This window comes from Nothobranchius furzeri, chromosome 18 (genome assembly GCF_043380555.1).
Source record: "Nothobranchius furzeri strain GRZ-AD chromosome 18, NfurGRZ-RIMD1, whole genome shotgun sequence".
Taxonomy (NCBI): Eukaryota; Metazoa; Chordata; class Actinopteri; order Cyprinodontiformes; family Nothobranchiidae; genus Nothobranchius; species Nothobranchius furzeri.
This window is the reverse complement of record NC_091758.1, coordinates 38,732,222-38,853,630: the sequence shown is the minus strand read 5'-3', so window position 1 is coordinate 38,853,630 and position 121,409 is coordinate 38,732,222. Positions and strand designations below refer to the sequence as shown.

Here is a 121,409-nt window from a genome sequence, read left to right as displayed (position 1 = left end):
AGCACACCTTGGCTAGTAGAAGCTAACCACTAACATTAGCAACTTCACAACATCAATGTTACAATTTTTTTCACCCAAGAATGAACGGAGGCAGCAGAACAGTCTTGTTGCTGTTAGCCAATCAGAGACGAGACGTTTAAATATCATGAATATTAATGAGCTCCTGCTCCTGAAACAGGAGCACCGTGACCTTTTTTCCATGGGAAAAGACTCGCAAGGTATTTTACATCCATCCATACAGACCACAGCGACGGATGAATGAGTTCTCCTTGGAACCATCGGCCAGGCTCCGAACGTTTCCTCCTTCAGCTGCTCAGAACTTGGGAATTACCTGCTGGGAGGAGAACTATTCACATTCTTTATGAAATCAAGTGATCCTCATTAGTCTGACGATGGAAACAAGATGCCTTCAGAGCCTTTTTAATGAACCTCCTACAGAAGCGCCGAGCTCGTTTGAGCCAATAAAGACCAAATGGATGTTCTGCACCTGAACCGTCTGTTCACAAACGAGCAGCGTGAGATTCGAGCTGCACTGTGATTGAGTTTCTAATTGCTCGTTCCACTTCATCAGCCTGGCTTCAAATTAACAATTCACCGGAACAATCCGGCTTACGGCTGGAGCAGGAAGCTGCTGGTTTCTCAGAGCAGAGATCCAGCGGTGGTGACCTCCCCGACCTCCTCCCCATTTTTGTGTGACAACGAATCCCACAGCATCTCGTTTGGTGGAGTTCTGTGCTGTGGAATTTTCTGGAAGCCATGGAGGAGAACTGAAGAATCCCGTTAGGGTTTTGTTTAGTTGGGATTGTTTAACCTTCTGTGGGTTTTCTCACAAAACCAGTTTTCCAATTTTTTAGGTGAAATTTTAATTGTCTGTTTTGTGACGTTTGTGTTTGCTGGCTCTACGGGTTTTAGGTCTTTGTGACGTGTTTTTTTGTTTTCTTTTCACGCTTCAGCAGGTAAAAGTCTGATTCTCATGTCGGAGCTGAGAGCAGACTTCCTGCTTTCCACCTGACAGAACACATTACCTGCATACGGAATCACATTTATGAGGCGACACTGAACTCTGTCTGACAAACCCGTGGCGGCGTTCCTGATCCTCCGCTTTGGTGGAACCAGTTTCAGGTAATTCCGCTCCTTCGGGACCGTCACGCTGATGACTGCTTCCTCCTGTGGCTCCTGTCAGACGTTTTGCTGCCTCTGAGAGATAAAACTCATGCAGGAAACACAAACTTGGTCTCAGGCTGCAGGAAATGTGCTGCTTGGGTCTGGTGAAATGTTCCTCAGAGCAACGCGTGAACTTTGGATTGGTTGTTGAGGCCCGCAGCTCCATCAGTGTCCCACGATTATTTAGATTTATGTTAACAAGGACAGGAAGTGGTCCATCCCCAGCGGCTTTGCCCCGACAACCCGAGCACAGAAACAAGATGGCTGCGGCCTGGGTCCTTTGTGAGATTTGGACATGAACTTCACCGGCCTCCCTGAAGCTCTGAGGCGTTAAAGAGGAACGAAGCTTCTGAAGCGTCCTGCTAAGATCAGATCAGACACACATCTGAAACATCTCCGTGACTCTGGGTTTGCCTCCTCTTCTGTGATCATCATCACACAGTTTTCCTAAATCATTTAACACCCGAGGAACGCTCCACTTCCTCCACCTTCACCGGATCCTTTGGAGTCTTCCTCCTAAAACCTCAAAGGTCTTTTGCCTGACAGTTACCGGTAAACATTCCAGGTGCTTCCGTTGGGAACAGGGGTGGACTGGGACCAAAATTCGGCCCTGGCATTTTTACAAATCGTCGGCCCTCTCCATTGGGAGAGCGGTGGGGTTGGGGGGTGTTGCCGCCCGCGGACTCATCTCTAGGCCGAATGTGAGATCTAGTATGGACTGGGACTGTTGAATTACAAGCAGGGCCAGACCGCTGCGACCGGGAGGCATGGCCTTCCAGATTAGCTCATTCTCCACGGACGGAGATCAGCGGTACATTAGCTTCATGCTAACGCGGTAAAACAACTTCTACGTCATCACTCTGCCATGTTTTTCTTGCTATAAACGCCTGGAAAAACTCTGTTAGCTTCGGGTTACCATGTAGCTAATGTCCTGCAGATCACCAACTGTGGAGTAGTGTCGGCCCAAGCTGGGCAAGCAGCCCACTTGGCTAAGCTGCCCACCGGGACACTGCCAGAATGCCAGATAGGCCAGTCCACCCCTGGTTGGGAACATCACGATTCCTGCTGCAGAGACATTTGGGCTGATTGGAAATATTGAATAATAACTAACTAAACGGATGATTTATCTCATTTGGCTCGTTAATCACCTGGTTTCAGTGGTGAAACTCTAACTGCTGCAGCAGGTTGCCACCTTCATTTTGATGGAAAAACCAGATCTCACTTTCTTGGAAGGTCCAATTTTTCCAATTAAATTCGGTCTAAATTCAATTCAATTCAATTCAAAAATACTTTATTAATCCCAGAGGGAAATTGAATGTACGTGAAGTGAGAATGACATCCTGTGGTAAAAGTTGGGTACTGCAGTCTGTGTTTCAAACGCTGACCCTCCCTCGAGTTCATGAGTTTCATGGCTGTTGCCAGTTACGCTGGAACGTTTAACAGTTTAGCTCCAGCAGACTCGGAGGCTACACTGATCTTACAGATTTTTTGGTTTCACCAAAGGAAACAGCTGCAGAGCCACGCTGGAGCTATCTCCAGGCTCTTAGAGTCTTTAGAAAGTCATTTTGTTCAGAAAAATGAGTCAGAAAACTTCTCTTTCAGTCGTCTGTAGGTCAGTCAAATGAATTAATGCAGTTATCATGTTTAGTTTGTCACTAAAGAGATGAACGTGGATCCAGCTTCCAGAAGAACATGAAGGAAACGATTAGAACAGGTGAGAATTTCTACTAAACAATAAGAGTCTGAAGCCGGGGCCCGAGGCTGAACTCTGCTCCAGTTATTTTCTGCAGAGGATTAATGTCGGAGTTTCCTTTATGAAGAGAAAAGGTTGTGCGGAATAAAAAGACTGATGCTGAACCAGTTTAAAGAAAACTCACTTCATTTATGAAAGGATTAAAATGACAGAAATCTCAGGTTTGGTTCAGAAACTGGGGAACGTCAGCATTCCAATCAAAGCGCTGGTCATCGTTTTCTGCTGGAGACAGAAGGCCTGACGTGTCACGATCTGGAAAAGCGAGAGCATTTTTTACATGAAAGGAAACCAGATTCACTTTGAAGTTTCAAAACTTCACGGATGTCGAGGAAGAAACTCCGGAGAGCTTTAGGAATCGGACCTGATGCTGCACAACAAGCAACAATCCCAAGCTGGAACTCGTAGAGGAAAACGGATCTCAAGTCCAAACTCGGCTGTGAGTGGAAGCGTGTTGCCATCTGAGCAAGTAAACCGATAAAGTTGCAGCATTTTGTATACTGAGTTATAAAAGGTACGTTGGGACGTGCAAATGTAAGGGTTGTCAGAGGCGGAAAGCTACAACTGAACTAGTGTTGGCTGGTGAAATAGATTTTTGGTGGGGTGCATTTTTGCAAGTCAGTCTTCAGATGCACTAACCACACATCACCACTAGGGGACGCCAAAGTGCAGCTCAAAGAGGACGCACAGCCAGCTAACCAGGCATCTTCTGTCTAGGCAAAATTGGACTGGGGAGAACTTCCGGTTGAATGTCCTGATCTGAGACTTCGGTCTTCTGTGCATGCTTCAGGTGCAAAGTTCTGCTCCCAAAGGCTCTATATGTTTTGTATAGGAGGGGCATCCAGCGCGCATGTGTCAGTCATGGCGTAGGTCTATGGTGAAGGTTTTTGCGCCCCCAAAGGAACAGGAAATACATCACAAGACCTTTTGGTTGTGGTAAAAGAGTAAGAGAACATTTTAAACCACACTTAAATGCAGATTAAACACAGTATTTAAGTTTCAAGGTGTTTTAAAATGTTTTGTGATTGAGGTAATATGACTTGAACCATTTTTGATTTTCTGCAGATCGACTTTAAGAAAAGTTTTCCTGAAGTTTTGTGTTTTATTTGTGTCTGAATCCATAACAGAGCTGTGATTTAGTGGGATGAAGCCCCCCCCCCCCCTTTTTTTATTTGCTTCTTTTGATCATTTTCACCTTGAAAAAAATCTGTGTGCTTTGCCTCAGATCATGAAAAACACTTGACTCAGAACCAAAATCTCGGTGGCTCCTGGCAGGTTTGGCTGTTTTATCGATGATTTAAGTGGCCGTTAAAGGTCCTCGGAAACCTGCTTCATAGTTAAAAAGGAATTTATGAAACCAAATAGGAAACAAACTTCAGAATGTTTCCCACAGAGCCGATGGTTTTGGTTAAACTGGAACACAGGAGGATTAAAACCAGAAGCAGGTCACAAACCCACAATTTGAGGTTTGTCAAATGTGACAGCAACAAAATCACGAAGCAAACACAATTTTTTTTCTTTATGAAACAAATAAATGACATCATCATCACAAAGAAACACGTTTTCTACCACCGTAAACATTCAGACTCTAGTTAGCACGATAACTTTTACCCATCATTCCCAACCTCTGCGTTTAGACTGACGCTCAGCTACAAGCACAAATTATAACTCGACATCTGTAGAATCCATGAATTTCTGTGGCGGCCATCTTGAATTTGTTTGGCACCAAAGGTTAATTGTCTTCAGACGAACGTTAAAATCCATCCAGACGTTTAGGAGATGTTTAGCTAACAAAGGCAAAACATTATCACCAGTGGATAAAACTACACGAAAGGAAAAAATGGTTTGGAAAAAATATTTACTGAGAAAAAGCAGATTAGTTGTTTTGGTTTTGACCAAAACTCCCAACAAGGAACTATCTATCTAACTGGAGAAAACCGACGATTAACGAGTGCAGATTTTTGATCTTATTTGGTTTTATTAAATCACACATTTAAATACTAGAGCCAGATTTTTTTTTATTAACTCTCCCACTGTCTTTATGGGTGACCCCGCGAGGAAAGTTGACCATTGAGCAGGACTGATGGTTTATCCCTTGAGGTCCACGTGGCAGAGATGAGGTGATGCTCACTCCTCACCCCTGCCACGTGGACCTCAAGGGATAAACCATCAACCCTGCCCAATGGTCAACTTTCCTTGCGGGGTCACAGCCATTAGGACTGTGGGAGGGTTAAAAAAGGCAAAAAAGTGAAAGGTTTAAATTTCAAAAGAGGATGTAAAACATCAAACACAAAAACATTTAAATGTTAAAACTTTATATTTTCAAGCATTTTAGTGAGTTTTCTTTCAACAGGTTAAAACAAGCTTCTATATATTATTATTACCCAGAATCCTCTCCCACGAAGGGTCTGCAGTAAACGTGAGAGTTGTGTCTGGTGAGCATCACTCCTCCAGCTCCTCTGCCTTCTCCCATTGTTGCCAGGGTAACCTGGATTTGCCTAAAAATTTATCTAAAAGCCTGAAACTGCGGGAGGAAAAGATGCAGACGGGAAAGGCGACAGAAAAAAGGGCACTGTGGGTAGAAAGTAAATGGAGCCGCTCGGAAACAAGATGAATGGGAGAGATCTGCAGCCAGAACGCCGCCTTCTGCTTTGTTTGTTAATTCAACCCATTTATTAAACTCCCAAACATTTATTTTCTTGACTTGCGGCTGCTGAGTTTTATCAGCTGCTTTATTGATGATATAAACTGGAAATAATCTCTAAAGTGGTTTTTCAATTCAGCCATAATCTCAGGGGTTATAGTAAACTATACATCAGTGTGGAACACTCAGAAAACCATCCGATAATGCACCGCACCTGCCAGCTACACACCTGTACATTGGGATCAGAACTGAAGCTGTCTAATCTGGGTTCACAGATATTTTCATGACCTTTCTTTTTAACTGAAATTTATAAAATGACAGAATTTCATTTTCTGATTGTTGAATTTCAATCCAAAATGGAGAGAAAAAAAAGAATAACTTCAAACTTGATTTAACTGGTATTTGTTGATTTAGTGAAGATTTTCTGAGCTTCGTAGACCCCTGTGGTCCAGGTGTAGCCGACAAACATGTCGCCCATCGTTCGTCCATCAGAAGGCGACTTTAAAAATCCTAATTTCATCTTTATTTCATGCAGGAGAAGCTTATCGAGTTAAATAACTGGACATTTTTATTAAACTTTATTTATTGTAAAAATTATGCAGGAATGAGGTGTAAATATGAGGCACCCCACCCCCACCCCCCGTGTTTATGGACCTATCATCGCCTCTGCTGAACTGATGTGGATATGGTCCAGGACCAGGTGAGAGGGTTAATGCTCTCTGACGCGTGAGGATTCAGGTTGGGTCGCAGCAGCTGCGGACAATCAGCGCTGATTCACCGCCGGTTCGGTCCCGCTGCCGCTCGACCCTCTCCGGTCTCTCCGGGCGCGAGCCGCTCAGAACTCTCACGGAACCGTCAGACATGCCGTACCGGACCCGTAACCTGGACACCGGGGATAAACGCTCGCCGGATAAATGACTTGAGAAACTCCCGGTGAAGTGAGCGGCGGCTGGAAATGAATGTGACCGGGAAGCAGCACCAGCCTGAGTCCATTGAGCGACCCGCCAGCCTCCCGGTACCAACCTCGGTGAGTGAACCCGCTCTGCGGGGTTTAATCCTCCGGTAAATTCACAAACTTCAGCCCGGCGGCAACCCTTTGATCTGCGCTGGCACGCGAAGAGCACGCGCGGTACCCTTTGATGTGCATGAGACGTCCAGCTTCTCCTTTAAAAACTCCACCTTTTGGGTGTTTACAGATAAAAACTCACCGGAGCTCAAACTGAGCCTCGGACCCGAACCCGACCCGGAACCAGGGCGAACGTGAGAACACCTCGGCATGAATGCTGCGCTTTAATTTAAACAAAAACACAACTTAACCGAAGGGCCAGAAACACCAGCTTCTTGTTGCTTTTGAAACTAATTCCCTTCATCTTGTTTCTTTCATGGTGACCTGAAGGGTCACAGCTGTGACGTTTAGCCTTATTTTGGGACATATCTCCTAGTTTTTAGGTTGGTGGTGATCTCGGTGCCAGAGTGTTGTTGGAGATTTTCATCATTTATTAGCATCACTGAGCTTATCTTTGTGTTCTGATGAGTTTAAGGAAAACAAACGATCCGACCTTTAGAAATTCCTCCTTGTTCATCATGTTACAGAAAACTCACACGAGCTGTAAAATACCATCAGTTATCTGATCAGAAACGGATCAATCTTCCTTTTTTGTCATACATGAAGTTCACGTTTCCATGGATACGTCTTAGTTTCATTTTGTGTTTTATTCCAAACTAAAGCCTCTGATCCTTCTTGTTACGATCTCCATCTGTGACTTCAACATGGTTTAGTAAAAGGCTGCATCTGCTCAGGTACACCTGACTGGTACCTGGGCGGATCCAACCAGGTGTTGTAAACGTTCCTCAGAGGTCCTGGTCCATCCTCACATGACAGCATCGGCTCATGAGAAGCCCCCGTTCCACCACATCCCAAAGCTTCTGGGACATGGTGACTGACCTGACAGCTGAAATCTAGACTCATCAGACCAGAAAAAGCTTTCCAGTCTCTTCTGGTCCCGTTCAGCTGATCCTGTGGGGATTGTAGCCTCGGTCTCCTGTTCTTAGCTGACAAGACAGATGCCTGGTAACTGGTTTGGTCTTCTGCTACTGGAGTTCATCAGGAGCAGCTTGTGCTTCTGCAGACCTTGGTAGGAACCAGTGCTAAGCTGCTGCTCTAGAAGTGTTTGATGGTTCCATTCCCAGGAGATAAGACCTGCTGGTTCAAAGTATCTTAAATCTCAGTTCAGATGAACGTTCTGAGCTTCAGCGAGTCTTCTGGTTGAGTAAATGCAGGCATCTGATTGGCTGATAAGATATTTGCATTCATAAGCTCTCAGATGGACTTAATAGAGTTTTAATGACCAAAGTTTCCGAAGCAGCTGATTTCAGATCAGTTTCTATAACAAACTCTTTGAATCTGATCACCAATCACAGATGAAACGTGATGACAGGACTGAAAAGGCACTCGTCTTCTGTTGTTGTTCTCCCTATGGCCGCCAGTCAGCTGTTATTAGAAGCATCCTAATGATCAAATGTCTGATTAGTCAGATGTGAAGCGGGTCGGGGCAGAAAGGACTTCCAAACGAGCTCAGGGGGTGTTTGAGTTGATGCAGCCGACTGGTTCGTCCTGTCCAAACACTAATGGCTCTGTGTTAGAGTTGTGTGTCGGGTGCTTTAGGTCTGTGATGGACAGCCTGGTTTTCTCCTCACCGCACGCTGGGAGAGTCTCCACGCCTGATTTAGCTCTAGCAGCACGTTTGTCTGGTGAAGGCTCGGAATAATATCCCCTGTAACGCGTGTTAGTCTCACCCCACCATCACCGTCGTAAACGCAGATTTGTACGTTTAAAATCTGACCGAGTCACCGAGCAAAGGCACAGCTACACTGCATCTGGACCACAAAGTGTCCTCACCACTCTCGTCGGGTATCTCGCTGCTTAAAGTCAGTCTGGTTTTCTTCTTGGACGTTTTCTGTTGTGGTCTCGTGGATTACATCGTCTCTGAGCGGAGTTTAAGTCAAAACTGACAAATTTTAAGTAAACACGCAGCTCTAATGTCAACGAGCGAAGCGTGTTCTTCTTTATGACATTTCTAAGTTCCTGTGGTTTGTGTGTGGCGCCCCCTTCAGGAACCACGTGGTACTGACACTTGGAGCAGAGGGCTTCATGTCTATATTTAACCATTTAATGGCACCAGCTGTGTATTTTGCACATCTTCTGCTTTTAAAGGACTTCATTTATTTCTTTATTCCAGTAAATTATCAGTGAAACAAGATTTACTTTTAACTCATTCACCGCCAGCCGTTTCCTGATCGGTAGAGCCCTTCGCTGCCAGCATTTCTCACAGTTTTTACTGTTTCTTTTAAGAGTCACAGAACGTTGCGCGCTAGGATAATGTCGTTGCCAAAACAACAAAACAAAGAGGAGACTCGCCTCTTACATCAGGAAGAATCCGCGCGTTTCGAGCGTTATCCGTTCTTTCATAATCCGTTGTTGAATTGTGATCGGCAGAAGCTTTTCCGGTTCGCGCTTCACTTTCTGTACAGCAGCGGCCCAAACCGATCTCCTAACACATGGATTTTCTGCTTCCTGATCACGTGACGTGTGCAGATGAAGATCAGCTTTAGAGATGAGATGTTTGTTCTCACGGTGCGGGGGCTCGTCCGACACCCACACAGTAAAAAAAAGCTTATGACGATGGTTAATAGTTAAAGAGATCTGGTCTCTCAAACGGCCAAGTGTGCAGCAAACACATAACGACCGTTTCCAGTGACTTCTGAAGACGAAAACCTTTCTCTGTAATTACCACTTTTGTCTGAGGGCACATTTAAAAGCATCAGCTATTACCCATAATGCATTTGTGACCCGACAGGGGCGTTGATTTTATGAGCTCCTAGTTCACTGAATGCTGATGGTTGCTGATGCTTTACTATGTTAGATCTGTACCAGTTAGAAGTTCATAAGTTTTGTAATTAACGGCGTTATCCTGGAGGTGTTGTTCCTAACCCCCAAATTCCACTACCTCCGCTCCGCTCCGACACGAACGCCGGAGCAAAATCGGTCCCGTTGTAGTCAATCAGAGCAATTCCACTACTGCGGCCATGCTCTGGCAGTGCGGCGCCGTGCGCCGCCCTCTGTTCCGGCATCCGGCAAAAATACAATCGATCCTATTTTCGCCGGACGCCGGAACACCTCCGCAGTAAATGGACAGAAATCACAACCGCCCAACAGGAAAAGGAGCAAGCACAACTTCCGTTTTTCACAATAATTCGATAAACAAAAGGCGTTTTTTGTTTCATATGCACAGGTTTAACAACCTTTAACAACTATCAATGGCGGCTGAAGTTTAAATGCACAAAAGTAAGCCATAAATACAGTTGCCACTATCAAAGTAGTCACACTTTGATGATCCAAACACTGCTGATCTCTAACACAAATGATGGGCAGATTAAACAGTTCATTTCGATGCTTCTCCCACACGACGGGTGTTTGGATCTAACTTCCGCGTTTATTGCTCGGACTGTATCGCAAGATCTCGAAAATCCCGCGCATGCCTGTTTGCCCCCCTCAGGTCTCCGGAGCGGAGCGGAGCCGTTGTAGAGCGGGTACCAGTAAAAATTGAGTTCGGAAGTGAGCGGCTGCGGAAGGCGGGGGCGGACCAGAGCGGAGCGGAGGTAGTGGAATTTGGGGGTACACGAGGAGGGAACGAATAACACCAATGAGTGTTTGGACTGAAATAATTGAAGCAGCACAAAAAGCCTGACTACTTTTATAGTAGAAACTGTATTTATGGCTTACTTTTGTGCATTTAAACTTCAGCCGCCATTAATAGTTGTTAAAAGTTGTTAAACCTGTGCATATGAAACAAAAAACGCCTTTTGTTTATCGATTTATTGTGAAATACGGAAGTTGTGCTTGCTCCTTTTCCTGTTGGGCCGTTGTGATTTCTGTCCATTTACTGTGGAAATGACTACAACGGGACCGATTTTGCTCCGGCGTTCGTGTCGGAGCGGAGGTAGTGGAACTTGGGGGTGAGAGCTTCGCTGCATTATGTTCCATTATTCTTTGAATTGTTCCCGGATTTGTGTTTTCCATTAAATGCATGTCCAACTAAATGGGAGCAGCAAAAAGGAGAGGCTGTAAAAACCAGTCCGATTTCCGGTTGGGGAGGATCTGCAGCTCAGACGCCAAAAGATCCGCTCCTGTGAGCTTCAACACATGGAGCTGACATAACCAACATTCCAGGAGTTTCAGGAATGTTTGCATCAATAAACATGGAAAATCTTTAGCACCACTGATGAGCTCCACCAGGATGTTCAGTCCTGGTTCTGGAGGCCACCGCCTGTTTGTTTGCACCAACACACCTGACTCAAACCAGGTGTGTTGGTGCAGAGAAAGCTAATGACCCTCCAGGACCTGGCCCGCACCTTATGAGACGTTAGCGCCTCATGGATTCCGATGGAACGGACGCAGTCGGGACTCTGAAAAGTTTCCGCATGCAGATTTTTATTACGTTAAATAAATCCCACGAGCCAGACAGGAAATGAGCGAGGCACATCCAGTTTTTCAGAATAAAATCAGTGTTGTATTATTTTACTGACTAGTTTTATTATAAACGACTGTGACATCCGTTCAGCGTATGATGCTTCAGGTGATCTTTACAGGTATACTTTTTATTGTCTTATGTTAAATGTGGTTCTGTGGTGTGAATGGCTGTCCGTCAGAAGCCGTGTGGAAGCAGGACCGCGTCTGTTCCATAGTCGGAGTGAACGTGACGTTAGACCTGAAAGCGCGCTGAAGGCCCAGGTTCATTAACGAGCTGCGTTCCACTCATACAGCTGCGTATGCTAGCAGAACTTCAAAATGGAATGCGGCCCTCCTTCACACATACTCTTATTGGCAAAGGGCGGCCTCAAAACGCATGAACACTTACGAATCCCAGTATGTTGTCTTCTCCTGCAGCGCGTCAGTCCTGAAGACTTGAACTATTTCTCTAAACTCGGGCTGTTCAGCAGCATTTAGATGGAAACTTTATGTTTCCATGGAAACGCAGAGGAAGAATTAACTAAGATGAGCATGCTGGTTGTTCTCGGCTTCGGGTCAGAGGAGGAATTATTTCCAACTTTTACTTCAGGATGTGTTGCTTGGAACGAGAGCAGCTCGGATAAAAATATCTCAATTAAAACCTGATTTTTTTTAGAACTCTTTAAAATAAAATTGCATGCGTGCCATTAAAGAGCCGGCCCCCCCGCAGGCCTCAGCCTGGGTTTGTCTTGGCAGGAGCTGCAGAAGCGTAATTACACCCCAGTGGAGTGTGAACCCAAAGCTTCTGTATGTCAGTCATATTTTAACCAGATGGTTCCCGTCGGAGCGCGAGCGTTTAGCCTCTTTACCTTTCCCTGTCGTCAGAGCTTGGAAAGGACAATCAGTCGCTGTAAAATGTGAATTATTTTATTTAGAAAAGGTCATATGTAGTCCTTTATTACCTGTACAATACCCCCCCCCCCCATCCCCCCCCCCGCCCCCCCCGGCTCTTCAGAGTGAGTGCTGTAATTTGATGAAACCATGGCGATAATGCAACCGCGTTTCCTCCCCGTGATGTAATGCACGTTTATTATTACTGCACAAAAATCATCCTATACGAATATTTCCTGTCAGGCGTGAGTTTGTTCCTTTTGACAGATGAGAACTCTGCAAAAGGGTCAAAGGTCAGGCTTCAGGGTTGCATAAGAAATGACTATTTTTAAGGTTCAGGCCCTGTCCACACGTAGCCGGGGATCTGCCAAAACGTAGATATTTTTCTACGTTTTGGCCTGTCGTCCACACGAAAACAGAGTTTTTTAAAAACTCCGGCCAAAGTGAAGATCTGCGTTTTCTCCGTTTTGGGTGTCTGCGTGTGGACAGACAAAACCAGAGTTTTAAGGTCCGCAACATCACTTTCCACGACAAAAAATGCTGACATCATGTGTGCGACCTGTGTTTACACTAGCCGACATCATGGATGCCCTCAGAGCTGCGCTCGCTGTATCAATTGTCCAAGCGCTTTTTGCTTGTTTGTTTTTTGCAAGCGGAATTACTGCTCCTTGCGGAAGACCACAGACGAAGGACGAGGTTAAGAACGGGGGAAGTACTGCCGCCTACAGGTCTGGCATGTCCTTAACAACGTATTTATCCGGGTACGTGTGGACAGAGTTTGTTTTATTTAAAACGAGGTGGTGTGGATGCAAGTTTTTGGAGGGGGGGATATTCGTTTTAAAAAAAACCCGGCTACGTGTGGACTAGGCCTTAGTGTTGCAGGAAGAGGACAGATGGGTTTATAATACATATCTACAGTCTATTTTATTATTAAAGTCTCCACTGAACCGGGCAGTAATTAAGTCTTAATTAGACGAAGGCTTAATTTTTAAGCTGTCCAGGGAATAGCAAGCGTCAGAAATCCTGCAAACAAGCTGCAAAACTCTGAAAATGTTTCCTTGACAAATAAAATGAATCCCGTCCTCTACAATATAAAACCCCCGGTGATTGATTTGCATTTTTATTTAGATTCAAGGCAGGAAACTTATGCATTTTAATGTCTCCTCTCATTTCCTAGTGAGATATGAGGGACCTTCTCTGAGACGGCTGATTGTTACCGACACCATTTCAGGACAAACGCTGTAAAATAAATTAAAATAATACTTTGATATTTGTTCGGAGAGCTGAATTACTTCAGCTGAACACTTTTGGTGAATGCAGAGACATAAAATGTCACATTTCTCTTCAGTTCAAACAGAAAAAAGTGATTTTCCAAGATTCTGACGACACATTGAGGTAATTTCCCTCGGTGTGGTTCTGTGTGTAGTAAATCCACACATCGGACCGACTGTTTGAGCTGCAACACTCGGCGAGACGAGACTGTTCAGTCGAGATGCAATAGAGAGGAAATGCATGGAGTGGGTCTGATTCCCTGTGGAGACGCTCCAGCTGCAGGATGATTACAGAATCACCATCCTGTCAGCTGTTTGTGTACCAGGAAGGTTTAACCTTCTGCGTTTATGGGATGGATGTTAGCGAAACACATGGCAGTTTTCCCAAATGCATCCAAAACCAGCAGATTGGATCCCTTAACCTCAGATTAGCAGGTCGATGAGCTAAAGGCTTACAAACAAAAGTGGATTGATGTGAATTCTGTTTTTTACAGTAAAATATAAAAAGTGACGTCACTACAAAATAAAAGTAAGAAGCAGGATTTTTGGTTTAAAATATAAAAAGTTTTTGGGCTATTAAGTTTTGGGCTGTTGGTTTTCTCACTGACGTGTTTCAGACTGAATATTTACAATCAGAATCTTAAATCAGTAAATATTCTCTTTTTCTTTTTTTGTTAAAATGTTTCCACTCTTTTTATATTTTAAATAATTTCCTTAAGCCAGTGTGCTAAAATGACCTTTACAGGGTTAACGAGAAGCCACTCAGACCCCAGAGTGCTGGGCCAGTCCCTGTTGGCTTTAGTAAAAGCTGAGCTGACACACCCGGTGCTGCAGTCTGTTTCCAGCATGCTTTAAGTTGTGAACACATCTGATTTGTTTAATTTAGTGATGAACTGCTCCTGTAGACACTAATGAAAGCTGGGTAGACACCTCAGCTGTAAGATCAATGTGTTAAAAGATAAACGCACAGCGAGATGATAAATTTCACTTTTGGTTTCACTAATGGACACTAGGGGGCACTAAAAGCAAGCCAAAACTTTAGCGAGGAAACTGGGGATAACCTGGGATCTGAACAAGTGCTACAACTCCCCCACCTGAGAATACACACACACACACACACACACACACACACACACACACACACACACACACACACACACACACACACACACACACACAGCCTTCATGGCTGCTTCAGCACAAAGTTCCTGCTGCTTTTCAAAATTAAATATATAAATTTCTGCAGAGACTGACGACTTTAATAAAGAATATAATCCATCACCGTAAATTAAGTTCTCTGGAAACCACGCACACACTCACACATGCACACACATACGCGCACACATGCACGCACACACACACACTCGCACATGCACACACAAACGTGCATGCGCACACACGCACGCACGCCCACACACCCGCGCACGCATACACACAAACCCGCGCATGCATACACACACACACACATACGTGCACACATGCATGCACACACACACACGCATGCACACACACACTCGCACATGCACACACAAACGTGCATGCACACACGCGCACACACGCACGCCCGCCCACACACCCGCGCACGCATACACACACACACACCCACGCATGCATGCATGCACACACACTCGCACACACATACACACACACACACACACACACACATGCATGCATGCACGCACGCACGTGCGCACACACACACACATGCACACGTGCACGTTTAAACTCGATTTAGCCTGGTTTTGTGTCTGAGTGAGTCCTGGCTAAAAGATGAGGTCATTCGCTGCGTGATGAGGGAGAAATTACTGCTGCCATCTTTAAAGTTGGAGATGTTGTTGCTGCTTCCTGGCTTTATTTATACGTGTATATTTTAAAAAATCCATGTAGGTAAACCATCACAAGTGCGCTGGTGTCCTTTTGTATGAGTAACCTAATACGTGACAGCGGACACAAGCATGGGGCGGGTTTAACTGACCTCTAGAGAGAAGGACAAGCCTTTTCTTTTTCACTGTGGTCTTTAAAGGATGCAGATCAAAGTTAAACAACGGTATCGTTGTGACACCTGCCACCATCGCTCTGCTCCCGTCTCACATGAAGCCATTTTTAGACTAAAAAGAGAAATGAGGCGGTGTCTGTTTTCATTGTGTTCAGAGTTAATTAACAGCAAATATCTCAGTTTGGGGTGGATGAGTTTATTCACAGCCGTGCGTCCGTGTGTTTCCTTTCATGGCTGACATCAACAGCAGTGATTTATTTCATCTTTAGAGCGAAAGCTTTGTTCAGAAATGCGTCGGCTTCTGCTAATCAGGCAGCAGCTGGCTTGATTCAGACGTGTCAGAATTAGGATCCAGCAGATTAATTAGACCAGACGGACGTTGACTAGTCTAATCTGCAGATTCACACGAAATTTCTTGTTTTTATTTTCAGCTTTCAGAGAAGTTAGGCGATAAAAATGTGGAGCCTTTAATTCCTGAGGATCTGAGATGCATTACTGGAATAAAATATCCCAAAATGTTTAAATGAGAAACACAGAAGGTGAGTCTGTCGTCCTTCTGTGTCTGCTGTAGAAGTTATTTAGTGTTTTTGTTCCTATTTTAAACGTCTGACTCCAGAGCGAACGATCCTGAAGCGACATGTGTGAAGGAAACGGCGTCACGTTGAAGTAAAAGAGCTAATGATTTTTCGTGTTTGAATCTGACTCAAGTTCATGTTGGATGTTTAATCTTTTAAGCAGAAATTAGCTTTATTTTGGCGGGACAAACATCTTTTCTGTCTCGAAGAAACCTGGAAATTTATTAATGTTAGACTGGAGGGATGCAGTGAGCCGTAAGCGTTTCACACAGTGGTGATAAACGTGTGCGTGTGTGTGTGTGTGTGTGTGTGTGTCTTGACAGTTGTGGTGCTTTTCAAGGTTATCTGTGTGGAAAGTTGAGCTAAATCAAACGTCACCTTCATACCAGAGATTAGGAGAGGAGTTGGAGATGTGAAGGAACGCCGTGTTTGGACAGAAAAAGTATAAATCCTGAAACTTCCAATTATTCAAACTTAAACAGGATTGTTCCAGTCTGTCTGAAGGAATCCACTTCTGTTTTTCAATAAACGTATTTCTAAAGGGCTTTGAGCATTTCACCAGATTTAATTGGACTCCCAAAGTTAAAGTTCTCTGCTGGATGAGTTTGAGTCGCCTTTTAGGCTGAAGTTACGTTTCAGTTCTCATCAGAAACGGTTGATCTAACCTTACCTGGGAAAAAGCCTCCATGTTCTCAGGAGTGACAACAGATCATTACCGAGAGGTTGGATGGATTTACTCCTGGATGAGCAGCGTGGCGCTCCAGACGGTGCAGGTCATCCAGGAGATGCTGGTCACTTGGGATGAAGACGAGCAGCATGTGCTGTGAGAAGAGATGCATTGTGGGTGATCGAGAGCTTACCCCGACTGTTTCAGATGAACTCCTCCCAGTGCAGAATCCCAGTTTGTTCATTTTCCCAGTGTGTTTAGCCGTATCTGGGTACTGGAAGTGGATACGCGGGTTTTCCCATTTTAATTCCCTTCATTAGAAATGTTTTAACACAAAAACATAAAAGTAAAATCTTCATAATTCTAGGTTATTGTTGCATTCTGAGTTTTAGATGCTGTTTGTTTTAGTTTTGGTTTCTCCTCACACATTAGGTCATAAGTATTTGTTTGTCCTAAACTGGGTCTGGCATGCAGAAACTGGTGATGGGAATGATGTTTTTTATCCCCAGACATCCAGATCCTGGTCTGAGTTCCTGCACGTCTTTAACCGAGTCCCTCGGGTTCGTTTTGAGCTTCTGTCTCTCACCATCTAAAGGTTTTAAACGTCTAATCCAGTTCATTTTGTAGAACTTTTAAGAATAAACAAGTTAAAGATGAAGGGAATCGTGTGACGGACATCAAAGAAACGAGGGAAGTAAAGATTACAAAATACAACATTAAAATAAAAGTTCATATTAAACGTCACAGATCTGTTTCAGCTGCTCGGCTCATACAAACATTTAGGGAATGTCTTCCTCTTCCCGCTTCTTCGTCCTTCTTTCTCCTTCGTGCTTTTTAACCTGATCCAGGATACGTGCACGTGCCTCTGCCATCTCTAAACCTGTAATTTGGTGCTTCATTGCTCTGAGGGCGGAACACCTTTCAGCCCTTTTTTTTAACCACTTCCATTCTTGTTGTTGCAGCTAAAGCTGACGGATCAGAGCCTGAGATGACGCGCTAAATGCTCTCCTGTGGTGAAAAATGGCTCCACTTATGATGGACTCGGATAACTCGGAGTGCCACTCAACGTGCATGTCTCTCTTATCAGCTCCCTGTGGATGCTGCTGCCTTTAGTTGCATCATGTGGGTTTCATACGGTTCACAGAGAGGAACAGGAGCTGCGAAGCCTTGTGTGTTTTCTATTTCAGACGCAGAAGCAATTCTATGTGCTTCCGATAGAAAAGAGTCTGCTTTTATGTTCAGGCAGTTATGAGCGGTCTGAGGGTCGTCTTACTGCATGAACACTTATTTATGCTTTAGCAAATGTCACAGATGTTCTCATCTCAATTTATTGCATTTTATGCCATTTTTTAGGATCAGGAAGTCCGATTCTTTCTTTTTTCCTTCTTGAGATTGGTCAGCTTTTTTTTTTATTTTTATTTTTTACTTTGATTCCCTATAAAGGGTTCCAGACTCATGACTTCAAAGTTGGTCCAAAATGTCAGAAAAACCGTTAAAAAACTTGAGCAACTTGAGAGCGAGGCCCCGGGAGAACCTTTAGTGATAACCAATAAGAACTTGGGACGTCTACCAGCGCGGTGGAAGGTTTACGGGTTTCTTGGTGCCAGAGATCTTTGATCAATACTGCAAGAAAATGTCCTCTGTTTGGGACAATAGGGGGTTTAAATGGATGTTTAAATAGTTTATTTAACATTTTAGCTGATCCAATAGATGAAGGGTTGCTTCCTAGGAACCCTAGTAGGTCAAAAGTCTGTTCTCACCTGTGTAGCTCCAACCAATCACAGCACAGGATATTGTTGACACATGAAATATCCGATGACATTAAGGAAACAATATGTTGCTCTTTGTCTGGAAACCCAGCCCCTCGTGGTCTGCTTCGCTGCGTGTCGGGTACATTAAATGAGAACGCCGACATGGCAGAAGGAAGTGCGACGCGACTCATGCACACGTACGTTTGGATGTTGACGATCAAACGCTCAAACTAAAACAGATAAAAATATCTTTTTTTACAAATAACACGTCTGGTTTCTGTTTGGGCTTAATCTTAATCTGCAAATATTAATAAACTTGTTTGTCCTGCATATTTAATCAGGTAAATAACTTATCGTTGCTTTAGTAAATTAGACCTGACAGCCATGTTTGTTGTGTTTGATAAGACCGGAAGAGTTCTGGACCCAGATGTTTAAACTTTAACATTAAAGCGTCTGTGACGTCCTTCGTCTGTGAGGATTCTCATCTTCATCATCATCAATTAAACACATGAAATCCTCACAAAGACCTGAGTTCTACACCTGGCCTCTGCTCATCTGGTGACTCGTTTACAAGTCGTCCTCAAGCCGCTGTGACCAGACTAATCAGCTGCTGCGACGTATCCGAGTGTGATCTGATGGAAACGCTCCGCCATCGACCGTCGCTCCTCTGAGTTCAGAGGTCTTCTCAGCAGGACGAGTCTCAGCCATTAATCCTCTTTATGCTCAGAAAACTCTGCAAATATCAATGATTTTATCTGAATGTCTAAATAATTTTCTTTTGTCTCAATAGTTCATAAAAGTCGATGCTCTGAGATGTTTATAGTTTATGATTCATGGAGCGAAGTGAAGTCTCAGAGTGAAACCTCCTGCGACGTTTGACTGCACTGAGTTTGCTCTCCAGCTGTGTGTGTGTGTGTGTGTGTGTGTGTGTGTGTGTGTGTGTGTGTGTGTGTGTGTGTGTGTGTGTGTGTGTGTGTGTGTGTGTGTGTGTGTGTGTGTGTGTGTGTGTGTGTGTGTGTGTGTGTGTGTGTGTGTGTGTGTGTGTGTGTGTGTGCTGTTGTGAATTAAAGACAATAACATCCTATTTACTTATGTTTGTTGAATGCCTTCATAACAAAGATGCAGACTTGTATTACCATAATAACAATAAGGTTGATTAAGTGGAAAAGCTGAGTTTCTGAACGTGTCTGAGTGTGCTAATGCCTCTGCTGTTTGAGATTCCAACATAAGTTCCAACTTTAAACCTTCTGAAGAAGCCAAGAAGTCATTCGGGATTTATTTTTTGGCGACTAAACTGACAAATTGCATGTGGAGATCAACAGAAATGTCAAAGGTGCTGTCAGTGACTCATTAGGGTCACCATGGCAACCACACAAACAGGTTCCACCTTCAACATGTCCAGAAGGTTCAGTGAAATACAGAAACCACAACAAAAGTGCAATCTAAACTAGAATGGGAGTTATTCTAACACCTTAATTCGCCTAAATTGTAGATACGTTTCTGTTCTATCACACCTGGTGACAACGGGTTAGCAAAGAATCAGGTGAGTTGGGACTAGAACAAGCCACATAAGAGCTCTTTAAGGACCAGGGCTGGTCTACAAATGTGGGATGTGAAAAGTTGACTAAACCTGAGTTCCAAAAGGGGGAGGAGCTTTCTCACCTGGTTTCCCTAAATCACACTATTTGTGGAAATAGTTAAATTATTTTGCAGATTGCATCTTCATTGTAAAACGTGTCTTAACCAGAAGTCACAACCTTCATGGTTTTGTTTTTCAGCAGATAATCTGATCTTGTGACTAAAACCGAAGAACACCCCCCCCCCCCCGCCCCCCCCCCCACCCAGTAGTGATGAGGGTCTTTTTACCATTTTCAATGTGTTTATCCATCCATCCATTTTCATCCGCTTATCTGGAGTCGGGTCGCGGGGGCAGTAGCCTAAGGCGAGAGGCCCAGACTTCCCTCTCCCCAGCCACGTGGACCAGCTCCTCCGGGGGAATCCCAAGGCGTTCTCTGGCCAGGTGAGAGACATAGTCCCTCCACCGTGTCCTGGGTCTACCTTTAGGCCTCCTCCTGGTTGGACGTGCCCGGAAAACCTCACCAGGGAGACATCCAGGGGGCATCCTGACCAGATGCCCGAGCCACCTCAACTGGCTCCTGTCGATGTGGAGGAGCAGCGGGTCTACTCCGAGCCCCTCCCGAATGACCGAGCTTCTCATCCTATCTCTAAGGGAGAGCCCAGACACTCTTCGGAGAGAACTAATTTCTTCCGCTTGTATCCGCAATCTCGTTCTTTCGGCCACTACCCAAAGCTCATGACCATAGGTGAGGGTAGGAACGTAGATCGACCGGTAAATCGAGAGCTTTGCCTTCTGACTCAACTCTCTCTTCACCACAACAGACCGGTACAATGCCCGCATCACTGCAGATGCAGCATCAATCCACCTATTGATCTCACACTCCAGTTTTCCCTCACTCGCGAACAAGACCCCGAGATACTTAAACTCCTCCACTTAGGGCAGGACCTCATCCCTGACCCGGAGAAGGCATTCCCCCTTCTCAGAATCAAGACCATGATCTCAGATTTAGAGGAGCTGATTCTCATCCCAGCTGCTTCACACTCGGCTGCAAACCGCTCCAGCGAAAGCTGAAGATCATGTTCTGATGAAGCCAACAGGACCACATCATCTGCAAAAAGCAGAGACCTGATCCTCAGGCCACCAAAACGGATGTCCTCCACACCTTGGCTGTGCCTAGAAATCCTGTCCATAAAGGTTATGAACAGAATCGGTGACAAAGGGTAGCCTTGGCGGAGTCCAACTCTCACTGGGAACAAGCCCGACTTACTGCCGGCGGTGTGGACCAAGCTCTGACACCGGTCATACAGGGACCTAACAGCCCGTATCAGAGGGCCTGGTACCCCATACTCCCGGAGTACCCCCCACAGGGCCCCCCGAGGGACGCGGTCAAACGCCTTCTCCAAATCCACAAAACACATGTAGACTGGTTGGGCAAATTCCCACGCACCCTCCAGGATCCCCCTAAGGGTATAGAGCTGGTCCAGTGTTCCACGGCCAGGACCAAAACCACATTGCTCCTCCTGAATCTGAGGTTCAACAATCCGACAGACCCTCTTCTCCAGAACCCCTGAACAGACCTTACCAGGAAGGCTCAGGAGTGTGATCCCTCTGTAGTTGGAACACACCCTGTGGTCCCCCCTTTTTAAATAAGGGGACCACTACACCGGTCTGCCAGTCCAGTGGGACTGCCCCCGATGTCCAGCGATATTGCAGAGCCGCGTCAGCCAACACAGCCCCACAACATCCAGAGCCTTAAGGAACTCCGGGCAGATCTCCTCCACCCCTGGAGCCTTGCCACAGAGGAGCTTTTTAACCACCTCAGTGACCTCAGCACCAGAGATTTGAGAGGCCAACCCAAATTCCCCAGACTCTGCTCCCTCACTGGAAGACGTGTCGGTGGGATTGAGGAGGTCTTCGAAGTATCCTGCCCACTGATCCACAAAGTCCTGAGTAGAGGTCAGCAGCACACCGTCCCCACTATACAGGTGCTGGCCAGTAAATTAGAATATCATCAAAAGGTTGAAAATATTTCAGTAATTCCATTCAAAACGTGAAATTTTTCCATTATATTCATGCAATGCACACAGACCAATGTATTTCCGATGTTTATTACGTTTAATTTTGATATTTATAGGTGACAACCAATGAAAACATCAAATCTGGTATCTCAGAAAATTAGAATATTCTAAAGGCCAATGAAAAAATGTTTGTTTCTCTAATGTTGGCCAACTGAAAAGAATGAACATGAAAAGAATGTGCATGTATAGCACTCAATACTTAGTCGGGGCTCCTTTTGCCTCAATAACTGCAGTAATGCGGCGTGGCATGGACTCGATCAGTCTGTGGCACTGCTCAGGTGTTATGAGAGCCCAGGTTGCTCTGATAGTCGTCTTCAGCTCCTCTGCATTGTTGGGTCTAGCGTATTGCATCCTCCGCTTCACAATACCCCATAGATTTTCTATGGGGTTAAGGTCAGGCGAGTTTGCTGGCCAATCAAGGACAGGGATACCATGGTCCTTGAACCAGGTGCTGGTGGTTTTGGCACTGTGTGCAGGTGCCAAGTCCTGTTGAAAGGTGAAGTCTGCATCCCCATAAAGTTGGTCAGCAGCAGGAAGCATGAAGTGCTCTAAAACTTCCTGGTAGACGGCTGCATTGACCCTGGACCTCAGGAAACAGAGTGGGCCAACACCGGCAGATGACATGGCACCCCACACCATCACTGACGGTGGAAACTTTACACTGGACCTCATGCAACGTGGATTCTGTGCTTCTCCGCTCTTCCTCCAGACTCTGGGTCCTTGATTTCCAAAGGAAATGCAGAACTTGCTTTCATCAGAAAACATAACTTTGGACCACTCAGCATCAGTCCAGTCCTTTTTGTCCTTGGCCCAGGCGAGACGCTTCTTGCGCTGTTTCATGTTCAAGAGTGGCTTGACACACGGAATGCGACACCTGAATCCCATGTCTTTCATGAGTCTCCTCGTGGTGGTTCTTGAAGCGCTGACTCCAGCTGCAGTCCACTCTTTGTGGATCTCCCCCACATTTTTGAATGGGTTTGTCGTCACAATTCTCTGCAGGGTGCGGTTATCCCTAGAGCTTGTACACTTTTTTCTACCACATTTTTTCCGTCCCTTCGCCTGTCTGTTAATGTGCTTGGACACAGAGCTCTGCGAACAGCCAGCTTCTTTAGCAATCACCTTTTGTGTCTTGCCCTCCTTGTGCAAGGTGTCAATGATTGTCTTTTGGACAGCTGTTAAGTCAGAAGTCTTCCCCATGATTGTGGTGCCTTCAAAACAAGACTGAGGGACCTTTTAAAGGCCTTTGCAGGTGTTTTGAGTAAATCAGCTGATTAGAGTGGCAGCAGGTGTCTTCTATATTCAGCCTTTTCAGAATATTCTAATTTTTTGAGATACCAAATTTGGAGTTTTCATTAGTTGTCACTTATGAATATCAAATTTAAATGTAATGAACATTGGAAATACATTGGTCTGTGTGCATTGCATGAATATAATGTACAAGTTTCACGTTTTGAATGGAATTACTGAAATATTTTCAACCTTTTGATGATATTCTAATTTACTGGCCAGCACCTGTAGATGGTGTTGGTACCCCCCCCCCCCCCCAGGTGCCGGATGGTGGACCAGAATCTCCTCGAAGCCGTTCGGAAGCCTTGCTCCATGGTCTCCCCGAACTCCTCCCATGCCCAGGATTTTGCCTTGGAGACGCCCCGAGCTGCGTTCCACTTGGACTGCCGGTACCCGTCAGCTGCCTCTGGAGTCCCACAGGCCAAAAAGACCTGATAGGACTCTCTCTTCAGCTTGACAGCATCCCTAACCTCCGATGTCCACCAGCGGGTTCGGGGGTTGCCATCACGACAGGCACTGACGATCCTGCGACCACAGCTCCGGTCGGCCGCCTCAACAATGGAGGCACGGAATAGGGTCCAGTCAGACTCAATGTCCCCCGCCTCCCCCGGAACATTTTGGAAGTTCTGTCGGAGGTGGGAATTGAAGCTCCTTCTGACAGGAGACTCTGCCAGATGTTCCCAGCAGACCCTCGCGATACGTTTGGGCCTGCCTGGTCTGACCGACATCCTCCCCCAGCATCTGAGCCAACTCACCACCAGGTAGTGGTCAGTTGACAGCTCCACCCCTCTCTTCGCCCAGCAGAATGAGGGAGTCACCAGAAGGAGCGCTCTCCAGCACCTCCTCCAAGGTCTCCAAAAAGGGTGGGTAGTCTGAACTGTAGTTTGGTGCATAAGCACAGACCACAGTCAGAACCCGTCCCCCCACACGTAGGTGGAGGGAGGCTAGCCTCTCATTCACTGGGGTAAACCCCAACGTACAGGCGCCTCTCACTGGGAGCAACTCCAGAGTGGTAGAAAGTCCAACCTCTCTCAAAGAAACTGGTTCCAGAGCCAGAGCCATGCGTTGAGGTGAGCCCGACTATATCTAGTTGGAACCTCTCAACCTCACACACCAACTCAGGCTCCTTCCCCACCAGAGAGGTGACATTCCATGTGCCAAGAGCCAGCTTCTGTAGCCGAGGATCAGACCACCAAGGTCCCGCCCTCGACTACCACCCGTCACACACTGCACCCGACCCCTTTGGCCCCTCCCCACGAGTGGTGAGCCCATGGGAAGTGGAGGGAGGCTACCCTCTCATTCACTGGGGTAAACCCCAACGTACAGGCACCAAAATGGGGGGGCGCAACTAGTATGCCCACCCCTTATAATAATAATGTGTGTATAATAATGTGTTTGAGAGGGGATTTCATTATTCCTGTGATCTTTTAGCTCTCACAGATGTGTTATGACTGGAACATCTAAGATGTGGGGTTTAACGACCGGGACCCGTTGACACGGGACTAAACCCATGTCTGAAGCTCAGAGGGTTGTTCTGGGACTCCTGAATGTGTATATAATAATGTCTCTCGTCGTCTCGTCTTCCTCCGCTTATCCGGGTCCGGGTCGCGGGGGCAGCATCCCAACTAGGGAGCTCCAGGCCGTCCTCTCCCCGGCCTTGTCCACCAGCTCCTCCGGCAGGACCCCAAGGCGTTCCCGGACCAGATTGGAGATGTAACCTCTCCAACGTGTCCTGGGTCGACCCGGGGGCCTTCTGCCGGCAGGACATGCCCGAAACACCTCCCCGGGGAGGCGTCCAGGAGGCATCCTGACCAGATGCCCAAACCACCTCAACTGGCTCCTTTCGATCCTCCTTGAACCGTCACCTTATCGTGGTGGAGGAGTTTGAGTGCCCTAATGATCCTAGGAGCTATGTTGTCTGGGGCACTTAGTGCCCCTGGTAGGGTCTCCCATGACAAATTGGTCTTAGGTGAAGGGTGAGACAAAGAACGGTTCGAAGGATCTTTCATGGCGGTTAAAACGAAGAGTCGGAGTACCCGGCCCGGAGGGTTACCGGGGTCCCACCCTGGAGCCAGGCCTGGGGTTGGGGCCCGTGAGCGAGCGCCTGGTGGCCGGGCTTTCGCCCATGGGACCCGGCCGGGCCCAGCCCGAACCGGATACATGGGCTCGTCCAACTGTGGACCCACCACCCGCAGGAGGAACATGAAGGGTCCGGTGCAATGTGAATCGGGTGGCAGACCAAGGCGGGAGCCTTGGCGGTCCAATCCCCGGACAAGATATAATAATGTGTTCATTTAAATGTTTAAAAGGCTACTTAGTTTGGGCAGAAGTGACAAGATGTCAGATCCTTGAGAATGAGGCGGTTTGCTTTTGGGTGTCTGGAAACGAGATCTTAATGTTGACACTTTAATTTTCACTCCAAGCTGAAAATGTTGTTTTTCAGTTTAATATCCCAGCTTTTGAGGGCCATTCAAAGGTCACTTCATCACAGCAGTTTGAATTACTTTGGCCTTTTTTTTTCTCTTCAAAAGCTGATTAAATTTTATAAGATGTTATTCATTCTTCTGAGCAATCAGAAATGTTACCATTCCTTCCAGACGCTTTCACCAGAACCGCCAAATCTCCTCAGAATGTATCCCTGAGCTGGTGTCTGATTGTTTCAGGGTTTCTGCCACCGCCTCCTAAATGTGTCTGGATGTTCGTTTTATTCTGCAGACTGAGCTGCTAATATTTGTCAGAGAAAAGAACACTTAAAGGAAACTGGACAAAACGCCACATTACCTTTTTCCATTTCCAGAAGCAATTCTGACTTGTTCTGCTGCGAGCGTCATAAAAATCTTCATCTTGTTTTGCATGGCCTGGATGTCAACGGTGTGTTTCTGCAGCAGTCGAATCTTAATTTAAACTCTTACCTTCTTGGATGAGAGCAGGTCGCGACCTTCATTCTCCAGTGTCTTAAGAGAGAATTGGTTGACCCCTCTCATGTACTGATGGTGACCTTTCTTAGACCTCCAAGTCCCTCGGGAATACTGATGGAAAGGGAGTCTCCTCCAATTCTGGAGAGAAATTCAGTTCAAACAGAGCTGGAAGCTGCATCCATTTGTCTGCTTTACATTAATATGCAGTTAATATTCCTCCGTCCTAATTACACCGAATACACCATGCTGTGATGCAGCTCGTCAAAATAAGAGCCTCAAGTGTTGCCCAGGGTACTAGATCGTTGATCAGTGTTCACCTGTTTCCCATCCTGTATATATTTGCATGGTTATAAATGTCCAGAGTTCAAATTTTAAATTGTCTGCAGATAAGTTTGCATCAGCTGGTGGAGTTGAGCTGGTTGGTGTCGAACCAAACATGGAGAGATGATGTGGAAACTCGATGGAACAGCGAAAAGCTGCTGCAGAAGCTCAGCTGTCCGGGAGAGTCGGTGCATGGGAAATTATATTGTTTGGAGAAACATCTTCAGATGCTGCCCCAGAGAGATTAGGGGGTCATAATTAAAAATGGTAAAGGTGTATTAGAAGAGGCACATCTGTTAATAAACACAAATAATCCCCGAGGTAAATACTGTAAACAACCCAGAAGGGACAAATACAGAAGAGGATGTCAAGATGAACTAAATGTGGAGCATCGCTCCACCAAAACCAGCTAACCAAACAAAAAGGGATATTCTAAACTGAAACACTAAGTTATTTTTTACTTAGCGGCTTTTAAAGAGTGCCCCTTCCAGTCTGCCATCAGGAGAATTAGATTCTGATCCAGGATGGTGGAGGGGAAGAGCCCCTTTCTTGGCACACTGCTGTCCAAGGTCCTGCATCAGAAGGTAGCTGGAGGTGTCTGGAGCTAGCCCTGGTGCTGAATTCCAGCCGTCGGGACGAACAGGCCGCGGCAGTAAGAAAAAATAGAATGAATAAAATAATTTCTTCGAAGCAATATGAAAAAATAACTGGTAGCTTTTTTAAATGGGTTTTGATTGAATTGCACAGCACTGTAGCAAACCTTCAGCTTTTGCTTTAAAGATGGCCGACGAATTTCTCACTCAACATATTTAAACAAAAGTGGAACACAAACTGTCCAAATGAAAGGCGAAGCAAATATTTGGCTGAATATTTAGATTAGATTTTTGTTTTTAATGAACTGTTAAATCTGTGCACTGGTTTTCTTAACTTTAGTTTTTGGGTAATAATCTCTGTTGGGGTGTTATTTCAGATGCATCAGTCGAACCGAGACTCACTGCAGGACTGATGAAGCCAAAGGAAACGATGAAGCTCTCCACAAATAGTCATCATTTGAAATGTGGGATGGTGGTTTGAGGAGGGGATTTCATTATTCCTGTGATCTTTTAGCTCTCACAGATGCGTTACGACTGGAACATCTAAGATGTGGGATTTAATGACCGGGACCCGTAGACATGGGACTAAACTAATGTCTGAAGCTCAGAGGGTTGTTCTGGGACTCCTAAAATGAACATCAGAGAAAAATAGGAATAAATTAGGATTTAAATTGAGGTCTAATCATTCCACTGATTCCCAACTTCCTCACAATAACACCATGGTGCTTGACTCTTTGGTCATTTAGTCAATCAATCTGATCACTTTTACTGTGGAGGGTAGCTCTGAAGTGCCTTTTTTTCCTCCACCAGACTCAATCCTCATGTAACCCTCTTATCTCTATTAAGGTAGCGCGACTCAGGGTTGCGAATGACCACAGTCACCAATTCTTGTCATGCGTCTGTCTATGTATGTCTGATCTCAGAATTGTGTGTACTGAAACTCTAATTTCCCTCTGGGATTAATAAATTATCTTTGAATTTGAATTTGAATCGCACTGCTCGTCCTCCCCTGGGATCATCTAGTCTGGAGTTTTGAAAGGGAATCTCTGGCTGATGCTCGGCTTCAGGAGTGGACCAGAGCTTTACGCTAATGGAGAGGCTGAAGGAGTCATGGGAGTTTGGTTGTCAACTCCAACAGTTTTGTGGATTTTAAAGAGGCTTTTAACCTCTTAATTGTTGGGGTCAACTAGGGCCATCTGGTCTTTGTTTAACCAAAACAAGTTCTGGATCCTCCGGGTCTGCTCCTGATCTCCGATCTGGTTTGTGATCTTCATAGTCCTGATCTCAAGATGTAGTCATGGAGAGGACGGGTCTGGTTTGGGAACCTCAGAGACTCTTCTGTGCTTTTGTGGATGACGTGGTTCTGGAGAAACGCACCACAACACACTTCTACCGGCTCAGAACAGGAGTGATGCCTAGTTTTTATGAGGTTCTTTTTTTTTTCTTCTTTTTTTTACAGATTTTTACACTGATTAGAACATTTTAAACTAAACCTGAAAACTCCTGATATTTATTTTTTTAGTTTCAGTTCGGATTAACAAATTTTAGAAACCGGACGGTTTAAATGACTGAAAATGTTTTTCTTGCATCATTAAATTTGGTGTAAAGATTGAAAAGGTCAGAACGAGAAGTTTTTTCTGAGACTGAAATGAAACAAAGTAAAATAACGTTCCTGCACCCGAGTTACAAGTGAAAGCAGTTGAACCAACATCAGGAAAACCCTTTTTTACTCTTCTTCCATAAAGATTTTACCGACTCGAGCAAAACCAATTAACCCAAAACTCCACCAGAAGAAGCGAGTGCAGATCGACAAACTGGGGAAAGAGGATTAAAATGTTCATTGTGTGGTTAATTGCTCTGCTTGGCTAAATGTCAATGCTCCTCTCATTTCCCAACAGACGAAATCTGGAATAGCTTTGCTGTTCAATGAGGAGAGCAACAACACCTACGACGTCTGCCTGAGACTGACCCGAGACGCGCTAACCATACAGAAGCTGGATGTGGTTTGCACAAGTGGAAGTGAGTCCCAAGTAAATGTAAGTGCGCTCGAGGCTGGCATTGAAATTCACGCCACATAGCTGCAGATTACTGTCTCGATGTTCACAATATCCCTTTGCCAATAAAAAACTCCCCCTTTCTAAAGCACAGAACTGTTGTACTGCGGAGACAAGCGACCGGCGGTCTGGGCTTAAGCATCAAAGTAAGCCGATAAGATTTCATTACGGAGGAGCTGCAGCGGGGATGAGAAGGCTGTTTGTTTAGGAGAGCTGAAACTCTACATTGTTCATCTCTCTTCTTTATTCCTGGCTCCTCAGGGAGGTGCGGAGCACAACGTGCCCGTGGTCATTTCAAAGATCTTTAAAGACCAAGTAGGTAAGGAAACTTTGTCAATCACAGGAGAGAATGGTGAAGTTCAGGTTATATTTGAGTTAGTTGCACTGTTTGGAGTCTGATGTTTACCAGAAAGATCCAGAAACGCCCTGAATCCAGTAAAACTGCATTTGTGGTGAGTCGAGCTCCTCGTTAAATTAGGGAGTAAAAACACCAAACGGCCTTTAACTTTTAAAGTTTAATATTTTCTTTGCATGGGAAGGAGCCTCCCTACTTATCTGACCTGTGTGTTCTCTATAAGGTCCTCTGCTCAAATGGCCGTGTTCGTTGCCAGCACGAGATGTAAGACTAGAGGAGACGGGGCTTTAGCGGTTGCAGCCCCCCGTCTGTGGACCTATTTACAACTCCTCTTCATCAGCTGACCTGTTTAAGGCTAGGCTTTCGACATATTTGTATTCCGTTGTTTTCAGGGATTGTTAATGTTGTGTTCATGTTTTTAGCAGACGCTTTTGTCCAAAGTGACTTACGGGTGATAATGAAGCCAGCAGGTTGCCCTCGAGGCTACAGAGGGAATGGTAAAATGGTAAATGGCCTGTATTTGATATAGCGCCTTCTAGAGTCCTTGAACCCCCCAAGGCGCTTTACAACACAATCAGTCATTCACCCATTCACACACACATTCATACACTGGTGGGGATGAACTACGATGTAGTCACAGCTGCCCTGGGGCGCACTGACAGAGGCGAGGCTGCCGAGCACTGGCGCCACCGGTCCCTCCGACCACCACCAGCAGGCAACGTGGGTTAAGTGTCTTGCCCAAGGACACAACGACAGCGACAGACTGAGCGGGGCTCGAACCCGCAACCTTCCGATTATGGGGCGAGCACTTAACTCCTGTGCCACCGTCGTGGGAAGCGAACAAGGAGTGTGCAGCAGAGTGGGGGACGGGTGCTGGTTTAGAAGATGCTCTCTGAAGAGCTGGGTCTTCAGGAGTGTCTTGAAAATTTACAAGTTCTATTAGTGCTTGGTAGGTCATTCCACATCTGTGGAACGACACATCTGGATTGTCCTGAGCATGGTGTAGCTAGCCGTTTTTGTTATTGGATTTTAATCATGCTATTATTTTATTTGGTTTTAAAGGCGACAGTGGCACAGGAGTTAAATGCTCGCCCCGTAATCGGTAGGTTGCAGGTTCGAGCCCCGCTCAGTCTGTCGCTTGTGTCCTTGGGCAAGACACTTAACCCCCCTTGGCTGCTGGTGGTGGTCGGAGGGACCGGTGGCGCCTGTGCTCGGCAGCCTCGCCTCTGTCAGTGCGCCCCAGGGCAGCTGTGGCTACATCGTAGCTCATCATCACCAGTGTATGAATGTGTGTGTGAATGGGTGAATGACTGATTGTGTTGTAAAGCGCCTTGGGGGGCTCCAGGACTCTAGAAGGTGCTATATCAAATACAGGCCATTTACCATTTGCCATTAGTTTTCAGGGTTTTATTTTCATTTGTTTTCTGCTTATGTTGAGCACTTTGGCTACAGCTATTTGTTGCTGTAAATGTGCTATATGAATAAAATTTACATTAATGTTCCAAAAACGCCTGGATAGTGGGCGGGGCTTTCAGGAACTCTGATGAACAGGATGCCATGGCTTCGTTTCCAGTCAAAGTTGGCCATTTTTTCTTAGTTTTTGGAGGAAAAGATTTGAATTGGCTACATTTCAAGTTGGTCGGCTCATTTAAAGCTGATATTTTTCATTTTGCAAGTACCTGAACACATCATTCCTGAGCACCACCTCAGGCTATAAATTATGATCTGCCGACATCAGAAGGAGCAGGTTAGGCTCCTTCAGCACAGAGAAAACAAGTCAAATGGGCAGCAAAGATAATTAAATCGCTAATTTAATGTGAACTCAAACATTCTGCAGGTTGAAAAGCATTTAATCAGTTTGATAAAAAGCTTCAGAACTTGTAAATGTTCTGAAGTTGGGATGAAGTGAAAACGGCTTCTAATGAGCAGCATTTGGTGCGGTTGGTGGTTTTCCAAACTCTGAGCTCGAGCACAGACGGAGAGTGAAAACTAAATCCTCCCCGTGGTTCACGATTCTTCTCTAGGACGTCTCGCGTCTTTTTGGACACGAGAGATGTCTCTTTGTGTCTCGAGGACATGAAACACTTTCGTCGTTTCTTCCTCTGTTGCTGCAAATGAGGATAAATCCTAATTGGTTCTTATTTCACGCTCCGCTTGTCTAACCTTTTGGACGTTTCTGGACACAGACACTGATTATTTCTATTATCATGTATGAAATGAGCAATTATTTAGTGATGTTTTCATTAACCTCCTGCAGCCGATCAGACGGGGAAGCTGTTCGTCGGAGACGCCGTTCTGCAGGTGGGTTCATGACCTCCTTACCCTGGAACCAGTTTGGGTCAGGGCTCCCTAATCTCGGCTCTTTTATTCTGACGCTGAAATGAATCGTGAGAATACTGTGAAGGTTGAGCAACATGATTTGAATCCGATGATTCCTTCTTCTGCTCCTGCTAACCACTTTAAATTCAATCTACCTCCTCAGAGTTTTCATTGTTGCTCTGATGTTCTGGATTCAGATCATCTGTTTTGTGTTTTTCATGCATGAAGTTAATTTGAGTTTTTATTGAGCGAGCTGCTTATGTGGAATTTTAAACGGACAGAACATTCCTACTGGACATGGTTCTGCATTAGAATATGAATGGGAGCGCTGCTGCCTCCAGCTTCGGAGTGTCTCCACTTCATATTTATTTGCGGGATATTTGAACCGTCACACTCCAGAAAATTACATCTCTTCATGGGATTCAAGTCGGTGGCGGAAAGGGAGACGGCTCTCAGAGAGGAGGATGAAATTAGGAAATAAAAATGAATATTTTATAGAAGTTGGACACATTCCTGCTGCTTTTGGTCCAAATAGTTTTGGAGAGTCTCTGAGGTGTTCGGAAATATGGCCCCATCCCTGAAAAAAAGTAAATTCACCTTCATGTCGTTGATTTTAACAACCGAGGTTAAAAAATGGGAATAAAAATGTTTAAAGTTGCACATTTTCCTGTAAGAGTCCCTGTAGCGCTGTTTAAATGATAGCTATGATGCTAATGTGGTTTATTTATCCAAGATGAGTCAAAACCACCAAGATTAGTGTCGGAGACGATTCCCCATAATGCACTGCCCGGACTTTAGTGTTCTCTGCTTGTTTCTCTTTGAGTTATTTTTGATTTGCTTCAGTTTTGTTTCTAATTGTTTGTAAGTTTAGGATGAATCTGATGTTTGGCTGGGATGAGTCCAGGATTCCGGATCCTGGAATGTAGAATTCCTGCATCTGCTAATCCTTGACTAATGTCTCTTCAGGTTAATGGGATTAATGTGGAACACTGCACCCATCAGGAAGTTGTAAGTAGATATTAGGTGCTTCACTTCTTTATTATTAGGTTGAAATCATAAAGTTTCCTGTTTTATTTTTGTTTGATTTGGTGAAACTGGTAAAAAAAAAAAAGAGCCTCTCCTCTAGATTGAGGTGTTCCTCTGGACTCCAGCTGCTTTTGTTCAGCTCCTGTTTGTGTCTAGTGTCTGTTATCTGCTGCCGTCCTCCCATCGTCTCCCACACAGCTGCAAACAGCTGTTCTTCTCACCACAGTCACCTCCAGAGTGTCAAAAACATAATGAGCAGTTTCTAATGGCAGCTCGTCTCCGAGGAGAGGAGAGGAGAGGAGAGGAGAGGACGTCTGGACAGACTCTGCAACTCCTTCCTGTTTTATTCAGGAAACGTTTTTAGACAAATCTAATTTACACGAAGTTCTCACAGAACAGGAGTGATTTCTGGACTCGATCCTGTCAGATAAACCTCGTTTCTGCTCGTTGTGAAGGGCAGGTTCTGGTGAAATGTCTCTCTTTGATCAGACATCCTGACAAACGTGGGTTGTCTGATTTGTGAGGTCAGAGCTGATCTTCTGTCTGTGTGGATCCGTTTGTGCTGCCAGGTTCACCTCCTCCGTACCGCGGGAGACGAGGTCACCATCACCGTTCGCTACCTGAGAGAAGTCCCGTCGTTCCTGAAACTGCCTCTGGGTGAGCGTTGAGCGGTTCACAGCTCACATGAGTGTTCATTTCAGGGAGATAAAATGTCACGCTCGCTCGCTAGGTGGAAAATAGTCCACTTAACTTCTGCAGCTGCAGGAGACTGGGAGGAGATTAAAAGTGACAAATAAAATCATGCAGGTGAGGAAAACGGCTTTGAGCAAGAAAATGTTGTTTTTTTTTACTGATGGAAGGAGTACGACCAGCAGAGTGAAGGGAATCGATTATTATAGCTGAAATAATGACGGAGTGAAAAATTCACTAATGTTGAACTCTGATGTTTATTAAAACCTTTTTAATCATCTTTGGTGTTATTTTAAAGTTTTCTACACGGCTGTCCGAGATAAAAGTTTATTATAACATCTCAACTTTTGCAACTCTAACACAGAACTGTGTCTTTCTGGAGAGGATCACAGAGCAGGGAGACAGTTTGTCGTCCCGGACCAGATCTATAAACACCAGCTGGTGATGATAAAAGAGCTGAGAATGTTTATTATTAGTGTTTCAAACTGTTTTATAAAAACAGTCACTGAAGGGTTCTGACCCGCCTTGAACCCTTTTTGACACTCCGCTTTAAGGGGGCTGGATTGGGGGGTTAAACCACCAAATAGTTCCCGAGCTGCAGCTCGCCGCTCCCCACAGGGATGGGTCAAACTTTGACTTTAACCACATTACTGGTGATTAAAACATCAAATCGTCTCGTTGCCTTCCTGCCGACGTCTTGATGTAGCAGGATTTTAGCTTTTTTAAGGAACCTGTGACCTCTTTGTAGTTGGATGTTAGGTTTGATGTTTTTGGTTCTGGTCTCGTCTGAGTGAATCCATCAGATCGGGCCACTGTTTTTCCATCATGTGGTTTCTGGCTGTTTTTGTGGAGTTGCTAATGCTAATTTTTAGCTTCTGCTTTCTGAGACGCACGTTGAACTCTCAGTCCTGTGGGCGGTCCCAAGAAAAGTGGGCGGGGCCATGAAGAGACTTTTTCTGCCCCAATTGTTTTCCCATCAGTTTCCTTTGTGTGGCTAATGCTAATGCTAATTCATTCAGTCTGCATGTGCAGCTCTGATGGATCGTATTTCAAAAAGAACGAGCATTACGCAGTTTCCATGGTACCTAGAGCTTTCTCCACCCAGGGAGGAAATGGTTTCCAAACACTCAGCTGATGACATCACCGACAATATGAACTCACATCAAAGCCTTCGGATGTTTGATCGTTAGCCGGGAATTAAACCGCCTTCCGTCGGATCTTTCTCTGACTATCCGATGAATCAGCTCTGAACCACAAGAAGAACTTATCTCTTTTTAGTAAATGTGAAGATTTCTCCAGTCAACGTGAGAATTTTTTTGTGTCATTTGTTTATTTTAAAGGGCACACAGATGTGGAGAAATAAACAAACTACAAGGCTACCGCAAGGCCGGAATAACCATATGGGCAACTGGGCAATTGCCCAGGGCCCATGAATATTGTTGCCCAGGTTACAACAAAGTGTTAATCTGGCCCTGGGCTACCGTGAGAATTTGACTCGTTTGATTAAAATCTTCAAACTCAACCTGTCTGCTCTGAAATTCTGTTTTCATGTGTGCAGATTGAATCAGGATTAGGAAGGGTGGAGAGTTTTCATTTTTCTGTGGGAATAAATGGAAAATATGTGGGAGAGCTCAGATTAAAGACAGGAAGTCTGTAATGAATCACCGCGGAGCTTTGAGTTGTAATGATCTTCATGTTTCTTGTTAAAAATAAAATTTCTAGATTCATTTCTGAATTTCATCTTTTTCTTCTTCAGGTTCTCCGGGTTTGGGCCACAGCCGAGTTTCCTCTCCGCTCTTCGACAGCGGCTTACATTTAAGCTCAAATGGAAGCAACACGGTGAGAGGCCAGTTTGATGCTGAGAACGGTTTATCGTATCCTAAATGTTGACTCTTGTAGTTGTAGCGTAGTAACATTTGAGATCTCTCTCTCTCTCTCTCTCTCTCTCTCGCTCTCTCTCGCTCTCTCTCGCTCTCTCTCTCTCTCTCTCGCTCTCTCTCTCTCTCGCTCTCTCTCTCTCTCTCTCTCGCTCTCTCTCTCTCTCTCTCGCTCTCTCGCTCTCTCTCTCTCTCTCTCTCTCTCGCTCTCTCTCTCGCTCTCTCGCTCTCTCTCTCTCTCTCTCGCTCTCTCTCTCTCTCTCTCTCTCTCTCTCTCTCTCTCTCTCTCTCTCTCTCTCTCTCTCTCTCTCTCTCTCGTCCACATGGAACATAAAGCAACGTGTGACCTGCGACCCTGTTGCTCGAGGTTCAGGGCTTTTTTGAGGAGATTTTTCTAGTTTTCATGCAAATGGTTACGACTGACCGCAACGAGCTACCTTTGGCTACCAGAGGCACCTTAACGAGTCAGCTGTTACTATAGCAACCTTAATGAGTAGCTGCCACTAGCGTTAACAATTTTGACACTTGCACAGATTAATAACCAATTGCTAATAAGCATGTAGCATGAAATCGGTCCCAGATTATAGCTGGACCTCTCTGAAATCAGCTGATGATTATTTCAGTAGATGCCTTGTCACCGTATCAAATTTAATCTATTCACATAAACAGCCTTTCTGAAACTCAACTCTTTAGTCCTGTTAAACCTCACCTGCACCTTTTTATAAAGGTGTTTTTTCAGTGTGTGTTCAGGAGTAGTGATCAATGAGCGCTCTGATGCTTGTAGCTGTCGTCGGACGTCATCTGGGTGCTGGGTCGTCTCACTTCAAACAGAAAACATTTGGAATGGTTTCACCTGCATGTGAACCTGGAGCAACATCACAGAGAAACACAATGAGCCCCGGATGTGCCAGATTCTCCCTCGTCAGACAGGAAACGACCCAGATTAAAAAACACCAGCAGCCTTTAAACCTAGACCCACCTGAGCTTATTCTGGTTAGGGTTGGGTCTGAGGGCAAATCATCCAGTCATCAGATGGGATTTATGTGAAGTTACCAGTTTGTGTAAAGAAACGAGGCGTTTGTTTCTGGCAGCAGCTCAACTGTTTATTCTTACACAGAAGATCATTTGGAACGAGTCAGCTGATCACCAAAACATCTGGTAGGAGTTTGTTCACGAGTCCGGGTCTGATCCATGTCAGTAGTTGTTCAAGTCTCAAAGAAAAGCTCAGGTCTAAATCTGAAGGTCGATGCCAGTTCAGCATTACCACAGATGCAGGATGACCAGTGATACAAAATAAAACACCGGATGGTTTTATTAAAAGACTGAAATGGTTTTTGTGACTTAAATAAATCTGAACGCTCTCTGGTGAATTATTCTCTCCATCACACTATTTGTTCAGTATTAATGTTTAAGATTTTGCCCGTACTGCAGAGTCTTTTCTGACTTTTACATTTGGTCCTTTTGGTTGACGTGCTTACGTTTACCTGTGAAGTTCCCCACTGACGGGCAATAAGGGATAGCTGTTTTTACATTTCAGTTGATTTGATTTATTAACCATATCTGTTAAACCTGCGTCTCGCCACGGCTGACGGTCTCCGTGATGACGTCTCAAGTACTAATTTAAATAAGTGTGAAACTGAAGATGGTTTAATGAAACCAGCAGCTTGTTTCCATGAACAAACTTTAGTTGTGAAGGTCAGCAGAAGGACCGGCGGTTTTTGTACCTCTAGTATTGCAGACCACTTATCAGCCGCTTCACACAAATCCATTTTGACTTTGACTCATTATCACATACAAACTAATCCATCCTGTCCTTCTTGGACACCTGAGGGACGGTGTTTAAGAGCAGGGCTGTGGGTTCAACGCTGATGTTAAGCTGCTGTAGAGTTGGAGGAAAAACCATCTATCTGAGCTGAAAATGTGGTTAATGAGGCTTTTCTACTTGTTGGAGTGGCGATGATGGGTTCAGACACAAGTGTTGGTTTTCTGCTGATATTCAGTCACATCCTCTCAGATCTGTGAATCTGCAGTAAATTAATCCCATCATTGCAGCTGTAGATTTTTCAGTGATATCCCAAACTTCAGGCACCATGTGTACCTTTTCCGTGTCTTTTCTGCTTTAAAGACATGTTTAACAGTGTGGCTGTGTGTCATTTAGATGGTTTTGTCAGGTTCAAATTCAAAAACGTAGCTTTTGTCTGTACAAAGAGAATCAACCTTCTGCTGCTTTTGTCTAAGAAATGTAATTTCAGAGCCTAAACGCAGAAAGCATCAGACCTCTAGAGAGTTTTGGGTCATGAGTTTCCTCAGAACCTCCAAATAGGGACGATTGTTGGAGGATATTGCTGTTTTAGTCTGGGATCAGACCTAATCTCACTTTCAGGTTTCATATGAAGCCTAAAGATGGAGACCAGTAATGCCGTCCCAAAAAGCTACGCTAACAGCATGCCGAGTGTTTTATCCAAAGTCTTATAGGGTGGTCAGTAATGAGAGGGCACATTAAGCTAGTGGTGGGCTGTGGTTGCCGTGGTAACTGACGGATTAAGACCATGTTTGCACATTGTGTTTACTGACTCAGTCACATGAAGTTACATATTCAAAGCTGTAAACACCACTGATAATCAGAGAACCCAGCAACTGGCATTAGTGTTAGCTGCTCTTTTAGTTTTAAACTCTGTAGCAGCCAACCAGCAGCCGCTAACCACCAGCAACTAACAACCAGCAACAACCAACAACCAACAGCAACTAACAACCAGCAGCCGCTAACCACCAGCAACTAACAACCAGCAGCAACCAGCAGCCGCTAACCACCAGCAACTAACAACCAGCAGCAACCAGCAGCCGCTAACCACCAGCAACTAACAACCAGCAGCAACCAACAACCAGCAGCAACCAACAACCAGCAGCAACCAACAACCAGCAGCAACCAACAACCAGCAGCAACCAACAACCAGCAGCAACCAACAACCAACAGCAACCAACAACCAGCAGCAACCAACAACCAGCAGCAACTAACAACCAGCAGCAACCAGCAGCCGCTAACCACCAGCAGCAACCAACAACCAGCAGCAACCAACAACCAGCAGCAACCAACAACCAGCAGCAACTAACAACCAGCAGCAACCAGCAGCCGCTAACCACCAGCAGCAACCAACAACCAGCAGCAACCAACAACCAGCAGCAACCAACAACCAGCAGCAACCAACAACCAACAGCAACTAACATCCAACAGCAACCAACAACTAGCAGCAGCTAACCAGTAATCAGCATTACTGCATTGACACCTGCAGAGTGACCATAGCCTAAGTAACCTCTCCTGTCTGGGATCACCTTTTTCTTTCACAAAATCGTTTGCAGCCCGATCAGTAAAATAAGACCAAACCTAAATTTCTGTTTCCCTGTTAAAGATGCAGCTGTCAGAATCAACCAGTCACCGCCTACCCAGTAGCCTCCTGGGTTAAATGGAGTTTCTGCCTCTCCAGTTGGTTTTCAGAGCCTCCAGAATGTGAAACGGACCCAACGTAGAACCATCTGGGCAACGACTGTTTCTCACCTGTGAAGCTGCTGTATCTCTGAAGCAGAGGCTTACCTTTGGCAGGTGTAATCCCCTCTGACAGCCCGATAGTGCTCGTTTCCTGCCACACCACCCACTTCCTGAAGGCCTCCACTCCAGACTTAACCTCACCAGTTTGTTGTCCGCTGACATAATGGGGGCGAGGGATTTAAATTTCCTTTTGAAATGTGCTTGGTAGGTTTTTGTGGAGCTGACGCGGGTCGTCGTGCAGCCCAGAAATGCCAGCTGGTTTTATTATTCTCTTGTGAACACACACCTGAACATCAGATTATTTAGAACAGCTCAGTGCTGACAGGTCTTATTTTTATTCAGTCACATTCGCTGTAACTCATCCTCTGTTGTGACGGATCTGCTCATTAGGAGCAGGTGTCATTTGCATTCATATGTGGGAAAACATTTAATTAGAAAACTTTTGTCTGCATGTTTTGCTCCAGGCGCTGTGAACAGATGCTTTTAATGTTGATTAATTGAAGCTTAAATCTTCGTCTTCGTCTTCCTCCGCTTATCCGGGTCCGGGTCGCGGGGGCAGCATCCCAACTAGGGAGCTCCAGGCCGTCCTCTCCCCGGCCTTGTCCACCAGCTCCTCCGGCAGGACCCCAAGGCGTTCCCGGACCAGATTGGAGATGTAACCTCTCCAACGTGTCCTGGGTCGACCCGGGGGCCTTCTGCCGGCAGGACATGCCCGAAACACCTCCCCAGGGAGGCGTCCAGGAGGCATCCTGACCAGATGCCCAAACCACCTCAACTGGCTCCTTTCGATCCGGAGGAGCAGCGGTTCTACTCAGAGTCCCTCCCGAATGTCCGAGCTCCTCACCCTATCTCTAAGGCTGAGCCCGGCCACCCTACGGAGGAAACTCATTTCGGCCGCTTGTATCCGCGATCTCGTTCTTTCGGTCATTACCCAAAGCTCATGACCATAGGTGAGGATTGGGACGTAGATCGACCGGTAAATCGAGAGCCTGGCTTTCTGGCTCAGCTCCCTCTTCCCCACGACAGATCGGCTCAGCGTCCGCATCACTGCAGACGCCGAACCAATCCGCCTGTCGATCTCCCGATCCCTCCTACCCTCACTCGTGAACAAGACCCCGAGATACTTAAACTCCTCCACTTGAGGTAGGACCTCTCCCCCGACCCGGAGGTGGCAAGCCACCCTTTTCCGGTCGAGAACCATGGTCTCAGATTTGGAGGTGCTGATCCTTATCCCAGCCGCTTCACATTCGGCCGCGAACCTACCCAGCAAGAGCTGAAGGTCAGAGCTGGATGAAGCTAGGAGGACCACATCATCCGCAAAAAGCAGAGATGAGATTCTCCTGCCACCAAACTCGACACACTCCACACCACGGCTGCGTCTAGAAATTCTGTCCATAAAAGTGATGAACAGAACTGGTGACAAAGGGCAGCCCTGGCGGAGTCCAACCCTCACTGGGAACAGGTCCGACTTACTACCGGCTATGCGGACCAAACTCACGCTCCTCTGGTAAAGGGACTGAATGGCCCTTAACAGAAAGCCACCCACCCCATACTCCTGGAGCGTCCCCCACAGGGTGCCCCTGGGGACACGGTCATAAGCCTTCTCCAAATCCACAAAGCACATGTGGATTGGTTGGGCAAACTCCCATGCCCCCTCCATCACCCTTGCAAGGGTATAGAGCTGGTCCACAGTTCCACGGCCAGGACGAAAACCACATTGCTCCTCCTCTATCTGAGATTCAACTATCGATCGGACCCTCCTCTCCAGTACCTTGGAGTAGACCTTTCCAGGGAGGCTGAGGAGTGTGATCCCCCTATAGTTGGAACACACCCTCAGGTCACCCTTCTTAAAGATGGGGACCACCACCCCGGTCTGCCACTCCCTAGGAACTGCCCCCGATGACCACGCAATGTTGTAGAGACGTGTCAACCATGACAGCCCTACAACATCCATAGCCTTGAGATACCCAGGACGAACCTCATCCGCCCCCGGGGCTCTGCCGCTGTGTAGTTGTTTGACTACCTCAGCAACTTCTGCCCCCGAGATCGGACAGTCCATCCCCAGGCCTCCCAGCTCTGGTTCCTCCTCGGAATGCGCATTGGTGGGATTGAGGAGCTCCTCAAAGTATTCCTTCCACCGTCCGACTATAGCCTCAGTTGACGTCAGCAGCTCCCCATCCCCACTGTAAACAGTGTGAGCGAGTTGCTGCCTTCCTCTCCTGAGGCGCCGGACAGTTTGCCAGAACCTCTTTGGAGCCGATCGATAGTCTTTCTCCATGGCCTCACCAAACTCCTCCCATGCCCGAGATTTTGCCTCGGCAACTGCCACTGCTCCACCCCGCTTGGCTATCCGGTACCTGTCTGCTGCCTCCGGAGACCCACAGACCAGCCACGCCCTGTAGGCCTCCTTCTTCAGCCTGACGGCTCCCCGAACCTCTGGTGTCCACCAGCGTGTACGGGGGTTGCCACCACGACTGGCACCGGCCACCTTACGACCACAGCTAGCAACAGCCGCCTCGACAATCGCAGAGTGGAACAAGGCCCACTCGGACTCAATGTCCCCCACTGCTCTCGGGACGTGGTCAAAGCTCTCCCGGAGGTGGGAGTTGAAGACCGTCTTGACAGGTTCTTCTGCCAGGCGTTCCCAGCAGACCCTCACTATGCGTTTGGGTCTGCCAGGTCTACGCGGCATGTTCCCTTGCCATCTGATCCAACTCACCACCAGGTGGTGATCAGTTGACAGCTCCGCCCCTCTCTTCACTCGGGTGTCCAAAACATACGGCCGCAGGTCAGATGATACGACTACAAAATCTATCATCGACCTGTGACCTAGGCTGCCCTGGTACCAAGTGTACCGGTGGGCATCCTTATGTTCGAACATGGTGTTCGTTATGGCCAAACTGCGGCTTGCACAGAAGTCCAATAACAAAACACCGCTCGAGTTCTGATTAGGTGGGCCGTTCCTCCCAATCACACCCCTCCAGGTCAAGCTGTCATTGCCCACGTGAGCATTGAAGTCCCCCAGCAGGACAATGGAGTCCCCTGATGGAGCACTATCTAGCACTCGTCCCAGGGACTCCAAAAAGGGTGGGTACTCTGAACTGATATTTGGCCCATAAGCACAAACAACAGTCAGGACCCGTTCCCCGACCCGAAGGCGCAAGGAAGCTACCCTCTTGTCCCCCGGGGTAAACCCCAACACACAGGCAGAGAGTCTCGGGGCTAACAAAAAGCCAACCCCAGCCCTCCGCCTCTCACCCGGAGCAACTCCAGCAAAGTAGAGTGTCCAACCCCTCTCCAGGTCTCGGGTTCCAGAGCCAATGCAATGTGTCGAGGTGAGTCCGACTATATCTAGCCGGTACCGCTCAACCTCTGCCACAAGCTCCGGCTCCTTCCCCGCCAGCGGGGTGACGTTCCATGTCCCAAAAACTAGTTTTCTTGTCCGGGGATTGGACTGCCAAGGCTCCCGCCTTGGTCTGCCACCCGATTCGCATTGCACCGGACCCTTCATGTTCCTCCTGCGGGTGGTGGGTCCACAGTTGGACGAGCCCATGTATCCGGTTCGGGCTGGGCCCGGCCGGGCCCCATGGGCGAAAGCCCGGCCACCAGGCGCTCGCTCTCGGGCCCCAACCCCAGGCCTGGCTCCAGGGTGGGACCCCGGTAACCCTCCGGGCCGGGTACTCCGACTCTTCGTTTTAACCGCCATGAAAGATCCTTCGAACCGTTCTTTGTCTCACCCTTCACCTAAGACCAATTTGTCATGGGAGACCCTACCAGGGGCACTAAGTGCCCCAGACAACATAGCTCCTAGGATCATTAGGGCACTCAAACTCCTCCACCACGATAAGGTGACGGTTCAAGGAGGAGCTTGAATCTGACAAATTTTAAATGAATCGATCACGTGACACCTTCTGCTGCCAACGTTTAGACGAGCTGAAGCGCCTAATTGTTTTTGTCTCCAAAAACTTTAGAAAAACTCAAATGTATGAAAACCCATCCTGATCAGGATGAACGTAACACAGAGAAAGCCCCACCCCCTTTTTAATGCTGGTGAACTTTACAATAATTTAAACGTCTCACTCGTTCCTGTAGTAAGCGGAGGGGGGAGAGGGACTTCTCATCAAGCCTCTAAAGGGTCATTTTAGCCCATACTGGCTCATGAAAACTCTTTAAAAAATGTAAAATGGTATCTTGCCTTCAATCTGGTCACAGGAAGTTGGAGTTGACTTGACTGAGCTGGCGTTGGTTTCCAGACTATCGCTGTTTAAGTATGTGATGTCATTTAGAACCATCTGGAAACTGTTGCACACCCCACAAGCTTTACACACCTCGTCTACAGGTTGTAAACTTCATAATGGAGAGAATTTATTTTAAGTCACATGTAATGCTAGTTGGTACCATTCACTTACGCTGTTTTATGCTAAGCTAAAGCTAAAGTTGTACTGCCCGATTAGGAGAATGACTTGTTACAAAATGTTTTGCCCACTTATAGAATTATGGGGAATAAGACAACAGACGAGATTTAATTTAAAGATGGAATATTCCTTTAAAGATTCCTCAGGTGTCTTGTTACCATAGCAACCTTAACGGGCCATTAGGAGAACCCGTGGTGACCCAAACATGCCACTGGCATCAGTGTTAACATTTCTGTTGCTCTTTAGTCTTGCTACCATTCTTATTCACACTGATTTTTTAAATGCTCATTTCTTCTTTTCTGATTAGGATTCTGAGCCAGAGCTGTGTAGTTCTGATCATCTTCTACCATTCTATTTAATCACTGTTAATGGAAACGAGGTAAAATCCCTCCTTTCATCATGTCTGCTGAAGCCGATCTGATCCTGAATCCATTCGTCTGATCCTCGCAGCAATTAGACCGATTAGATCTCCTCTTTGTGTCCAAACTCAAAGTCCATCAACTCCTCAGTAACGATCCTTCTGATGAGCTTCGATTTGAACCCAAACACTCTAGATCTGGTCGGCCCAACGGATAACCAGAGCAGACCCGGTGCCATGACGACACCTCAGATGGACAAGACGAGTGAAGTCTCATGAGATTCTGTAACAAAAATAACATTTAGGGAAGCCAAGCCTGTGGATTTGTTTTTACGCGGTTAGTTTAGCTCGAGATGAGCTCAAGTTTGTTTTCAACTGCTGCTTAAATCCAGAAAAAGCATCCATCGCCGCATTCTGTTTGAGACAACTGGAGGAATGTAATAACCTAAATATGTGAACAGTTTCTCTGCAGGTTGTTTGTTTTAGAAGCCGAGGAAAAGAAGCTTTGTGTAAAATATGGACAAAATGTAAAATAAACCTTAAAAAGGTTTGAGTTAGATGATGGATCTTGGTAAAGGAGGACGAGTCGGAGCCTGATGTGGTCGATGGCTTCTGCTTTTCCCTGAGCTGAAGCTCCGCCATGCTGACAACAAAAACGCCAACAGAATCTATATTTATTTACTCTAGTTTCTAAACAAGTGAAGATAATTTCTGTCCAAACACCAACCGCTTCTTTTGTTCTGCTCCTCAGAACCTCCCTGCTGACTCCTCGGCTTTATGTGGTGCCTTTCATGGTTATTGTCTCTTTAGTGTTTTCTAAAGTCTAGCTTTAGAAGTCAGAAAGCTGAGGTTTTGATTGCATTTTAAAAAGATCCATGAAATATGTTTAAATATAAACATTTGAAATTTTTATAATTTAATTGCAGCAGAAGGTTTATATTTCATCCATGTGTCTAATACAGTGTTTCCCAACCCTACTGTCCTGCATGTTTTCATGTTGCCCTTCAAACGTCGCCGTTTCCCTGCTGCCACACACCTGACTTAGATAAATGAGTGATCAACAGGCATCTGCTGCACTTGATGTCTTCCTGAGGAGCCGATTTAAATCAGGTGTGCTGAAGCAGAGACATGAAATCATGAATGGCAGTGGTCCCCGAGCACCAGGGAAACACTGGTCTAACACATTAAGTGTTTTTGCTGATTTTGGACTGCAGCTGGAACCAGTTTAACCCGCCAGTTCAACAAACTTCCGTTCTGTTTCATGCTTCAGTGGTTGAGATGCTGCGGGGCCGACCGCTCCAGTCTGCTGAGAGGAAAATGAGAAATAAACAGGAAGTAGTGAAGTTTTACTCATTGTAATGGAAAAACTTTATTAGTCTAACACCAAAGCTTACAGAAATGTGTCCACACACACACACACACACACACACACACACACACACACACACACACACACACACACACACACACACACACACACACACACACACACACGATAAATCTAATACCACATGTGACATCATCGTTTTCTACTTCCTGTTTTTATCTTCTAACTTTCATTCCTCCTTGTGGAATCCCGGTTCTCTGTTTGTGATGAAAACAAGGTTGGATTAACCTCAACTTCTATAAAAATGGGTTTTTGGTGTTTGCTAATGATTAGCTGTGGCAGCCATCTTGAAGGAGATTCCTCTAGATTAGAGGTAGGCAGCCCTGCTCCTGGAGAGCCACTGTCCAGCATGTTTTGGGTGTTTCCCCACTCTGGTACAGTGGACTCACCTGTTCGGCTGCTCAAAGCTCTGCAGAAGCCTGTTAATCACCTGTTGATTAAAATCAGGGGAACAACTAAAACATCCTGGACAGCGGCTCTCTAGGACTGGAGTCACCTACCCCAGCTCTAGATGTTCATCCAGTGATGGCTTTTGTAGCAGTTAATACATGTTAATTATGACCAATAAGATGTGATATTCCATACAAATATGAAATATCAATCTGATCTTTGAATGTTTAATCAGAAGATTCTAGGGCTCTTAGTGTATTCAGGGACCATAAACACACTTCGTATTAACCCAGAGTCGGTCTGTAGTTTATAAAATGAATTTATTTTTCCTAAACTATTGACACATGACAAGATATGAATAATTAGATGTGATAGATGTGAGGTGATGTAATGGAAGCTAGATGTTTAGCAAACGTTCTTTGTATCTGAGAGAATTTGTGAAATCTGGGTGTAAAATAATTCGTTGTTATAAACTAGAGAGTTAGTTATTGATATAAACCTCATCAGACACCAGTATGCAGGCTACAATACCCGGGTATGGGTTGCTCCCGGCGGTCCGCAGGTTTGCGGTCAGAGTGGTGAGGTCACCGGATGTCAAAACCACAATACTCAGAGATTAGTAGTTTCCTCTGAGTTCAGCTTCCCCGGCCATGAGATGCAGCCCGGGATCTGCAGATTAGGTGTCCAAGGTGGATGTCTGAGAGTTGAAGCGGCTCTGAAAAGAGCTGTTGTGTCTGTAATCATTTACAGCGTTGCAGAAAGGTTTCTGACTTAAGGTCAAAGGAGGTTGGCCGAATCGGGGCTCAGCTGGAAACTGAGTTACTCGGGAAGCAATTCTTGTTTAATTAAACTACTTGGTTATGATTTCTGGCCAAATTTGGCAAATCAGAATTTGACACGTTTCTGAGTATTTACCAACATCCCTCAGAAAGCCACGCCTTCCTTCAGATACAAGATTCTTAACACCGAGTAAGAATCTTTACTTTTATGTGAGGTGAACCTTAACCTTAATATGCATCTAATTGTGATGTGTGTGAGTGTAGACCATGGTTAACTTGTTAAATCAAACACACACTGATTTGTGAGATGAATGGATCATTGTACGAACAACATTCATTTGAAATTCATTGATTTAAGCACAGCTTATTCAAACATTTGATTTAAAAATCTTCATCACATGATTATTTAACTTATAACTATAAAATCGTGGGTGCAAGAACCTTGGGTGAGGATGTTTGAATGTTTTTTCTTCATGGTATGTAAACGTGCGCTGAACAGAACCATCTGGGTTTAGAAGGCCAAACAGAGAGTGGATTTATGCTGTAGATGAAAGGTCACTATGTTGGTCAATATATAGGTGAAAATGGACCCTTTTGGTACGTTACTGTTGAGTTTGAGGAGATCCTCATCTGAAGCGGATCATCTAGAACGCGACCTACTGGCTAAGCACCTTAATCCGGCAAACATCTGGATTTTCATCTCGGAATACAGAAACCGTTAAAGACCACAGTTTGTTACAGCGGCTCTGATTGATCCTGTGATCCAGGTTATTCTTGATGCCGGGGGCAGGAAGCTGACAGTGTCCCTGTGTTCCTCACAGACTCCGTCACCGCCTTCGCCATCAGCTGAAGAACCAAAGTACGAGAAGCGCTGGCTGGACGCCGTCTGCCTGCCCCTGCTGATGGCCAGAGTTTCCAGATACAAAGCCGGGACGGATAAATCCAGGTAATCCAGCGCGATAGAAGTCAGCACTCAGGTGCACACCTGGCTGAGCGCAGGTGTGGGCTTAGCTTTTCATTATTACATCCGGATGTTAATACCAATATGTATGCATGGACATAAACGGATTAAAAGGTCAGAGCGGCTGTGTGTGTGTGTGTGTGTGGGGGGGGGTCTGGTGTGGGAATGTTTTCTGTTCTCTGAGCTGACAGAAGCTTTTTTAATCAGCTGTTGACAGCGTTAGCAGGCTGAGCAGCAATACGCCCTAGAGGTGTTTAGTCTGAATTTGTTTCTTCCACAAGCTGAAACCTTAACTTTTCATTTAAACCTCGGACTAATTTCCTGATTATATAATTCTCAGCTCAGTTCCTGTTTATCGAGGTTCTGGTGGTTTTGGGTCAGGTCTTTAGTCATTTATAGTGTTTAAAACTAGCTTTCTGGCAATAATAAAACGGGAAAAAACAAATAAAACCTTTTTATTAAAACAAAATGATCAAATTATATATATATTATAATAAATAAACTCAGCAAGTAAATAAAATACAAATAAAATGTATGTAATAAACAGAAAGGCATCAACATGTGGGAGAAGTAGAAAAACACAAGTAAGGAAAGCAAATGGATGCAAAAACAGTGTTGAGCTACAAGATGCAGATTGGTTTGAACCGTGGAGGAGGTGGGTCTGAGGAGCTCTAGTTGGTTTGGTGTCGGTACCGACGGGTCAGCCATCATCAAACCTTCAGGTTTCAGTAATGTAAAACAAATATTGACCAGTCAGAAGGTTGAACGGCTGCTGAGCGGCTCTGAAGTGCTGCAGGGACGTTCTGAGATTTGGGTTTCATCCCTCTGAGCTCTAAAAACCAGCTGAGGTCAGTGGACCTGTAGGCTGAGGCGAAGGTGCTCAGAACCTTTTGGCCCGATTGATTATTATAATACTTTGATGATCCATGGATGGTAAATCCAGCTGATGATGAATCTGAACTAAAATACTTAGATCTTTTGTTTAAAATTTGCTCCCAAAATGTAGAATTTAAAGTTTTCCTTAATAATCAACCCCCCCCCCCCCCCCCCCCACACACACACACACACACACACACACACGCACGCACACCTTCATTTGAAAAATAACTTCTACAAAGTCCAGCAGATTGGTGAGAACTGCAGCTCATGCCGTGTTAATTCACGGCTGCTCTAAGAGCTCCTCTGCTCGCCGTTACGGAGTTTAGATTTACATTCAGATCTGACAGCGGAGAAGCAGAGCAGCTCTTTTCTCGTCTTGGAACGTGTTTTTCAGAGAGAAGTGAAAGAGTCGTTTCTCGGTCTGACAGGAAGGGTTTCAGCCTTTTATTTCAGCTGTCAGGATGGATTCATCTCAGACGGAGATACTATGTCTGCAGCTCTAAAAGGTAAACCAACTCAAAACACCCACATGTATCAGGTTTGCTAGTAAAGCTAACAGGTTAGCTAAAGGACTAGTTTACGATCCAGCACGCTGACGACTGGTCAGGTAGAACGGATTTCCCAGCATGCCACGCTCTTACTGAAATGTTGAAAGTTAAACCAAAGAAATACATTCAGTTATAGTTTTGTTCAAAGTTGAAAAAAAGTTTATGGTTTTAAGTTGGCAGTGAGCCAGAAGCTCCATGACTGAAACGGGTATGTGTGGGTGGGCGGGGGGGGATGAATCTTCCAGGACCTCTACAAATCTTTTCCCCTCAATGTTTTTTGGTGTTTTTGGGGGGTTTTCCTGTGTGTTGACCCGATCTGTTGGTGTTCTGCCTCTGTGGATTTATTACTGCCCAGTTAGCAGGAAAGGCAACAATAATTTGTGCTTCTGGGAGCGGTACCGATCCGGTTTCTGTGCTGCTGTGTGGACGGCTCTCATCGTTAATCTGCTCACAACTCCTTGTTCACCTCACTTCCTGCTGCATCCTGATGCTTTTCTGATGAAACTTTTCACTCTGGGACTGCAGTGGGTCCGATTCTAACGAGCCAGTTTGAGAAATGGTTTGGAGGTCCGGTCCACTCGGGGGTTTGTTAGAACTCTAGTTGCTGGTGAGGAGGAGGAGTAGGTCTGCTCCTCTTCACTGGAGCATCAGAAGCTTGTTTAGTTGCCACACCATCTGTGTTGTTGCAGGATGACACACACACACACACACACACACACACACACACACACACACACACACACACACACACACACACACACACACACACACACACACACACACACACGCGTCGAATCCTGATGGGTTAATGACACACACACACACACACACACACACACACACACACACACACACACACACACACACACACACACACACACACACACACACACACACACACGCACGCACGCACGCGTCGAATCCTGATGGGTTAATGAGCGTGGTCCGTCTGAGATGACCTCATCAACACAGAAACTTCATGTTTGTTTTTGTTTATAAACTGCAGCTTTAACCTCTGCGAACTAAAAGTTCCACTTCTGCCGAATGCTGATGCAGATCCGCGATGTTAATCATCTTATTTCTTCCTGTGATTAGATTTCAAATGGAAAGTTTAATTAAAAAATCTGGGATCACAACCCGGTGCCCTCTTCACCTCCATTATTTAACGCACTTTAAAGTTTAAGTGCTTTACGTTAGGGCCCAGTCAAGGTCGGGTCATGTGATCTTTACTGTGAAGCGCCTTGGGGGGTTGTAGAACCGTACGAAGGCCATTTACTGTGTAATGACTCTGGATCTGTCAGCCGTACCGTTAAACATCTTCCTCATCACAGAAAAGTCCTACATTTTTCCCAAAGTTGGAAACGACCTGCATTTATTTCTCTAGACACAAACGCATCTGGAATGCTTTAGTGTGGTTTATCAAAATAAGAGCATCAGATAATGCTCTGAATGCTAGTTTATTATGATGATGTTGATTTTTATCAGTGCACTGATACTTAAGTATTTGTACTTTCAGAAACCTGCCAGATCCAGTCTAATACAAGTGCTGCCCCCTGGTGGAGGGGGTAGGTAGCAACAAACAGTTTTGTTTTGTTGGTAAATTATATTTTACATCATAAAATAAAACCGATTATTACAAAGTTATATTAATTAGACAAGAAGTAATTTAGTTTTAAGCATTATAATTTTAACTATTTGACATTTTATGCAATAAATGTTTAATAAAACAGAAAAGCTGCTGTAGCTGTCGCTCACCATTCAAAGCTGTGATAGCATTCTGCAAACAAGCTAGGTTTGAAATGCAAGCACCATCACGCCATGTCTGGATTATTGTAATTCGCTATGCTGGAATTAATCAAGCTTCAACATCCAGACTAGAAATGGTCTAAAATTCAGTCGCTAGGTTTCTGAGGGCCAGAAGAAGGCATCGTAGGTCTGCTCGATTATGGCAAAAATAATAATCACGATTATGGTGACTGAAATTGAGATCTTGATTATTTAGGACGATTTTTCAATTTATGTTGATTTTATTTGTTTTAATTCTGTCATAAAATTGCTCAGGGCACAACCAGGACAAAAAGAAATAAACAAGATGATCACTAAAATAACTCCTGATTCCCAGTATAAAAAGACCAATATACTTATAGCTCATAGTCTATGACCCAAGGGCTGTAGACCTTGGTTTAACTCATTTAAGTCTAACCAGTACAGACCCAAATACCAATATCTTGCAAATACTGACAGCGAGAGTTATACAAATAAACAATTATAACAAATAAATGCAAATTGATGTTCACAAAATGTTGCGTAACGTTTATTAAGTCGTGTCAAGGTGCTGTAGGAGAGTGCACTAGCACCGTGTCCTCAGAGAGATTATTTATTATTTATCAGTGTGAGGAACTTATTTCTACCTTATTTATAAACTATTTATTTACAAGTCCATCAGTTAATGTAATAATTGTCCCAACCACAGCTGCACCCCCCACCCCCCAACCCGGTCTCACAGCAATCAGGGGCAAGCTGTACGTGTGTTTAGCGCGCCGCACGCGCACATTTAGCCGTTTTTAATGGCTCAGGAGTCCGCAGTTGTGGTGTGTGTGTCACTCACTCTGGTTAATCCAACAGGGAACCGGCTCCGAGAGCTGTCTTTAGCGACCGACACATCACTACATCATTCCCTTTCCTAATGTCCTGAAGAACGGTCCGGAGTGCAGGCGGAGTGTTTAGCTAACCTGCAGGAAATGTCGACGACAGTTATCCAGAAAGTAGCAAAGGGTTACCAGAGATGTTTCTGAGGTGCTCACTAGGTACTTTTAAGATTTAAAAAGTCAAGAAGGGGGTCTGAGAAGCTGCTAGAAATAGCGTCAAAGTCGCCAAGTTGGCAACACTGTGGGAGGAGCGCTTCATTTGCAACTCGGGGCAGCGCAAGTGGGAGGAGCAAATAATTACCTTGTTTTGTTTTTATAATCGTTCAAAACTCAGATCGTAATTGTGATTAAAATTCGATTAATTGAGCAGCCCTGAGGGATCGTATCTCTCCCTTACTGGCATCCCTGTGATGGCTCCTGGGAACTGCACCACCACATCTGTGTAATGTTCTAACGCGATACGTTCCATCACGGCCACTTAGATCCCTACATTGGACCTTTTGGAAGTTCCGAAGGTTAACCGGGTCACCAGAGGAGAGCAGGCTTTTTCATTTCTTGGACCCAAGTTATGGAATGTTCTCCCTCTGGTGGTTAGGCAGGCTCCATCGCTGGATGTTAAGAGTAGATTAAAACCCCATTTTTATTCTTTGGCTTTCTTATAGGAGTTGAGGTGAGTCTTGTTTTATTGTCTCTACAGCTGTTGTCTGGGTATGAGATAGTTTTATGATTTTATAGATTTTACTGTTTTTTTTTTAATATTTTTATTTGATTTTATTCATCTTTAATGAAATGGTATAAAGATGATGTGTTTCTAATTGTATCATGTGAAGCACTTTGGGCATGATAAGTGTAGGAAGATGCTTTACAATCACACGCGTGTGGTTTTTTCTGCAGATTGTAGCTGCAGGGTTAACATTTCTGACCTGAATCCATTTCCAGTCAGAAGTGAGACTTGCACATTTATCAGGAACCGCTCCGGTTAGCAGCTTTCTCTCCCCTCTCTTTTGTAAACACACACATGCAATCACAAACCTGAAACACCAGCTTGTGATTTCTGCTCATCGTCTGGTAGAACCTTGATTTAGACGTATGCTCAGTTTGCCTCTGCCCACACAACCAGCTAAACTCAGCTTCTCACTCTTTAAAGGTGCATCATGTAGAAATGAAGTAAAAATTACATCCTGTGGTAAAATGGGGTTACTGCGACCACTTTAAACAACTCTGGCCGGCGCTGCAGTATTGGCTCGCAGGAGACACGGCAACATCACGCTCACTGATGGTAAACAGTAGCTATGTCCCTCCTTCCTTTGTTTTGAAAGGAGAAAAACCGACAATCCTCACAGCTGGATATGAAATATGTTTCGGTACAACCTTCCTTCCAAAATGACTGAAACATTAGACTCTTTTGGGATTTTCTCTGTAAAATTCTCACATTATTCTTACATACTGCACCTTTAAGGGATTTCATTTAGTTTCTTTGGTCAAACGTGAAAGTGTTGCCTTAAGGACAGATGTGTTGTTTTTGTAGTTGCTCTTCAGGATGAATGAAAGCTCAGCATGAGGACAAGTCCCGCTGCTCATCCCTCTGACCTCTCCTCCCCTCCAGGACCAACTGTTTTGAAGTGCTTGCCTTGGATGGAACTGACACCAGTATTCTCCAGTTCTGCACATCAGCAGAAAGCACAGACTGGCTCCAAGCAATATCTACAAACATCAACGATCTGACGCAGGAGCACGTGAGTCCTCATCACATTACAGGCTGCTTTAGCTCCAGCTGGTTTTTTTTTTAGTTTTAAACTAAAATATAACATTTAAAACTTGTTACTGAACTTAGCTTTATTTTGAAAATCTGCAAATTCCCAGTGATTAATGGTATAGATTGGTCCAGGACATGAATTGTTTAGAAATGTATCTGGGACTACTTTCATGTTATTCAAACAGTCATGAAATAGGAAAAAAACGGTCAGTATTTGTACAGTACTGAATACCTCAAAGGTGGTATGCAAGTATTCCATAAAGTACCAGAGTACCAGCACAATACCCTGGAAGCAGGGGGAGGAGCCTGAACAGAAATACAAATAACCCCAAATTACCCTGAGAGTTCTTCAGAAGTAAAGGAAAACTATTTCAGACGTAGGTGCAAAAGTACCCCATAGGGTACGTCTAAGTACCCTTTTAACTACAATTCAGCACAAATCCAGTATTTTCCTGTTTTTCCGTGGAAAAATGTATTGCACCTTAATCTTAAATATATTTACGGGATGTTCCAATCTGATCACGTGATTTGAAATTGGGCCCAATCACATAACTCCCGAATGGAGTAGAAAAGATTGTACTTGACTTTAAAACCTTTAACCTTATGAAACAACAAGCATGGCCTTTTAATTTTAAATATTCTAATTAATGACTGAGAAGGAACCAGTTCTTCTGTCTGTCTCCCTCTGTGTCCCCCCCCCCCCCCCCCCAAATCCATACTAACGACTGAGTAGTCGTCAGGATGTGCTCTTCTGTCCCTGTCTCTCTTTCTCCCCGTCTCCCTCTCTCTCCATCCATCCTAATGACGGAGTAGTTGTCAAGATGAGCTCTTCTCTCTCTCTCATTTCCTCCTATTTCACGTTGATTATCACACCGATGATGTGAAGCGTTTTGCATTCACACTGTAAGTCACTTGCACAGCTGCCTGTTTTAAAACATGTGATTAATTCATGCCTGCATCTCCTAATTACTGAGTGTGATTGCTAAATGCCCAATCAGGATCTAATTGTGTGGCTGCTCTGGGAGAGAGTAGAACTTTTGTTTTAATGACCTATGACCCTTAAATAGACTCTGGAGCATCCTGTCAGTTTGACAGCTTATTTTCACCTGGATGTTTGTAATCTGACACGCTTGAATGTTTTTAGGGATTAAGAAGAGGAGGAGGAAAGGGTTTTTTGATGCAGCTATTCCTAGATAAAGTACTTCACAAGTTTAAATGGCTACCAATAAATGATTACATAAATAAAAGACAATTAATAAGAAGAAAAATGAAAAAGAGCTGAAGATGGGAGCCCAAAAAAGACAGTTGATTGAAACATCAGCTTGAAAAGAAGCTTGTGAGGAATAAGACGAGGAGCAAGAGGTCCCACAAAAGCCTGAACAAGTGAGTCTTCAGCTGCTTTTGAAAAAAGTCCACTGAGTCCACTGATCTCAGGCTCAGGGGGAGAGAGGTCCAGAGTCTGGGGGCCACAGCAGCAAATGATCTGTCACCTTTGACCTTTAGCCTGGTGCTGCACAACCAGTAGGCTTTGATCACTGGAACTCAGGGACCTGCTGGGGGTGTAGGGACTGAGAAGATCACCAATGTAAGATGGTGCTTGTCCATGTAAGGCCCTATAGACCAGAACCAGGATCTTGAAATGAACCCTGAAGTTGACTGGCAGCCAGTGAAGCTGGAGGAGAAGCGGGGTGATGTGGGTGTGTTTGGAGGACTTGGTCAGAAGCCGAGCACAGGCGTTCTGAACCACCTGTAGACGGTTCAGGGAGGTTCTGCTCAGACACGTGAAAAGAGAGTTACAGTAGTCTAAGCGTGAGGAGATGAAGGTGTGGAGAACTGTCTCAAGTTCAGAGTGGGACAGAATGGGACTCAGCTTAGCAACGTTCCTGAGATGGAAGAAGGAAGAGCGAACAAGAGAACTGACATGAGAATCCAGGGTGAGAGCTGGGTCAAAGGTCACGCCAAGATTCTTGACGGTGGGTTTGGTGTGAGAAGCAAGCTGACTTAGGCCCAATCCCAACATTCGCACTGAGTCCTACGGTCTTCTGTGAAGTGCATTTGGAGGAAGTCCGAAAGGCTTCAAGTGCAACGAATTGCCAAATTTGGACAGGGAGCTTCAACGCGTGGCAAGATGCTGGTCGCTGTGCTGCTTTTAAAAAATATATTCACAACATTCAAACAACCAATTTACATTAATTGCTGTCCACATTAATTAATTGTCCTAAAATCAACTACCTTCATTTGAAAATACGTTTTCAGAAAAGGCACTTGAGAATCGGGACACCCTACACATTCGCACTTCTGGACGGGATTGTGCAATTGAAGGGCACAAGGGTGGAAGTGCAAGTATTGGGACTGGGCCCGAGAGTCTCTTACTATGGCTCCTTCTCCTCTTCATGCTGGTCACTAGTTTAGCTCCTGCTCCTCATGCTGGTCACTAGTTTAGCTCCTGCTCTTCATGCTGGTCACTAGTTTAGCTCCTGCTCCTCATGCTGGTCACTAGTTTAGCTCCTCCTCCTCATGCTGGTCACTAGTTTAGCTCCTGCTCTTCATGCTGGTCACCTGTTTGGCTCCTTCTCCTCTTCATGCTGGTCACTAGTTTAGCTCCTGCTCCTCATGCTGGTCACTAGTTTAGCTCCTGCTCCTCATGCTGGTCACTAGTTTAGCTCCTGCTCTTCATGCTGGTCACCTGTTTGGCTCCTTCTCCTCTTCATGCTGGTCATTAGTTTAGCTCCTCCTCCTCATGCTGGTCACCTGTTTGGCTCCTTCTCCTCCTCATGCTGGTGTCACTAGTTTGACTCCTCCTCCTCATGCTGGTCACTAGTATGACTCCTCCTCCTCCTCATGCTGTTCACTAGTTTAGCTCCTCCTCTTCATGCTGGTCACTAGTTTAGCTCCTCCTCTTCATGCTGGTCACTAGTTTAGCTCCTCCTCCTCATGCTGGTCACCTGTTTGGCTCCTCCTCCTCCTCATGCTGGTCACTAGTTTAGCTCCTCCTCTTCATGCTGGTCTTTAGTTTGACTCCTCCTCCTCTTCATGCTGGTCACTAGTTTAGCTCCTCCTCTTCATGCTGGTCACTAGTTTAGCTCCTCCTCCTCATGCTGGTCACCTGTTTGGCTCCTCCTCCTCCTCATGCTGGTCACTAGTTTAGCTCCTCCTCTTCATGCTGGTCTTTAGTTTGACTCCTCCTCCTCTTCATGCTGGTCACTAGTTTGACTCTTCCTCCTCATGCTGGTCACTAGTTTGACTCCTCCTCCTCCTCATGCTGGTCACTAGTTTGACTCCTCCTCCTCCTCATGCTGGTCACTAGTTTGACTCCTCCTCCTCCTCATGCTGGTCACTAGTTTGACTCCTCCTCCTCCTCATGCTGGTCACTAGTTTGACTCCTCCTCCTCCTCATGCTGGTCACTAGTTTGACTCCTCCTCCTCCTCATGCTGGTCACTAGTTTGACTCCTCCTCCTCCTCATGCTGGTCACCAGCCCTATCACTGTGCTGTGAGATGGATCCCAGTCCTTTACCAGTTAACCAGTCTGGTTTTGGTCACTCTGTCATTAACCACCAGTCCCACCAGTGTTTAATGTTTGAGGTCTAGATGAACCTTCATGTCCCAGAGGTTACATTTGATCAAAGGGATGAAACATAAAAATGTTGATTTTTTTCTTTGGTTCTGATGTGAAAATTCTAACGAATGTCACAAATTAATTTAGTTTTAAAGTTTTCACACTCGATGGTGTTTTATTTGAACCTTAAGGCTTTTTTGGGAGATTTTACTGGTTGGTTTATTTGTCTTCCAGGTAAAAATAATAAACAAGTTCTGCTCTTCAGATGATCAGGTAGGAATCCCATCACTTCCTGTCTCAGCGTTTGAGTTTATATGACACTATTATCTGTGTTAGACTGGTGATGAAGCACATATATTTATCACATAATAAAGCAAACATAGAGAAAGCAAAACTACAGAGGAAATTTGAACCAAAACAAAGAAAAAGAAAATAAAGTGCTACAGAACTGGGTGTAAATCAGCTTTCTCTAACACCTCTGCGCCTGAAAATGATGTTTAACTGTGTCTGACCCAGTTTCCTGGAGCTCCAGCAAGTCCTCAGCAGGAAACCTTTAAACCAAAATCCTCTTTAATAGGTTTCAAATGATGGCAAACGTCCGCTAATGTGTGATAATGGATACTTTCTAAGCCAGAACCAGCCATTTGGACGGGTCAGCTGCTGTTCTCATACCTGCAGGTTTAGATTGGATTCAGACCACTCAGACGGGGAGTCTAGCAGGGGGTCAAGGTGTGAGGGGAGAACAGGTACCATCTCTGGGCAGACATGCAATTTCCTCAAAATTGAGTCCAAAGCTGTGAGCACAAAGGAAGGAGGTGAAATCCTCCAGAGGCTGCAGCAGTAATAACCGAGATCCGGGAACGGAAGATGGGGAGAGACCAGGAAAATAGAGAGTACTGCTGTTGTACAGAATCATCATGAAATACTCTGATGCCACCTAAAGAACCTCCGTCTGGGCTGCAAGGAGGGAATCCTCTGGTTTGTGTAAAACTTCAAGCTGCTCCAGGCGGATAAATCTCACTTGGAAATTTACCTGACAGGATGTTGATCAGAGGGTTTAAAAGCATTCAACTTCAATATTCTTCCTTTTTTTAACTAATTTTTTTAAAATGAGGTTTGACTTCAGAGCATTGTTAGATTTTAATCTGAGTTTCTTCTCACCTTCAAGAACATCTGAGTCTTTTTCTGTCAGTAATTTACATCTGGCAGAAAAACAGCTGTGAGCAAAGATATTAAATTAAAACGGAAAAACCGTCACAGGGTGAGTTCAGATTCATCTTGAAGGTGCATGAAGTGAGTCTGACACCCTGTGGTCAAATGTCGGTACTGCAGTCCATGTATCAAAAAAAAGGGGTCCGCTCTGAGCCAGTCACGGGCCAGCACTGGAAAATTCTAGATGACGGGTCGTACTCAGTACTTTATGTAGATGAATACATTTCACCTTAATAGCAAGTTGTTGGTCATTGAAACAGTAGCTTGAGATATTTTCAGATCAGACTTTTTTTTTCCATTAGCATTGTTAGCTCAACGTTAGCCTCCAGTTTTTAATTAATTTATTTTTTTACCAGATATTAGAGTAAAGCAAAAAGGATGCTGTGGCTCCTTCTGGGTCGCTTCTGTTACTGGCTTAGGATCCTACAAATGGTGGTGTTGCAGCATTAGATCGGCGCAGACTCTACAGCCTCACAGGCTCAAGCAGTAAAGACTACATCCCTCTTTAGTATAGAGATTGACAGACCATGTGACTTACGCGCGGTGCATTTTTAGGAATAGAGGACAGAGGGAGATTTAAAAACCCGGAAGACACAGTTTTTCTCTGTTGGGCTCGGTGTTTACATCTGCAAACAGTCCTTCTGCGGTGTAAACTAGCAAAGGAATTTAACCTCTCTTAATTCACAAGGATGTATAAAACGAAGGAGACTGCTCCCGGTCCGTACAAAGACAGGCTCGACGCAAAATCTAGAGAAGGGTTCGAGGAGAAAATCAAAGGATTAAACGGGTTAGACCCCTACGAACACAAAGGCTGGAGCAAAGACGTTAGCATGTTGCCCAACTTTACTCATGCATATATATATATATATATATATATATATATATATAACTATATGGTGCTAAGTGTGAGTGCATACACCCATGAAGTGTTTAGTAACATAGATCTCTGCAACAAGCTCAAGTCCAGTTTACCGACGGGTGGGTGCAGGACCTCGAAATGTGCAGAGTCGGACTGAAGACCGTTGTGCGCACGAAGGTAAGTCGACCTTTTTCTCATGTAGATGTAAAAATTACTCTCGACAAATCCGTAGATGAAGGTTCTACTAAAAATCAGTTGTTTCTGTGTGATGTCACTGCTAAAAATAAGGGGTAATTGTTTAATGTGGAAGCTAAATATTTTTTTGTTTGTCTCTAAATGCTTTGTTTTATAAGGTGAATATGTAGTTAGGTTCTTATTTTAGAAATTCATTTAAATGCTTTTTAATTGGCTTGGAATTCAGAATTTTTTATTTACAAGCTGAAAACACAGTAAACAACACAAATACTCAGAAGGCTGTACATTTTCTTACGTATTTAGTTAGAAAGTTACAGATTTAGCTTAGGAATGTTATACTTCTGTTAGGAAGGAGATTGTTGCTTTTTCTAGTAAATGCTTAGTCGAATATGTAATTTGCACATTATTTAGCTTAGGAAGCAATACCTTCACTTGAAAAGGTGAATAAATAATGGAACCTTAAGAAGGTAAAGAATAATTCTGGTATGAATTTTAATTATGAATTGGTGAAGAAGCAAAAACAAGTAAATGAAATACATTTATTCACATATCGAGTTTGCTAGTTAAAGACTAGCATCAAATGTTTTCTTTGTAAATTGCACATTATGTCTTTAATTTTGGAAGGTATACAGCCACTTTCACCCATAACCATTTATGTTAGTTAATAAAACTACGGAGTACAGCGCTGTATTGTGGCAACAGTGAACTTGTAACAGATACACGTGCACAACTTTTTCTTTAAGGTCAGAAAGAAACACAATAAGCTATAGCTAAACTCTTTGACATGCTCATGACTCATTCAAGAACAAAGCTGAGCTGTAACACAGCACTTAAATGTAGTTTCTCAAAGTAACGCTTAGATATCTGGGCGGCTGTACAGTTTAACATCCAGAACCACAACATTAACCAAATAACACCCCGAAATGTGTAAACCCTGCAAATTTTTAAGTCTGTCAGGAACTACTTGTATATAAAAAATGCACACTGAAAGTATATACCCCAATCTGAGAACCTCAGCTCTGATGCACGCTTCTCTGTGCTCACTGTTTCAGGTGAATCACTCTATGCGCCTCAGCCAGAAGCACCTGCAGCCCTGGGTGATCCTAACGTCTCCTGGGGAGGTGGAGAGTGCCCATTGTACATGTATGGCCGGTGTTGCAGAGAAATGTGTCCACGTGGCAGCTCTTCTATACAAGACTGACACTGCTGTGCGTCTACGGGGGAACATCACACCTACAGATGTTCAGGCCTACTGGATAATGCCCTCGAATGTGAAGACAGTGCAAGGAGTCCCGGGACACAAAATAGACTACACCACCAGTGCATCCAGAAAACGGGCCCTTGACTGTTCGCTAAATGAAGGACAGGATGAGTGCTCTGAACCCAAAATCCGGACTCATACTGGTGGCTGTTCGATAACACAAAGGACACTGTCGAACTCTCCCCGCTCTTATGCATGCAGGCAGAGCTGGACTCTGTGTTATTCCGGCACTCACAGGGAGCAGACGCTTCTGCCTTTTCCTCCCTTATCTGTTTTTTTCCCAAGGCTCTTTTTGTCCTGTCTGCCTACAGAGCGCTTCTCTGCATTTCCTCTGCAATCACCTTTTTTCAGCATTTTTCAACATGGACTTAATTAATTGGTCATTCAACGCGATAAGATTTTTTCTACAATGAGGACGGAGGAGGGGGCTCGCGCTTGTCCTCAGGGGACACATGCAGCGGGATATATGTTCGATTCCTGGAAAAAGTGGAATATCATCTGTCTCTCTCAGCTGTCCATTGAGGACGTCGAAGATATGTGGATATTTGGCCTGATGATCGTTGGATTTCTTCTGATTGGAGTGGGAGGATATCTGGCTTTCCGTAAAATTGGGATGACGGGAGCGATTGGAGGGCGACCCGCAACCATGGACGGCACCTGTGATGGAGGGATTCTGTCACTCGTACGCAGACCCTGTCAAGCCTCGCATCCTGCCCAAATCCCTTCTACGTCTCTATGCTGCACACCTAAGGGGTTGTGAACTTTCTATCCTTCTGCAGCAGTGCAAGCAACGGAAACGCTACGTCACTGTGTCAGAAGTAGAGGCAGAGGCGCTGGAAGAGAAAACCAGGGATCAACATAAATGTGTGTTTTGGCGCAATACCAAAGAGAGCTAGAGCAAGAGCGGGGAGAATCACAGTGTCAAACATTCATGCTGCTATGTCCACCTCCACTGCCACGCCTGCATTATCCACTGTGAAGAAGGTGTGCTACCCAAACAAAATGTCACGTCCGCTGTCAGACAATGAGCCGGAGCTAATCAAATGGGGAAAAGGGAATGAGCAAACTGCAAGACTCAACTACACCTCACAGACGACGACGCTGCACAGAGGCCTGAACGTGGAGAAGTGTGGTTTCATCATTAACCCCTCCTTCCCTGAACTAGGTGCCACCCCGGATGCCCTCGTCTACTGTGAGTGCTGTGGAAAAGGCTGCGTGGAAATCAAGTGCCCGTACACACATCACAACCACAACCTTCTGCAGGCCTGTGAGGATGACACGTTCTGTCTCGCCTTAACAGACGGGATAGTGGAGTTAAAACAGACCCACAAGTACTACAAACAAGTTCAAGCACAGATGTTTGTCACAAGGTCTGAGTTCTGTGACTTTGTTGTGTGGACGACCAAAGCCTGTATGATAATACGTGTGAGGCCAGACGCACGCATGTGGGGCCAGCCACTACAAGTGGCTCAGGAATTCTTCTACAAGGTAGTAATGCCTGAGCATGTGGCCCATCACGACACTGACCCTGTACCCAACGTGTCCCAAGGACAGCCTGCCATTAATGACAGAGAAGCAATTGGGGAAAATAAGAGAAAAGCCAAAAAGCACTAAAAAAGCAAATCATTCACTACATATATTATGTAGCTGTAAGCTTTGGATATGTAATGTGCATTATTTTCTGTAGTGCTGAGTACTGTTTTTCTTTTTTACGGTTTTACTGAGTGTCCTTTGCGCAAGCCTTTGTTTACAAATTACACCGAGGCACTACTGCGTACATCCTTGATTATTCGTTTTCTTTATTGCTGTGATTTTATGTTCTTTGTACAAACCTTGGTGTACAAGTTACAAGTGTTACAGGCTATATGTTTGAGGAACACTTTTGTTACTTTAATTTTTTTCAACTAAAACACTGTTTTCATTGTATTACTGTAATGGGCTCGACACACGGGAGGCGACAAACGACCGCGATCAGTGAAATTTGTCGCTGTCGTTTTTATTACCTGACACACGGGAGGCGATCCGCGGCAGCGGCCAGCGGCAAAGCCGTCTACGCGTTCTGTTCCATGGCGAAATCGAAACTTCCGTTGTTTTGATTGGCTGTGTCAGGTTGGAGGGAATTAAGGTTATTTAGCGGTTCAGAGTTAAAAAAGTGGTAGATATGATGTTTCACAAGGTGCTGCTAGAGTTATGTGAAATCTTACTTCTGATTTTACATATAAAAAATAATAATAATCAACTTCTCCTCCATGTTTGCTCGGAGATGTACGGAGCAATCTGTCCACTCATTGGTCAGTGAATGAAACCTCCGTTGATTGGTCCTCGTCCGAGCGACAGCGATGAAAAGTTGAAAATGTTTCAACTTTCTGGGATCGCGTCGCTGGGTCGCCTGTGCACGACATGTGCACGAGCGCAAAATTTCAAACGCACGTTTTTCGTGTTTCGCTTGGTAGGAGAGAGACCCGCGATCATCGCTTTGTCACACATGTCTCATTGAAAATGAATGGAGGAGAGGGGATGTTGCCTCCCGTGTGTCGAGCCCATAAGTTGTGGTAGTGCATATTTTAAAATTAGCTCTGTAAAGTACTTTATTTACTTTTAATTTCTTTGCATTAAGATTGTTTAATAACTTTGACAGGTGTTATTCTTTGTGGCTACTTTTGTTTTCTTTAGTGTTATTTCCTTTGCACAAACTGAAACTTTGGATGACATTGTTTCAGTGAACATTTTGAATACTTTGATTTCATTTTGTTCCCCAAAGTTTTGTTATTGCACAAAGTTATGTTTATTGCACATTGTATTGCAAAAAAAAATTTGTTTACGTAATATGCTCAGGTGTTACTGGCAAAAGTGTTAAAGCATTTGAAAAAATCACAAATAAAACTCCTCCAATTCATACAACTTATGTTTTTCTTTTTCAAGTGAAATAATTCATGGGTGTTGTAGTTAGGCCTTGTAGGAATGAGGCAATTGTTGTATTTCAACTTCCTTTATTAGCTGCATTACAAGGTGTTAAAAATGTACTAGTTCAGTTCTTTAAACAGCATAGCGAACAGTTACTCATCACTTGGTAGCTTCAACACCTCACTTGGGCACATATTTGTAAGCGCACATGCGACAGTGACTATTTTGTCAAGCAATGTAATGTCTTCTCCCTCACACGGCACCACTAACCTAGCAGGGTATCCGCGGGTCCTTAAAAAGTCTTAAATTTGCTTTTCCAAATTTAAGGCCTTAAAAGTCCTTAAAAATGACAAATAATCCTTAAATAGAGTTTCCGAAGGTCTTAAATAACCAAAGACCCTATTAACAAGATTCTTTTATTTCTATAAAAATTTTGTGAATTTCTAGTTAGTGTTCAGCATTTTTTGTGTACGATATTGGCGTAAGCGGAACCGTGCAGATTTAGTTGTTTGTGAAAGGGGGCTATTTTTAGATGAGCACATTAGCTGGTTAAGCTAGCGGGAGCTTGCGCCATGGGGAAGTGCAAGTTTAATGGTAACTGGATGGCTAATCCGACGTTGGCGACGTGGTTGACACCGGTTCCAGGCAATAGCTGGAAATTATAGCTTAAATGTAATTTAAAATATTGCTTAAATTTGGTCAAAGTGGCCTTAAAAATGGTCTTAAAAAGTCTTAAATTTGGCTCCCTTAAACCTGCAGATGCCCTGCCTAGACGTACAGTGTCATTCAGTATGGTGTACTTGGAACGCAGACAGCCGATTACACACTCTACATGGATCCTGACGTGAGCAATTTTGCGAGTCTCCTCCACATCTTGTGCTTGTAGCTGACTACGGCCTCTGGTGAATGCTGGGATTTTCAATGTGGCCCCCATCAGGGCAACACTGTCAAATCCCTGGTCAGCTAGCACTATATCACCAGGAGACAGCATTTGCAGAAAGCCTGATGACTCAGCTACACGTTTGTCTCTGGTACGCCTTCCCCATCCTTTTGAGAAGAATGAGATGGTCCCCTGTGGTGTGATGCCAATGAGATATTTCATTGTGTGTCTACTTTTGTAGTTTGAATATGTTTCAGCCTTAGCACGTAAATTTTGTGCTTTCTCAATGAAAACTTCAAAACAGTCTATATTAACTCTGACACGGTCACCAAACATCTCAATATACTGGTGCGGCATTCTGGCCTGGATACAGTGCCTTGGTGCCCAGTACACCAAAGGGCTGAGGTGGGCGTAGAGGACTTTAACAGTGATGGTAAACACTGCTGACGCGCTTGTCTGGCTAATGTCAAAGAGGTGTGCAAGATGTTCATGTGGTAGGTTGAGTCTGAAACGCATGAGTCTACAGAAGCGTCTCAAAATGTGACATCTTTCTGTCAGTGTTGGGCAAGCTGGAACCAATAAGCTCTAGCACCCCCATTAGCAGTGCGAAAGACGGTAGCCCAGTCCAGATCGCATTCCAGCATGCTGTAGGCCCATTTGCCTGCATACGACACAAGTAGCAGCTCGCAAAGCTAATGTAAACAAAGCATTCCAGCGAAACAAATGGGCCAGCAGAGGCATTATTTGTGACCCGTATCTAGAAATTCACTATGATAAATCACTTCACTGCAATACATAAACTTACCTTTATGGAAATGTCTATAGCAGACCAACATGTGACCTGGGGTGTCCTCGAACGTTAAGTTAGGTCTTCTGATGGCAGCAATCCACGCCATCCGTTGCCTTTTTGTAGCTTCAGTCACGCAGGAATCCGAAAAAAAACGTGTACCTTTGGCTATTAGCCTTCCCTGGTGGTCATGCAACAGAGTATGGCAATCAACAACACAACAAGCTCTGACCATGTTAGGGGACAACTGTCCGGAAAAAAATAAAATGGAATGAGCGCGCTCAGAGTGGTTTGCCCCCCCCCCCCCCCCCCCCCCCCCCCCCCCCCCCCAAAAGCTAGCTAAGAAGGAAATCTGTTTCAGTGTAAAGTTCCTTCCAACATGACTGAGACATCGGACTGTTTTGGAATGATTTCACTGTAAAATTCTTACATATTGCTTCTTTAAAACTACGGAATTAATATAAACTCATTTTAATGGACTTGTTTCTATATTTGTGGGTGTATCATCATGTTTTATTGTATTTTAGTTAAAATAATACATTTTTGTGTTTTTAATTGCTGCAGATTGTTCACATGGGCTGGGTGTGTGAATGTCCAGAGAGCAGAGCCACTGGTCGACCTTCAGCGCTCAAGTTCCTGGCGCTCAGAGGAGCATATTTTTATATCTTCAAATGTCCTCCGGTAAGTAATGCTCTCTCACATCAGTATTTTGTGGTTTTCGGTGATGGTTTGAACGCGTATTTTGAGCAGCGGTGTGGTGATTGAATTCTGCAGCTCTGTGATTGCCCCTCAGCAAGCTTCAGAGTCGAGCCAGCAGCACATGCTTCAGCGGTGACTGAATAATGGAGGACACGCGCGCCTCCGCTTCTTATTAATTTTTATTTGTTGTGATTCGAGCCGACCGTGTCATCCCAGTAGAGTGGATTTCTGGGAGTTGTTGTTTTTACAGCTGACTGTTAATTGATCTGTCAGCCTGTTCCCATCTGTCTTGGTCCTGGAAGAGGAGCTTTTCATTCTGGTCCAACAGGATTTGATGAGTCAGAACCTCCTAACTCTGTTTTCATGGCTTCTGTCACTTTCAAACCACAGATAATCCTAATAATTTAGCGGAACCTCCGATCTTCTACATGACCTCCATCAGGAGCCCTCATCACCTGTTACTACAGGTGGTTTAGCTTTGTATGGCTAGCCAATTGTTGACAAAATAATTGGTAGATTTTATTTTTTTACCCTCTCCGAGTTAGTTTTTATGGCAGAATTTGATCTTAATTCTGATAATTTGGTGGTTGTTTTTGATCATCTTGGTTCTGTTTCCATTTCCCGTTTTATTTTGAAAACCCAGCACTTCCTTGGTTTGTAAGTGCGCCCCAGGGCAGCTGCGAGTAAGATGGAGCTCACCACCACCATGTGTGTGAACGGATGAATGATTCACTGTAGTATAAAGTGGTTTGGAGTCCTCTGACTCAGAGAGGTGCCACACAAGTATGGGACATTTATCAGTTTCCAGGGACTTTTCGTCGGATTGTTGTTTCCTTTTATTCCCAGCTGAGTTGTGTGAATCCTGTTGTGGTTCCTCTTGTTTCTGTTCTTGGATCAGTCCTACTTTACTTTAAATTTCTACCGGTTTTCCACTGGATTCCTTCAGAAATCCCAGTTTAGAGCAGCAACAACTCAAACCTAGAATTGGGGCCAAAACAACAGCCTTCAGTCTTGTTTTCAGACTTAAATAGGAAACCGAAACTTTTCTTCACTGAAGAGTAAAATAAAGGTTTTTAAAAAGCAGAAATGAGATTTTTCTGACCTGGATGGTTTTATTCTGACCGTTGTTTTTCTCACACAAGCCAAATCCTGGTTGGAAGCCATAAGACTGGAGGTCTAGAAGGTTCAGTTGTGAACAACTGAACTTTTCATGTCAACACATAAAATGGCCAAAACTTGCTAAATATCCCAAAAGAAATACATTGTCTGACACTAAGTTGGTGCCAAGAGAAGTAAATCCATTTTAATTCTGAATCAATGACTAAATCTGTTCCTAAACGGCAACAAATTTATGTCTGAATTTCATTCCTGTTCCTTTTCCCTCCTTCATTTATAAAGGAGTTCTCCGTCTTACTGTTGAATGAAATCCTATCATTTATAATGAATTTATTTAAACAAGTCCTGCTGTTTCTCCTGCAGCATTCCATAATAAAACATATTTTGGTGTTTTCCTTCTACAAGGTCTGTGTTTAAATGTCTGACATCATGTTCTCAGACTTCCAGTTGCGTTTTTATCTCCTCTGTCGTCAACCTCGTTTGGAAGTCTGATCAAAAAGGTTTTTCTGCAAAATGTTAAACTCTAGAAATCCAGTTTTCTTTGTAGATGTTTTTTGGTGCATGACTCTTTATTCTCCTCACATCCTGTAGTTTATCCTCGTTTAACCCTTTAACTCCCCTCTGCCTCTGGACTGGATGGTGCGTCTGCAGGGTTGGTTAGCTGGTGAAGGTTCTCAGTCATCCTGGTCACGGTAATCCAAATGAAAGAAACAGGACTTCTTTGGTTTCTTGATGCCGTTTCGCTCATCCGAGGAACTTTACCAAACTTTCAGAATTGACGAAGCTCCTCGGATGAGAAGGGAAACGTTCTGCTCTGAAAGGCTTCTGTCTGATATCCCCCACCGCACGCAAATGGTCAAAAGAAGCAAATATTCTGAAAAGTGTTTAAATGTAGAAAGTCTCTGATCTGAAAAAACCCCACAGAGAACAGAGAGCTTCCTGAAAAAGTTCTCCAGGGGGGGCTGGACGTCATGTCTGATCTTGTTTCTTTATTTCTGGCTCTCCAACAGTTTATTTAGCTGATTTAATAATTTGGAAGTTAAATTTCTCATTTTAGGGGCGGCGCAGTGGTTAGAGCTGTTGCCTTGCAGCAAGAAGGTCCTGGGTTCGCTTCCCAGCCTGGGATCTTTCTGCATGGAGTTAGCATGTTCTCCCTGTGCATGCGTGGGTTCTCTCCGGGTTCTCCGGCTTCCTCCCACAGTCCAAAAATACGACTGTTAGGTTGATTGGTCTGTCTAAATTGTCCTTAGGTGTGTGTGTGTGTGTGTGTGTGTGTGTGATTGTTTGTCCTGTGTGTCTCTGTGTTGCCCTGCGATGGACTGGCTCTCTGTCCAGGGTGTACCCTGCCTGATTGCCCATTGACCGCTGGAGATAGGCACCCGCTCCACCACCCACCCCCACCCGACCCTACATGGACATAGTGGGTTCAGACATCGGATGGATGGAATTTCTCGTTTTCTAGTGGTACTGTTAAAGCTCGGGTTGTGCTCCTCTATCAGATTTTTTCCATTTTCTTTTGCATCCTAATTTCTCTCCATGCAGGATAAAGCAGGATCCTAGTCCCTTCAATCCAGATGTTGACGACCCGCAGCTTCTGGATCAGAACCAGACTGACGTCTGTTTGTTGTGTGTCCTCAGATCGACACCGCTGACTGGGGACAGGCTGAAACCACATATAACCTCTATGAGGTCCTTTTCAAAGTTCACAAGGTAAAAGGATCAGGGCCGGGTAAACCTGACCCGATCTGACCCTTAACCAGGTAAATGTTCTTGTTGCAGCTGTGGATGTCCGAGGACTGCTGGCTCCAGGCGAGGCTGTACCTGGGATTGGAGCTCTCCCCGGAGCAGCAGGACGTGGAATCCCTGTGCTTCAGCATTCTGGTGGGTCACGGCCAGAGCCACACCTTCAGGGTGGAGCTGGCCTCGGAGCTGGCCGTCTGGGAGAAATCCTTCCAAAAAGCCGTGTTCCTGGAGGTCCAGCGGATACGGGTGAGTGCTTCCATGTTCTACATCCTGTTGGGGGTAAATCTCGGCTCCAGAGGATCCTGTCAGAACCTTGTGTGATTTTCCTGATTCTAGTGTTTCCAGCAGCCACCCTAACCCAAACCTAAGATTAGTGCTTTAGTTGTTCCGCAGGGTTCTGGTGAGACTTACTGTTTTTGCAGCTGCAGACTCCAGAACCGCTCTTGAATCTTTCAGGAGCTGTTCTGTAATTCTGCCTCTGAGGTTCTGGGAATGATGCCGTTGTTTCTTCGGGGAAGTTCTCCTTTGTTGTTTGCTGCTCGAAGGCTTTTTCTGTTTTTGAAGCCAACCAGTTATTTCTTTTTATCCTGTAGAAGTTTTGGTGATGCTTCCCGTCTCATTCAACTCCTGCAGCTGGAAGTTTGAAGACATGAAACAGAAAACAGACTGGGGTTGTTGTTGGAGCACGTTCGTGAGCGGCGGTAACGACGTCGGTTTACCTGATGAGCCGCTGGTGATTTTCTGTAGGAGCAGCTCGTTTGCACATCTGAGGACTCGTATGCTTATGAGGACGCGTGGAGACGTCTCAGATTTGGCTGAAATGACACAAACGGCGGAATTTTATTCAGATTTATGATCAGATCAGGAGTTTATTAAAACAGAACCTGGAGGCAGATTTAACAGGATCTCAAGGTCAGAACAAAATGAACCAAACAAATGAAATTACTTGGCATCAATTCCTCATCTACTGTCTCCTCCGTACCGGTGGTCTCCACCTTCGGCCCTGGAGCCACAACTGCTTCTTTGGACCCTCCACTCTGGTGCCTAAAACCCTAAAAATTATTTTAAAAACTCACGTGTTTAAACATCCAAAAGAGCAGATTTAAGAAGCTTTTCATGTTTTTTAATGGAATAAAGTCATTGAATTTCTACAACAGACACCAAAACCATCAGTTTCCGTTCCGTTGGTTTCCACTAACATCAACATTTCATTCACCATCAGCGCCAGTGGTTCATCCAGAACAAGTTCATTTACATTTATGAACACATTTTGTATTTTTTTTGTGATGTAATTATAAATCTACAGTTTTTAATTGCATCTAAAAGTTTATGTTTCCATAAACGATGTTTTAAAATGTGTTTAGGAAGCTAAAGAATAATCCTCACATCACTGAGCCGTTAAATTACCTCTGAAGGGGATTTCTGAGAAGTTTTTCTTTTGTTGAGAAGAGATGATTCAGCGGTTCGGTCTGAACGTCTCCTGTCCATCAAAAGGATCAAACACTTGTTTGTTTTTGTCATTAAGGCTGAAGGTGAAGATTAAGTCTGGCGAAGCTTGGAGGATGTTCTAAGGAACGTTCCGTCCTCAGAATGAACCATCTGACACGATTCAGGAAACCTTTTGTTCTCAGTTTGATGTTTCACCTCCACGTTTGATCTGAAAGCACCAACTTCTCCTGAGGAGTTTAGGGACTTCTCCTCCCATCTTATCTTTGGTTAAAAAGGAGGAATGAAGAATCTTCCTGCAGCCAGCTTTGATTCGGGGGGTCTTAGGAAGGAGGAGCTAAAGATTTAAAAACATTTTTAGATTTATAACTAGATTAATAGATTAGATTCAAACTCCACATCCCTTAAGACACAGTTGAAAGTAGTTAAAGAGCAAGTCACCCCCCTACCAGAGTCTAACCCCACTCCCATTTCCTGAAAAATGCACCACAAGGAGGCGTTGCCTGGCAAACCGAAAGGGCGGAGCCACTAGCAAATTCACAATAGCGATGGCAGATTAAAATTATAATGTAGTGCAGTTTTTACTTGAAGAGGGCACAACACTGACAGTTTTGGGCAGAATATGTAAATTTTAACTAAGATGCATTAAAGTGCCAAATTATTGACTACACGTGTCTACAGCATGACTCGACTCATTAATATAGTTTAGCAGCACAAATGTTGATTAGGGGGGACTTGCTCTTTAAATCTGCCGTTTTTAAAGTCATTCAATAAGAAATAGTTTTTCAACGCTAGCAAAGATAGCTAAGAGGTGGGGCAACAAAAAACTATTCCATGGATGAAAACTATTCCATCAGCTTATGATAAACAAGTTTCAATACAGCAACAATCTTATTTCCTTCTTTTATTCTCTTTTGTCTTTCTGACCTTTTCTTCTTTCCTCCCTCCCTCGCCCCTTGTTTCCTTCCTTCCTTTGTTCCTTAAATGTGATTTTCTCTTTTTTCCTTTGTCCCTCTCATCCTCAACCATTTCCTTTGTGAAACGTTTTCATTTTAAAAACGTTAAAACTCTGATAATCAAACCAAATCAAAGTCCCGTCAGACGTCTCTGCGCTGATGGTTTTACAACGAACTCCAGACCTAGCGGCACGATTTCTTCAGCTCTGTTTGAGTCCTTTCCGTTTCGTTTTTCCATCAGAGAGAAATTTCTAAACCGATACCTGCTGTTTCTTTTATCCGAGTCTCATCCGGCGCAGAAAATAGCAAATTTTACTCAGCTATTGTAACGACGTCGGGTTCCTGCCTGGAAGCACAACTTTAATCATCCGTATGTGCCGTTTCGCCGCTTCCTCACTGAGCTCTAAAAGGTCTCGCTCAGCCATGATCACACATTGTGTTCAGGAATTAAGTCGGAACGCCACATGTCGGGTCAGACTCTTCATCAAACGGCCGGCGGTCCTTCTGTAATCCTCTCCATTCCTGACCTCTCACCCCTCTGACAGGGGCGATCAGAGATAAAGGCCGACGCCTGAGAGCCTTAGAGCTCAGAATACTTCATCAGGAATATTTTACATTTGAGCAGAACTTCTGTCACAGGAATCTTTAACGGGTCGGCACCAGAACCGGCATCTAGAGCCAAAACTATCATTTTATTTTATAATTTAATAAATAAGTAAAACACCAGTAGATCCTCCACTAGGGGGCAGCACATGCTCAGGACTGATGAAGGTACTAGACCTGATGCTCCATCTGGACGCTTGAAGGACAGAAGTGGTTTAAGGATTTGTGACGATGGTCCAGATGTATTTAAACTTTGTCTGGGACAACACTGTAACTTATTCTTGACTCTGCGTGTCTCTAAGATTAATAATCTGCAGTTTTTCTGCGGACTGCACGGTGGTGTGGTTGGTAACAAGAAGGTAACAGGTTTGATTCCCAGCTGCAGCCTTTATGCCTGTAGTTAGCATGTTCTGCTCCTGCGTGTGAGGGTTTTCTTCCAGACAAAAAACATGCATGTTGGCTTAACCAGAGATGTGAGTTGGCGCCATTTGGTTGTCTCTTGAGTGTCCCCTTGATGGACTGGAGACCTCACCTGGTGACTGACGAAGACACCAGCTTCCAGAGACCCTAGAGAGCAATGTTGGAATGTTTTCTGTGGTCCCTCCCTGTCCCGCCGCCAGAGAAACCAGACTTTAACTCGGCAGGAGGTCGGTCCATGAGGTGTCTTTGTCTTTTGCACATTTAATAATCCATGACTTTGTTCTTTTTTATTTTACACAGCGCAGTAAAATAACGTTTACCTTGAAGCTGACACGTTTCAGCTAGCGACTCAAGCCATCATCAGAGCTCGCCGGTGTTGGATAAAGGGACACTGGCGAGCTCTGATGATGGCTGGAGTCGCTAGCTGAAACATGTCAGCTTCAAGGTAAGCATTATTTTACTGCGCCGTGTAAAATAAAAAAGAACAAAGTCATGGATTACGTGTCTTCCTGGGACGAGCTTGGCTGAACCCCAGGAACCTCCTGGACCCGGAACCTCCACGCCACACACAAATTATTTATGAAACACCACATTTAGTTTTGGATCAGAAGCTGAACCAGCCGTCCAGAGTTTATTTTTATGAACCTTTTGGAATTTGAAATTTCCAGCTGACTCGATAATAAACTAACGTGCCAACAAGTCGAGAAGTCTGCGTGTTTATGGAGCTCCTTAGGAAAAAAAAATCTGATGAAACTTTATGTAACCGGGTTTTATTTATGTGCTCTGGTGTCACTGAGAGTTAAAAACAAACATGTAAACACAAACCGTGGGACAGAGGAGCAGAAACACTTTTAAACCTGGAGATTAATTTAAAGCCTCTTTGGGGGGTGGGGTTAGTTCATGTACTCAAATCAGTCCAAAGGGTCTAAAATAAACAATAAAACGTCTGATTAACACTAAAAGTATATCTGAGTTGATGCTTCAACAGCTGGTCCTTTAGCGACGGACGGAGGAAATAAAATCCTCAAAGAATGAAAAATCAGCTGGTCTCAATGTTTTGAGAGGAAGGTGAACTCCTTTTAGTTTGATTTTCAAAGCCAACAAAATCAGCCGGAGGAGGTTTTCCCTTTTTTTGTCAGGAACGTCGAGTTCTAGTTGGATTCCAACCGGAATAAAAAGATGCTTTGATTCAACATGAAGCTCAAACGGAGGCCATGGTTCTGTCGGAATGAGCAACGTTGGAAACGAGAGAATTCGGGACTGTTCGTACACAGAAATGGACCCAAAAGATTGTTTTTTTTTTAATGTTGAGATTTAAAGGAGAGAAAAAAAGATTTACAAGATTTAAAATTAAATAATTTGATGCGTTGAGCTGAAAGTCCGGGATGAGCCTAATGCTTCCCAAGAACCCGACTACTGGTTCTGATTTATTACGATTATAACCGAAGGTTCTTGCGGGGCTTTACTCGGTAAACTATGGAACAAGTACATTAGGAATCAGTTCAAGGTTCAGATTTCTGCAGCAGCGACTGCAACAAAACTCATAAGACCTCCCCCAGCCCTTCAAATTAAAAGTCTAAAAAAACACATGTACCCTAAAACAGCTGGAGCTAGTTAAACATTTACTGGTCGTCTCTGGGTAAAATCCTGCAGCCTACTGCTAGGAATTCTGGGAAGTTATTTGCATGTAAACAGTTGGAGTCTTTGGTTATTTTATTCTCTTTAATCTACAAATATTTTTATTTTATATTTATTATTCTGAAAATATTTAAACTTTATTTTGAGTTTTTGAATTTTTGTCTCAAAATTTAGACTTAAAGGGGCATTATGGAAGTTTGACAGCCAAAACATGTATAGTAAGTAAGTAAGTAAGTTTATTTATAGAGCGCCTTTCACAGATATAAATCACAAAGCGCTGTACAACATGATAAAGATCAGGGCAAACACCTCTAACCAGTAAAAACATCAGAAAAACAATAGCAGTGATAAACGTAGAAAATAAAATCATGAGTATAAACAAAGTGAAGGTGTGAACCCGAACAAAGTCATCTTTTTGAAACATTTAGGGAGGGAACACCTGCATGAAAAGGTGAGTTTTTAGATGATTTTTAAAGACCTCTACAGTGTTAGAGAGATGGAGATTTGAAGGTAGACTGTTCCGAAGTCTGGGTGCAATAGTCTGAAAGGACCTGTCCCCTTTGGTTTTCAGTCTGGTTCGAGGAACAGCCAGGAGGTTTTCAGATGTGGATCTAAGGTTCCGAGAGGTGGTGTGTGGGGATAAAAGCTCAGATAGGTAGCTTGGAGCCTGGTTGTTAAGAGCTCTATAGGTCAGGACTAAAACTTTAAACTGTATTCTATATTCTACCGGGAGCCAGTGGAGGGACTGTAAAACTGGAGTGATGTGAGCTCGTCTGCTGGATTTGGTTAGGAGTCTGGCTGCTGCATTTTGGATGGCTTGAAGGCGTGAGAGGGAGGTTTTGCTGAGACCAGTAAAAAGAGCGTTACAGTAGTCTAAGCGTGATGACACAAAGGCATGGATGATTTTTTCCAGATCTGCCGTAGAAACCAGTTTAAGGACTTTTGAAATGTTTCTCAGTTGAAAGAGACAAGAGCGGGAGATGGTTTTGACGTGTGAGTCTAAACTTAAAGCTGGATCAAAAATAACTCCCAGGTTTCTAATGTTGGCCTTGGCTGATGGGCAAAAGGAGGCAATTTCCTGCTCGATTTTTGGTTGAAGTTCCGGGGGTGCAGCGATCAGGGTCTCTGTCTTGTTAGCATTGAGAACAAGAAAGTTGCTGGACAGCCAGTTACTGATCTGGGTCAGGCAGAGTACAAGTGTGGCCAGCCTGTCCAACTGGTGTGGCATAAAGGACATATAGAGCTGAATATCATCAGCGTAGATGTGGTAGGAGATGTCTGGGAAAGACTGAATGATGCCAGCTAGAGGAGGAATATAGAATGCGAATAGTAGAGGCCCTAGAACTGAACCTTGTGGGACCCCGCATGTTAGAGAGGCAGTATCTGAAGAGAAGGTTTCGGACTTCACTGTGAATGTTCTGTTGGTGAGATAAGAAGAGAGTACATTAGGAATCAGTTCAAGGTTCGGATTTCTGCAGCAGCGACTGCAACAAAACTCATAAAAGTCTAAAAAAAAAACACATGTACCCTAAAACAGCTGAAGCTAGTTAAACATTTACTGGTGGTCTCTGGGTAAAATCCTGCAGCCTACTGCTAGGAATTCTGGGAAGTATAGAAATAATACATTTCTTCTTCATACATTCTCCTGCAATGCCCTGGTCCTGTAGAATGAGCCCTGGCATTTTTACTGTGATTGCCTGTTTTTCTGTAAAATCACAGAAAAAGAGAGATGCTCGGGTCGAGCAGGCTGCTTCATGCGCGTTCACGCTCAGGCATAGTCCGTAGCATTTGCTATCCGTAGCTTTAGCAGCAGAGAGAGAGGCAGTGCCACTTTGTCGCTGTTCCTAACGCCTAGTGACAAAGCTAGCTACATTTCTGAGGACCCTTAGCTACTTTCTGTAGAACTTTCTTCTAAATATTTCCTGCAAATTAGCAACAAAATAGCCATTTTTGCTCCGAACCGTTCTTTGAAAGTTGTTTCAGGTGTCATCAAGGATATAAATGTTACAGATACAAAGGATGTCACTGGCGCTTTAGCTCACCTTGTAAGATGTCAAACTTTTGTGCAGAAGACCTGGGTTCGATTCTGGGTGTGAACATAGTTCATTTAGAGTTTCTGTTTTACATTAATGGTATTTTTTTTTTACAGTAAGATGGCCAAATTTTTATTTGAGACTCGCCGAACGGCATTGAATTCACAGATAAAAAAGATGTGGGTTCAACTTTCATTTTGGAACAATTTTTCAAGCAAGGGAAGGGAACGATCTGAGCATGCAGGAGGACTGACCCATCATAAACCTTTGTCGGCTGTGCTGAAGAGAAAGGTACAGAACCAAATTATTTAATTAATTAGCTGCACGTTCTCCTGTCCTCTGTCCTCCGGGACACACACACACACATGCACGCACACACACACACACACACACACACATACACACACACACACACACACACACACAAGGGACTGTCTCAGCTGTTATTTTCGTTAAGGAGTGTGCACGTACAGCATGCGCACCTCGTGCACGAGCCTACTATTGAAGCTGCCGTTATGCTTTTGGCCTGAGGGGGCAATCGCGAGCATAAAAATTCAAAACTCTGTAAAGTCCCTTTAATTCTCAAATGGAGCCTTCAAAATAAAACTGTATTTATTTGCACCTAAAATGTTGGACTGAGCATCTAAATAAGCAAATGTTAGTTTATTTCTTGAGTGAAACTTGTAAGTGTTTACTTTGTTGGTTTGTTTAACCCACTCAGTGTGTGGAACTGAGGGTTCAGCCTTATTCTGGTCTTTCTGCTGATATCTGAGTGATTTTGTTGGAGGTAGATTTCAACTGGCCTTGAGGAAAGCTCAGAGCCCGAGAGCGTCTCCATCCTCCTGGATTTATGGCAAACTGTGTGAAATGTGATAATGCAGCATTTTTAGTCGTTAATGATGTAAATGTGGGACAGATTCCTTTGGGAAGCTTCAGAAACTGATGAAGTGTTTCTGTTTGCTTCTGAATCTCTTTTCTCCAGCCAATTAAAGGAGCCTCCTGTGGTTTCTGAGCAGCATTCTGCAGAGTCCAACAGACTCTAACCTTCATCCGAGTACATCTGTGCTTCACATAAACACTGCTGATGGGGGGGGGTCCTACCGTTAAACAAGCCTAGCCTGCGTTTCTCAGGGTTTTTTGGGTTTTTCATGAGCAAATAGTTGAAATTTGGTTAAGAGGCACTGATGGAGCTTTTAGCTCACAGCAGGTGGCAACATGAGCCGATTTCTCATCTGTTTTTCTCCCTTTAAATGTTGAAAAGAAGAAAATAAATATGTACAAACTAAAGGCAACTGTAATCAGATTACTTGCTTTCAACATGTTAGAACAATTTTTTTTTTTTCAGCAAAATAATAGTTTTATTTTTCTGGCTGCTGTTTCATAAATATTGATAAACATTAAAAAAAAACTTTACAACCAGTAAAATTGTTGTTTTGTGGAACAATGTTCACCTTAATGATGGATAAAAGATGGAGACTCGAGTCTGAGACTTGGACTCAAGTCATGCTGGGGGAAGGGGGGGGGGGGGGGGGGTGTCAGGCTGGCTTTTGCTTGACCTTCATCACCACCTTCTACTTATGCTGCCTTTCCAGGGTTCCACTGATTTCCCTCTTTCCTATTCATTTTTTCTCTCCCTTTCGTTACATTTTTAATTGCAACTTTTTCTCGTTTTAAACATATTTTTAATCATTTAGAAAAATCTTTATATTTAATTTGTTTTTGTGAAGTGCCTCATGATTTTTATCTTGGGAGGCGCTTTATAAAAGATCTTTCTGTGAGCCGTTGCTTAACCAAATCTTGCTGTTGCTTTAGCAACCCCAACCTACCGCCTGGTGCCGCCCAGACCTCAGAGACTTGCGTAAGTCCTGATCTTTAAATATTGTGTGGTTGTAATTGGCATTCTTTGGCTGGAGCCTTGGTCATCAAAAATTGAAATACTAGAAGCTTGACTTGCAACAGATCCTCAAATTATTGAGACTTGGGCCTTAAAGACTCGACTAAGTCCTGATCTTGAAGCTTGGATTTGGCCCTCACTGCCTCAAGACCTGGTGTCTTTCAAAGACTTATGACTTGACTCTAAAATACATCAGACTCGACTTGTTTTGGTCTCAACAAGTTGGGATCTTTCTTCACTAGATCCTGATCCTCAAACACATGAAAATTGGCCTCGACCCTGCCAGATGGTGGAAGGAGACCTTTGAGGATCTAGAAAGAGTGTCGGTTGTTTAGAACTAACACAAACCTCCACAGTGAGGTCATGGTCTTGGAGAATTTGGAACAGGGCTGGCCTCATGTCAAGATTATGACCCCATCAGGTCATCAGCATTGTGCTAGCATGGCTTGAGCTTCATCTTTGCGTAGGCAGACATTCCGAGTCAGGGCAGTCATTGACGTAGGATCTAGAGAACGTGGTAAATGTACAGGAGGATTACTAGGCTTGGGTGAGGAACATAAAGTATTGGAACACCCTGCTACTTTAGAAGCTATCCCACTTAGAAATGATGGAGGGGGCTGAAATTCACATTATAGGTGCATTCCCACAGTGAGAGACATTACAAAATCAAGAAATCACATATTATGATTTTTAAAGAATTTATTTCTATTGCGCTCCTGTACATTTGAACACCTGAGAAAATCGGTGTTAATATTTGGTGCAGAAGCTTTTGTTTGCATGGGCAGAGGTCAAACATTTCCTGTAGTTCTTGACCAGGTTTGGTTGTGGCAACAAGGATTCTGGCACACTCCACTACACAGATCTCCTCCAGATCTGTCAGGTTTCAGGGCTGTCGCTGAGCAACATGGAGTTTCAGCTCCTTCCAAAGGTTTTCTACTGGTTTTAGGTCTGGAGACTGGCTAGGCCACTCCAGAACCTTGATATGCTTCCTACGCAGACTCTTTTTGGTTGTCCTGGCTGCGTGCTTCAGGTCATTGTCAGCCACAACCCATCTTCAATGCTCTGACTGAGGGAAGGAGGTAGTTGCTACAAATGTCACAATACTCACAATACAGGGGTAGCAGTAACTCAACAGGTCGAGGGGGTTGCCCAGTAATCGGAAGGCTGCAGGTTCGATCCCGGCTCCGGACAGAGAATTCTGCTGTTGTGTCCTTGGGCAAGACACTTAACCCACCTTGCCTGCTGGTGGTGGTCGGAGGGACCGGTGGCTCCAGTGCTCGGCAGCCTCGCCTCTGTCAGTGCGCCCCAGGGCAGCTGTGGCTACATCGTAGCTCATCACCATTGGTGTGTGAATGTGTGTGTGAATGGGTGTGAATGGATGAATGATGCACTGTAGTGTAAAGCGCTTTGGAGTCCTTACTCTGAGAGGCGCTATACAAGTGCGGGTCATTCATTTACTTGGTCCCATTCATCCTCTCCTAAGTACAGGGCAGTCGTACCGTCTTCACAGAAAACCATCCCCAAAGCATGATGTTTCCACCCCCATGCTTGACATTACTGCTAGTGTTCTTGGGACGCAACTCCTCCTTTTCCTTCCAAAACAGGGTGAGTGGACCTGAACACATGACTTTCCTCCATTCCTCCTCTAGATCATCCAGATGGTTGTTGGTGAACTTCAGACGGGCCTGGACATGTGATCATTTAAGCAGGGGAACCTTCTGTGTAATGCATGGTTTTTAACCAAGAGGGCATTGTATTCTACTGACTGTGACCTTTGAAACTGTGGTGCCAGCTCTCATGTCATTAACCAGCTCCTCCTGTGTAATTCTGGGCTGATTCCTCCCCTTTCCTATCAGTGATACCCCATCGGGTGAGATTGTTCATGGAGCCCCTGTCTGAGGGAGACTGACAGTTGTCTCCAACAGTTGGTCTATTTTCACCAAGCTGCTTGGTGGTTGGCCCATAGCTCTTTCCAGCCTTGTGGAGGTCACCGTTTAGTCTCTGGTGTCTTTTGACAGCTCTTTGGACTTGCCCGTGATGGTGGTTGGAGTGTGACTGTGTGGTGGACAGGTGTCTTTAACAAGCTCAGACAGGTGCTACTAATTTAGATTAATAAATGGAGCAGATTAGCTTTGAGAGCCAAAATTCTTGCTGATGTATTCAAATACTTATGTGCAGCAGTGCAATACAAATAAGTTCTTTAGCATTCATACAATGTGATTTCCCGACCTGTATTAATGTTGTCTCTCTGGGAACGCACCTGCAATGTGAAAGTCGGACCCCTCCAGGACTTTTTTTTTAGTGGGAGAACTTGCTAAATTGCAGGGTGTTCAAATACTTTAGTTCCTGACTGCATCAGAGTCTTGCTATTTTCTAAATCTCCCACAACCCCGCTGTTTTCTAATGGACCTTAAAGCCGAGAGGGGTCTTAATCCGGTGTGAAGGGGGTCTAATTCAGGCCGACACACACAATGTGACGTGATTTAGGAACGATAAAACCACCGTCTGTGCAGAAGACCTGCCCGCTATAATCATCTTATACATGTAGAAAATGTTCATGCAGGAAGGATCTGCTTGTATTTTCTATTTTTATAAGAATAAGTGATGAAGTGAAGTGAAGTGACTAATTCAAGCAGAAGTCAGACAAAAGTGTGGGTGTAAAATAATCCTCGGCTGTTTTCACCAACATTTCCGTCAACAATCTGAGCAAACTGGTGTGTTCGTAACGTTCGTGACGGTGAATGTTTATTAGTGTTTATTGTAAACAAACATCTGCGTTAAACCTATCGCAGCAGCCCCCCACCCTCACCCCCCGACACACAAACTTCTGTCAGACTTTGCTAAGAAGATTTTCTTACAGAAAAACCTCCATGTTGTTAATTCCCACAGAAAAATCCCTTCCAATTAGTGAGGTGTAGTCGCTGCTGCCGTGTCAACACGCTCTCACACACGGTGACAGTGAGAACTTAGCAGCTGGCTTAACGCGGCTGTTTTTTTATTTATTTTCTGTGCCCGTCACAGCTGAGTTCATACACAGCTAAAGAATGGGGGGGGGGGGGGGGGGCAGAAACTCCTTCACAGTAAAAGGCTCTGTGTGCTCCCACTGCACGCTATAATTAAAACCGCCATGTCCCCGTGGTGCGAGAGTCAGGAAAAGAAGTGGAAATAAGTAGAAAACAGAAAGTTGGTATTTTATACTCTGGCTCTGACGCTCCAACATGGGTGTCTTCATAGGAATGGAGAAAAGAGCAGCGGTGAAAGACAGATTTAAAGCTTCTTTAGAGCAGGGGTGTCAAAGATGCGGCCCGCGGGCCGGGTCCGGCCCGCAAGTGGGTTTAATCCGGCCCGCGAGACGGTTGTGTAAACTTTATTTTCATACTTTACAATGTAGAGTGAAAATAAACGTATCTTTGTGAGCAAGTTTTCTCTGTAATGAGTATAAATAAAACAAAGCTGCGCTCAAGGCTCACACAAGAACTTGAATCACATCCTGAAGTCGGCCGCCACTCAGGATGTGACTTCTGATGTTGATGTGCTGGTGAAAGCTAAAAGATGTAAAGTCAAATGAGTCAAATATACTTTAAGTGCTGCATAAAACTGATCTAGCCATGTGATCTGTAAGCTCTTTGAATCACTAAGCAATGTTTTTTTTATTTATTCACTTTTTATTTTTTTCAAATTTTCAAGTACACTTCCGGTGTTGTACTTGTACTACACTGTCCTCAGGCTCCAGCCTTGTTTTATATTGATTGAATTAAAACAAAGAAAACAATCTGAAGTTTTTTTTTTTAATTTACCGGTCCGGCCCACTTGGGACTAGATTTCCCTCAATGTGGCCCCTGAGCTAAAATGAGTTCGACACCCCTGCTTTAGAGGGTCCTTCAGCTGTGTGTCTTTCTCGTTATCAGGCAGGATGCTGCTCGAGCCCACAGCCGGAGGACCGGAGCGGACATAATTGGATTTTCATTTATCAGATATTTAAAGTTGTAATGACGCTCAAACAAGCAGAGAAACATCCAGAGTGTGAAACAAGTTTTAAAGAGCAGAAAATAAAATTAGAGCGACCCGTGATGACACAATAATACTAAATTCAGACGTGTTCCTACACACTGGGCCGGATCCGACTGGGGATATGACCTGCTGGGACCAAGAGCCCCGCGTCAGTGTTCAGTAGGTCTGAAGATCATGAAGCTAATGCTAATTCAAGTCATCTTAGGTGTGTTCTTGCTGTGTCGTGGTTCTAATTCCATGCTGTCTTCTTTTTAAAACACAGAAACAGTTTTGTTTACCTGTTGTGTCGCTACGTTTCGCCGGCGGCGAAACGTAGCGACACAACAGGTAAACAAAACTGTTTCTGTGTTTTAAAAAGAACGACCGCATCTAATTCAAGTCGGTTTCAAAACATGCAGTTTGAGCATTAAGTTCTCAGCGTTTCTGTCCTCTGTTGACATCAAAACCAACAATCTTATTGTTTTCTCATTTCTGTTGAAATTGTTTATCCAGATTTGTGTGAATTTTCAAGATTAGGAAAAGTGGTTTTAAATTCAGTCATTCAAATGAGGATTATGTTTTTTCTCTCTTCAGTCTAAGAGCTACCTGTGCAGCAGTCAGGGCAGCGTTCTGAGCTTCACCATCGACTTCACGTCCGGCTTCAGCTGCTCAGAAGGTTCCTCAAAGGTCAGAAAGCTACTTCCTGTTCCCTCTAGGGCAGCTGTTGCATGTTTCCTGGTTTGCTGCTTGTTTTTGTCCAGATTTAACTGTGTAAAATACTGATGCTTCTCCCTGTTTCAGAGCGTGCTGTGGAGATATAAGTTCTCTCAGCTGAAAGGCTCCTCTGACGACGGGAAAACCCGAGTAAAGCTGCTGTTCAAGAGCGCCGAAAGCAACCAAATAGAGATGAAGGTACAACCTTGAGTTTGAGTCATTTGAGATGAGACTCAACTGTTTGTTTGTAAATAAGGAATAAAATCAATATAAAACTGGGTTTATTAAATTAAGGGTTCCCATCCAGTGGGCCAAGGGCCAGTACCGGTCCTTGGATTTTTTGGTACCAGGATGTACATTCAGCTCAAAAATGATTTAATTCTAACAATAAAATTCACTGAAATACTATTAGAAATGTAAGATTTCGACCCTTGAATGTTGGTGGGGATTATTGAAAAAAATTTTGTTCATTAAAACAAAAAAGTGAGCATCAGTGATCTAGTGTTGTGACTCATTCGATAAAGGGTTCAAATGATCTACATCCTTATAGTTCTGCAGCGTGTTAACTATGAGAACTAGAACGTTGTTTTACCGTGTGACTAATGAAAATGCAGTAAAGAAAGTAAAATATTGAATGTTTTAATTGAATATATAAATACAATTTCAGAACGAGTGTTAAAGTTGTGTGTTTGGTTTCTGATGCTGGCGTGTTTCCTCTCTGACTCAGGAGCTGGAGTTTGCTAACCTCACCGCCGTCCTTCACTGTATTCACTCCTTTATTGCTGCCAAGGTGGCCTCCATGGATCCTCTGTTTGTCTGCAGCTTTCCTGGGAATTACAACAGCTAAGAGACGGTAAAGTCGGAATCGGAGCCAGATATGTTTCTCCTGATATTTTTCTACAAACTGAGAAGACCTAAAGCCTTCTGAAGACTGGAGAACAGACCATGTGTGAAACTAAGGAAGGTTGGATTTATTTAACTCTGGAAACAAAAGTAGCCTTTGGAAAAGTTGTCCAGTTTCTTCAATTTCTGTGGGATTATTTTTACCTGATGTTAAAACTGAAATCCTGAGCGTTAAGACTAAAGCCTGGTTTATGCTTCTCCGTCAGCTCTGCAAGGGACAGACACGCACGGATTGACGGAAGCGTTTTGCTCTCATACTTCTCCGTCTCCTGGAGAGTGTTGCAAAGCAATTCCCCGGCAGGACAACAGAGGGCGTAGCGCTGTTCTGTGGTATCCTGTCATGTATCGGTCCAAGATAGTGTGTTTATATTGTGTTTTTTGTGTATATAAGAGACTTTTAACATGGACATATTTGTCTCTCGTTCTCCCACCTCTTCATGCGCTCCCCACCTCTAAACCCACGTTTCCTGTCATTTCCGTCCACAAATAAAACGCTTGCTGCGCATCTTTTCACTCCTCCAGTCACGGGAGAATTAAACGTTCATATTTTTAGAGTTTTTTCGCGAGGTATTCTTCAAGCTTCTCCGTGTCTGCCGCTAGTTATCCTCGGCTGTCTTTGCAATGGCGGCGCTGTAAACAACAGCGGCGTCCTGACCAATCACAAGCTTGCGTAATCCGTCTCGTTCGACGGATGTTTAAAAAAAAGCCTGATTTATGCTTCTCCGTCTGCGTCAGTGCGGAGACACACAACGCCATTATCCGTCCTTGCGTAGGGATCCGGCAGGCACGCAAGTACGTACGGAGTCGAGCCCACTTTTTTAAACACCCGTCGAACGAGACGGATTACACAAGCTTGTGATTGGTCAGGACGCCGCTGTTGTTTACAGCGCCGCCATTGCAAAGAGAGCCGAGGATAACTAGCGGCAGACACGGAGAAGCCTGAAGAATACCTCGCGAAAAAACTCTAAAGATATGAACGTTTCATCCTGCCGTGACTGGAGGAGTGAAAAGATGCGCAGCAAGTATTTTATTTGTGGACGGAAATGACAGGAAACGTGGGTTTAGAGGTGGGGAGCGCATGAAGAGGTGGGAGAACGAGAGACAAATATGTCCGTGTTAAAAGTCTCTTATATACACAAAAAACACAATATAAACACACGATCTTGGACCGATACATGACAGGATACCACAGAACAGCGCTACGCCCTCTGTGGTCCTGCCGGGCAATTGCTTTGCAACACTCTCCAGGAGACGGAGAAGTAAAAGAGCAAAACGCTTCCGTCAATCCGTGCGTGTCTGTCCCTTGCGGAGCTGACGGAGAAGCATAAACCAGGCTAAAGTGGGCTCGACTCCGTGCGTACTTGCGTGCCTGACGGAGCTCTACACAAGGACGGATAATGGCGTTGCGTGTCTCTGCACTGACGCGGACGGAGAAGCATAAATCAGGCTTTACATCACAGATTATCATGTATGTTTTGTTTGTGCTAATTTTCATAATTCAGAGACTAAATGCCAAAAATCCACTGATGGTGATGTCGGCTATGCTGAAAACTTCCCAAAGTGTTCTAGGAATCCTGATAGAACATTCTCTTCACCTCTTCAGCACCATCAAGTTATAAATGGCTCAGATTGGTTTTAATCCAGAACTGAACTCATGTTGGATTAAACCCACTAGACTGAATCGATTCACCTCCACCATGATGGGAAAACCCACCCAGAAAGATTCCTCCTGCTTTGACTGCTTGTTCTCAGTCCAAGAACCCATTTTGTTCTTCATGCACACCAGATGACCTCACCTTGACCCTGGAAGGACCGTGCTCTGGTCGTGGACTTCATCCTGTACAGAGAGGTCTGGTTGGACCCGCGTCATCAGCTTTGGACCCACACACGTTTTACCCAAATAGCCATCTCGAGGAATGTTTGCCTTGTTTTGGGTTAAACTTTTAAGGGGACACTTAAAGGAAAACAAGCTGCTGCTGGCCACGCCTACATATAACATGATTGGCTGCTATGAGGGGAGGGGCTTGTATAATTGGGAGGGACTCAGAGTAGAGCCGCTGCTCCTTCAACTGTGGGGGCTCTGTGCTAATTTCCCTTATTGTGAGGTCACAAACAGGGACTTTTTGAAATAAATCATTTTAGACAAATGATTCCTAAAACCAAACGATGACGGAGGGTTTTTATTCATGTTTGGATTGTTTCCGTCCCCTTTAGGTTTGTCTGTAAAAGTCGTGAAACGTCCCAGAAGGCTCGACAAATGAATCTGAACAAAACTAATTTTGTTTTTGTAAATTCTCATTCTGACACTTTTAACGGTTCATGGTTGGAATATTTACAGCATTTCCTATGAAATAAACTTAATCTCACACAATGTGTCTGCTGGCTGCTTGTTGCTATTCTGACTGTTAATAATATTATTGAACCAATCTCTTTATTTAGGGTAGTTAAATGTGATTTTTTAAATAATTTTTACTTTTTTAGGGTTGGCTTCTGTTTTGTCTCAAGACTCGGAAATTTCCAACTTTTAAGTTTTAGAGTTTTTCTGGTGTAATTAAGATTTTATTGTCTCTTATTTAGAGAAGTTGTTCCGGAACACGAACCTTCTGTCTCCGTGTTTCCACAAATAAAGTTTGTATTTAAACTTAAATGTCCGCTTGGGTTGTCTCATTAGTTGACTGAATAGCCGAGAACATAAAGTTAAATAGTCTTAACGTTTTGTGTTTTAGAAATCAGATCTTTTTTGGAAGCAGACGAGTCGCTGAAGGTAAAACAGGATGCAGAATTCCTGCTTTTTCCTGATTTGATTAATTAACTTTGTTAAATCATGGAAAACTGCCTATGGAAGTTTTTTAGCTGTTATCCCACAGAAAGGAGACCTGGAGGCAGAGTTGGAATTAAAGTATGTTAATCCAAAACACCTGGAGGTGAACCCTGCTCTGAGGTATGTGAAAGCTCCATTTCCATGTAGAAATGAAGAAATCAAATTTCCCGTTCCTTAACTTCTTGCTAAATGCTAATTCATGCTAGTTTTACTATAAGATTATCCAAGTTAAACTTTAAATTGTTAGTAAAATTCCAGTGAAATGAGGAAGCGTCAGCAGGCCGGAAATAAGCCTTCAAACTCAGAATTCTGCTGTAATTCCAGAAATCCTAATATTCACAGAAGAGGCTGCATCAGACAAACTCTTCATCCCACCTGAGCAGGAGTCCTGGGAGGTGTTTGTGTAACTTGATGAATCAGTCGCTGTGACCGGAGAACATGTGGAGGATCCTGAGCGCTCCGCTGAAGTCACGAGCATCATCGGGTTGCATCGGCACCACGTGGAGCGTGAATTTGAAGTACTCTGCTCAACCGTCAGCGGGCTGTGACCTTCACAGTCGGCTCTGGAAACCCGGAGCGAGCATGAGTATCTGAGATGTTTCCATGGTAACTACTGCTGCAACCTTTCATTCAATATGATAGAACCGCCGTGACACTTGACTAACGACTGTTCTAGGATCAGGTCGCCTTAAAAGTCACTAACAGGAAATCGGAAACATCTAATCCGAGTCTTGATGGGATTTCAGAATAAAATCCTTTAGCTGAACAGCATATTTACATTAAGTAGCTAATTACAGCTGATGAAAACAATCTAAGGTTTCTGCAGATGTGACCCTAAAATTACCCCTATGTATTTAGAAAACAACCCATAAATTAGGTTGATGAAGTTTTGGTCGGTGTCTGATTTCTAATTCCACTTTTGGTTCTTTTTTAAAACACAGGAAAGGTTTCTTTTTACCTTGCAGACAGTTTCGTTCGCGGCTGCAAACTTCCTCAGAGCTGACGCTGATGGTGGCGTCACTTCCTACTCCGTTTATTCGCGGTCAGCAGAGGACGTTGTCGCCCTCTGCTGACCGCTCTCCCCTATCCGACGATGCAGCCCCATGCACGATCCAATGTGTAGACCCCATCGTCCCCGTTCATGGTCCCACATCCACGTCTCCTTATCTCGATAGCTTCTTTTATCCATCTTTTGTATTTCTGTTGTTCGGTGTTTATGATCCGTGTGTTGTCCCAGTCCTTTACATGGTTTTCTCTTGTGCAGTGTTCTGTTACGGCTGACTTCTTTATTGTGCTTTCTGCTTCTTTTGCTGCTCTTGTGTGTTTTCTACTTGTTTCTTTCTCGCACTCCTTTCTATGTTCTATTGTTCGTGTGTTGAGTTGGCGTCCGGTTTCTCCTACGTAGGTTTTATTGCAGAGTTTGCATGGTATTTCGTAAATGACTCCACATTTTTGTCCAGCTGGTATCTTGTCTTTTGGGTGCACTAGTCTGTTTCTAACTGTTGTGTATGGTTTTGTTGGTGAGTTTATGTTGTGTTTTTCATTGTTGCTCTTATTTTTTCTGTTATGCCTTTGATGTATGGTAGGGTTATCACTGGTTTTGGTTCTTGTCTTTCTGGGTTTCTGGTTCTTTGCTTTGGTTGTTCTTTTCTTTCTGTTGTTGTTTGTTGTTTTCCTTTGTTTATTGCCCATCCGCAGGTCTTTATAGCGTGTTGTATGTGTTTGTCCTCTTGTTTACGGTCTCTTTCTTCTGTTATCATGTTTGCTCAGTGATCTAATGTTCTGATTACTGACATTTTGTGTATAGTGGGGTGTTCTGAAGTCCATAATAGATATTGGTCTGTGTGTGTTGGTTTCCTGTATGTGTTTATGTTTAGGGTCCCGTCGATCTGCCTGGTTATTTTCTTATCCATAAATGCTACTGCCTTCTGTTCCTGACTCATAAGTGAACTTTATGCTGCCTGTGTCGTCAATGTTATTCAAGTGTTGTGTTCGTGTTTCTATTTGTCCTTTTGCTATGATTTCCAGTATGTCTACGTAGCGTTTCCATAGTTTTATTTTGCAGTTTGGGGGGGCGGTGGCTATGGCTTTTTTTCCAGGTCTTCCATGAAAAACTCGCACAGGGTGGCTGATAACGGGTTACCCATGGTGAAGTCTTCCAGTTGTTTGTATATTGTGTTGTCGTGTGTGAAGTAAGTGGAGTTAGCTACCAGTCCTATCAGTTGTGCTATGTCGTCTGCTGTGAGGTTTGTCCTCAGTGGTCTCCTTTAAAAAGCAGCTGAAGACTCACCTGTTCAGGCTTCGGTGGGACCTCCTGTTCATCCTCTTCTTCCTCCCTGGCTTCTTTTCAAGATGTTTGTCAATTATGTCTTTCAGAATCCTGTGGTTTCTTTTTCTTTGACATTTTTTAAATATAATTTTTCCCTTTTCCCCGTATTTTGGTTTAATGATTTATAATTTGTTGAAATTTTTATTGTAGTTCTTGTGAAGGACCTCGTGATTTCATCCGGAGGCGCTATATAAAAGCTTTCTTCTTTTATAAATCCATCCCAATTCCTCCCAAACACTCGAGCACCAGCAGATCAGCCACTTGTGATGAAGAGTTTGTTCCTTCGTAATGTGACGTTACTTCAGTCTGAAGACCTGCTGTTGAAGATGACTAGCTTGATTTTCCTCCTCCAGCTTTTCTGCAGCGTTCTGACCAGTTTTTCTGCTGATGAAGCAACTTTGAACAGTGAGTAAAATGCTTCTATGGTTTAAAAAGGGTTAGATTAAACATTTTAGTCACTGTTATCTTCTGATAAAACGGGGCTGATGTTCAGCTGGAGTGATGTCATCAGCTGCAGCTCGACTCATTTACTTTTATTCTCACATTGCAGCAGAAGTGTCCGTAACTAAAGATCAGCACCTTAGAAACGATCCAAAAAGGTTTTATTTTAACATTAAAGAGAGAAATTAGCTTTTTTTAAATTCTGCTTGAGAATCTTTTTAGTGGATGGATCTTTACTGCACCTGAAATCCAAACTCATCAGACCAGGAAAGATTTTCCAGTCTCTTCTGATCCAGTCCTGGTGATCCAGTGGGAGGTTTAGTCTCTGCTCTTGGCCTACAGGAGAGCCACCTGGTGGGGTCTGCTGCTGCTGGAGTCCATCTGGAGCAGCTGGTGTGCTTCTGCAGACCTATAGGGACCAGTCTGTCTAGCTTTTGGAGACCCTAGTGATGATTGTGTGTATAAATCCCAGTAGATCAGACCAGTCTGGTACAACAGATGATCACACCACATTCAAAGTCCTTAATTCTCCATTCTGATGCCCCATCTGACCTTCAGCATGTTGTCTAGACGAGCTGGCGCCTGATTGGCTGACTGAATCTGACTAAACCAAAACACTTAACCTAATTTTTCCAGGTTCCTCCATCAGAGAGCTCCTTTTGTCATGTCACAAGGAAAGCCTTCAGATTGTGACTAAATACTCTAAACAAAGGTATCAGCTGTTCGTCCTCTACCTGAGACATTCTGTCCATTAAGGACAGAAGAGACCTAAATGTCCTCCCATCTGTCCTTTTCTGTCGTCTTATGGAGTAGTGAGTTCAGGTTTCATCCACAAGCCAAGCCTGAGACCCAAGAGTTCTCCAGAGCAGGAGAAGTTTTTCATACGATGCTTCAGGTTCTGAAGAAAAGAGCGGAACAGGAACATGAGCGGGTCTTCAGAGCAGCAGGTAGGATGTTCTTAGTCTGAAGAGGACGTTCTGACTCAGGCTGAACAGAAACATTGAGTAAATTTGATTTTAACCATTAGACTTGCTGTCTGAGGAGAACCTGCAGCTTCTCGCTCAGCTGTCTGAGTGTCCTGCAGCCCCGAGTCCAGACCTGTGTGAGTCGAGTCGACATCACAAGTACCGATCTGTGTCAGGAGTCTGCAACAACAGGTAGAACTTCCACAGCCAGAGAAAATCCAGCAGGAGTCTGGAGAACGTTGCTGTCATCAACAGTTGGATCTGATATTAAAGCAGAATCAAGTCTGTGGTTTCTCTGCGGTTCTACTGAACACCCTTCATGCTTCTCTTTTCCAGGATAAATCCTCTCTGGGGAGCAGCCGGCTCCGCTCTGGTCCGATGGCTTCCAGCTGAGTATGAGGATGAGGAGGGAGAGCCCAAAGGCTGGAACCCGGAACGACTCCATAATGGATTCCTGCTTCCCTCGGTAATCTAACCCCCGACTGGAGGAATTAGAGAACTGATGCCTCAGGTCGCAGCAGCTTTCCTTTTATTCTTCCAGCCTGTTTAAATCTGCAGTCGTTTAGAAAAAAATGTGTAAAAGCCGATGGATTTAAATCCTGAAATGTGGAAAAAAGCGATTCTTTGGATTTGTGAGAGACTGAAGCCAGAAGATCTGATCCCACACGGTCCAGTTTGAGTCCAGTTAAGGGTTTCTGATGGGATTTCTGGTTTTTCTCTTTGTAAGCTGCTGTAGGACATTCTGATGAGGATCATTATTCCTTCTGCTTTTACAGAAATTTGGCTCAAATATGTAAAAAAAAAATCATTCCAGCTGAAAGATGAATGAGTTTGTTCCAGACCGTCTGTGTTGTAATGAATCTGCATATGTTCTCCGATCAATAATAACTGATGCCTGCAGCCTCGGCGGGTCAGCAGGGAGATCATCAGCAGCTCCTGTAAGCGGGCGGATGAGGAGTACACCCAGCTGCTGGTGGACTGGGGTCAGTACATCGACCACGACATCAGCTTCACCCCTCAGAGCAGCAGCAGCACCGCCGCTTGGACCGACGTGGACTGCTACAACACGTGTGAGAACGTTCATCCGTGCTTTCCCATCCAGGTACACAGAACAGAATCTTCTGCTTCTTTAAGACTGATTCTGCTGTGGTCCAGAATGTTCCGTTAAAAGCAGCTCCTCCAAGCCTGGTCCTGGTTCCCCACTCATAAACGATGGAACCCCGATTTAGGGTCATGGAACCTGGATCAGATCCCAGTGAAGGAGATCCACCATCCAGGAGGAGCTGAGCTGCTGAGGACTCCTGGTCTCCTCCTGGATTTCCAGGCACACAAGGAGGCATGGATCTCTCTAAAGAGATTATAGACCCTTTCTCCTGGGAACACCTTGGAAACCTCCAGGAGGAGCAGGAGTGTGTCTCTGGGGATGGGGATGTCTGGGTCTCCCTCCTGGACCCGGGACCTTCATGTCCTGATTTTGAAAAAGCCTTCAACAGAATAAAATTAATAATAAATTCTCAGTTTGGACAAAAACTAACCCTCGGGCCCATTACGAGCCAAACAGAATCAAGCATAGAGACCTGGAGAAGATTTTTTTAGAGACACTGGAATGATTTATTTTCTCTGATTTTATTTCTTTGTTTAGTTTAATGAACTAAATGTGAAAAATTCAAATTGAGTGAAAATAATGGTGTTTCTGTCCGACCTGCAGACCGATGACTCCCTCTGTTTGCCTTTTCATCGCTCCACTCCGGACTGCTTTGTCAGTTCTGGTTCTGGTCCAAGACCCGACCTGCAGCGCCAGCAGCTGAACGCCATCTCTTCTTACATCGATGCTTCTGTCGTCTACAGCCACACGCCACAGCTAGAGGGAGCTCTCCGTGACCTCTCTGACCTCAGTGGGCAACTGGCCGTCAACACCCGTTTCACAGACCCAAACGGGAGACCTTATCTTCCCTTTGTTGCTAAAACTCCTTCGGCGTGTCGCTCGGACCAGCAGGGAGAAAGAGTGGAGTGTTTCAGAGCCGGAGACAGCCGGGTCAACGAGGGACTTCCTCTGATCGCCCTGCACACACTCTGGCTGAGGGAGCACAATCGGATCGCCGAGGCGCTGAAACACATCAACCACCACTGGAGCCCAGAGATGATTTACCAGGAAACCCGCAAGATTGTCGGTGCCCTGCACCAGGTACCGGCCCGCCACAAGCTACACAAACCCCCAAAATGATTAAACAATCAGGTAAAAGTCTGAAAATAGCTTCCCTAAAGATAAATATAATAAAATAGTCTTCCCAAATAAAAATAGGGGTAACACTTCATTTTACAGTCCCCTAATTACTAAGTACTTACATGGTAATTACATAGTAAGTTAAAGTGTTTTACTGTGTAATTAAAGCGTATAATTGTAAAAAAAGTGCAATAATTGTGTAAAGCAGTATTTACTGGGAATAATTAATAAAATAAAATCTAAAATTGAACATAAGTTACATGGTAATAACTGTTTAATAACTCAGAAACTAACTTAATATGTAATTACCATGTAAGTACTTAGTAAGTAGGGGACTGTAAAAGGAAGTGTGACCAAAATAGGTGTCAGTTTAATAAATAAATCCTGGCCGTGTTGGAAAGAAAACCATCCAGTTTAATATTAGAAACACTTTTGAAAACTGGTGCTCACTTCCAATGGATTTCTGGATGAAAATGATTTTTTCAGGTTTGACAAAGAAGGTTTTTGGAGGTTCAAGAAATAAATGTCAGTTTTTTTCTTTTAAAGAGCAAATTCACGATACATGGATGTTATTAAAGGATTTAAGAGTGAAATTGTTGAAGGGAAGGACTTTCTGTTGCTAGGGAGAGAAAAAGAGGTGAAGGAGCAGGTAGGAGAAAAGTCTCAGGTGTGATCAGACTTCCCGCTGTAGAAGACGGTAATGAAAGCTGATTCAGAGACCGTGTCCATGAGGACAAGACGGGAAGCAGAACTCAATATGTTGAGGTTCTCTTTAGGGAAGTGACCTGGATGGGTATAATCAGGAATGAGAAGAAAAGATCTTTTCTAAAGCGCCTCTCAACATAAAAGTCACGAGGTGCTTCACAAAAACAAAAAATGTAAAATATAAAAAGAATTTAGAATGTGATTACAAATATATTTAAAATGAGCAAAAAAAATTGACAATTGTCATTAAAAATGTAAAAGAGAGTGAGTAGGAAAGAGGGAAACCTGTGGATCCTGAGGAAGGGGTGATGTGGGTGTGTTTGGAGGACTCGGTCAGAAACCGAGCACAGGCGTTCTGAACCATTACAGGTGCTCAGACACGGTCCATCAGAGGAACAGCTCATGCTAGATGTTTTGGACATGTCCAGAGGACAGACGATGATGGTGCAGAGGTAGGAGCCATCAGGCAGGAGGCTGAGAGGAAGACCAAAAACGGTGAAAGTGGACTTGAAGCTAGTAGTTGTGAGGGTAGAAGACGCAGAGGAAAGGACTAAATGGAGACAGGTGATTGGATGTGAAGACACCTGAAGGGACATGCCCAGAGAGAGATTTAATAAAGTTGTGCTTTCTGTTAAGAAGTTGACTTTTGTGAAGATTTAAGTCTTTAAAATTGAAAATCTCCACTTCTTCCACAGATACGAAATGTGACATAATCTAAGAATTACTATAAAGAATTTCTCTTTGGCCGACTCGCCTGGAAGCAGGTTTGTCATTTCTCTCTGACGCTGGCGATCGATTAGCCACGCCCACTCCTCCTAGCTGCAGGCTGAAGCTCGTCGACCATGCAGGGATGTTGGAGGACCTGTCATTCAGATAAATGATGACAAAATGTTTCATTTGATGTAAATGATTGAAATAATCATCTAAAGGGGAAGCAGGAAAGCTGGGTCAGTCGATCGAGTTTTAGGTGACTCTGGGACGATGTGAGAGCAGAGATTTAAAACGTTAAAGAGCTGTAGGAGTTTGAGTTACTGTTGAGGATGAGGCATAACACGCAGGAGGAGGTTTTACACGCCAAAGCAAAAACTGGAAAAGAAATGATCCGACCTGACTGGGCTGCAGACCGATGGAGGAAAACTACTGGAGTAAAAAGAATTCCTATCCTTTGGTGTTTCTGTGTAAAAAGTTAAAATCTTACTTTTGTAGGAAGTTTACTGAACAGCCTCAAGTCAGAGAAATGGAGTTGGTCCTTCAGTACTGATGAGCAGGGGCGGATTAAGGACTGAAGAACATCCGGGGCTTAACACACACACACACACACACACACACGTGACACGCACTAGTCAACATCATATATGTCTTGTACCACATAATTATTAATCTGAAGCTACATATTCAGCATTTTCAGGGCAGAGTATTGTTCCTGTTAGTGTTTAGTGTGAGATGATAGTAAATATTCCCTTTCTTTCTCCAACAACTTTACCTGATAGTAAGCTAACTTTAGGCAAACCAGCAGCACAACAAATATTTTTTATTTTTTCTTTTTTTTCTTTTTTACAACAAATATTTTCAAATAAGACTCACAAACCTGAGTCAACACCAGTCTCATCAAAGTTGGGGTTCTGTCGGGGTACTTTTGGTCTAAAAAACGTCCTTATGTCCATCTTCACTCATGCGTTTCAGGCAGAGAGTGTAGAAGAAACCAGCTGCTGAAGGGCTTCTTCTTCAGTGGTGGAGGCTCAGGCAGGCTGTATACAAACTACTGCCAGCTGCTCCCTCTCTGTTGGACTTTGGTACTGCATGTTAGTCTAATGAGCTTTGAAAGAAACAGACGTACTGCATGTTACTTCCGCGATTTAGATCCGGGGCTTCCTAAGAGACATCCGGGGCTTCAGCCCAAGTAGCCGGGCCTAACGCCGCCCCTGCTGATGAGCTAACGGCTAGTCTGTGTCCAGGCATGCACAGTGTTTAAACTGACTCAGACTCCTAAACTCCATAAGAATAGTTTAATTTCTCATGATGTGGTTTTTATTTCATATATAATAATGGAAATAATCACAGAGTTCAGCACTGACGTAACTCGACGTAAAGTGGTGTAGGGAAAACCACTGAATACATCAAAGCAGATCATCAATGTACATCTTGACAGAAGGGGTCTCGGGGACTACAATTAATAACATTACACAACAATCATCAATTAATTTCTTGACATATGGGGTCATAAAAAAGGTCATAATAAGGTCATAGAACAATAGACCTGTCAAGTCTGACGTGAGGGGTGTGTTATCTTAGGTGTGTTCTTGCCGTGTCGTATTTCTAACTCCATGCTGTAGTTCTTTCTTAAAACACAGAAACGGTTTCGTTACCTGATTTCCCGCTACGTTTCGTCTGCGGCTGCAGACTTCCTCAGGCTGACGCCGATGGTGGCGTCACTTCCTTCTCCGTTTATCCGCGGGCAGCAGAGGACGTTGTCGCCCTCCCCTCTCCGACGATGCAGTCCCATGCACGATCCAACATGTAAACTCCATCGTCCCTGTTCATGGTCCCACATCCACGTCTCCTTATCTCGATAGCTTCTTTTATCCATCTTTTGTATTTCTGTTGTTCGGTGTTTATGATCCTTGTGCTGTCCCAGTCCATTACATGGTTTTCTCTTGTGCAGTGATCTATTACGGCTGACTTCTTTATTGTGCTTTCTGCTTCTTCTTTTGCTGCTCTTGTGTGTTTTCGACCTGTTTCTTTCTCGCACTCCTTTCTATGTTCTACTGTTCGTGTGTTGAGTTGGCGTCCGGTTTCTCCTACGTATGTTTAATTGCAGAGTTTGCGTGGGATTTCGTAAACGACTCCACATTTAAGTCCAGCTGATATCTTGTCTTTTGGGTGCACTAGTCTGTTTCTAACTGTTGTGTATGGTTTTGTTGGTGTGCTTATGTTGGTGTTATGATACAACATAAACACACCAACAAAACCATACAGTTCATAAAGGTCAAAGAACAGTAGACCTGTCAAAAATTGTGACAAAGGGTGGTTTCTTCATCTCTCTCGCAGACATCATTCCAGATCTAAAAGACGAACAGGAAGTAACGCTTTAGCTGAACATTTAAAATGTTCCAAATATATATATAAAAAAAAACAAGTTAAATAGATTTATAATTTAACACTTTAACTTCAGTCTGCTGACGACTGATTCATTTTTATTTCTCTCTGGATTTTTAGCAGCCTACTTTAAATATAAAGTGTGTTTGCCTCCATGCGTCTCTTCTGTCACGATTCTGCTTTCCTGCTGAATAATTGGTAAAAGCAGCTGTCGAGGGAAAGCTGCTGTTTATCTGCAGATGTTTAGACTCATCCCAGGAAGCACAGGTGACACTAATCCAGTTAGCGGCTCCGTTGCGTCGAACACCTGATAAAAGTCTAAGATGACCTATTTTAGTGTAGATAACATTTATAATGTGAACAGAAACGTTAGTGTTGGAAACCAGCGCCCCGGCGTGTTTTTGAAGTAAAACAATTCCCTTTTTCCATCCTGCTGGAAAACAGCTGACAGCTCTGTGGTGAATCCCAATGCAACACTTCCTCTATTTAAATCCTGCAGCAGCTGCTCCTGTAACGGGCCGAGTGAAAGCACCACTTTACTCCACTAAATAGGAGCTGCAGGAGGAAGGAGGAATCTGCATCCATCGAGTGTTTTCCGGATCAAACGGACGCGTCGGGGTTCAGGAACTAATCAGGCTTCTGGTGCTCATTTCGCTTTTTTGTTTGACTGGCTGGTCTGACAGGTGGAGCACACAGCCAGGGACACTCCTCTGGAGTACCACACAGAGTACTATACAAAGTACTTACACTGTAGTGGCTGCTGATACTAAGTATTACACTTGTAGCACTTAACCACAAAGAACCTTGACAAGCTGGATTATAAAACCTGTTGCAAGCTACACCTGACGCAACGCTCCTTCAGAGTAAAAGCTGAACTCACTGACCCTTCAGGGTCCCGCTGATGCTGTCAATCATCTGGGGCAGCAGTAGCTCAGGTGGTAGAGCGGGTTGCCTCATGATCGGAGGGTCATGGGTTCGACTCCAGCTCCCGCCAGGGGTATCCTGCTGTTGTGTCCTTGGGCAAGACACTTCACCCAACTTGCCTGTGTCAGTGGTGGTCAGAGGGTCCGACGGCGCCAAACGGCAGCCTCGCCTCTGTCAGACCTCCCCAGGGCGGCTGTGGCTACAAGTAGCTTACCATCACTAGCAGTGTGTGAATGTGAGAGTGTGTGAAAGCGTCTTTGGGTGTCTAGAAAAGCGCTATATAAGTTCAATGCATTATTATTATTATTATCTGTCCTGACCTGTGGTTAGCTGGCTCGTGTAAAACATGTCATGTCTTAAAAGAACCGGAATCGATAGGAACCGGAATCGTTCAAAATCAAACGATGCCCAACCCTACTCTAAGTGAATCCCTGTAGGATGATGTTTCAGGGTTTCAAGGGGGGGGGGGGGGGGGGGGGGGTCCACACTGAGGACCAGGGTTCAGAAACACTGTCCTAGAAGAACATGTCTGAAATGCCTCAGTTGACTTCGTCCATGTAGAGAAGCAGCCAACCCCTCCCAGAGGCCAAGTCTACTCTGTCTCTAATGGCCTTGGCCATCCTGCTGAGGGAACTTGTTTTTTACTCATTCTCTAGTTCTGTTGGTCTTCAGCCAGGACCATCGGCGAGGACTGGGACGAAGATGGACGGGTAAATCTAAGGCTTTGGTTTCTGATTTAGGGTTAGGGTTGATGCAGGCCTGACCTCCTGCTTCCCCATTCCCAACGAAACTCCGGGATACTTCAGCTTCTCCAGTGGAGTCACAAATGTTGAATCACAAGTTAAAGTCAGAAGATATTTAAAATGGTGTCTCTCCATTGTGATTACGTCTCGCTAAACGTAAAAGTTTATCTGAAGATTTGTGTTAAATTTCAAACTGTTTTTCTCTTCTGACTTTCAGATCATAACGATGAGAGATTATGTCCCAAAAATAATCGGTCTAGAGTCGTTGGAGCGCTACGTTGGGCCCTATGGGGGATACGACCCCACCATAGACGCTTCCGCAGCTAACGTGTTCGCCACAGCAGCCTTCAGGTTTGGACATGCTACCATTTATCCAGTCCTCAGCAGATTCAACGAGAGCTTCCAGGAGCACGAGCGCTTCCCCCACCTGAGACTTCATGAGTCCTTCTTCAGTCCCTGGAGGATCGTCAAAGAAGGTGTCTTACCAAGGCAGCCCTATGGAGATGTCTCACAAACCCACAGAGGAAAACAGTATTTGGGTCACATAGAGCCTCCCGAGTGTTAGTGCTGCTGCGAAGCGTGTTTCCTGAAGTTTCACTAGTTTACCTTGTTTAACCAGTAACAGACCTGTAGAGACAGAAAATCTTTTTATATATAATTATGACCTTAAATTATGAACCAAAAGTCAGACTTTAAGTCCAGGTTCTGTGTGCAGGTGGGATCGAACCGACGGTGAGAGGTCTGATCGGGTCGCCAGCACCAGCTGTGAGTCCAAACTCCCTATTGGTAGAAGACGTAACGGAGATGCTGGTTGTCCTCGATACCCGGCGGCACATGGACCTGGCTGCCCTTAACCTGCAGAGGGGGCGGGACCACGGACTTGCAGGTGACGCCAGCAGAGCCGTTCCACACTCCATGAGATCCCAAACCCATTCCACGTGCAGCCGTGTGAAATACTTTATTTCCCAGAAGGAAGGAAAACCTGCTCATGTGTTGAAGTTTGGTTTCTGTAGCAGACACAGCGGGGACATGTCCACAGAGCGTTTTTCACCAAAACCAACCCACCCGTGCAGTCCTTAAGACACTACAGCAGTGGTTCCCAAACTTATTTAGCCGCGCACCCCCTTCTATGTCTCGACCATGTCGACGCCCCCCCCCCCCCACACACACACACACACATCACGGCATGGCTATATATATATATATATATATATATATATCTATATATATATATATATATATATATATATATATATATATCAGACGTCAAGCTAAACAGACAGGGTTAAAAAATATGATCGACCTTTTTCCCCATCACTTTCATTTTTTAAATAGTAATTAATAAGCATTCGATACCATTACAGTTTACTTTGATTTAATTTTAAATAAATATTTAGAGAGCCCAGGTAGCACATAAAAAATGCAATTTAACGGTTTTCTTAAAGTAGGAACGTTTAACCTGTGCGGCCAGAGCGCTCTCCTTCCTTCTGCTCTGCGTAAACCTGAGCTGATCACCTACTTGTGTGTAATCAAATGTCTATAGGGGAAAAGATATAGCCATGAGGTTCACTTTTACCTCAGACCGACTTATTGCTGTTTTATGGTGTGGCTGAATCTGCGATCCGCTGCCACGCGGACAGGAATAACAAATGCTGCAGGTTCGGAGTCACTGGCTGGAGCGGACCCGACTTTAATACGTCATCCCAAAATAGAAGCTAATATCTTAATTTGACCTGGAATGCAAAATGTTGTTATAAAACCTCTTAAAAAATTTTATCACAGAGGAGGCAGAGCTCATTTCTGCCTTCAGTCTGACGGCGCGCCGCAGTTTGCGCAGCGTGCACTTATTGAATCTGTGTGTGTGTGTGTGTGTGCGCGCGCGCGCGGCACAGCTCCACGAAGCTTGGTTTATGCTTGACGCATTCACTTTCCGCTTGGTGATGCGGCTCGCAGATGGAACGCGCTTCACAACTTGCAGCGTTTAAGTCACTGTGTCTCGTTATTGGCGCTGTTTAAACCAATGTTGTAAAATTACTTCTGCCCAGCCCAGATGTGCACCCGTGAGCCGTGGTTCCGCTGGAACGCATCTGACCTCTGACAGACGCACTCTAAACTTCAGATCTTCAGCGCGTGTGAGGTTTACAGGGTCAGAACGCCTGCATGAGACAGGTGTTAATTACAATCTGCCAGAATGACTCATCACCTTCAGATTTCTCCAACACCGTTAAAAATGATCAAATACGGAACATATCGGCGTGCGCAGGCCAGAGTGCTGAAGCTCGGTGCATTGTTATTATGAAGTTAGGGCACATGTGGAGGAGACACACACACACACACACACACACACACACACGTAAAATATACTTGTTTTCAATTACATTTATTGTGCCCACTTACTTTTTCTTAGGCCCACCCACAAATGAGTTTTCTGGCAACGCTAATGGTGACACCTGACAGACTTCTCTGAGCTCCGCAGCCATTACACTTTTCATCTCGCGCACCCCCTAGCGGCAGCTCGCGCACCCCTGGGGGTGTGCGCACCACACTTTGGGAATCCCTGCACTACAGCATCCTAAGCCAGATTTTTTTTAAATCCCACTCCGCACCTTCAAATCCTCTGGTTTACTTGAAGCATTCAGAGCCTTCGGGTCATTTTAGACCGACTGCCAGGACCGGTCATGCAGTTTTTATCCTCTACGTTCCTTCAGCTGCAGAAAAGGCTCATAAATACAAAAACAAGGATTGTGAAACGTTACGTGTTTTCTTCTTTCAACGATCGCCTCTGAAGCTTCTCCTGCATGATTGTTGCTTTGCAGATAAAACCTAACTAATGTGTCAAGAGGAAACTTCAGTGATTCTTCAGCACTTCGGAAGTGTGAAAAGCTTTCTGAGGCTCTGATGAGGAATGTGTGAAAGCTGATGTGGTGTTAAGAACAAAAAGGTTCCTGGTGTGGTGTGAGTGAGGCTAAGCTGACTGCTGATGGAGGTCAGATGTTTAGGATTAGCGCTGCTGCTCACCTGAGTCTCCAGTCAGGCGGTGTGAAACTTAGATCAATGTTCTAAAGAAAAATGTCATTATTTTAAGCTCTGAAGTTCTCTGGGGGATAACAAACTTTTCACCAAGTTTTACATGATGCTGCAGCTTTGTAGATCATCAAGTCGGTTTGCAGAGGTTTAAATATTTTAGAGTGGGTTAACTGGCTCAGGGTCACAACCTTCTGGTAGCCCACAACAACTGAGCTACAGGTGTGAAGACGAAAGAGGAAATGATGCAGTGATGCACGGAAACGAGACCAAAAACCAGATGGATCGAGTCGTGAGGTTCAGGTGTGTTTATCGGCTCAGAGACCTGGATGGATCTGGTTTCTGTTGTTGTTCCTGACTAATCGATGAGCTGCATTTTCTTCTTCAGGCGTGTGTGTGTGTGTGTGTGTGTGTGTGTGTGTGTGTGATGGAGAGAGAGAATGAGCTTGGACAACCTCTTAAATGTATTCCATTTCAACAGATTTTCCGATAATTACATCATGTTTATTTTTTCCACTGGATGCAAACCTTTGGGAACTTTAGGGTGTTTAGTTCAACTCCAAACTTCTGTAAATCTGACAACGCCGCCCTTATCTGACCCTGCAATATAAGTAAAAATGCTGTTTATGTGTTTCAGGATACAATGAGTGGAGGGAATTCTGTGGATTGAAACGGATTGAAACCTTGGATGAACTCACGGAGGCTGTGAGAGATTTCAGGGTTGCACAAAAAATCCTAAATGTTTACAAACATCTGGATAATATTGACGTTTGGCTCGGGGGACTGGTTGAAAAGTTCCTACCCGGGTCGAGAACCGGTCCGTTGTTTGCCTGTTTGATTGGGAAGCAGATGAAGGTTCTCCGTGATGGAGACAGGTAAGATGGAACGTTGACTTGTTCTACAAAGCTCCCGAGGAGGACATCAGAGTGAAACAGGATTGAATCAGAATCCTTTTTCCAGGTTCTGGTGGGAAGCGGAGGGCGTTTTCACGCAGCAGCAGCAACAGGAGCTTTTGAAGGTTTCTTTGTCTCGAGTTATTTGTGACAACAGCGACATCCAGGAAGTTCCTCCTGATTCCTTCAGATATGGAAAGTATCCCACAGATTATGTCAGCTGTAGAGATGTGGCGTCCATGAATCTGGAGGTTTGGAGGGAGGAGGAAAGCAAAGGTGAGTCTGTTTTGATTTTTTAATGGATCCATTTTGCTTTTGGTACACAAACTCTCCTGTTCTGACTGGATTTCAGATCTGCAACAGTGTGGTTCTCCTAGACCAATAAAAAATGGAGACTTCATATTTTCCTCCAAATCTGGGAAGCTGACAGCGCTCTACTCTTGTTACCATGGTTTCACGTTGGAGGGAGCTGCTGAGATATTTTGTGAAGGAGATCGTTGGAGCGATGGACCTCCCCGATGTGCATGTGAGTGAATATTTAGAACTTAATCCTCAGCGATGGAAGAGTCTCATCCTAAAACGGATCCGTTTTTACACGATCTGGTCTGAACTGTTGTCTCTGTTTGGGGTTTTGCTGCCACCTGCTGGTCTTGTGGTAGAAAGACAGCTGAAGAAGCAGAAATCCATTAAATTATCTGTTACAAATTTGCCAGATTTCAGGTTTTCCTTCTCACATCTGATCTTTTCTTTCTTGTGCTTTTGATTTTAACTTCTAAGGATGGCAGAGGAAACAAACCATGATTCATACTTTGCTTGTTTTTAAGTCTGGGTGATGAAAACATTGCTGCGGTATATGTGTTTTATGTTTTCTTTTGGTGTAATTAAATTTGATTTGAGAGATTTCAGACTTCAGCGGTTTGGATTAATAAGACTAGACAGTTGTTCCTGCTTCAGGGCCCTTTGCTTTGATTCCTCTAAGGAACGTGTGCAGGTTTTAGATCCTTCTGAAACTCGTTCCACCGGTGCTGACTGGAAATGGTTTGGATGGGAAACGGCAACTAACCAGTTGAACTGGTAACAAATGGCATGAAGTAGATTTTTCTGCCCTTGCTGACACTTTTATGGGCATAACTGCTTATTTTAGAATGACTCTTAATAAAACCAGGGTCAGTAGAACTGTTTTTACTGGTATACGTTTAAAATCCAAAAAGCAATAAAAAAAACTAAAAGCACTGAAATAAAAACTCATAAAAACACTGAAGAACTTCCTGAAGAATATTTTATTTCTATTGTAGAGAGAATGCCACAAGTGTGTTCTGCTGTTGTATCTGCTAAAGGTGGCTATGTTTAGAAAATTGATTCCATGATATTGTTTTTAGCTCCAATAGCTTATTTGTACAATGCTTCATTTCAGAGTGCAATGTGACATTAAACGACATCATTTCCAATAAAAAAACTGGAAAAATTGGGGCACTCTAAATGACTAGAAGTGTGTGTGTGTGTGTGTGTGTATATATGTGTATATATATATATATATATATATATATATATATATATATATATATATATACACATATATATATATATATATATATATATATATATATATATATATATATATATATACACACATATATAGGGATGTCCCGTTCGGATATTGGAAGTAATTTGATATCGGCCCAAAAACACTATCAGATTATATCGGACAGCATCAAAAATCTTCGATATTAGCAGTCTGTTAAGGTTCACATTCTTGCAACCACTGGTTAAAAAAAACATGTAATTTTTTTCATACTTCCTGTCATTGGCTCTTATTCTCCATCCATCCATTTTCATCCGCTTATCCGGAGTTGGGTCGTAGGGGCAGTAGCCTAAGGTGAGAGGCCCAGACTTCCCTCTCCCCAGCCACTTGGGCCAGCTCCTCCGGGGGAATCCCAAGGAGTTCCCTGGCCAGGTGAGAGACATAGTCCCTCCACCGTGTCCTGGGTCTACTTTTAGGTCTCCTCCCGGTTGGACGTACCCGGAAAACCTCACCAGGGAGGCGTCCAGGAGGCATCCTGACCAGATGTCCGAGCCATCTCAACTGGCTCCTCTCGATGTGGAGGAGCAGCGGGTCTACTCCGAGCCCCTCCTGAATGACCGAGCTTCTCACCCTATCTCTAAGGGAGAGCCCAGCCACTCTTCTGAGATGTTTCGGATGTTTACTGTATGCTTATTGATTTAGCTGACGCTTATATATATATATGTGTATGGGTCGATGATGGATGGATTTTATCACATTAAAATTCTCAATAATGAAATTTTCTCAACTATCCTGTGAAAATGTAAAAACATTTGAAAATGTTCCAGTCAGAGGTAGATTGTTTTTTTTTGTCCGTCAGATAGGAAGCACCTTCTACCTGCGAAACACACACTCACACACACACATACACGCACTCACACACACACACACACGCACTCATACACACACACGCACTCACATGCACTCACACACACTCAGATGGAACCACAGACATCTCATTAGTGCAGAAAAACCCGTTTCAGTTTTCTGGAGAACGTAGAAGAAAAGACACTTTAAAGGTTATCAGTTGCTGGTCGAGACAGAGGAAACGGGCTGAGATGGTTTGGACATGTCCAGAGGAGACAGACAGCTGGCTGGGAGGAAAACAAAAAGCTTTAATGATGCTGTTAAAGGGGACATGAAGCTAGTTGATGTGAGGGTAGATGACGGGACTAAATGGAGACAGATGATTGGCTGTGGAGCGACATGAAGGGACAGCAAAGAGAAGAAGAAACGGTAACTTGGTGAACTGGGTTCCTCCCAGTCTCCGGTAGTTCGGTGTAATTTCAGATGACATTGTGGAGCTCAGTATTTGTGTTTTTGTGCTGTTACAGTTTGGGCTGTGCTTTAGAAAACCTCGGCGACTTTGTTCTGTAAATCTTGAACTCACTGACTTCCAAACATCAACTGGTTTTCTGTTTGAAACAAATCCAAATAAAATACGTGTCAAGAATTTTTACAGCGAAGGAGCAACAATAGAATTATTTCATGCAGGAGGAGAGGACCGTTTCTCCATGCCAAGAAATAACTCCCGACAAATAAAACAAAAGTAGAGCAATAATCCTGTCTAGAGTCTGATGAATGAGCAATGTTTCAACGTGATTTGTGACTAACGTACAAAATCATTTTCTTATCTAGTTCTTTCAGCGTATCTGATGTCCGTTAGAGTTCTGGACAACTTCCTGTCTCAGCACAAAAAGATTTCTTCCTGTTTGAATAAAATGTTCCATGGGTCTGAGGGCGGATCGTCGGGTTGGATCAAACTGATGAACCGTCACTAACGAGCTTCACATTTGATTAATCACACAAAAACAAAATAGCAGCAGTCATCTGGCAGGAAGAAAAAGACCAAATTACAAGCAGCTGAACATGTTTATTATTCTACTCCAGTTTAATTGTTCATGACTAAAAGGAAGTATTACCCAGTAAACATAATAAGTTATTTATTGGGGAATGCTGATATAACCTGTGGCTTTTGATTATTTCAGGGTTTCTGATTTCTTTTTCACTGATTTTACAAATATCAAAGATGAATTTTTCACCAGTTTAAAGTTAACAGAATATATATATATATATATATATATATACATATACATATACAAGCTCTTAAACATTCCGGATATATATATATATATATATATATATATATATATATATATATATATATACAAGCTCTTAAACATTCCGGATATATATATATATATATCCGGAATGTTTAAGAGCTTGTTTTAGATTATCTGCCCTGATATGATCCGATAACCTGTTAATCCAGAACATCGACCTGGTCTTGTTGTTTCCATTAGCTTGCTTTCTGCATTATTTACTTAAACTATCCCTTTTAGCTCATTTGCTTTTTCATTTTAACACCAGAGTTCCTATTTGTTGTCCTTCCAGTCCAATTTAAAATGATTAATCTCCGATTCAAAATCAAAAAGCAGGACAAAACCAGAGTAAAACTGATGTTGTGACAGAAAAATGATGGGGATTCTGCAGTCTTCAGCAGCTCCACAGATTAGGATTTTCTCTTTATTTTGCTGCAAAGATGATCAAATGAGTTTTGTGTCTTTTATCAGAATAAAATATAAAATCTAAACTTTTAACACTTAGGTTATTTATTCTCCTCTTCCTGAATAGTGTTGTTTTTCTCTGCAGGAGCAGCATCCTGCTTCCTTTCTCCTCGCTGGATTTTCCTCCTCTTCAGGCCGAAGGAAGAGTTGTTGTTTGTCCCGCGGTGGGTCATGAGTGGTTGAAGGGTATCTTGACAGGAATTGAATTAATAATGTTAGATTTATTTTACTGTCCCAGTTTTCTGCACATCAGAAGATAAAAACACAAGAAACATCTCCAGATGGTCGTCTTCTGTAATCTGTAATCTCATTTTTACTGGAATTTTTTTTTCTCAGATTGTTTCTGAAGTTTGAATAAACTTTTGAGTGAAACATTTTTTTACTTTTGGTGTGATTTCATTAGCGATCCAGATTCTAGATTATGCCACTTGGGTCTGAGTTTTTCCACCTTTTGAATAATTTGTTTTTCACAATTCAGGTGAAGATGAAATTAGAATAAGAAAGAACAAAATAAATGCTTACATTGCTTTTGTTCTTTAGAGGAGCTGTTTTTAGAAAACAAAGATAAAATAAGTTAACTTAAAAACTGTTAACTTAAAAATCTTAAGTTCTCTGGGCTTCAGGTTAAAATCAGATTCGGTCCGTTGGCTGATGAACATTCTGGTCCTGATTTTTATCAAAATGGAATTAAAATAAACGTGATGAACTTCGGTTTTCGCTTCGCTTCCGGGGAATGGCTGTTTTTACTCCGCCCACTTTAACCTTTTGGGTTTTAGAAATCATCACTTTTGCTCATCAGTGTTTGACGAGTTAAACGGGTGAGTCCACCTTGCTGCAGCATCTTTAGCTTTTGCAGTGAAATGCAGTTTAACTTTAACTGCATAAGAGTCAAAGTATATTTTAACCATAAAACTGTTGGTGCATTTGAAATACAATTTCATTAATAGAACAAATGAGTTCATCTGTAATCAGCTTTATATTTAATACTAAAAATCTCAATTTAAAATCAATTAAATGTTGAATTTCATCACCTGTTAAGACTTCACTTTATTTTCAGTTTTTTTAAAATATATAATTTCTGTGTATTCCATTTTATTATTTCTCTGTAAAACTAAAATTTTGTTTGAACTGAAACAGTCGAAGGAGACGATGGTAAAACGATGGATGAGTCAAGAACCTCAGAGACGGTTCTGCTGCTCTTAGTGCTCGGTAAGTGACCTGTAACACCCACCACCACCACCACCCTACGACATAACAAACAACTTCTTCAAAGGTATGAGACGGACTTCTTCCATGCAAATCCAAACATTTCAGCCTTGTTATAATTGTTATGATTATATATTTGAGCACCTGGGAAAATCAGTGTTAATGTTTGGCTCAGAAACCTTTGTTTTTATTAGAGGTCAAAGGCTTCCTGTAGTTGACCACATTTGCAATATAACTACAATACATAGCCTCAGTCATCCTCTCCTTAACACTGTGCCTGTGCCCTTGGCAGAAAACCAGCACCAAAGCATGATGTTTCCTTCCCCATGCTCAACAGTAGGAATGGTGTTCTTGCAACTCATCCTCCTCCTTTCCACTTCTCTAGTGTTTAACCTCTTTAGATTTCTGCAGCTGTTGGCTTTCTGACATCAGATCAAAACCTCCAACTGATTGTAAAATTTTAAAAATCTGATCCTACATCTGATAATTTAGGTTGTCATTTATTATTAGAAGCTTATTTTCAGGGAACTGCCAGATTTCAAGAGATGCTCCAAAATGTGACTTTGTGCATGAACTGCACAAACTATCATTGGTTTAGTATGCTTCTGACTCCTATTAAAAGTGGAAATGTTAAAAACTTGCAGAAGGAATTTGGTTTTTATAATGATGAAACACACAAAAGTAATTGTTTTATAACAGTAAGTGATCCGTTAGAAATGAGGATAAAAAAGATGATAAGAAGTTGTAATGACAGACCCACTAAACACCATCGGCGTCTCCAGTTCCGCCGCTTAGATGCGCCTTCATTAATCAGAACTCTACAACAAAAGTCAGACATGATATGGAGCAGTTTTATAATTAAGACATGGAAAGGAAATAAATGTTTTATGAGTCAGAAAAATAATCATTAAGTAACTGAGAACAGGAATCCCTTAGAAAAGCTGAGTCACCAGTGAGGTGGATATGGGTTTTAACCAGTTCCACCACTAGAAGGCGCTGTGGTTCCATGCTGAAGAAGACATGTCACTCTCCAGGGCTTCTGTCCTTAGTTGTTTCTCTGCTTCAGCGGTTAAACCAGCTGATCAGCAGCTCCACCTTCTACAGAATCCGCATCGATTCCAGTCGGTTGTAGAAACCTCTAAAACGTTTCCAACAGTGTTTCTGTGCTTCCCTCTTGTCGCCACTTCCAGGATAGGAGCTCCCTCAGAATTCTGTTCAGGGATCCAATAAACTGTGACAGGAAAAAACAGATTATTTCAAAAAGAGAAATGAAGCAAAACCGTGATTCTCGGCGTCTCTCAGGTCTGTGATGGGTTTGTAGGTCATGTTTGTGGGGATGGAGGACAGAACAGACCTGCTGATCCACAACCACCTTAGGAGATTAAAGGAACTGAAACGAAGTATGAAGAGGTAAAAGGGCTGGATTAGGATTAACTAACGTCACAGGGTCCCCCACCTGGACCCTGTGACGTTAGTTCCTTAACAGGCCCAAAACAACCCTCACACTACAGAAGAAATAGTAATTCCCATCAAATTAATCAGCAAACCCAGCACTACAAGGCTATCTAAACTATTTTTACCACTTTTCAAGGAATAGGCTTCAAAATAGGCCTAGGGTTTAAGGGGTGAAGATTATCTGGTCCTGCAAGTAAAGCAGGAACTGAACTCCAACCCCTCCCCCCACCGGCCCAGGAAGTCACAAAGGAAGTGGAAGCTGCCTTCATCAGGATCCTTTTGGACCGGACGAGTCCCCTGTCTTCATCTGTGAGTGATGAAGAGTTCCTGGTCTGGCTGAAGCTGAGACCTCTACTGGTCAACCTCTCTCAGAGTCTAGTGACACCGTTCGCCATGATGGCGTCAAACAGGAGCTGCAACAACAGCCAGGAGGTGTGAGAGTTCACAGCAGCAGAACTTCATGACTCCATTTCATTTTTTGTATTTGGTTTCAGGATAAACCTGCTCGACTCACTAAAGGCAACTCTGAGCAACAACACAAAAACAGATTTACAGACACATCATCCTCCTCCTCCAAGATCTGAATTAGAGATAAAAACATTACAAACGATGCAAACTGACCAGGATGAGAAAGTTTCACAAATCCGATATTTTAGGTTTTACTTTTGAAACTAATTTAATGTCTGTTGTAAAATAACCACAATTTTATTAAGGTGTGTGTGTGTGTGTGTGTGTGTGTGTGTGTGTGTGTGTGTGTGTGTGTGTGTGTGTGTGTGTGTGTGTGTGAAACAGCCATTTACAGTATCGATGCATAAAATGTAAATAGTAGGAACTTGAAGTAATCAATTGTAAATATCTTTTCACTTTATTTTATTATTATAGTTTGAAGAATGCCGTAACTGTGAAAACCAGTGCAGATTATTATACATGTGCAACACTGTTAAACCATTTTTCAGTGAGATAATTGTAATTTTTCCATGTGTTTATTGAAAAGGAAAAAGCTGACTAATCACAGGAATAATGATTAGTTGATTAGAAACAAGTGCTCAACTAGAACATTTGGAATTTGTGTTACAGCATTTCATGTTTTCAACTTAAATATCAAATATTACAGAAAGTTAGCAAATCGGTAGCAAGTATGCAGGTGCTTCAGTATAGTGGCATAATCATCAACAGACACGTTTGTTTTATAAGAGGTTAAAAGTAATTTGTTTTAACCAGCGTTTCAGGATCATGAGGACATTTTCAGTCATGTCTTGGTGAAGCAGCAATGAAAAACGTGTTTCTTGATTATGTAAATAAAAACATTTAAGAGCATATTTTAGCCAAGAAAGCTCATTAGCAAATTCTAGTTTAAGGCTTCTATAGGAGAACAACAAGCAGACATGTTTCAAACTTTAATTAAAGTGCTCTGATCCTGTATCTGGGAAGGTTCTGGAGTGGCTGGTCTGAGGAGCTGGAGAGTGATGATGGAGAAACAAGACAGAACATCTTCAGAAGCTCCTGTAAGACAAGTATAACAGTCGTTAAAGGCCCCGTGTGTGAAATTCACAGAAATCATAGTAAAAAGATCCGACTCTTTAGCACCACGCAGTTTAGAGTCGGTATTGCAGCTATTGGAGCCCCCGAGGATCAAAAAGGGTTTTTTTTAATCATTATTTAAAACTTTATTAACAAATATAACAAATACAATACAAAATCGTGTTGCTGTAAACGGCAGCATGTCATCATCTAATTCCAGCTTTCAAGTCAGCGAACAGGTTGTTTTCATCTAACTTATTTTATTAATTTAATTTAAATAGGTTTTGAATAAGAAAAACTTTTTTATGTCAGTTATGTTTGCTAATAGCAAACGGCAGCTAGTTAGTGATGACTTCTGACTACAAAAAATGACAATATTTTGTTCATTTTATTTGAGAAATGTTATATTTCTATTTGCCATTTTGGAAATATACAACGTAGTGTAGTCTGTAATTGTTTTCTCTCCGTAAACAGAGTCAGATATCATCCGATGGTTCATCAGTGGAGACAGACAGAGGATGAGGGAGAGGAAGAGGGAGAGGACAGACGTGTGCCAGCGCAGAGAGGCAGAGGTGTTAGACATGCGACAGAAGCAGGGCAAGCATCCCAAGATGAAGGAGCCGAATTTGCTCAAACCAGCCGCAACGTCCCACGCACAAGAGGAAGAGGCAGAGCTGCAATAAAGTCTAGAAGATCGGCACTTTCAAGCGCTTTCAAACTATCCCGTTTCTCAAGTTTGCTTGTAGAATATGTGTGATCCTCCATCGCTAGAAGTACGGTGTGGCTAGTTTCTTCTTCTTCTTAGTTACTTTGTCAGACTGCATGCTTACAAGGCGCACTTCTGCCCCCTGCTGTTTCTTTGAGGTTACATCATTTAAAAACGCAAACATCAAATGCGAAGCTTAATATGTTGTATGTCCCTAAAAGGTCACTGTATTTTAAGATGGCGCATGCCATATGGAGCACCGGTCTGCTTCTTTTGTCTAAAATATTAAAATATAAAGCTAATAATAATGCTTAGAATAAATGCTTGTTTGAATTATCATTAAAAAAAACAAATTTGAGAATGTGATACAAGAAATTTGATAACTTATAAGATGAAATATCACACATTGGGCCTTTAAAAAAAAAACAAAAAACAATAGTGTGGCCAGGTGGAGAAACGAGGGCTCGGGCGGGATTCGATCCCCAGACTCCCGGGTTAGAGTCACACGCTCTAACCAGTCAGCCAAAGGAACATCCCCTTGGCCAAGTAGCCAGGGCGCATGATCAATCGGGACGTTGCGACAGCACACACACACACACACACACACACACACACACACACACACACACACACACTGTCACAATAGTAAATACTGAAAGTGGATTAATTTAAGAAGAATGGAGTTTTGGACAGAAAGAGCACTGATGTTTCAGCTGGACTCACGACCCACAAGGACAGACTGATACGGCAGCCACACTTTTAAGTAATCATCAGGTCTGACTGAAACAGCGTTTCTGCCTTTTACAGGTGGACAGAAAAAATAATAATGTTGACACATTGTTGATAATATTACTACATTTCAAGGCTTTTTCAATACAGTAAAATTAGTTGAAACAGAGCCGAGTTGTATTAGAAAACAGCAATCCGCACAGCCCGACAGCCCGGCGAATCTGGGATGAATTAGTGCTGCCTCAACCTCCTCGTCTTTCATTGGGTCACTGGAGTTTAAATTAAGTGGATGAGAAACCCATGGGGAGGGCTCTGCATAAATGAGAGTAAAGTTGAATTTTAAACGCGTTAAAACTGTCACAAAGTGGCGTTAAAAGCGGCGTTTTATGTCACAGAACGGCGAAAAAAGCGGCGTTCAATGTCCGTACCAAACGCCGTATTTTACGCCACCCACACGAATTTTAAACGCGTTAAAACTGTCACAAAGTGGCGTTAAAAGCGGCGTTTTATGTCCGTACCAAACGCCGTATTTTACGCCACCCACACAGAGAACGCGTCTGGGATTAGGGTGACGTAAAAAACGGCGTTCAATGTCCGGAAAAAACGGCGTATTTTACGGGCGTTCTACGGGACCGTTCAGAACGGCGTAAATTACGGCGTTCTGGCAGAGTTTTTGCCGTATTTTACGACGTCTTGGCACATCAAACGGCGTTTTTTTCGCCATTTTTTAACTAGACGGGTTGGGAAAGTGGCGTATTGTGACTGTTTTGGCTTGCCATAGACGCGCTCTGACAGACAGACGCGCTCTGACAGACAGAAGCGCTCTAACTGACAGACGCGTTCTAACTGACAGACGCGTTCTAACAGACAGACGCGCTCTAACAGACAGACGCGCTCTAACTGACAGACGCGTTCTAACTGACAGACGCGTTCTAACTGACAGACGCGCTCTGACAGACAGACGCGCTCTGACAGACAGACGCGTTCTAACAGACAGACGCGTTCTAACAGACAGACACGCTCTAACAGACAGACGCGTTCTAACAGACAGACGCGCCCTAACTGACAGACGCGCTCTAACTGACAGACGCGTTCTAACAGACAGACGCGTTCTAACAGACAGACGCGCTCTAACTGACAGACGCGCTCTAACTGACAGACGCGTTCTAACAGACAGACGCGTTCTAACTGACAGACGCGCTCTGACAGACAGACGCGCTCTGACAGACAGACGCGCTCTAACTGACAGACGCGCTCTAACTGACAGACGCGTTCTAACAGACAGACGCGCTCTAACAGACAGACGCGTTCTAACAGACGCGTTCTAACAGACAGACACGCTCTAACAGACAGACGCGTTCTAACAGACAGACGCGCTCTAACAGACAGACGCGTTCTAACAGACAGACGCGTTCTAACAGACAGACACGCTCTAACTGACAGACGCGTTCTAACAGACAGACACGCTCTAACTGACAGACGCGCTCTGACAGACAGACGCGCTCTGACAGACAGACGCGCTCTAACAGACAGACGCGCTCTAACTGACAGACGCGTTCTAACTGACAGACGCGTTCTAACAGACAGACGCGCTCTAACAGACAGACGCGTTCTAACAGACGCGTTCTAACAGACAGACACGCTCTAACAGACAGACGCGTTCTAACAGACAGACGCGCTCTGACAGACAGACGCGCTCTGACAGACAGACGCGCTCTGACAGACAGACGCGTTCTAACAGACAGACGCGTTCTAACAGACAGACGCGTTCTAACAGACAGACACGCTCTAACTGACAGCCGCGCTCTAACTGACAGACGCGCTCTGACAGACAGACGCGCTCTAACTGACAGACGCGTTCTAACAGACAGACGCGTTCTAACAGACAGACGCGTTCTAACAGACAGACGCGTTCTAACAGACAGACGCGTTCTAACAGACAGACGCGTTCTAACAGACAGACGCGCTCTAACTGACAGCCGCGCTCTAACTGACAGACGCGCTCTAACTGACAGACGCGCTCTGACAGACAGACGCGCTCTAACTGACAGACGCGTTCTAACAGACAGACGCGTTCTAACAGACAGACGCGTTCTAACAGACAGACGCGTTCTAACAGACAGACGCGCTCTAACTGACAGACGCGCTCTAACTGACAGACGCGCTCTGACAGACAGACGCGCTCTGACAGACAGACGCGCTCTAACAGACAGACGCGCTCTAACTGACAGACGCGTTCTAACAGACAGACGCGCTCTAACAGACAGACGCGTTCTAACAGACGCGTTCTAACAGACAGACACGCTCTAACAGACAGACACGCTCTAACAGACAGACGCGTTCTAACAGACAGACGCGCTCTGACAGACAGACGCGCTCTGACAGACAGACGCGCTCTGACAGACAGACGCGTTCTAACAGACAGACGCGTTCTAACAGACAGACGCGCTCTAACTGACAGCCGCGCTCTAACTGACAGACGCGCTCTGACAGACAGATGCGCTCTAACTGACAGACGCGTTCTAACAGACAGACGCGTTCTAACAGACAGACGCGTTCTAACAGACAGACGCGTTCTAACAGACAGACGCGCTCTAACTGACAGACGCGTTCTAACAGACAGACGCGTTCTAACAGACAGACGCGTTCTAACAGACAGACGCGTTCTAACAGACAGACGCGTTCTAACAGACAGACGCGCTCTAACAGACAGACGCGTTCTAACAGACAGACGCGCTCTAACTGACAGACGCGCTCTAACTGACAGACGCGTTCTAACAGACAGACGCGTTCTAACAGACAGACGCGTTCTAACAGACAGACGCGCTCTAACAGACAGACGCGCTCTAACAGACAGACGCGCTCTAACTGACAGACGCGTTCTAACAGACAGACGCGCTCTGACAGACGCGCTCTAACAGACAGACGCGTTCTAACAGACAGACGCGTTCTAACAGACAGACGCGCTCTAACTGACAGACGCGCTCTAACTGACAGACGCGCTCTAACTGACAGACGCGTTCTAACTGACAGACGCGTGCTAACAGACAGACGCGTTCTAACAGACAGACGCGTTCTAACAGACAGACGCGTTCTAACAGACAGACGCGTTCTAACAGACAGACGCGCTCTAACTGACAGACGCGCTCTAACAGACAGACGCGCTCTTATGGCAAGCCAAAACCGTCACAATACGCCACTTTCCCAACCCGTCTAGTTAAGAAATGGCGAAAAAAAACGCCGTTTGACGTGCCAAGACGTCGTAAAATACGGCGAAAACTCTGCCAGAACGCCGTAATTTACGCCGTTCTGAACGGTCCCGTAGAACGCCCGTAAAATACGCCGTTTTTTCCGGACATTGAACGCCGTTTTTTACGTCACCCTAATCCCAGACGCGTTCTCTGTGTGGGTGGCGTAAAATACGGCGTTTGGTACGGACATTGAACGCCGCTTTTTTCGCTGTCCTGTGACATAAAACGCCGCTTTTAACGCCACTTTGTGACAGTTTTAACGCGTTTAAAATTCAACTTTACTCTCATTTATGCAGAGCCCTCCCCATGGGTTTCTCATCCACTTAATTTAAACTCCAGTGACCCAATGAAAGACGAGGAGGTTGAGGCAGCACTAATTCATCCCAGATTCGCCGGGCTGTCGGGCTGTGCGGATTGCTGTTTTCTAATACAACTCGGCTCTGTTTCAACTAATTTCACTGTATTGAAAAAGCCTTGAAATGTAGTAATATTATCAACAATGTGTCAACATTATTATTTTTTCTTTCCACCTGTAAAAGGCAGAAACGCTGTTTCAGTCAGACCTGATGATTACTTAAAAGTGTGGCTGCCGTATCAGTCTGTCCTCGTGGCTCGTGAGTCCAGCTGAAACATCAGTGCTCTTTCTGTCCAAAACTCCATTCTTCTTAAGTTCATCCACTTTCAGTATTTACTATTGTGACAGTGTGTGTGTGTGTGTGTGTGTGTGTGTGTGTGTGTGTGTGTGTGTGTGTGTGTGTGTGTGTGTGTGTGTGTGTGTGTGTGTGTGTGTGTGTGTGTGTGTGTGTGTGTGTGTGTGTGTGTGTGTGTGTGTGTGTGTGTGTGTGTGTGTGTGTGTGTGTGTGTGTGTGTGTGTGTGTGTGTGTGTGTGTGTGTGTGTGTGTGTGTGTGTGTGTGTGTGTGTGTGTGTGTGTGTGTGTGTGTGTGTGTGTGTGTGCTGTCGCAACATCCCGATTGATGATGTGCCCTGGCTACTTGGCCAAGGAAATGTTCCTTTGGCTGACTGGTTAGAGCGTATGACTCTTACCCGGGAGTCTGGGGATCGAATTCCGCCCGAGCCCTCGTTTATCCACCTTGCCACACTATTGTTTTTTTTTTTTTTTTTTTTTAACGACTGTTATACTTGTCTTACAGGAGCTTCTGAAGATGTTCTGTCTTGCTTCTCCATCATCACTCTCCAGCTCCTCAGACCAGCCACTCCAGAACCTTCCCAGATCCAGGATCAGAGCACTTTAATTAAAGTTTGAAACATGTCTGCTTGTTGTTCTCCTATAGAAGCCTTAAACTAGAATTTGCTAATGAGCTTTCTTGGCTAAAATATGCTCTTAAATGTTTTTATTTACATAATCAAGAAACACGTTTTTCATTGCTGCTTCACCAAGACATGACTGAAAATGTCCTCATGATCCTGAAACGCTGGTTAAAACAAATTACTTTTAACCTCTTATAAAACAAACGTGTCTGTTGATGATTATGCCCACTACAATACTGAAGCACCTGCATACTTGCTACCGATTTGCTAACTTTCTGTAATATTTGATATTTAAGTTGAAAACATGAAATGCTGTAACACAAATTTCAAATGTTCTAGTTGAGCACTTGTTTCTAATCAACTAATCATTATTTCTGTGATTAGTCAGCTTTTTCCTTTTCAATAAACACATGGAAAAATTACAATTATCTTACTGAAAAATGGTTTAACAGTGTTGCACATGTATAATAATCTGCACTGGTTTTCACAGTTACGGCATTCTTCAAACTATAATAATAAAATAAAGTGAAAAGATATTTACAATTGATTACTTCAAGTTCCTACTATTTACATTTTATGCATCAATACTGTAAATGGCTGTTTACTAAGGCATACAAAGTCAGTGCCTGTACTTTTATTGGATTGGCTTAGTGTCTGGCTGCAGAAGCAGAACAGATCGACTGAAGCATCTGTCTCTTTAGGTTTTGAGCACTACAATTTATGAAAAATATTTACAAATTTATAATTAGATATAGATTTAGGAAGACATCGAATGAATGCAACATATCAGCTGGAGTTGTTCCTTCTGTAAGAATCTCTGGATGTTAAAAAGGTTTCTCGTGTTTGCACCTTATGACACAAAGCAGATCAGACTGTCAGGTCTTTGAAGTGATGCTTTTGGGCCTGGTCCCTGGTGGTTTCCAGACATTATTTAGTTTACAGATCTTTAGCTGCACATGGAATGTTCTCATACGGGTTCTTGCCTAGTAAGCAGGGGGTTGCCTCCTGTAAAAATGGAGATGATCAGCCTCATTTTGTCTTTCAGCACACTCCGTAAAGTCCTAAATTTAAAAAATGTGGTTTGTGGGAGAGGCTCATCTACTTTCTAAGGCTAACACTTTTAAACTCCTCTTAAGCACACACTCAACTTGTTAATAACTAAAAGGATTGTTCAATACCTGCTCAAATAAACAAGGCAATTCTACAGACTCGTGGATTTGTAAGTAGCATTAATGAAGAATACAGGATCATATAGAACAGAAATATGTAGATTTACAAGCAAACTACCTGTGTACAGGCACTGACTCTGTATGCCTTAGTAAACAGCCATTTACAGTATCGATGCATAAAATGTAAATAGTAGGAACTTGAAGTAATCAATTGTAAATATCTTTTCACTTGAAGAATGCCATAACTGTGAAAACCAGTGCAGATTATTATACATGTGCAACACTGTTAAACCATTTTTCAGTAAGATAATTGTAATTTTTCCATGTGTTTATTGAAAAGGAAAAAGCTGACTAATCACAGAAATAATGATTAGTTGATTAGAAACAAGTGCTCAACTAGAACATTTGGAATTTGTGTTACAGCAGTTCATGTTTTCAACTTAAATATCAAATATTACAGAAAGTTAGCAAATCGGTAGCAAGTATGCAGGTGCTTCAGTATTGTAGTGGGCATAATCATCAACAGACACGTTTGTTTTATAAGAGGTTAAAAGTAATTTGTTTGAACCAGCATTTCAGGATCATGAGGACATTTTCAGTCATGTCTTGGTGAAGCAGCAATGAAAAACATGTTTCTTGATTATGTAAATAAAAACATTTAAGAGCATATTTTAGCCAAGAAAGCTCATTAGCAAATTCTAGTTTAAGGCTTCTATAGGAGAACAACAAGCAGACATGTTTCAAACTTTAATTAAAGTGCTCTGATCCTGTATCTGGGAAGGTTCTGGAGTGGCTGGTCTGAGGAGCTGGAGAGTGATGATGGAGAAGCAAGACAGAACATCTTCAGAAGCTCCTGTAAGACAAGTATAACAGTCGTTAAAAAAAAAAAAAAACCATAGTGTGGCTAGGTGGATAAACGAGGGCTCGGACGGGATTCGATCCCCAGACTCCCGGGTAAGAGTCATACGCTCTAACCAGTCAGCCAAAGGAACACTTCCTTGGCTAAGTAGCCAGGGCACATCATCAATCGGGATGTTGCGACAGCACACACACACACACACACACACACACACACACACACACACACTGTCACAATAGTAAATACTGAAAGTGGATGAACTTAAGAAGAATGGAGTTTTGGACAGAAAGAGCACTGATGTTTCAGCTGGACTCACGAGCCACGAGGACAGACTGATACGGCAGCCACACTTTTAAGTAATCATCAGGTCTGACTGAAACAGCGTTTCTGCCTTTTACAGGTGGACAGAAAAAATAATAATGTTGACACATTGTTGATAATATTACTACATTTCAAGGCTTTTTCAATACAGTGAAATTAGTTGAAACAGAGCCGAGTTGTATTAGAAAACAGCAGTCCGCACAGCCCGACAGCCCGGCGAATCTGGGATGAATTAGTGCTGCCTCAACCTCCTCGTCTTTCATTGGGTCACTGGAGTTTAAATTAAGTGGATGAGAAACCCATGGGGAGGGCTCTGCATAAATGAGAGTAAAGTTGAATTTTAAACGCGTTAAAACTGTCACAAAGTGGCGTTAAAAGCGGCGTTTTATGTCACAGGACGGCGAAAAAAGCGGCGTTCAATGTCCGTACCAAACGCCGTATTTTACGCCACCCACACAGAGAACGCGTCTGGGATTAGGGTGACGTAAAAAACGGCGTTCAATGTCCGGAAAAAACGGCGTATTTTACGGGCGTTCTACGGGACCGTTCAGAACGGCGTAAATTACGGCGTTCTGGCAGAGTTTTCGCCGTATTTTACGACGTCTTGGCACATCAAACGGCGTTTTTTTCGCCATTTCTTAACTAGACGGGTTGGGAAAGTGGCGTATTGTGACGGTTTTGGCTTGCCATACGCTCTGACAGACAGACGCGCTCTGACAGACAGACGCGCTCTGACAGACAGACGCGCTCTAACTGACAGACGCGTTCTAACAGACAGACGCGTTCTAACAGACAGACGCGCTCTAACTGACAGACGCGCTCTAACTGACAGACGCGCTCTAACTGACAGACGCGTTCTAACAGACAGACGCGTTCTAACAGACAGACGCGCTCTAACTGACAGACGCGCTCTAACTGACAGACGCGCTCTGACAGACAGACGCGCTCTGACAGACAGACGCGCTCTGACAGACAGACGCGCTCTGACAGACAGACGCGCTCTAACTGACAGACACGTTCTAACAGACAGATGTATGGCAAGCCAAAACCGCCACAATACGCCACTTTCCCAACCCGTCTAGTTAAGAAATGGCGAAAAAAACGCCGTTTGATGTGCCAAGACGTCGTAAAATACGGCGAAAACTCTGCCAGAATGCCTTAATTTACGCCGTTCTGAACGGTCCCGTAGAACGCCCGTAAAATACGCCGTTTTTTCCGGACATTGAACGCCGTTTTTTACGTCACCCTAATCCCAGACGCGTTCTCTGTGTGGGTGGCGTAAAATACGGCGTTTGGTACGGACATTGAACGCCGCTTTTTTCGCTGTCCTGTGACATAAAACGCCGCTTTTAACGCCACTTTGTGACAGTTTTAACGCGTTTAAAATTCAACTTTACTCTCATTTATGCAGAGCCCTCCCCATGGGTTTCTCATCCACTTAATTTAAACTCCAGTGACCCAATGAAAGACGAGAAGGTTGAGGCAGCACTAATTCATCCCAGATTCGCCGGGCTGTCGGGCTGTGCGGATTGCTGTTTTCTAATACAACTCGGCTCTGTTTCAACTAATTTCACTGTATTGAAAAAGCCTTGAAATGTAGTAATATTATCAACAATGTGTCAACATTATTATTTTTTCTTTCCACCTGTAAAAGGCAGAAACGCTGTTTCAGTCAGACCTGATGATTACTTAAAAGTGTGGCTGCCGTATCAGTCTGTCCTCGTGGCTCGTGAGTCCAGCTGAAACATCAGTGCTCTTTCTGTCCAAAACTCCATTCTTCTTAAGTTAATCCACTTTCAGTATTTACTATTGTGACAGTGTGTGTGTGTGTGTGTGTGTGTGTGTGTGTGTGTGTGTGTGTGTGTGTGTGTGTGTGTGTGTGTGTGTGTGTGTGTGTGTGTGTGTGTGTGTGTGTGTGTGTGTGTGTGTGCTGTCGCAACATCCCGATTGATGATGTGCCCTGGCTACTTGGCCAAGGAAATGTTCCTTTGGCTGACTGGTTAGAGCGTATGACTCTTACCCGGGAGTCTGGGGATCGAATTCCGCCCGAGCCCTCGTTTATCCACCTTGCCACACTATTGTTTTTTTTTTTTGTTGTTTTTTTTAACGACTGTTATACTTGTCTTACAGGAGCTTCTGAAGATGTTCTGTCTTGCTTCTCCATCATCACTCTCCAGCTCCTCAGACCAGCCACTCCAGAACCTTCCCAGATCCAGGATCAGAGCACTTTAATTAAAGTTTGAAACATGTCTGCTTGTTGTTCTCCTATAGAAGCCTTAAACTAGAATTTGCTAATGAGCTTTCTTGGCTAAAATATGCTCTTAAATGTTTTTATTTACATAATCAAGAAACACGTTTTTCATTGCTGCTTCACCAAGACATGACTCTGAAAATGTCCTCATGATCCTGAAACGCTGGTTAAAACAAATTACTTTTAACCTCTTATAAAACAAACATGCCTGTTGTCATGGTAAGAACAGGCACAGGCTGCATGTACAGTAGATGCATATGGGATGCAGCGCTTCCCCACCTCCTGGTCATAAAAAAATATATTTTATGCTTTTAAATCTACATATTTCTGTTCTATATGATCCTGTATTCTTCATTAATGCTACTTACAAATCCACGTGTCTGTAGAATTGCCTTGTTTATTTGAGCAGGTATTGAACAATCCTTTTAGTTAAACTCCTGATTAACAGTAAAAAACTATAAAACTAAACTAGCTGGAAGCCATCTTCCATCTGCTTAACTAACACCTAACAAAAAAAACCTTTTCTTCAGCAGGAGGCACTGTCTTCTTCTAAACATGTTACATATAAAATGGCAAAGGTATATAACATTTAATGTAAAAAAATATAGTAATAGGTAAAATTTTATTAAGTGTAGAGCTGCACAATGTAGCCACAGCTGCCCTTGGGCACACAGACAGACCGTTTCGTCTTATTGTATCCCAGTCACTATGGTAGTTGTTTCACTCATATGAGGAGTCCAGAAATGATATTAGGCCAGTGATTAGTTCCATACCATGATTCCCTCTGGGGCCACTTAGTGGATTAAACTGTGCTACAACTTGCTCCATGACATCATCCTCCACAGTATATTCAATGTTTGGCACAGTAATTCTCTCTGGCCAGTCAACAAGCAATGCCAAGTCATCTGTCCCATGAACATCTTCAGCAGCAGCATTTAGACCTCCACCAGCAGCAGCAGCAGCAGCAGCGTTTAGGCCTCCACCAGCAGCAAGTCTGGTCTCAAAGATGTCCTGCATAGCAGTTGATGGTCGGCCATGTTGTTCAAGGCTTCCGCGAACAAACATCTGTAATGGGCTTAAGTGTCTCTCTGTCCGTAAACCATGATTATTCCACTGTTGAGTAAAGTCAGTCAAATCTCTGTTGATTCTTGGGAGATAGATGTAATGGAGCGCCCAAAGGTGCATCTCATTGTCAATATCAATGATGCCTTCATCCTCCAGGTGGTGAAATAAGTCCCAGTAGACATTCGTCGTTCCACGCCACAGATCACGCCAGAGTCTTTCAATTCTCTGGTTGTGAGTACTCCTTCCTCTAAGGGCACTACCACGATCAAAACCCCTGAAAATGTTCATCATCAGACAGATGGCATTGTTCTCACCTCCTCTGTCTGTCCTGACTCTGGAGGGTACACCATAGCTGACCACAGCACTCATGAAACTTGATAAAACAGTACTGCTGCGGTTGTTGTTTGAGGCACTAAGAAAGACCACCAGGCGACTGAATCCATCGATACCCCCATGAATGACAATCCTCCATCTAAAATCAGAAAAAAATTAATACATGAAATTACTACATCAATAAGCATT

General features: G+C 44.0%; 2 protein-coding genes across 4 annotated transcripts; both read left to right on the top strand.

Annotated features, from left to right (window-relative positions):
• Positions 1-6,449: 6,449 nt before the first annotated feature.
• Positions 6,450-85,164, top strand: sntg2 (syntrophin, gamma 2). 2 transcript variants are annotated; one of them, XM_015970509.3, is made up of 17 exons: positions 6,450-6,585; positions 28,893-29,030; positions 29,138-29,194; positions 29,310-29,367; positions 31,661-31,704; positions 32,689-32,730; positions 33,318-33,405; positions 35,195-35,277; positions 47,010-47,134; positions 52,831-52,960; positions 56,773-56,811; positions 65,201-65,317; positions 68,090-68,161; positions 68,231-68,440; positions 81,769-81,861; positions 81,976-82,086; positions 82,616-85,164. In XM_015970509.3, the coding sequence occupies exons 1-17, from the start codon at positions 6,514-6,516 to the stop codon at positions 82,733-82,735; spliced, it is 1,599 nt and encodes a 532-aa protein (XP_015825995.3). In that variant the 5' UTR covers positions 6,450-6,513; the 3' UTR covers positions 82,736-85,164. The 2 variants fall into 2 exon arrangements, with proteins under 2 accessions (XP_015825995.3, XP_054597435.2); XM_054741460.2 differs by lacking the exons at positions 81,769-81,861; positions 81,976-82,086; positions 82,616-85,164 and adding an exon at positions 68,788-71,916.
• A 2,477-nt stretch (positions 85,165-87,641) lies between these two features.
• On the top strand, positions 87,642-105,460 carry tpo (thyroid peroxidase). 2 transcript variants are annotated; one of them, XM_070547191.1, is made up of 12 exons: positions 87,647-89,094; positions 89,196-89,329; positions 89,410-89,539; positions 89,684-89,813; positions 90,249-90,449; positions 91,056-91,532; positions 97,257-97,515; positions 97,755-97,925; positions 100,701-100,938; positions 101,024-101,232; positions 101,309-101,482; positions 105,170-105,460. In XM_070547191.1, coding segments are annotated over exons 2-12 (2,052 nt in total). In that variant the 5' UTR covers positions 87,647-89,094; positions 89,196-89,268; the 3' UTR covers positions 105,172-105,460. The 2 variants fall into 2 exon arrangements, with proteins under 2 accessions (XP_070403291.1, XP_070403292.1); XM_070547190.1 differs by having other exon boundaries at positions 87,642-89,329.
• Positions 105,461-121,409: the final 15,949 nt, after the last annotated feature.

Excerpts from the sequence above, each read along its gene's own strand:
- sntg2 (XM_015970509.3), top strand. The coding sequence starts at position 6,514 with ATGAATGTGACCGGGAAGCAGCACCAGCCTGAGTCCATTGAGCGACCC. Across the intron at positions 32,731-33,317 it reads ACTGCACCCATCAGGAAGTT|GTTCACCTCCTCCGTACCGC; the intron begins GTAAGTAGATAT and ends TTGTGCTGCCAG. Across the intron at positions 82,087-82,615 it reads GCAACCAAATAGAGATGAAG|GAGCTGGAGTTTGCTAACCT; the intron begins GTACAACCTTGA and ends TCTCTGACTCAG.
- tpo (XM_070547190.1), top strand. The coding sequence starts at position 89,155 with ATGTCCTCCCATCTGTCCTTTTCTGTCGTCTTATGGAGTAGTGAGTTC. Across the intron at positions 89,330-89,409 it reads GCGGGTCTTCAGAGCAGCAG|ACTTGCTGTCTGAGGAGAAC; the intron begins GTAGGATGTTCT and ends TTTAACCATTAG. Across the intron at positions 89,814-90,248 it reads ATGGATTCCTGCTTCCCTCG|CCTCGGCGGGTCAGCAGGGA; the intron begins GTAATCTAACCC and ends TGATGCCTGCAG.